Genomic DNA, 144,179 nt, shown 5'->3' with positions numbered 1-144,179 from the left:
ATAAGGTCAAAACAGAGAAAGAAAATTATAAACCAATCTCCCTTATGAATATTGATGCAAAAATCTTAAATAAAATATTACCAAAGAGAATATAGCAAGTTATTCCCAGTATAATACATCATGACCAAATAGGTTTTATAACAGGAATGCAGGGATGATTCAATAGTAGGAAAATAATTAGCATAATTGATCATGTCAGTAACCAAATTAACAAAAATCATATGATTATCTCAATAGATGAAGAAAAAGAATTTGACAAAATCCAACACTCACTCCTATTAAAATATTAGAGAATATAGGAATAAATGGAGTTAACCTTAAAATGATACGTAGCATCTATTTAAAGCCATCAGCAAGCATTGAATGCATTGGGGATAAATCAGAACCATTCTCAATAAGATCAAGGTTGAAAAAAAGCTTGCTCACTATGACTTTACTTTTTTGTATTAGAATGTTAACTTTGGTAATAAGAAAAGATAAAGAAGTTAAAAGAATTAAAGTAGGTAATGAGGAAAACAAATTATCACTCTTTGCAGATATGATGGTATACTTAGAACCTAAAGAATCAACTAAAAATTATTAGAAACAATGCTTTCAGGATACAAAATAAATCCACATGAATCATCAGCATTTTTATATTACAAAGTCCAGCAGCAAAAGATACAGAGAAATTCCATTTTAAATATCCTTAGACAATATAAAATATTTGAGAGTGCCAAGAGAATGTCAAGAATTATGTGAACACAATTACAAAATACTTTCCATAAAAATTAAGTCAGATATGATCAATTTAAAAATATCAAGTACTCATGTGTAGGCTGAACTAATACAATAAAAATGACAATACTATCTAAATTAATCTATTTATTCAGTGTCATACTAATCAATCTCCCAAGAAATTATTTTACAGAACTAGAAATAATCATAACAAAATTCATCAGGAAGAAGAAAAGGTTAAGGATTTTAAGGAAATTAATGAAAAAAAATGGAAATGAAGGTGGCCTAATTGTACCAGATCTAAAATTATATTATAAAACAGTGGTCATCAACACCATTTGGTATTGGCTAAGAAACAGAGTAGTTAATCAGTGGAATATGTTCATTCCAAAGATATAATAATTAATGACTATAATAATCTAGTGTTTCATAAATCCAAGGACCCCAGCTTTGAGTAAAAGAATTCACTATCTGACAAAAATTGATGGGAAAATTGAAAACTAGTAAAGCAGAAATTAGACATTGACTATACCTAACACCCTATACCAAGATAAGGTCAAAATGGATTCATGATTTATCACAATAAGTGTGATATTAAAAGCAAATTAGAAGAACAAAGGATAGTCTATATCTCCAACTTGTGAAGAATTAAGTAATTTGTGGCCAAAGAAGAACTGGAGTACATTATGGAATGCAAAATGTACAATATTGATCATATTAAATTATTTTTGGTACAAACAATACCAATGCAGGAAAGATTAGAAGGGAAGCAATAAACTGGGGAAAAAGTTTACAATCAAGGGTTCTAATAAATGCCTCATTTTTAAAATATATAGAGAATTGACTCAAATTTATAAGAATTCAAGCCATTCTCCAATCACTTATTAAAGCATAAGAACAGACAATTTTTCAGATGAATAAATTGAAACCATTTCTAATTATATGAAAAGGTGTTTTAAAGCACTATGAATCTATAAAATGCAAATTAAGGTAACTGAGATATCATTACCATCAAAGTGGTGAGCTTTTTCTTCTCAAAACACAGCCAGGTGATAAAAGTTCAGATCTTTTATTATCTCCACTATAGCCCGGTTAGCTTAGAGGTCTATCTCTCTGCTTGGTTCCAAGAGCTCCCTCCGAATGTCGCCAAATCCAAAGGTTTTGTCCTTCAGCCTCTGCCTCTGCTTTCTTCAGCCTCCAGCCAGCTCCACTCTTCATGTCATTCTGGTGAAATCTCTCAAAGTGCTCTCTGTCTGTACCAGAGTGCTCCTCTCCAGTCCAGCTGAACTCTCTTCTGTGACCAGCCAGCCAAGTGGAAAATATATTCTCTCTTGCCTTGCCTCAGAGAGAGGGCTTCTGGCGTAATTCCGCTGAAATCTGATCGAGAGCCTCTGTCTGTTTCTTTTATACAAGAGGGATGAATTGTGAGATACAAGAGAGAGGGATTATGGGTTTTCTCCCATAGTGTTCTCTGGCCCAAAGAGCTTCGAGGGAGGTGTGAATTCACGAAGATACAAAGTTTACTTTGTGAATCTGGCAAACTTGTGAACTCCAATGAGTAAAGGTGCAAACACAAGCATTGTACTAATTAGTTCTACTTAGTACCTTGTTTCAGGTTCTGCCCAAAACATCTTCTTGTAAGATTAGATCAACTCTAATTAGTTAGCAGTTTGTAAAGATTCCAAGAATTATCCATCTCTCAGATTGGCTAAGATGACAGGAAATGAAATGATGAATGTTGGAGGAGATGTGAGAAAACTGGGATACTAGTATATTGTTGGTGGAGTTGTGAACTGATCCCACCATTGTGGCAAACATGAAAATATCCTTTAAGGATTATCAAACTGTGCATATCATTTGTTCCAGCAGTATCTCTATTGAGTCTGTATCCCAAAGAGATCATAAAGGAGGGAAAGGGATCTATATGTCCTAAAATGTTTGTGGTAGCCCTTTTTGTAGTAACAAGAAACTGGAAACTGAGTGGATGCCCATTAGTTGGATAATGGCTGAAAAAGTTATGATATATGCATGTTATGGAATATTACTGTTCTATAAGAAATGATCAGCATGATGATTTCAGAGAGGCTTGGAGAGACTTACATGAACTGATGCTATGTGAAGTGAGTAGAACCAGGAAATCATTGTATATGACAACAGCAAGATTATACTATGATCAATTCTGGTGGACATGGCTTTTTTCAACAACGAGATGATTCAGGCAAGTTCCAAAAAGATGTCATGGTAAACTGTGGAGATAACATTTCAGTCTTAATAATGATATGGGAAGCAAGACTCAAAAAAAGATAAGAGAGAAAAGGACATTGAGGTGCTGCTTACAGATAAATTTCTCAGGAAGTTTAGCAATGAAAAAGAAACCATATATAGGATAATATCTATTGAAGATAGATGGAAATGAGGGTTGAAAGAATGGATCAAATGAGATCTGGGGGGGGGGGGGTGATAGAGGGTTCCTCTAGTAAATACTTCACATTTGAAATTCTATATTTTAATTGTTTATGAATGAGAAGCACAGTGACGGGTGCTCATGAGCTAAAATAGTGATTTGAAGATGTTATTGTAGTCATTTCAGTCATATGAAACTCTTGGAAAAATACTGGAATGGTTTGACATTTATTTTTTCAATTCATTTTTCAGAAGAGGAAACTGAAGCAGACAGGGTTAAGGGACTTGCCCTGGATCATGCAGCAAGTGTCTGAGTCTAGATGTGAATTTATATCTTCCTGACTACAACCCTTGTGTGCCATTGACTGTACCAACTGTCCTAGACAAGATTTACTGATAGTATGCTACAAGCTGAATAATAGCTAAATGGCACATCCTTCTTTTATAAAAATCTATAGACCTATCATAGTATATGTAAGTTGACAGTATGTTTAGCCAGACAAAAGAGAAAAAGTGAAGGGGGTTGCAATCTTATGCCTATGCTACAGAAAAAAAAATCTGAATGATAAAATGCAGATTCAAAGATATAGAGATGTTTCTCTATATCTCTGAATATCTGGAAAATCTGTATCTCTGTCCCTTCAACTGGGTTTAACTCTATAAAATTATCCCTCAAATAGCTGGATGGAGAATACCTTTCTGGAGTGCTACACTTTTGTAGACAACATAGTAAATGGGAAAAGAAGAGAAAAATCTCCTCCCATACAAACATAAATTCTCTAATAAGCTAGCTCTTCTAATTTTGCTTGCTATTTCCTAAATTGCCTCCAACAAATGGGATTTTGTCATTTTTAATCAGGTGATGTATGTTCTATCATTTCCCAATGATTTAAGTCTGACTCAATCAAAGAGAAATATGTAAATTTTCTATAGGAATAATAAGGTATTCTTACTTAAAACACTTGCACTTCACTGTTTATGACTATATCCTTTGCATCAAAATAGATAGACATGGGATCCACTAGTTCATTACAGTTTGTTGTAAATTCTGCCTTTATATTGAATATACTGAAATTACTTCCAGCAATATATATTTTTTTTGTGGAGGAATTTCTATATAAATCAATAAAATTAAACAAAATGTATTATGACATTACATTCATAACAAGTGGTTACTATACCTTATTGGATTAGTTTTTTAAAGTGGTTTTTTTTTTTTTACTACTGTGTGCTTTATCCTCTATTATATTTAAAATTAATGCAATGCAGGCATTGAATAAAAATAACAGTTTTAAAAATATTTTAAGAGAATAACAATAGATTATTTAACAAATTGTGAAAAAGTTCATTTTCAGTTTATACATAGTTTAATTATGTCTGTATGTAAGCATAAAAGTCATCCTAATTATATATAAAAGAGTACCAGATAAAATAATGCTATATTTTCTCTGAAGGCAGATTGTATTTTACTATAAATGCATGATAACAGTGAGATTTTAATTACCTATGATCTCTTGTAGAATGGCAGCCATCCAATGAACTGCAGTTTTGTTTTGTTTTGTTCTGCTTATCCCTAAAAAGATATAATCAAATAAATAGCAAATGAAGCTTTTGTTGGATATATAATTTAAGCATGCTATTTAACAAGTTATTTTGTCATTCTCATGAGTAGAAATTTTGATGTGCTCAATTAATTATATTTATTATTTTTAGCATATACCAAGAGCTTTGTGTTGTGCTGTTTTACAGGTCATCAGAAAATAAGCCTCTCCAGAGATCAGTTCAATTCAGATGGAGAATAGGTATGTTTGCATAAAATAACCTCGAAAGAAGAAGTTGAAATGTATGTCATGTTTTTTCAGCAGTTGTCTGGTTAAAATACCTCCCCAAATGTCATCAGAACTCTCATGACTATATGACTATAATCTCACTCCAATCATTTTAGAGATAAAAATATAGACTGCAGTATCATCAATAATCACTAAAATAGTAGTTGCTCTGTAAAAAGTCTGTTCTTTAAAAAAATATGAATTCTCTCTGATTTAAATGACAAATTTACAGTAACCACCCACTTGTACAGGTCAAGAAGACAAAGAATACAGAACTTTATTTTATGGGGAGTGGAATTACAATAGTGACTTAAGAAAGATACCAATGTTTATCTTTGGGAGGTATCCAGAGAAGAAAAAACAAAACAAATCAAATCAAACTTTTCTGGATACAGAAGTTAATGAAATACTTGAAGCTAATTTATTGAGCTATTATAGACTGGTTCTTTGTAAAGCATTGGGGGGGGTAGTTATTATTCCTAAAAAAAGAGGACATCTGTCCAGAGAATTGTCAAGCATTTAAATGACTGTAAAAATGTCATTTATCAAACTTGCAGATGACACAAACTGTGAGAAACATATCTAAAATGTCTGAGTACAGTCCCTAGCAGAAATATTTAACAAATATTTCTTAAATAAATTGTATTACACATCCAAAATTATTTTAAAAATCTAAAACAAAGTTATGACTGTAATAAAATGAAATTCAATGGCAACAAATGAAAACATCTATATTAAGTTCAGAATCTCAACTTTACAAATATAAATGGTATTCTTCTAAAAAGATTTGGGAACTCAGTTTGAGCCAACATGTGACATGGGAATGTGATCTTAGACTACATTGTAAGGCAAAATAATAGAGGAGATAATAGTTACACATTATTATGCTTCAGAGTGGACCATACCCAGTTGTTGGCATCACATTTTACAAAGGACATTGACCATTTGGAAATATGAGCAATACTGTAACTAGGAAGATGATACCTTGCAATGTGAATATCTATTAAAGGAAATAGAAAAGTTTAGCTTGAAAAAGTGAAAATATGAGGGATGAAGTTTACCAGGATTAGGGTTTTTCTCAAGTGTTTGAGGACTTTTTTTTCCTCTGAGGCAATTGGGGTTAAGTGATTTGCCTAGGGTCACACAGCTAGGAAGTGTTAAGTGTCTGAGATTAGATTTGAACTCAGGTCCTCCTGACTTCAGGGTGTTGCTCTATCCACTGCGCCACCTAGCGGCCCCTATTTGAGGACTTTTTATTTAGAATAAAGAAAAGAGAGTAAAACTAGAAGCTATGGGTAGAAGTTGCAACGAGATAGGTATAATCTTGATATAAGGAAAATTACATAACAATTAGGATTGTTCTAAAATGGATAATGTTAAACCAAATATTAGAAGTAATGATGTACCTTCAATCAGTATTTATATCTGTAGTAATACACCTCCAGTTTATATGTCCTTATTTATGGGCTTGCCAGGTAATTACCAGGTAATACACATAAAGATGAGAAAAACTTTCAAGGCAGTTAGCCCAGGTTCATAATTTTATAAATAAAGTAACTGGAGCTATGGAGAATTTGATAATTGGCTCAAAATAACAAAGTTAGATAGTTATTAGAGAATGGATGCTGAGCTGAATTGATTAACCACTACTGCATGCCCCTTAATTTACTCATTGCTTAGAAGACTTCCAAATAAACATTTATTCTCCACTTGAGAAATAACAACAAAGAATCTGAAATTCTCTTTATTCCTTTGTTAATTTTAATACCCAGGAAAAGGCAGTGATTCTAAACAAAACATTTCAGAATGAGAACTATCTCTAACTCTGCTTTAGTGAAGTTTCTCCCTCAGTTTCCTTCTAAGTTCATTTTCATTAATTTTATTGAATACCAGTAAAGACTTGTGATTTACAAGATTTATAAAGAAAAGAAAATATCTTAAAATAATATCTATTAGATAAATTTTAAGATTATATTTACATAAAATGTTATCACTACTATTATCTATTAGTTACATTTTAAGATTATATTTATATAAAATTATTCTGTATATTAGAAATAGCAAAATAATAATAAGATAATGTGTTCAGTATTAATTGTTATGTTGACTGAGTGCAAAGGAAAGCCTCCTTTTCAAGTTATAGAGTCTATTCCATTCAGGAAAGATCAAAACTAAGTGCAGAACAGTTATGAGTTCAAATGTTGGAGTTCTTGTTCTTCTCAAAACACAGCCGGTTTAGCTTAGAGCCCTCCGGATGTCTCCAAATCCAAAGGTTCTGTCCTTCAGCCTCTGCCTCTGCTTTCTTCAGCCTCCGACCAACACAGAGATGGAATGAATCTCTTGTCTCCTTCACTTGGGGCTCGGCTAGCTTTCTGGTGAGTCTTTCAGACCAGCTTGGTCTCAGTGGGGGGCGTGCAGGAGCCCAGCCACCAGCTACAGTGGTGTGAGATGAAGATGAATCTGGTTGTCTACTGAACTCTCCACTTGTAGCTTTATCCTCTGAAAACTCTTCGTCTGCCACCAGCCAGCCAAGTGGAATATATTCTGCCTTGCTTCGGAAAGAGGACTTCTGGCGTAATTCCGCTGAAATCCATCAGTGCTCTCTGCACCAGAGTCGCTCCTCTCACGAGTCCAGCTGAACTCTCCTCTGCGACCAGCCAGCCAAGAGGAAAAATGTATTCTGGAATAGATCTCTCATCACTGGCCTTATATCTGACTCTTCTGAGAGAATGGGATTATGGGTTTTCTCCCACAGTGCTCTCTGGACCAAAGAGCTTTAAGGGAAGTGTGAACTCCCTTGAAGTTAGAAAGTTTACTTTGTGAAGCTGGCATACTTGTGAACTCCAATGAGTAAAGGTGTGAACACAAGCCTTGTATTAATTAGTTGTACTTAGTACCTTGTTTCAGGTTCTGGCCAAAATCTTCTTGTAAAATTAGATCAACTCTAATTAGTTAGCAGTTAGTAAGGATTCCAACACAGAACCATTTATGGAAAATTCTTAATGAGTTTAAATTTTTTTTTCAATTAAAATATGTACATGTGTGTGGGTATACATATAAATATTTTTTTTTCAAAAGGAATACAAATGTGTTCACAAGAGCTAGAAACTATTATATGGTAAGTATATTTTATATTTAATTATTACATATTGTGAAACAGAAAAATTTTTTAAATTATTACAGCTTTGTTTCTTTTTTTTTTTAATAGCTTTTTATTTACAAGTTATATGCATGGGTAATTTTACAGCATTGACAGTTGCCAAACCTTTTGTTCCAATTTTTCCCTCCTCCCCTCCACCCCCTCCCCTAGATGGCAGGATGACCAGTAATATATTTAACATATTGAAGTATAGATTAAATACAAAATAAGTATCCATGATCAAACTGTTATTTTGTTGTACAAAAAGAATCAGACTCTGAAATGTTGTACAATTAGCCTGTGAAGGAAAACCAAAATGCCAGCAGGCAAAAATATAGGGAGTGGGAATTCAATGTAATGGTTCTTAGTCATCTCCCAGAGTTCTTTTCCTGGGTGTAGCTGGTTCAGTTTATTATTGCTCCATTGGAACTGATTTGGTACATCTCATTGCTGAAGATGGCCTGGTCCATCAGAATTGATCATCATCAATTGTTAAACAGCTTTGTTTCAAAGAAAAAATATAAGGAAATAAAAAATCACAACTAATATTGGCAGTCATTGAATAAATTTTTGACATGTAAACTATAATAATTATATGTTGGACTTTAAGAATAAAAGACAAAATATTGCATGTTAAATCTATGCAATTATTTGCCCTTTATCATTATGAGAATGCCATATATTTACTAGTCTTTTTTCAAGTTTAATTATCATAATTTTAATTTTTCAGATCATTTATGAGATCTTAAAATTTGTTAAAATAAGAATGGAATTTGTAATAAGTCAAATGTCAAAGTATCTAATAATTGTTAACAGTATTTGGATTCTGTCCATCCAAGCAACTGTCAAATCAAGGATAATATTTATTTTTCTGGATAATTTGCATTCTTTAGTGCTTATTTTTTTGTTGGTGACAACATACTTTTTTTTATTAAACACAAGCTTTTCCTTAAAATGTAGCTTTGTGATTTCATTTTAGAAGTGATTTTGAAAAAGTATGTCATCCACATGGTCCTCTGAATGAAAACCAATATTTACATTTTGATTTTTTAATTGAATGTCTAATATCTGAAAGCTAGAAGTTTATAAAATCATTATCCTAATAAATAGAAGTGTAGTACTTTTTAGAGGCTTGCTTAACAGCCCCACATTTTTAATTCGCCAAATGATCATTATCCAAAATAATTTTTTACGTACTTACATTGAATTGGCTCTGTAGAATAACTAGAAAGTCAATTATCATATTACATTGACAACTGGATGGGGAAAAATGTGAAAATGAATTGGGTTGATGCACAACTGCTGGGGAGTTAAATCTAGCACTGCTCCTTTGTGATATTAATTCACTCTGGGACTCATCTATATTTCTTCAGGTTGACAACTGAATCAATAGCTATATTTCCCACTTGGACAAATCTTAAAGGCATTGGATTATCAATGTTTTGATGAAATCTGGCTTACCTTTCTTTTCTGGTAGTAGAAGCTATTTATAACTATAACTCTGTAAAATTATTTTGTAGAGATGTTAATGAGATAGTCACTCATAATATGTCTATTAGTTAAACACCTACTAGCTGAACATAGAAAAAGAGATTAGATAATCCTTGGAGTTCCACATCCTAGTAAATGCATAAGGGGGGAAATACCCTATGTGATTAGGACCTAAGTATTGAATAACATAATTCAATGACTTTGGCAATGTAGGCATCATCAATCCTTATTAAAAAAAGGACAGGATTTTAATGGAATATGCTCTCAATCAAGGGAGGTACTATGCTAATAGTCAACAAAGGGCTAGTCTTAATTTGTCAGAAAGATATATTCAAGCCCTATCCATGACACACACCAACTATATAACTGATCAAATCATATAATATCTTAGTGCCCATAATCAACTCTTTAAAAATATAAATTACAAATGATTTCCTGGTCTATCTATATTGATGAAGGACATTGCCATACCAGAGAGCCCTTCACATTGATGAAATGCCTTGTTTACTCTAAAAGAAAACTATAATATTATTAGGACTCAGATAATGACTGAAAGGTTTCAATGTTCTTTATTTGCATTGCTTATTTGAATCTCACAACAACCTTGTACTAAATATTAATCTTTAACTAATTAAGATAATTAATGCTAAGTATCATTTTTCCTGTTATGTAATGGAAGAATTTAAATTTCTGAAATATAAAAGATTTGTCCATGGTCAAGCAGTGAATAAAATAGGCCAGACATGAGATAATATAATCCTTCAACAAATTGGTGGAATATTAAAAGACATGAAGGAGATATATTTGAGAAGGGTTGCAAAAGTGAAATCAGTAGTCCTTGTCTATGGACTGAATATAAAATGAGGGAAGATGAGGGATCATGACAAATTGAGGAAAGCACTCATGTTTAAAAGCCTGGGGAATTTGACTTTGGTTATAATAGGAAACTTGTAGTGGTAGTTAGGAGGTAAATAATAAGTTAAATTTCAGACATGTTGCTTTAAGATTTCTAATGGACATTCAATAAAGTTTGTTTTCCCTGACTCTCTAGCATCATTTCATCTATATGCATTTAGTTGGAATTAAAATGACATTTTAAATCAATTTCCAAAGCAAAGAAAACATTAGATATTAATATTCAAATCTTTACATGTATCTTCTTACTTCACTATTTTTAGGGGTGATACGGAAAATTGTTACTATTAATAAGTTGCTTTATTTTAGAAAAAAAAATTTAAGAAAGTAAACAATTTATGACTTCTTAAGAGCAAATAAATCCCCTAGTCAGTATTGTGAAGATTTTATCTGAGAAAGTAGTAATTAGATTTGAACCAGAAGAGAATTAAACAATCACATATTGCAAATAGCATGAAACTATGGAATATTTTATTTCTGATGATATCAAATTTCCTTCATAACCACCTATGTCACCATTTTTTCTTTTCTTTTTGAAGTCAAAGTATTTTTAATGATTAAAGTTGACCCTAGTGAAAAGTTGAGAAAAATTCACTTTCTACTGTTCTTTTTTTAATCTTTTCTTTATTAAAGCTTTTTACTTTGCAAAACATATGCATAGACAATTATTCAACATTAGCCCTTGCAAAATCTTGCATTCCAATTTTCTTCCTCCTTCCACCCCTTCCCTTATATGGCATGTAGTCCAATATATGTTAAACATGGTAGAAGTACATGTTAAATCCAATATATGCATACATATTTATATAATTATTTTGTCATACAAGAAAAATCAAATCAAACCAGAAAAAAAGATAAACAAAATAAAATGCAAGCAAACATCAACAAAAAGAGTGAAACTGCTATATTGTGAACCACACTCAGTTCCCATTGTCCTCTCTTTGGGTGAAAATGGCTCTCTTCATCATTAAACCATTGGAACTGGTTTGAATCATCTCATTAATAAAGACAGCCACATGAATCAGAATTGATCATCATAAAATCTTCTTATTGCCATGTATAATAATCTAATATTTCTGCTCATTACACTTAGCATCAGTTCATGTAAGTCTCTCCAGGCCTCCCTGAAATAATCTGCCTGGTAATTTCTTACACAACAATTATATTCCATCAAATCCATATACGATAACTTATTCAACCATTCTCCAACTGATGGGCATCCACCCAGTTTCCAGTTACTTGTCACTACAAAAAAAATGCTGCCACAAACATTTTTGCACGTGTAGGTCCCTTTCCCTCCTTTAAGTTATGTTTGGGGTATAAACCCAGTAGAAACAATGCTGGGTAAAAGGTATGCATAGTTTGAAATCTCTTTGGGCATAGTTCCACACTGGACTCCATAATAGTGGGATCCATTTACAGTTCCATTAACAATATATTAGTGTATCAGTTTTCCCACATCTCCTGTAACATTCATCATCATCTTTTCCTCTCATCTTATCCAATTTGAGAAATGTGTGGTATCTCAGAGTTGTCTTAATTTGCTAAATTCTGTCAGGATAGAAAATTCTTCTGAGTCTTTGATAAAAAAGACACCCAAATGTCCTGCAAGAGTGTCTTGAATTAATTTCCAACACCCTCATGTCTTCTGAGTACATGAAACCATATGGTGCTCCCAAATATTATCCAAGGATCACTTCAATACTTATGGAATTCTAACTATAGTTCTGAACACATTCCTCACCAGGAAAAGTAGAATAGTTTTAAAAGACAGCAACTCATAGCCACCAGCAGTCCCCCAAAGCAAAGCACTCTCAAAAAAGATAAAACACTCAGTTCAGTCAAGTCCTTTATTCTATAGACCTGATGTTGATAAAAATTCTGCAACAAACATTCCTGGTCTGTCTAAAAGTAAAAAGATTTTTTTAAAGGTAATGAGCTATCCTATTATAATAGAGTGATAAAGGCAAGCTAGTAGATAACTGAATTTTAAAGATATAAAATCCATATTACTCTTATTTACTGCAATATATAGATAAGAAAATGGAAGATCATGAACAAATGGATCCATTAATTAAATGAATATTATAAAAAGCAATCAAGCAAAGTTGTTTTATATAAAATGCAATAACTTACCAAGTAAACACATTGCAGTATGTATTGTCTAAAACCAGCCTAAAATAAGAGAGAAAAATTTTATTTTTCTTGAGTGGATTTTTGAAAAAGTAGGATATTCAACAAAAGCTTCAAATGAAGATTCTAGGCAGAAGATTCTAACCAAAGCAAAAGTAATCCAGATATGATATAAGTAAATAGAGCATCTATGTGGAGAACATACTCTGAAGCACATCCACTACTCTATCTTAACAGTTTGGAATCCCTAAAAGGAACACAAAGAAAATTAAGGGGTGAAAAAGTTTAGAAAAGAAACTGTGGATAAGTGGTATATAAGAAGTATTAATTGAACAAAATAGAAACACATTTACTCTATTTGTTTCCCATTCTGAACTATGAAAATGTTTTTATTTCTGCATATTTTCATGTATGTAATAGTGGCAAAATAATAACTGGACTAAAATATTTTCTTCATCTAGCCAGTATGACCTAGATCCTGGATCATCACAGAATCCAGAAACATGACACATGACTAACTGAAATATCTTCAAAGAAGTGAAAACAAAGCGTTCATTGTTTATTATGTCTCCTTGGATATTCTATTGGCATTAATAAGCAGGGATAAAAACCCAAAGCAAGGCTGCTAGAGACTTGTATAGGTCTTTCTAGCTGTTGTTGATTTTCATTTACTACCATATGCAAAATTGTTCATGTTAAAATGCTGCTCTTTTCTTTGGAAATATTTGCCAAGGGACTAATATTCCTCTCAGAAATCTATCCAAATGTAACTGGCAGGGACAAAGCTTTTACAAGGCACTTTTGAAAAACCCATCTGGTATATCTTTTTGCAAAGTTTGCATTTTGATGCAAATGCCCAGGATCCTGTAGTATGAATATCTATTGCAAAGGTCAAATATTGACATTAAATATTAGCAAGAAAGAGCAAAATTCAGTCCAATAATCCTTCTGCTCCAGTCAATGAGTATCGACTGTTGGCAAATAAGAGTCAATAAAAGCGACAGACTTAAATGCCTTCTGAGCAATGTATATAAATAATAAAAAAAATACACCCTGGCGATACCAAATATAGTCTAGGAGAAGACAGAGAATCAATATTCCTATGTCCTTGCTCAGATTAAATTCTATTTTTGGTCTATGCTAATTAAAAGCTAACTGAAATGGCAACATTTTCTGTATAGTTAAGATTATATGTTAAATGATGACAGAAAATATGAAACTACCAGCAATTTTGTTGCATAAATAAGTGAAAAGTTATATCACTTAAAAGTAGTTGCCAAGCAATATAATTTCTGTTTTCTATGAGATTATGGAAGAAGGGAAGGAGTGAGGGAGAGAAGGAGCTAAAGGAAGAATATGAGGAGGATGAGAGAGAGGAGGAGGAGGGAGAGAGAGAGAGAAGAACAGAAACAGAGAGAGAGACAGAGAGAGACAGAGAGAAAGACACAGAGAGAGAGACAGAGACAGAGAGAGATACAGAAAGAGACAGAGAGACAGAGAGGTGGGAGTAGAGACAAACTGATATCCATAAGGGGGATACACAGATAAAATATTGTTTTTAAAAAGCAATATAATTCAAAGTTTGTTCTTTTCACAATCAATCTCAAAATATTTTTAAGAGGGAGAAATGATAAATTGAACTCCATCAGATGTATACTTAATTTAACATTGTAGAATTTTAGTTATTTTTCTCTTCTTTTTAAAAAATATATACTGTGGTCACTGAAAGATACTTAAGTACAGAATTGCAGTTTTCTCATAGTCATGTGTAATTTGTTCATAATCATAGGGAAAAGCCATGAAGTAACTCTGAAAATGCTCATTGCTGATAAATATGGATTATATGTCCATATTTGGATATAATATATATATATATATATATTAATGCTAAACAAATGCATCCATCCTTATCTGATAAATATGCTCACATTGAGATGTCCCCTTGCTGTATTATTAATAAATAATAATAATAACAATAATAAATTGATTTAAAGTTCTATCTACATAACTTGATAAATTTGCCAAATTGACTAATCTCTGTTGTTCAAATTCCTTATCTGCCAAATAGGAATAATAATAATCACCTTGAAGAGTTGTTGAAAGGATAAAATAAGACTATCAATTATTTATTACAGTGAAGTGGAAATAATAACATTTAAATAGAGTTTTATCTATAATAAAGATGTATAACTTAATAATACTTAAAAACCATCCAACAACCTCACTTGTTGAATTCTTACTCCTCTGCATTACTTTTCACTCATCATTTCATTTAGTTTGCTTAACATTTATTATAGGACAGTTATTCCCTAAATTTTAACATTTGCTCTTTAATCTCCACCAGTCCCATCTTTTTTTTTTAATTGTTATTCTTAGAAACCTTGCTGGCTATCTTCTCCACCTATTATGTCAATGTCAGTTCTAATAGCTAATTAATTTGGTCATTAAATTTGTCTTCTTTGTCTTCTCTCTACCAACTTCAGTTGAGTTAATTATCGTTATGTAATTATTCTCTTAAGTTTAGTTACCTTGAGTCAAACTATTTCCATGATGAGTGTCCAAATGAAACTTTTTCATCCTTCTGATTTACAGAATATTTCCAAGAGAAGAAGGGGGAATCATGTGTATAATGAAATAGAGAAAAAATTCTTAATGAAAAGACCAGAGTTATGTAGAAACTTTGAAGTACAAAGATAGGAGTCAAGAGAAACATGAAAAGATAAGCATAGATAAAAAAATCACAAGGGAAAGAATAAGGATAACTTTTTTTTTAACCTTTAACTGAACTCTTAAATCATTAAGAGTCATAGAAAGAGAGGCTAATTAGACAAAGTGCCTAGGAGTATTAAGAATCTTAGAAGAATGGTAAGGAAGGAGAGGAGGAAGATACTAGGATTGGAGGTTAGAAAGGAAGTTTATAGATTTCTCATAGAAAAGGATGGCAAAAAAGGAAGTCTGCATGAATGAGGAATGTAGACTGCCATAGACAGCTGGAACCCTGGCCAAGGTATAAGACCCTTTAGTCCCCTTAGCAAGATGGCTGTTTTGGCTCTCCATTCCCCCTAGGGGCGTCTCAGCCTTCCTGAGAAGTCAGGGGATGTGACAACCTGTGTTGTAATTAAAGCAGAGTTATACTGAAGTGGCAAGGAAACATCTGCACAAAATAACAAGTTGCTTATATGGTCCTGCATGTACAGTATGCTACAATTATGCAGGTGTATGTAAGTATATAAGGTTGAGAAAATTTTGAATAAACGTACTCCTGTTTGACCATCTTTGTGAGTCAATTTAACAAATTGAGGTTTGGGGCAATCCTGAGTCAAGTGTGTCTATTGGCATCATTTTTTTCCCCAATAGCAATGTACTAAAATTGTATCTCTGTGTAATATTTTGACAATTCTCATAATATTATAAACATTTAGTTATCATTATATTTGTTATGGTGAACTATGATCAGTGATCTTTGATGCTATAAAAGTATTTATTTTGGGGTGATGTGAACCATAACCATGTAAGACAGTGAAATTAATAAGTGTATGTTTTCTGTCTGCTCCACTAACCAGCCATTCAACTTTCTGCCTGTCTTTGGTATTTCTAGAGATAAGATGATATTGAAGAATGTTACATGAAGTTAATTAATCAGGATTTGAAAGGGTTTGACTCTGATTTCAAAAAAAAAAAAGTCCTATAGGGAATAAAATGTTATCAAATAACATACATGTAATACAGAGAAATCATTTGTAAAAAAAAAAAAAAAAAAGAGTCCATCAATGCATCAAACTCCATTGTCTTATATTAAGAAATTGCCACAATCACCTAACTTTCAGCAACCACCACCCTTGTTACTTAGCAGTCATAGACATCCAGGTAAAATCCTCCATCAACAAAAAACATTAAAACTCACTGAGGTCCAGATGATGGTTGGCATGTTTAACAATAAATTTTCTTTGAATTAAGGTATATATGTTGTTGTTTTAGAAATAATCCCATCGTACATCTAATATACTATAATATACTATAAACTTAGCTTTTGTGTGCACTGAAAAAAATCTGATACTGTGGATGTAAAGAAGAAGAACCAGTATATATAGCAAATGAGTACTCTAGAATCCAGTGAAAAGAAAATCTCCAGTATCAAATAACAAAGAGGCATTGCAGACCATTCACATGTATCTCATTTTATTGTGATATTTGGTTTATTGAGGTTTTCTGGAACCAAACCTGCAATGTCTCTGAGATATTACTATATATGAACAACAACAACATATATGTATATATAGTTACTATCTCAAATATATGTACAAATGTCATACATGTGTATAGCTATACATGTAGATATTTATATGCATATATATACACATAGCATGTATATTATATATACCTAATGTATGTATATTGTATATACCTAATGTGTGTATATAAATGCACACATTATATGTGTATTTAACATATGTGTATTTACATAAATATCAAATGAGTCAATATGGAAATATGTGTTACATTTTTTTTCTGACAGAATTGTTCTTATTCTATCATTCTTCTTCTTAAAAGTAGAAAAGGATAGTTGTTGTTTTTTTTTCTGATTGACAAAAATATTTTTAAAAAATAAATGGAAAATGAATCCAAGCAGAAACCATGACTTTTAAAGGTAATTATAATAGAAAAATTTAATCAATTCACAATATAAATAAGTCAACATTATGTTATCATGTTAGTGATAAGTGACTCAAAATAGAGGATGAAAATGGAAGAATAATGATTTCTGAAAAAAGAGAATATAAACATTAAATGTGTGTTCATTATTGAGAAAGTGGTTGGCTTTTTCACTTGAGGTGAAACTTTTTTCTCTCTCATTCTTCTCATCGTTATCTTGGGATCTACAAGTATGGGTCTCTTGGATTATTCTGTCTTTCACAGTTGAAAATAAATTACATTTACATCTTAGGTCACTACTTTTAAATATCAGGAAACTAATTGGAAGGAAGATATATTTCTCTGATATTTATTATTACCTAATATTTATTCCACTACCATAACCCTTTACTGTTGATCATTTGGTTTGTTAGAGGAGACAGGAGAATAGAAGGGGGAAGAAGAATGAAATGAAGTTGTGCTTATGCCGTGCTGCTACAATAGTTAGAAGCTTATTAATTTTCTTTCTTTTTTTTTTTTTCAAAACATCTCTATAGGCTAATCCCATGCCATGACTTAATTCCTGAATTTGGACATGGGAAGGAATAGAAGGTGAATTTTGAATTCAGTGGCAGGGTTAAACAAATCTGTGACATGATAGACCCAATATCCAAACAATGAAAATCATAGTAGATAAATGTACATAGAAAAAGCAAATGTCCTTGCAAGTGTGGTGACACAGCATGATGTATAAGTTCCTAATCAATTCCACTAAGCATATCCAAGTATATTTTGTTCTCTTCCAGAATAGAACTCTTCTATAAGATTTTTTGTTTATCTTATAAGATCATATAAGTTTATGATCAACCTGATCCTATCTTCCTTCTTGATTGGATTACTGTCAGGTTTTGTTGTTGCTGTTGTTGTTCTTTTTTGTTTTGTCTGTTTTTTAAATCACAGTTAGACTGCAGTAGGGAAGCAATAAGAGTCTGCAACTGCAGACCATTTGGGATTATACTCCAGAGGTTTTCTCTACACTGGGTTATAGAGTGTTCAACTATGGTATACTGTTTCTTCTTTGTCTTTGCATCCACAAACCACAGAACTCTTTCTGGTTCACTGATGAGATCTAATAAAATCTTGATATTGTTTTTTGTTGTCTATCTCTGTACATATAAATTATATGAGATATTGCTAATCCTGATGTAGTGAAGGTTGAACTGGCCTATAGGGGTCACTTCACGGAGTGTCACATTGAACCACTCCTGGACTCCTAACTCCAATGATTCAGTAAATTAGAAATGACAAACTTTCTGGATGTTTTTGGCTATGTGGTAACCCACTGCTGAAAGGATTTGCTATTTAGAAACAGCAAACCTTGATGTATCCCTCAGTTTTTTTTTTTTTTCCAGTCCCATGTCTGGGATTGGAGGAGGGGGAAGAATAATATAAGGTCAATTAAAATGAAGTTCAGCTTCCCACCTGGGGTCCTTTCCTTTGAATCTTCTATAGGTACCATTCAATTCCAAGATTTCCTATAAGCAAGCAGTAAACCAGGAAGTGTCTGAGATTAGGTTTGAATTTAAGAAGAATCTCTCTGACTCCAAATCTTGCCTCAGGCATTTATTCCTTAGGTGATCTAGGGAAAAGTACTTAACCTTTTTTGTTCTGTTTCTTCATCTATAAAATGAACTTTAATAAGAAATGGAAAACTATTCCACTAACTTTGCCATGAAAACTTAAAGTGGGGTTACAAAAAGTCAGACATGACCACATAATAATAAAAATCATGTCCAAGTATCTATCTTTCATTAACACTGGCTCAATCTTTATTCATGCCTTCATCACTATTCCCCTAGACCATATACACATACATTAAATACACACATAAATGTAGGTTATAATCACATATTAATGTATGTGCATATATATGTATATATGCATATACATTCATATATACACATGTATACACACACATATATATGTGTGTGTATATATATATATATATATATATATATATATATATATACATGTATATATTTATACACATACATAAGTGCATATACACCTACATATATAGTGTCTGGGTGTAGCTAGCTAGACTGAAAGATTGATAGATCAATAGATAGATAGACTTCCCTCTATCAGAATCCCAAGGTTACATTGAAGTTACCTCTATGACTGTATAAATATCTATCTAGTCTTGAAGAACCACTACACATAAAGGAGCTGAGCTACTGTGCCCAGTTCCTTCTGTAAAGAGCTTCTTAACTCTGAACCTTGGAATATGATTAAAACCAGTTCTATTGGGAGAATTAACCTCTGACAAGAGTCAAAGTAGGCTCCTTTTCTTCCCCGTGGTCATTGTAGATCATTAAACCATCATCCCAGAATTCTCAATATAATTTACTCATACTTGTGTGGCTCTCCAGGAAGATTAGGAAAAAATAATATGCATCAACTGTTAGACAAGTTCTTTTTCAAATACAATAAAAGAAATATACATATACAAAAATGAAACAAAACAAACAAAATACCTCCTTATAAGTGGGCATTGACATCTGTAAGATAAAATTCTATATTTTAATATTTAACTGCAATTACACTCTTTTGGGAGGTTGCTGCATTAATCTCTTCAGAATTAAAAAAAAAGGAGTTTGTGCAATTGCTGATTATAAATCATGAAATTCATCTCTTATTGATATTGTCCAAACAACTTCTGATAAAAGTCTGTTAAAATGGCCAGGAAGGGGCAATCCTCTGTTTGATAGCTGTGTTGTCTAATGCATGTTTTCTGTTCCTCTAGCCAGCTCCATTATTGGAGTTAGGACCTCTCAAATGAATCAGGATAAAATGAGATAATATTCAAAAAAACCTTAAGCAAAATGCCTGGATTTAGTAGGTCTGAAAAAGTGATTATTCTATTCATTCATCCCATCCATCTATCAATTCATCTATTTATTCACCCATTAAAATTCATGATGACATCTTTCAACCTCAATGCATCTACATTGAGGCCAATGTTTGAAAAAATTCCCAGGAAAGATAATGTAAAGTTTAAAAGATAACTAGGGACCAATCTCCTGGCTCTCCTGATACAGTTCCCTAATTTTAGATTTCTTATAAAGGTAACAATTATTATGCTAGATTGGGAAGTGGCCAGTCCATGCTTTATGCACTGCATTTTTGAGCATTCTATCCACTGTGCCATCAACTGCCTCCCTCTTTTTTCAAAGAATTAAAGCAAGAGGTTATTGCCAGTTTTTTTTTTCTTTTTCTTTTTCTTTTTCTTTTTTTTTTTTTTTTTGGTAGGGGAGCCCCTAGGTGGAGAGAAGAGTACAGGCAGAAGCCTTCCCCCAACTCAATATCTCCCAGTAAGACCAAGAGACAGTTCTTCCTACTCCCTTTGAGTGAAAACCTCTAAACATCAATCTGAAGCAGAAATTGGTATCTGAGGGTTGGAAGATGAGAGTTTCTTTTGAGAAGAGGATTGGAGTTATAGATTGAAGGATGTGATATGTGGTATGTTTGTATGAAAGAGAGAGGGGGGATGGAAAAAGGGAGAGGGAATAAGAGAGGGAGAGGCACAGGGGGAGGGAAAAGGAGGGAAGGAGGAAGGAAGAGAAAGAAGGAGAGAGAGAAGGATAGAGTATCCATGAAGATCTTGTCTATATATCATGGAGTTCTTTCAGATCCTCTAGTTTGAGATAGTTGATTTACTACACCTGGCACCTAGTTCAGGCAGCTTGCCTTGAAGGTGAGACACACTCCCCTAATGTGGATGATGACACATGCTTCTTCAGGCACCCTGCTATTCATTTCTGCAGCAATTCTATTCTCTTAGATCCCTGCAGTCGTGGTGCTTGGTTATGATGACAAGACCAAGAAGGCAGAAGAAGGTTGAGACAGTGATAACTATGCTTGTGAAGTAACTGAGACTAGGCCAGGATGCTCTCAATCTACCCAACAAAGTTACGGATATACTATAGCTGATATAATAGCAACTCTATACAGAAAGTCAGCTTCCATTCCTCTGACATAGAGCTATAGAACTGTCAGAGGAGGAAGAATTACAAGAAGTCAGATTTTAGCACTAAGTCTTGGTAAATTGAGGGAAGATGCAAAAAAAGCCAGGGGTTTTCTCTGCCAACTGGTCAATCATATTCTTAGACCCAGGAGCAAATCATAAAATCATTACATATCTCCAGGGCCTTTCTTCCCAAACTGGAGCAGCTAACTCATAAAATACAGAGTCATCCATTAGCCATGCTGGACACTGAGTCAATGTGTGTCTGTACTAGAGAGGTCAGGAAGTTCCCAGAAAAGAATAATCTGGAGTCCATTTGGTTTGGAGAGAAGGCAACCTCAATTCTTCTTCATACTATCTACACAGCCTATCAAGGGATGCCCATCCTACAACTCCTCTTTCCCTAAACCAAGACTGCCATTTGGGAGTAGGGCAAGGGCCTGCATTTGCAATCTGTGCTAAGCACTTTTACATTGTTTTTCATTTCATCCTCACAACCTTGGGAGATGGTTCCTATTATTATATCCATTTTACAGTTGGAGAAACTGAGGCAAACCGAAATAAAACAACCTGCTCAGAGTCAAACAATTACGAAGTATCTGAGGCCAAATATGAACTCTGGTCTTCCTGAATCCAGATCTAGGGCTCTAACAACAATAGTAGAGCACAAAGGCAGAGTTGCCTCTGAGGGGTAGAAGACATTAAAGAAATGCAATCAGATATCCTGCAAATGTGTTTATTTTATGATCAAAACAGAGAATAGGACTATTTTTTTGAATTTTAGATATAAAGACCCTGAACTTAAATGTGGGGTATGGTTTTAGGTTAGAGAACTATAACCTCCCTCAAGCCAAGTGCTTTATGATACTTCAACAGAAGAAACATACTGTCTTACACATAGTAAGCATTTATTTGGCGAATCCTTGATCTTTGTATGATCTAGACTAAACTACACATCTCAGAGCATCATACCTTCTCTCTCTCCTGTGTCTTCATGTTCCCATCTGGGTCTCCTTTACCAAATCTTTGGGAAATTACTACAAAGATTGCTGAAGAGTTTTTAAGACATAAGACATATCTCTACTAGGATAGAGAGAAGGAAGCAGATTTCTCTATTGGACTAGTATCTTTCACAATTGCTAGTTCCTCATATATAATAGGAAAAATCTAGATTATTTTTTCTTAGCAAAGTAACCAATCTGTTTTCACTTTCAAGAGGAAAAACAACCTATATATAACAACTTTCCTCTATTATTTCATCTGAAAATGATAATTCCTTCTATTTGTTATCTAAATTCATAATTTTTTTTATTTTGAATCTCTCCTTTGCCCCATTACATTATTATTATATATTGATTATATTATTATATAGTGATTATTATATAATGATTATAAAGATATAGGTATAAATATAAATACAGTATTGTTTTTGTGTACATGTCATAGCAGCAATATGATACAGTGGAAACAGTGCAGATTTGGGGGCTAAAGAATATGGGTTCAAATCTCATCTATACAATCGACTATGATAATGGACAAATTATTTAAACTCTCTGGGCTTTAATTTTTTCTATTGTAAGGTTCTTGTTCAAATGATGATTTCTGAATTTATTATCTTACTTCCTCCGGGATTTCAAGTTTTTTAAGGATAAAAAACTATGTTTTTTTTTTCATTTTCAACACCCCCATCATAGTGAATCATAGTCATGTATACTTTATTGAATAGTGCATTGAATAGTGAATAATATATAGTGCCTTATTGAATTTAAAATAATCATTTCTTTGAAAAATAAAGGATTTAGGGGGTCAAAGGATAGATGAAAATATTTGAGTAAACCAAATAGCAATATTTAGGTTAAGCATATACTTTAACATATTTAACATGCATTGGTCTTCCTGCCATCTCGGGGAGGGGGTGAGGGGAAGGAGCGGAAAAAATGGGAACAAAAGTTTTGCAATTGTCAATGCTTTGTAAAGGCAATTTCAATTATTTTTTCACTGATTTTTTTTTCATTTCTCCATGTATGTTTCCCTTTCTTTGTATCTCTTTCTCTCTCTCAAAACTATTATATACATATACTAAAATTTACCAAACTTTTTTTGAGGTGAGGGAGAAAGGGGAGAGAGTAATCAGGGTAAGTGACTTGCCTTGCATCATAGAGCATGCATATACATAAATAGTGTATTGTTAATAAAAAGCTATAATAAAATAAATAAGTATTTAGGTTAAACCATTATTTATGAATATAATGAATAGGTGTGTAAATATGAATGAATAGGTGGCACACTGATTACACTGTGGAATTACACCAGCCCTGGAATGAGAACCTGAGTTCAAATGTGACCTCAGACACTTAATAGATACTTAAAATCTCCTAGCTCTATGATGCAAGGCAAGTCACAACCCTGATTACTCTCTCCCCTTTCTCCCTCCCCTCAAAAAAAGTTTGGTAAATTTTAGTATATGTATATAATAGTTTTGAGAGAGAGAAAGAGATACAAAGAAAGGGAAACATACATGGAGAAATGAAAAAAAAAATCAGTGAAAAAATAATTGAAATTGCCTTTACAAAGGTTATTATGCAACTTTTGATATGCATTCCATCTCTTTAGTTCTTAATTTATACACTTGTAAAATAAAGTAGTTCAACTAGATAGTATTTAAGGTCTTTCTACCTTTAACACTTTGATAAAGTAACAATTGATAAGACATTAAAATCATGCTAATGCTAGGGTAGTAAATGGGATAAATAGAGGAATTATCTACCCATTGACCTAACATCAATAAACATTTAACCATAGTATGTGATTTATATTATCTTATTTTATGTTATTAGTATTTTTGATTGTTAAATTTTACTTGTGCCTTTGGGTGACTCGGAATGAACTCTCTTGTGGGCTAATGTTGCCATCTAGTGGTAAATCAGAGAAAATGTGGAAGTTTTCCATAAATTAAATTTTTATCTTGAAAAGGGGCAGCAATTTGATTATAAAAGTTGATTGTTTAAGCTCATGAAGAAAAGCAAAAATAGTATGTAATTCAAATATTCAAGTAATAACTGAATCCTAATCACACTTACTAGCTGTATGTCCCTGAAAAAGAAATTTAATATTTCTGTGCCTCAATTTCCTCATTTACAATATAGAAGGGAAAGTTTGACTTAATGACTTCTCAATTCCCTTAATACACTAAAGCAAACAGATTAGAAACCTCATATATATCATATGGTAGACTCCTATAAAGAGAAATAACATTCCATACCAAAGGAAAAAAAAAAGAATTAAAAATTCACATCCTGATTTCAAGATAATGAAAGGAAACTATGGGATAAATCCTCTATTTTTCTCCTCATCAGCTGAAGAACCACATGAAATATTCTATGACAGAGTTGAAGAATAGTCAGGGGAAGGAAAGAAATCAAAATATTTTACAAAATATTTTTTCAGTCTCTATTTGGGAAACAAAATCTTTGTAACACCATCAATAGTATAAGCATTTCACTTAAGGAGTCTCTTTCCTTACTATATCTCTAAAATTAATGAACCAGAGATCTAAAAGGAATAAACTGATATTTTTAAGCACCTTCATCTTACTTTTCAAGGAATTCTCTTTGTATGAAATTTTAATTTATAAATAGTTTTGACAGAGCCTTTCTTGAGCCAAAATATTTGTAGAAGCAATTTATATCCAAAAGTTCAAGGAAAGAACAGGAAAGCAGAAAGTTTTTATAACTGGGAGCATAGAGAGCAGGAGTTGGCAATTTTCCAAAAGTGCTTTGTTTAACTTTCATTTGCTCATTTTCAATTCAGATTCTACATAACTGTGAAGTATTTCAATATTTTCCATTGTCAACTCTCTTAACTGACCTCTGAAAGCCAATTCAGATGAGATTAATTGTGTTTCTCTGGACACATATAGATGTGGCTCTTTTCATTAGTGAAGTGATTCAAGCTAGTTCCAATGATCTTGTGATGAAAAGAGCGATCTGCATCAAGAGAAAGTACTGTAGATCACAGTGTGGATCACAACATAGTATTTTGGTTATTTTGTTGTTGTTTGCTTGCATTTTGCTTTCTTTTTCAATTTTTTTTTGTTTTGATCTGATTTGCTTGTACAGCATGATAATTGTAGAAATATGTAGTGTACACCTGTACATGTTTAACATATATTGGATTATTTGTTGGATGGGGAGGGGTTGGAGGTGAAGAGAGGCAGAAAAAATTTTGAACACAAAGTTTGAATGTTGAAAATTATCTATGCATGTGTTTCGTAAACAAAAAGCTTTAATTAAAAATAAATGAATAAAAGATTTAAAAAATTTAAAGTGAGAACATGGTTTGGGTATAAAGGATGACAATATAAACAAATTAGGAGAGTACAGGATAATCTACCTATCAGATCTTTGGAGAAAGGAGGAATTTATGATCAAAGAAGAACTAAAAACAATATGAAAGATAAAATGGACAACTTTGATTACAGTAAATTAAAGTTTTTGCAAGAACAAAATCAACAGAAACAAGATTAAAAAGAAGTAGAAATCTGGAAAAAATCTTTACAGACAGTATTTCTGATAAAGGTCTCATTTCTAAAATATTCGAGGAACTATGTCAAAATTATAAGAATACAAGTCATTTCCCAATTGATAAATGGTCAAAGGATAGAAACAGAAAATTTTCAGATGACTAAATTAAAACTCTCTAGAGTCATATGAAAAAATTGCAATTCAATATAGATTAAACATGGACAATTCTTCTAAACTTATTGCCATTATTCTATATTCATCATGCAGCCCAGGAAAAAGCAGATCAAAAATGAAAAAAATGGGGGAAAAAAAAAGAACAAACAATAACAGGTAGAAACAACAAGAGGTAGAAAAATTGGAACACAGTGTTTCACAAAAGTGAATGTTGAAAACTATCTTTGTTTTTATTTTGTAAAATAAAAAGCTATCAAAGTGAAAAAAAATTCATTGATGATCTCCTGAAAGAAATCCCACAAGAAAAAATTGAAAATGTGTTGTAGCAAAATTCCAAAACTGTAAGGCCAAGGTGGAAATACTACAAGGTGCCAGAAAAAAACAATTATTGTATCAAGGAACTAGTCAAGATTTCCCAGGATTTGCCAGCTTCTACAAAAAAGGATCATAGAGCCTGGAAACCATATTCCAGAGGGCAAAGACCTTGGAGTGCAACCAAGAATCAACTAACCAGTGAGTCTGATCATTATATTTCAGAAAAGGAGATGGATCTTCAGGGAAGGATTCAAACATTTATAATCAAAAGGCCAGACCAAAACAGATAATTTGATCTTCAGATACAAGAATCTAGAAAAGCATAGAAAGGTAAACAGGAAAGAAAACAACAACAACATATTATTTAAAGTTTAATTTGTTTACAGCTCTACATAATACTCTTGAGGACTGTATCTTTTACTAAGGAAGTTAGCATGGATATACACAGACAAAGGATATGAATATAAATTGACTATTTTGTGATGATATTTAAAGAAAAGACATTAAGCTATAGAGAAACATTGTACTGGGAGAAGTGGAAAGGGGAGGTAAAATGAAGTAATTTAGATCACATGAAAAGCCATAAAAGAATTATTATAGTAGAGGAAAGGAAAGAGTGAAATGACCATTGTTTGAAGCTTAATCTCATCAAATTTGGCTTAAAAATGGAATAACATACAAACTCAGTTGAGTATAGAAATGTATCTTACCCTATAGGGAAGTAGGAAAAGAAAGGGGGGAAAAGGAGGGGCAGGATAGAACAGAGGACCAAAACAGAAGGAGAATAGTGTAAGAGAAGGGGTGAGATATGGCAGATGGGAGGGCAGGCTGAGGGAAGGGGTGGTCAGAAATAAAACTAGTGTTGAGGGATAAGGTGGGATGAGAGAAAAGATGTATAAAGGGGAAAAATAGGATACAGAGAAATATACAGGCAATAATCATAATTATGAATGTTAGTGGGATGAACTCTTCCATAAAATGGAATAGATAGCAGATTAGATTAAAAATCAGAATATTACAATATGTTGTTTATAAGAAACATATTTGATATTAAGGACTATCAGAGAGATAAATACAGAATATGGGTAAAATGTTGCAGCAAAATATACTATGTTTCAAGGGAAGAAAGAAAAAAAAAGAAAGGAAGGAAAGAAAAAAAGGAAAGAAAGAAAGAAAGGAGGAAGGAAGGAAGAAAGGAAGTAGGAATGAAAGAAGGAAAGGAAGAAGGAAAGGAAGAAAGAAAGAAAGAAAGAAAGAAAGAAGAAAGAAGAAAGAAAGAAAGAAAGAAAGAAAGAAGAAAGAAAGAAAGAGAAAGAAAGAAAGAAAGAAAGAAAGGAAAGAAAGAAAGAAAGGAGGAAGGAAGGAAGAAAGGAAGTAGGAATGAAAGAAGGAAAGGAAGAAGGAAAGGAAGAAAGAAAGAAAGAAAGAAAGAAAGAAAGAAAGAAAGAAAGAAAGAAAGAAAAAAAGAAAGAAAGAAAGAAAGAAAGAAAGAAAAAAAGAAAGAAAGAAAGAAAGAAAGAAAGAAAGAAAGAAAGAAAGAAAGATAGAAAGAAAGGAAAGGAAACAGCAGGGGCAAAATTCTGATCTCATGGCAAAAAAAAAAAAAAAACATAGATTTAATTAAAAGAAATGAGGAATGAAGCTATATCTTGTTAAAAGACAATGAAGTAATATCAATACTAAACATATAAACAAAGTGGCACAGCATCCAAATTCTTAGAGAAAAAGTTAAGTCCATTACAAGAAGATACAGACAGTAATTGGTTTTAGAAAGATGATTCTTACCATTTTAAGGAAAACTCCTTTTATTTCTATGATCTCTCGTGTCTTTTATTTTTTTCTTTTTAAAAATAATAATAGCTTTTTATTTTTCAAAATACATGCAAAAATAGTTTTCAACATTCACCCTTGCAAAACCTGGATTTCCAAATTTTTCTCCCTTCTTCCCCCACCTCCCCATACAGCAAGCAATTCAATGTAGGTTAAACATGTAAAAGTCTTTTTTTTTTTTAATAATAACTTTTCATTGACAGAACCCATGCCAGGGTAATTTTTTACAAAATTATCCCTTGCACTCACTTCTATTCCGATTTTTTCCCCTCCCTCTCTCCACCTCCTCCCCTAGATGGCAAGCAGTCCTATATATGTTAAATAGGTTACAGTATATCCTAGATACAATATATGTATGCAGAACTGAACAGTTCTCTTGTTGCACAGGGAGAATTGGATTCAGAAGGTAAAAATAACCTGGGAAGAAAAACAAAAATGCAAATAGTTTACATTCATTTCCCAGTATTCTTTCTTTGGGTGTAGCTGCTTCTGTCCATCATTGATCAATTGAAATTTAGTTAGGTCTCTTTGTCAAAGAAATCCACTTCCATCAGAATACATCCTCATACAGTAGCGTTGTTGAAGTGTATAATGATCTTCTGGTTCTGCTCATTTCACTTAGCATCAGTTCATGTAAGTCTCTCCAAGCCTCTCTGTATTCATCATTCATCATTTCTTACAGAACAATAATATTCCATAACATCCATATACCACAATTTACCCAACCATTCTCCAATTGATGGGCATCCATTCAATTTCCAGTTTTTAGCCACTACAAACAGGGCTGCCACAAACATTTTGGCACATACAGGTCCTTTTCCCTTCTTTAGTATCTCTTTGGGATATAAGCCCAGTAGAAACACTGCTGGATCAAAGGGTATGCACAGTTTGATAACTTTTTGGGCATAATTCCAGATTGCTCTCCAGAATGGTTGGATTCGTTCACAATTCCACCAACAATGCATCAGTGTCCCAGTTTTCCCGCATCCCCTCCAACATTCATCATTATTTTTTCCTGTCATCTTAGCCAATCTGACAGGTGTGTAGTGGTATCTCAGAGTTGTCTTAATTTGCATTTCTCTGATCAATAGTGATTTGGAACACTCTTTCATGTGAGTGGTAATAGTTTCAATTTCATCATCTGAAAATTGTCTGTTCATATTCTTTGACCATTTATCAGTTGGAGAATGGCTTGATTTCTTATAAATTTGAGTCAATTCTCTATATATTTTGGAAATGAGGCCTTTATCAGAACCTTTAACTGTGAAGATGTTTTCCCAGTTTGTTGCTTCCCTTCTAATCTTGTTTGCATTAGTTTTGTTTGTAAAAAGGCTTTTTAATTTGATATAATCAAAATTTTCTATTTTGTGATCAGTAATGGTCTCTAGTTCATCTTTGGTCACAAATTTCTTTCTCCTCTATAAGTCTGAGAGGTAAACTATCCTATGTTCCTCTAATTTATTTATAATCTTGTTCTTTATGCCTAAATCATGGACCCATTTTGATCTTATCTTGGTATACGGTGGGGTCCATGCCTAATTTCTGCCATACTAATTTCCAGTTATCCCAGCAGTTTTTATCAAATAATGAATTCTTATCCGAAAAGTTAGGATCTTTGGGTTTGTCAAACACTCTAGGGTCTTTTAATAGGAATGTATATTGTACTTTATCAAAAGTTTTCCCTGCATTTATTGAGATCATCATGTGATTTCTATTAGCTTTATTATTGATATGGTCCATTTTACTGATAGTTTTTCTGATATTGAATTAGCCCTGGTTTCTGCGTATAAATCTTACTTTGTTATAGTGTTTTATCCTGCTAATAAATTGCTGGAATGTCTTTAAGTTAAAAATTTGCATCAATATTAATTAGGGAAATTGTTGCATAAATTTCTTTCTCTGATTTGGCTCTTCCTGGTTTAGGTACCAAGACTACATTTGTGTCATACATGCAATTTGGCAGGATGTCTTCTTATTTTCCCAAATAGTTTATTTTAAAATATTGAAATTAATTATTCTTTAAATGTTTGGTAGAATTCATTTTAAACTCTATCTACCCCAGAGGTTTTTTCCTTAGGGATTTCATTCATATCTTGTTCATTTTTTTTTCCTAAAATGAGGTTTTTTTTTCTTTTTCTGCTAATCTAAGCAATTTGTATTTTTATAAATATTTAAGTTTTTTTGTTTAGATTGTCAGATTTATTGGGATGTAGTTGGACAAAATAGCTCCTAATTATTTCTTCTTCATTGGTAAATTCACCCTTTTCATTTTTGATACTGACAATTTTTTTGCTTCTTTTTTTCTAATGAAATTATCTATTTTATTAGTTTTGTATAATGTCTTTTTAAGGATAGTAAAAAAATGAAGCACATTCAAGGAAGGGTGATCCTGATTCCAAGATTTCTCATGTCCATGGCACACAAACAATGTTTGAAGAAAATCAGAATGAAATGTCTTAAAGATGTACACATACATGCATGTGTTTGTGCATGCACATATTCTTGCATAACATAAGAGTTTTCAATACATTAAGGACTATTGCATTTCAGAGGAACTAATTAGATCAGCAAGTTAGAGGTAGCTAATTATATCAGCAAGATGAATTAAGAACTATGGATGAAAGTTGCAAAAAGGCAAGTTTTGCCTTAGCGTAAAAGAAAACTTTCTAGTAATTTGTGCTGCTCCAAAGTGGATTGCACTACCTCAGGGAATAATAGATTTTCCATCATCAAAGATTGTTAATGAGAATCTAGATAACAGTTTGTCAAGTACATGGAAGAAAACATTCTTGCCTTTTCAAGTCATTAATAATTTGATCTTTGCTGTCTCTTTCAAATTGGAAACTTTGTGATTCTCTCTACATTTATCTAAATTGTAGCAAATATGTTGAAATATCTACAAATTTTTATTTACAGTTAAATTTTTCTACAGATTTGCTTATCTGGTTATATGTACTTAATCCTTCAATATTGCAGATTCTGGTTGTGTCTGTGGCTAAAGTTATAGGTGTTATGATGCAATGGGTACTTAGATTTAGTTTATGAGTTATGAACTAACAAAAAAATTCTTCATAGACTACAAAATGCTATATAAATGGGAGTAGTTCATTATTTATAGAAATAAATCAATAAGCATTAAATACTGGGGATATAAAGAAAAAAATCATAGTTTCTATATTCAAAGAGTTTGAATTCTATATATATATATATATATATATATACACACACACACACACACACACACACACACACACACACACACATATATATATATATATACACATAAATACTATCTACCCAAGAATGGCACTAGTAGATGAGGGGGAATTCAGAAATGCTTCATAGAGAAAGTGATATTTGAGTCCAGCTCAGATAATGAAGGTCCTTAAATATCACATAGCAATTTTCATTTTTTTCTAGAAGTGATAAGGAGCCATTGGAGATAACTTAGTAGTGAAGTTGTGTGGTCATATCTGTGCTTTTAGAATAACCACTTTGACAGCTGTATGAATAATGTGTAGGAAATGGGAGAGACTTGAAGAAGTCATAAAAATTCATATTCTATTGTAATATTTCAGGCAAGAGTTGATGATAATTTGGAGATAGAGTTTTCTTTTTATAATTTTGAAACATTCACTTTCACTTTTGATTAATTTGTAGTTGTTCACATTGGTGTAGTCAAGACTGGGAGGATACTTGGATTTGATTATTTCATTTTTCATTTTATTGTGCAAATCTGTCCATGCTTTTCTGTGTTCACCATATTTCTTATTAAATAGCATTATAATTTACTTAACTATTTCCCCAATTAATGGGCTTCTATTGTATTTCACATTTTTGGTACAAGATAAAATACTATTGTATGGGTTTAACTATATATGGGACCTTTCTAACTTATCATTCACTTTCTTAGGGTAGAAGTCTTTTGATGAAGTTACTGTGTCAAAGGGTATAGAACTTTTTCCTCATTCACATAATTCTAAAATGCTTCTAAATATTCTAGTACCACTAACTAGTTCATGAATGTGTAACTTCCCACAAATTTTCCACTTCAATAATCCCCACCTATTTTATCATTTGTAATGTTCATATAGTATAAATATTCTTATGTCTTTGATTATTCATTTCATTCTTACCCCTGCCCTACCCATGCTTTTTCTACTTACTATCAAATCTTTCTCTGGATCCATACTCTTCTACCTTACTGAATGTAACTTTTATTCTATTGATTCTGAATCTTCTTCTCCTAAGGTAGTCTATAGAAATAAAACATTCTCTCAGAAGTAGTAATAGTTTACAAATCCCAAATAGAATACTAAATCCCTGAAGATTATAACCATTTGAAGTACCCAATCGCTCTTTATAGAATATCTTTTTCCACACTATTGTGGTAATATTTATTGGAATCCTATGTTCCTAGTGAATCAAGATTTTTTTTTTCTCCCCTTGTTTCAATTATTCCCTTTTGTACATGATTCCATGTTCTTATAAGTAGTCTTATTCCTGAGACCATATAAGTTATTTTCTATTCTTTACTACTAATTTTGTTAGAACACATCATACAAACCTCTTTGTGTTTATCCTCCCTTCTTTCTTCATATGTGCCATCTTTATTTGTATTTTAGTCACATACACAAATACTGACTCACCTGGAGATTCAGTATAATGAGATATAGTCCATGATATTATGAAACTGTTCCTGCACTCTATGTTCTGCTATTTAAGTTACATTTTTAAATTTATCTTACTACTCTGTAAAAGAAATCTACTAATGGTCCCTCTACTACCATTGTTGTTGTTGTTATTATTGCTGTTAAAACCACAGTTGTCTTTTCCTCTTTTCTGAGAGTAATTTATTTCATTATTCATGCTTTCCTTATTTATTGTATTGATTTAGCTTCCATTTCATTCTGTTTTCTTTGGTGTTTACAAAGCAAATAATCTTAAAATTATTTTTGTAGAAATAATTCAAATACTTTTTTTTTTTGTTTTAGTGAATGGCAATCTTTATCAGTGATTATTAGATTCAGGTTTGTAAGGTATGTCATCTTGGGCATTGTTGAGCTTTTTGGTTTTAACAAATGTCTATTTCCTTCTGCTATTCCCTGTGAATTCCAAATGATATTATTTGAATTTATTCTCCTTTTTACTTGAAAATATATTTTTGGTAACTTACAAAATATGTTGTTTGTCATAGGAATTATTCAATTTAACAACAGTGTCTTGGAGTACACAACATAATTTTTGTGTTTGTGTGTCTTTCTGGAAGATTCTATAGATTCTTTTGAAAGACAGTTTACTAGTCATATTCCAAAATTCTGGGAAATTGTCTTTTGTTACTTTGAGCATTATGATGGTCAAGGTTTTTTATTAGTTGTAATGTTATTATGGAAGATTTGTAATCATGTCTTTTAGATGAATATATTCACTTCTAAATTATATGCTATTTGAATATTTCTGCTTTTTGCTTCCCCTTCCATACTATTTTTAAAAATTTTATCCTTCAAAATTGTTTTTGCAGTCCCAAGTCTCAATATGTTCTCTCATTTCTTTATAACACTTAATATTTTGCATTCAAAATTTTTATTTCTGATAATTATTATTTCCCCTATTAAGACTATAAATTAAAATTTGACACATTATGTCTGTCTGAGGCTTTGAGAAAGATTCTGTTTTGATGCCATGCTTTCTTAGAAATTGAAAGGACTCTTTGCTTCACTGTGTTTTAGTTAAGAACCTCTGGCTTACAATATTTACTCAGAAATTTTGTTTAGCTATCCTGGGGATCATCTTCTCATCTCTTAATTGTACCTTCTCTGTTGGTTTATTTGCTTGTGTTCAAGGTTTTTAACAGAAATTGTTTTTTACTGTGAGCATCGGTAATTTCAATTTGTTTTTTCCCCCCACCTTATATTCTATTATTACATACTATCAGTTTTCTTCCCCATTGGTTGTTTATTCCCCTAGGACTAGATTTGAAAGTCACCTTTGCCTCCTCAATTTTAGGTATGTATTTTTCAATGGCTTCAGTCTTTATCTCAAGAGAATTTATGTGTCATGAAGGTGGAATACATTTTATACTAATTTCATCATTTTCTCCAGTCATAATGGAAGTACCACCACCACCACATCCTTGCACCTTAGTTCCTTCTTTTCCTTATGTTTTTAGCTAGGTACTACTGTAGCCCAAATACAAGTCTATTTTGGTCTATTTTCCCCTGACTTTTTATTGAATGTAATTTTTATTGCATCATGATCTGAGAAGGATGCATTTACTATTTCTGCTTGATCTGAGATCAGGATAGCTACCCCTGCTAGCATTTTGGAGTTATATTCTTTACCCCCTGTGTTTATAGCTTTTTTGTTGATCTACTGGCTTGCTGCCAAAGCATAGTAGCTGACACTGTGGTAAAGTTCTGCCCACAGATTTTCCACCAGTGAAGACCACTCCTACTCCCCATATCTACTCAGAGTGAGTTGTTTCCCATGTTATCACTGACTATCTGCCTGAGTCTGTGCCTAACCTAGCCCTGTGCGAGCAAAAATAGAACTTTTCTGGTAAATTTCAAGATTACCTTCTATTGCTAACATATTGTACTCCCAGTAATTGTAGGTTTTGACAGTCAAGCACTAATTCCAAGGCTGAGTTTCATAAAAATAGATTGAAGGTAAAGAAGAGCTTAGAAAGACATGTGTGTCCTTTCTGCCATCTTGGCTCTGCCCCCTGGCATTATTTTCTTTAAAAAAATGTAATCCCTGTCTCAAAATCCATTATTATTGGACTCTTTTCTTATTGATGTGTGTGTGTCTCTATATGTGTTTCTTGTGACATCCCTGCTATACTTGAGGAGGTCAGAGTTGGTGAGAGGAAAGAGAGCCCTCATTTTCCATTATTCTTTCTCGATCCTTCAAAGTCAGTTGCCTTTTGGGACTCTTGGACTTCATTATCTTAGAACTTTTCAAGTCATTTTGTGTTTCTGGCTTGTAGTTTTGAGAAAAAAAAGATGGTAGAATCCAACCATGCCTTATTTAGATTGTTGATGGAAGAGATTTGGAAGACATGAGAGAACATTTCCATCATGTTTTTCCTTGTAATGTGCTACTTTAGAGATTCTGGAGAGTTTCCCCTTGGAAATCCAGGAAACTATCTCTTCATTAAACTAAGCATGTCACTCTCAATGAATCACTTTTATTTCTAGCATATATTCTCCTATATATACATTCTCTGATTTCTGTTTTGCTACTAGTTGTATAAATGTGAGGTTTTTTTTTTTGTTTTTTTTTTTTGTTTTTTTGTTTTTTTGTTTTTTTTGCTATTTACTATGTGTTTTCTTTATGAAACTGGTTTTAGATGGGAAGGGATTCAAGCCTTCATATAGCATTTGAGATCTCTTCCTGCTGAAATGACAAAACACTCAGAAATAAACCCAATTATGCACATTGACAATATTTAAAGGAGGAAATAAATATGCTTCTAGCCTGATGCACCTCTCTGAAAATAGTATAATGGATTCTTCCCTCAATTTTCTTCTTTCTCTCCTGGGAGAATGAAATTCTTCATCAGAGAAAGATGGTAGGGCAGAGGGGAGAAAAAGTTAGATATATCTATTCTACCTACCAAAAAGTAATTGGAAACTAAATAATCTCATCCTAAACAATGATTTGATGAAAGAGCAAATCATATTATTATGAGAAAATCAAATTAATAATTTCATCCAATAGAATGACAATAATGAGACAACATACCAAAATCTGTGGGATGCAGGCAAAGTCATAATAAAGGGAAATTTTATATCTCTAGAGGCCTACTTGAATAAAATAGAGAAAGAGAAAATCAATGAATTAGGCTTGCAACTAAAAAAGCTAGAAAAAGAGCAAATTAAAAACTCCAAATCAAACACTAAACTTGACATTCTAAAAATAAAAGGAGAAATTAATAAAATTGAAAGTAAAAAAAAACTATTGAATTAATAAATAAAACTAAAGAGTTGTTTCTATGAAAAAAAATTGGTAAATTTGATTAGAAAAAGGAAAGAGGAAAATCTAATTTTTAGTCTTAAAAATGAAAAGGGAGAACTTTGCATTAGAACAATAAGTAGGAATTACTTTGCCCAACTTTATGCCAATACATTTGATAACTTAAATGAAATGGGTGAATACCTTCAAAAATATAGCATGCCCAGATTAAGAAGTAAATTGTCCCATGTTAGAAAAGAACAAGCTGTTTATCAGCTCCTAAGAAAAATTCCCCAGGACCAGATAGGTTTACATTTCAATTCTACCAAATATTTAAAAAACAATTAATTCCAATGCTACATAAACTATTTGAAAAAATAGGGATTGAAGGAGTCCTACCAAATTCCTTTTATAACACAGACATGATAGTGTTACCTAAACCAGATAGGATGAAAACAGAGAAAGAAAATTATAAACCAATCTCCCTAATGAACATTGATACAAAAATCTTAAATAAAATGTTAGCAAAAAGATTACAGAAAATCATCCTCAGAATAATACACCATGATCAAGTAGGATTTATACCAGGAATATCAGGCTGGTTCAATATTAGGAAAACTATTAACATAATTGAGTATATCAATAACCAAATTAACAAAAACCATATTATCATCTCAATAGATGCAGAAAAAAGCATTTGATAAAATCCCACACTCATTCCTATTAAAAACACTAGAGAGTATAGGAATAAATGTATTTTTCTTTAAAACAGTCAATAACATGTATTTAAAATCATCAGTAAGCATCATATGTAATGTTGATAAACTGGAACCATTCCCAATAAAATTAGGAGTGAAACAAGGTTTCCCACTATCACCATTACTATTCAATACTGTATTAGAAATGCTAGTTTTGGCCATGAGATGAAAAAGAGATTAAAATAATTAGAATAGGTAATGAGGAAACCAAATTATTACTCTTTGCAGATAATATGATGGTATACTTAAGGAACCCCAGAGATTCTACTAAAAAGCTATTAGAAATAATCTGCAACTTTAGCAAAGTAGTATAAATCCACATAAATCCTCAGCATTTTTATGCATCACTAAAAACATGCAACAGCAAGAGATAAAAAGTGAAATTCCATTTAAAATAACTGTCAATAGTATAAAATATTTGGGAATCTATCTGCCAAGAGAAAGTCAGGAACTATATGAACAAAACTGCAAAACACTTTCCACACAAATAAAGTCAAATCTAGACAATTAGAAAAATATTAAGTGCTCTTGGTAGGTCAAGCAAATATAATAAAGATGACAATATTACCTAAAGTAATCTATTTATTTAGTTGCAATACCAATCAGACTCCCAAGAAATTATTTTAATGACCTAGAAAAAATAACAACAAAATTCATATGGATTTTCAAGAATTTCAAGCTAACTAATAAAAATAAAAATAAAAAAATCAAATTATATTGGCCTAACTGTACCTGGTATTTTTGCAGCTTTGTTTGTTTTTTCCCAGTATCTAGCATAATACTTTACATAAATACATGAACAAATTTATTGAATTGATGTTGCATTTTTAAATTTACTTTCAGTAAAATAAATACATATCCCTAAGCAGCTAGAGGGAAGAGTAGCCAGTGGTCTAGAGTTACAAAGACCTGAGTTCAAATCTGCCTCATTCATTTACTAATTATGTGCTCCTATAAAATATCTAAAGCTTTCTCTTTCTTCATTTCTTTACCTGTAAAATGATGAAATTCTTCTTTTTGGCTTCTAAGGTTCCATACTTCTAACTCTTTGATCTTATAACATAACTATTATTATTTTACAAATATAAATAATTTGTCGTGGATTAAATTCAAATTCAGTTAAAATCAATAATTCATGCTTTCCTTTTGTTATTGTGTATATTTCTGATTGATAAATAATATGATATCTCTCATTTTAGCTATTGTGTAAATAGAAGAATTTAAATGTGATAAAAGAACAGATTTGAATATATAAGAGCAAGGACCATCAATATGAAATATCTATAGATGTAGAATAAAAAGAAAATAATGAATAAGGAACAACACCCAGATCTTCTTCTTAATACAGCCTTTGCCTATGCAATGCTTACATATTAGATTTTTTAACCAAGTATAGGATTTTATATTTATCACTATTTAACTTCCTATTAGCAGATTTATTCAATTATCTGTCAAAAACTCATTTGCCACTCTCTGATCTGACATGCTAATGATCCTTGTCAATCCCATTTTCTTTCTTCCTGCATCCACTGATCTTTACCAAAATGTTCTTTTCCCCTATGATTGTATCCAAAATTTATCACAGAATTTGACACATACTTGGCACTTCATAAATTCTTATTGATTGATTGATACAGTCCAAATTGTATTAAGTACATTCAAAATATATGGAATAACTAAAAAAAAGAGTAGTCATTAAAGATTGAGATTAAATTGAAGAGCAATCTCAAATAAGGTGCTCAGAGATATATGTACTTTGGTCATTTGCCACATTTTAAGTAATCTTGATATGAATAATATACTTACTATATTAGTATATTTTTATTCTAAGATTAGGATTCCTGACACAATTCTTATCCCATCATTACATATTATTGTTTAAATCTTTTGTTCATAGCTATTTTTTTTAAATCTGTGTTGGTAAATGTGTTTTCTGGTAATCTACTTTGCTCTCTTCAAACAAATTATCTTTTTATTATTCTTCAGAATCACTTTTACTTGTTTTTTTTTTTAAACTAGCACTCTTGAGAATCTCCCTTTCCCATCTGAATCATACTCATAAAAGGAAAAGTTTGACACACTCTTATCCTTTGTACTTATTTTAATTAGAAACTCATAGGATGAACAACAGAATACTCACATAATATTTTTTAACAATTTCCTTGTTGCGTATATAAAGGGAATAAGCATTTATTGAGCATGAATATGTCAGGTACTGTGCTAAACACTTTAAAGATATCTGATTTTATTTGATTAGTTAATTATTAACACAAGAAAAACTGTTTTTTAAAAAGTTGTTGCAGTGATAATCATAAATGTGATAACAATATGAGGCAAATTTAAAAGAACCGTGTCTTAGGAACAATGAATAAAGGTCAGCTAAGCAAAAACTCATTCTTTATCAATTAATAAACAAAGTATATGCAAGTTATCATACCTCTGAAAGAAAGTAGTATATAATAGAAATGGCAACACTTTTATTGAACTAGAATAGGATGTAGTTGGCATGATTCACATATGACTATTATGGCATTAAGAATAAAGAATTCACTGTAATATACTAGTGCAGAGGTGTTAAACACACCATTAGCATATTACAGTAGAAACTGGATTGAATTATAATTAGAGGGGCAGCTAGATGATGGAATGGATAGAGCACTCCTACAGTCACACTCTTTACATCATATACTCACACACACACACACACACACACACACACACACACACTAGAGAACTGAAAACAAGTGCTCTAGAATCATAAATCAATATGTATCAGAGGCAGAATTAGAAGCTACCTATTCCTGGCTTTATTTGCTATAAAAGACTGCTTCTTATGAACTTTTATGTAGTATATGTTTAATAAATTCTTCTTAAATTTGATTCTATTAGTCTTATATTGTTATTTTTCTTATTAATAATAGGAAGGATGAAAAAAATAAGGATTATAAGGAAAAAAGCAATAAGTTCTTTTCCTCCAAAAGAAATTGAGGAGGTTATGGTGGCAGTTCATAATCAGCTATTCTTGTGAATCCTGGATATGTTGACCAGTGAAAATCACACATAGTAACAAGCGACACCCAGAAAGAGATCAAAAAAAAATTACAAACATAGTACCTACCAAACACATAGCAAGGAACTGGCCAGATTGTGAAGATCTTTTAATGTCAAATATGGGAACTTATATTTGATACTAGAAGTAATCAAAAGCTGATGGATTTTGTTAAATGAATATGATGGTGACATGTTGAAACTAGTGCTAAAAAATCTCTGGAAGTTATTTGGTCATGAATTGGACTAGAATGAGACTTGAAACTTGAGACTTTAAGACAAAGTAGCAGTAGCCTAGATGAAAGATTTTTAGTCTGACAATGGTGGTAGATGTGAAGTAGGAAACATGTGAGAGATGTTGTGGAGAAGAAAACCACAAGTTTTAGCCACTGATTATAATGCGAAGTGAATGAGAATGAGAAGTTAAAGGATGATATTCATATAGAAATCCTAGGTGACTATAAGGATGGAATGTTGGAGCAAAAGGGCAATAGAATCTAGATATTAGCAAACTGCAAAATGACTCATCACAGTTTCAAGTAAGTTAAAATTTTAAGTATTAACTTTAATGCCATATTGAAAACAAAAAGCCAATGATACTGACTCCTACAAGTATTAAGCCCATATTATCATTATTGATGACAATGTTTATGCAACTAATATTTGTAAAATCACATCTCTTCCAACATTCGCCATTTTCCTTTTCTATCTTATTGACCAATCAATAGGGCATGAGGCAGTACTATTTTAATTTAAATTTATTCAATCAACAGTGATTTAAAATATTTTTCTCTGGCTATACATAGCTTTAATTGTTTCACCTGAAAATTGACTTCATATTTTTGATCATTTATCAATTGGTGAATGGCTTTTATTTTTATAATTGTGACTCAGTTCTCTATATGTATGAAAAATGTGGTCTTTATTAGAGAAACTTCAAAAAAATTACAGTTATGTTTGCTAACTGTATTTTCTTCCAAGATATTTCCCATTTATCCCATTTATTCTTCCTTTACCTTATCCTCCTTAAAAGTGTTTTGCTTCTGACTACCTCTCAATTTCATGAGAAAAATATAATTGTTTACATTTTATAAAAGAGAAAATTGAGGCTCATATAAGTCATATTACTTATTAACTTAACATAGCTAGTGATTGAAATAGGATTAAACCTAGAAATTCCTTACTGAGGATATTATATCTACTATGTTATAATTATACTGTCATCTTTCCAAAGAAATTTACATCTCTCATTATCTTAGTAATATTTACTGCCTATAGAGTAGTCAAGCCTAACTAATTGAAGTAGTAAGGAGTCTTGAAAAAGAGTAAGAGTCATTATGTGCCAGTTGAGTCAAAACATTATAATCCTCTCAAACAACACTTAAATTCAGAATTCAATAGGGGTAGGCAAAGTTTCTGGGATCCTTTACATCAGAATCAAATGAAAAGATTTGAAGAGCGCCAACTAAAAATACTGAATTATGTCATATTACATGTCAAATATTATTTTGTTTCATATTTAATGTATCCAAAATTCTTTGAGAAACTTGTAATTTATAGGGACCTTAAGTAGTTACTAGCCACATCTGTCATATAATACAGAAATACTGTATCTTTGTTTTGTTTTAAATATTTCTAAAAGTTTTGTTTTAAATATTTCTAGTTATTCTCAAGCAAAAAAAAAGGTGCTTATTGGGCAATGGAAAATAATTGTTATAAAATATGAATTACATTCATTTCTTTAGCTATTGACTGAGTCATGAATTACTTGATTCTGACAGGCCAGAGTGATATAAACAGAATAGTGCCTAGTATACTCTGTATTAACTGATATAACATACCTCTCAATTTAGTTTTCCTTGTTGCCCTATGGCTGAAACTGAAAGTATCATGTTCTCCTTTTCAGAAAACATGATGATCATCTCTCATTTTATATGCCTTAAAATGTTTGGATGCAAGGAAAACAGAGGTGCTGCAATTTCAAAGGAGAAATGTGGTATCTTTGAAAGATTAAATGTGTCATACAATATTTCCAAATGTCCACAGTGGTAAAATACTCTCAGTTTGGATATCATGGATGCCAAGAGGCAAATTCAGACAGATGGTATCTGTTCAAAATACTTGTATACCTCTTCAGTTCCTAAAGTCATGTATGTATGTAGTTTCAGCCAATCTGGCATCTTTTATTTAAGCCTACTCTTCCAGCGGAGTCATAGGATTTCCTAAATTTACCATGCTGTCCCTATGTTAGTGAATTTCAGAAATACAATTTCAGAAAATAATGTGTATTTTTACTAATATTTTTGATGTTGGTACTGAGATATCAGAGATAACTATCTTTAAAAACCATATATATATTTAACTCTTTTGGGATACAGACAACTAATATTATTGCTAGATCAAAAGATAAGCACGTTTTTATATGCTTTGGGGCATAGTTCCAAATTGCTTTATAAAAATGGTTGAGTTAATTCACAACTCCACCAATATTGATTAAAGACTTAATTTTCCCACATTTTCCCCATTATTTATCATTTTTACTTCTATGAGCATTGTTCCCTCTCTTATTTCTCTCGCATCTTATTTTATTAAAGGATAAGATAGATTTTTGTATCCAAGTGAATGTGTGTTATTCCCTTTTGAGACAATTCCAGAGAGGGTATAGTTCATACATTCCCCACTAACTTCCACATCTTCTTATCCAAAGTAAAAACAAATATGTGGGTTTTTTTTAATGTAAGATAATTTATCCCACTTTATCTTTCCCTTTCCTTTCAGTGAATTTCTTTTTTCTCACCACAATTTTTTTATTATTATTATTTATTGTTATATCATTCCATCATCCTCAGCTCATATTCAATTATGTCCTTTTTCTACATATACTCCTTTTAACTGTCCTATAAAAACATCATTATTTCATATAATAGTGGAAACAAATTAATCTCATTAAATCCTTTATGTTTTCTTTTTCTTATTTACTTTTTATACTATGTAAGAGTTGTATTTGAAAGCCAAATTTTGTTTTCAGCTCTTGTCTTTTTTATCAGGAATGCTTGAAAGTCCTCTGCTTCACTGAATATTCATTTTCTCCTTGAAGTATTTTTGGGGAGGTGATTCTTGGTTATAATCCCAGTCACTTTGCCCTCTGAAGTATCATATCCCAAGACTTCCAATCTTTTAATTTTAAAACTATTAAATCTTATGACATCCTGGCTGTGGCTTCAAGATACTTTAATTCTTTCTGACTGTTTACAATATTTTCTTTTTGAGCTGGGAGGATTGGCTTTTTTGAAGTTTTCTATGTTCTAAGCACCACAGTAACTTTTTAGAATCAGATATTTTTCCTATTGTTTACTCATTTCTCCACTTTAAAATGGGCTTCTGCTTCAAGGGTGGAGAGTATATTGTACCAAGCTTCAGGAATTTTGTGCAACTGTTTCAGAAATATTTCTGGGACCTGTAAATTTTCGGTTATTCTAAGGTGGTATGATCTAAAATGAAGTGTGTTTACAATTGTCTTCAATTGTGCTTTGGTCTATGACTTACCACAAACACTCTTTTCTTCCTTGGAACTGGGAGGAAGGGTCCCTGCCGGACTGAGGTCAATAAGTCTAGTATGCTAGTGTTTTTCCTTTTCCTAAGACTGCCACCCAGTCCTCTGACCCAGGTCAGAGTATGAGCAAAACAACAGAATCCTGCTCTCAGTCCCAGCAAAGAAAGCCTTGTTATAGCCTTCTTATCAGTTGCTTAACCTTATTATCCATACCTCAGAGTTCTGAGAGCTGTCACTACTGATGCTAATTCAGTCATGCTCAAGGCCTGCTCATAGTTTCTGGGGCTTGAACTGTGTTGTCAAGGCCTTCATTGGAATATACTCCTCTCTCAAGTGAGAGAGACCTTTTCTACTGACCTTCTCAATTGCTTTGGGTTGCAAAATTTCACCTTTTCTTTCTGAGGGTCCTACTGCCCCAGCATTTGTTTTAGAACATAATTTAAAGGTGTTCAGAGGAGTTTTGGAGAGAGTTCAGACTAGTCCCTGACTTTTCTCCACCTTCTTGGCTACATCTTTTTCCCCTCCCCACTTTTTAACTTTTAGAAGGTGTATTATCATGGAATGAACAAAACTATAACTACTATAATGTTTTCTATAGTGTTTGGTATACATTGTTTTAAACTCCTGTAAATAATATATATAAAGAAACGTTAGCTTTTTATAATTTTATGACTGTTATAATTATATTTCCTATTATATAATGTGGAATGTAAATGAATTGATTTTATATGTATATATCATATATATAACATATATACATATTAAACACCATTAAATTAATAATTAATAATATTTTCTTTTTCTGTTAAAATCTTTGTGTTTTGGTAATTTGCTTCACTCTTTTATTGTATATTCATTGGCATTCCTATTTTAGAATTCAAAGGAGTAAAAAGCCATATATATTCTTTACTAGAAAGACTAACTAAAGGTCCTTCTTTCAGGTTTTGAGTGTTATTCTAAGAGTCAGAACTACTTAGGAAGACTTATATACCACTTGCTAGAACAATATGGTTTGTGACATATACTATGTTCTGGATTTTTTTTTTTACCTATAACACAACTTTTCTCTTCCTAATAATAATGCCACAAATGAAGACCTATTTGCGTTTAAATAATCTTATAATTTATGGCCTTGAAAGTTGTGTTATAAATAAGATCCACAATATCCTCCTTCTTGGTTAATTTCCTAGAAATTGAGGAAAATTACAATGTCCCTTAAGTATTTCACTCAAAGATAACAATACTTACTTCTTAGACGCAAAAGCACTAGAAAAAAAAATGCTTTCCAACATTCTTTATTATAAAGCTCTCTAAAATTACGGAGGATTTCTAATATATGTCAAATATGAAATTTTCCTATAAAAAGGAAAACCTTTTATGGACACTAAGTCATCAAATATTTTTGAGAGTCATTTGACAGCAAATTAAAGAACTGAAATGGGTAGGAGAAATTGATCAAGGCTCCTCCTCATTTATAACTCTGTGAATGTAGAGAACATTTTTTTTTTCATTATTTCAGATAGTGATCTAAATTTAGAGATGTACATTTTCAGGGATTTTTTGGGTGCTGGGAACTCTTTATTTTCTAGACTGAACTGATTCCAAATTTGCTTAGTATTTAGTCAATCTAGACCCTTTTCCAACCTTTCTACTCCATTTCTTCCCTGAACCACACTTTAAGCCTTTTTTATAGAGGTCTCAAATACTTTCCATACAACTTCAGTAATACAAGTTGTCGTTTGTTTGTTATTGTTTGTTGTTGTTCAGTTGTCCAATTCTTTATGATCCCATTTAGAATTTTCTTGGCAAAGATACTGAAGTAGTTTTCCATTTCTTTCTCCAACTAGTTTTGCAGATGAGGAATTGAAGCCAACAGGGGTAAGTGGCTTGCTCAGGGTTATACAGTTAGTGTTTAGACACTGGATTTCTACTCAGAATGATGTCTCCTGATTCTAGAACTGGCACTCTAACTGTTCTACCACTTTGTAGCCCACACATTTTGTACTTTTATTCTTATTTTATCCAAATAACATGTGAAAATTTGACCACTCAGTGAAAATTTTCCAAAATGGAAGTTAGATTTTAAATTTGCTATCCTGTTATATCCTGTTAAATAATTTCTTCATTTCTCACTTATTTACCACATGTAATTGCTCTAATGTTAATGTATTGTTTAGTCTATACAGACATTCCTGCATAACATAGTTGATAAATAAGTAACATATTAGGTATAATAGTATTATACAGAGTAGTAAGCTTCATTAAAATATTATATATGGCTGACTGGTTGATATTGTTATATTACTGTTTCTCACCTTTGTAATTAAGTTTTACTAAAATGTACTAATATCATTTTTAAAAGAATTGGGGAGAAATTATGGGGATGAATACTCCGCAATTCTTCACTTATTTTTTTTAATAAATTCAACATTTCTTTCTGCCAGAATTATTTTTTGTTAATAAGATTATAAGATTTAGACCTAGAGATGACAATAAAGTTGATATAATCCAAAGTTTCTTAACTTTTTAGTGTCATATAATACTTTTGCCTTCTATGAAGTTTATGGAACACTTCTCAAAATAATGTTTTAAATGAATACTTTTAAATTCATAAGATAACAAAAGAAAAAATAGTGAACATAAAGATGTAATGTTGAAACACATAAGCACATGGACACATTTAAATCTATCTTATTAAGAAAGTGGACCTCGTTTTAAGAACTTCTAACATAATGCTACATCTTGATTTTATAATATCTTGTTTGTAGATTTTATTTCAAAAGAAATTCATTCTTAGAGAGACTGAAGGCCCAAATTTCCTATATTAAGTTATCCAAAATTATATAGTCAATGATTAGCAGAGTCAAGATTTGAAACCAGTGACACACACAGACACATGCACACCCATGCATACATTTATATGCACATGCATAATACAAATATAATCTATATGTAATGTCTTAAATGAAACTCTTAAGGAAAAATAGTTGATTTTGCAATTAATTTGGCATAGCACTTATCTTTATTTAAAGGAATATTAAATAAATGCTTTATTCATAAGTGCATGATATAGATTTTTTTCCATTTTCTGAAAAATGAGTTGAGTTTCATTCTTCTTGTTTGGAAATACTGAAAGCCTTATTATATCAGCTTCTACCTTAGAATTCTTTCGTGAATTGAAAACCAGGAAGGATGTAAAATGCAGCCGAATAATACTTCCTCATCAAAATGAAATCAGAAAAGAATTTTGTAGCTGTGGTCTAGATCTGCAGAGTGTATTGTTAGAATTTATGGCCCAAGACAAATTTAACAATATTTCAATGTAATAATAGGTATAATAAGGAGAGCAGCATACTTGCTATTCTCATTTAATATCAAAAAGCTTCCTGGAAGACTTAAGATTTAATAAAAGCTTTTAAAATATATATTTGATTTTTTTTTGTCCTTAGGTGTGAGAATAAGCCTAATCTAAAATGGAAATTATAATTTCAGATAAGAACAGAATGACATGTTACCATGTAGAAATATTTTCTAACTTGCTTTTATATTTGTTATCTCATGTGATTTTCAACATAACTGCTTAGGAAGATAGGGCAAGTATTCTGAGCCTCATTTTTCTCAGAGAAGGAAATGGAAAGGTCAAACAAGTTGCCAAAAGTCACCCAATAAACAAGTGAGATTAAAGTTAAAACAACTGATTCCTAACCCAATATATTTTTGTCCTAACACATTGTTTTTTACATTTGTTGAAATGACAATTTTATATCAAATATCAAAAATCAATCAAATTTGCCATTTATTAATACTTGATTAAATGAAATTAAACTTATCAAACATCCATAAGAACTTGATATTCCTTCTTTTCGTGTCCCTGCTAATTTTTTGTCTATTAATTTCCAATCACTTTTTTCTTTTTATATTTATATCCTAAGTAAGTCAACAAAGATGCACACATTATTGAAAAGATTATTTCAATTATTAATTTGATGTGATTCTCCATACTTTTAATAGGAATATTATAGATAATACCAATATGAATATTTTCAGAACTTTTTATTCTTCTTTTTTTTTTGATAATACCACCATATTTAACAAAATTTAGGAAAAGAAAAACAATCTTGGATTGTTAGAAATACTCTAAATATTTTATTAAAATATATTTAGAGCTAGTGAAAAATACAGCTCTGATTCACGGGAAATTTATGTAATTATAATTTATTGATATTAAAGCAAGTGATACATTGAGAATTAGGCCAAACTGATATAGCCACCTAGTTACTGTGGGGTCTAGGCATGTAATATCCCATGGACAACCAGGAACTGTGTAGCCATGACAAGCCATCAAACTGACAAATTAGCATATGAACTTTAAAAATTAAAATGCTTTATATTCAATAATAAACAAAGGGGACTGCTGTCCTTTACAATGCACCATTTTTGCAGGGAAATTAAACCCTACATACTATTAACTTTATTAATCAAGAGCAAGATGAATAAGAATGCACAAAGCTGTCTCCAAAATTTTTTAATGTTGCTCCATAATAATATTTGTTGATCTTCCCACCCAAAACTTCAAGACAAGGAACTTAATCTGAATAGTGTAACTGATATAAGATAGTCACAGAGAAATGCCAATGGAAAAAGTAACTGAATATCAAGACCATATGTAATACTTGTGCTATCAGAGTCAATTATTCTTTAAAATAAAGGTATTATATTAATTCATGGAATGTTGATAATAATTTCCAAGATTCCCTTTAACTATACAATAATAATCCTGTAACATTTCTGTCTACATTTTCATGGAGAAAAAAGCTTATTCTTTTTTTGTATGTCAAACAAGTTGCTGAAGAACTATTTATTATTATAATTATTCCTTTAAAATTCTTACAGTTGAAGGAATGATGAGTTGAAAAGAAATAATGAAACTACAAGATTGATTTTGATAAAAATGAGTAGAAAAATGGCAAAAAATTACAGTTGTTAAATAGTAGGTCAAATGTAGGAATGACTATTTCCAGTTGTGGGGTAGGAGTGAGGTTAGGTAGAGGGTTGTTATATCATTTGAAATAGTGTAAGGAAAGCAAAGGGCAGCAAAGACAATCAGAACATAAACTGTATACAGGATTATATTTTCTAGGAGATAATATTTATGTCATGGAGACTTGAATCTTGAAGACTAAAGCTGCTAACATTTATGCATTGGTATTTATTTTTTGTCTTTTTAAAATTTATTTTAAATAAAATAAATTTTTAATAAAATAAATTTCATGAAAAAATTTAACATTCATTTTTAAAACTTTTACTTCCAAATTCTTTCCCTTCCACTTTGCACTCTTCTTCATTGAAAAGACATGCAATTCAATATAGGTTATACATGTGAAATCACGCAAAACATATTTTATATTAGTCATGTTGTAAAAGAAACATAGATTAAAAAAAACTCAAGAAAAATAAAAAGTTAAAATAAATATACATCAATGTGTATTCAAACACCATAAGTTCTTTCTCTGGGGCTTGATTGCATTTTTCATTCTAAGTCCTTCAGAATTCTCTTGAATCATTGCATTGTCAAGAATAGCTAAGTCATTCACAGCTAATTATCATACAATATTGCTGTTATTTTGTACACAGTACATCTTACTTTGCACCAGTTCATGTAAATCTTTCCAGGTTTTTTTGAGAGCTTCCTATTCATCATTTTTTAATGGTATAATAGTATTCTATCATAGCCACATAGTGCAATTTGTTTTAACCATTCTCCAGTTGATAGGGTACCTCTCAGTTTCTAATTCTTTGTCACCATAAAAGCAATGCTATAAATATTTTTATTCATATAAGCCCCTTTCTTTAAAAAAAAATATCTTTGGGGACATAGCCTTAATATTGTCATTATTAGGTGAAAGTGTATGCATGGTTTTATAACCCATTCAGTATACTTCCAAATAGTTTTAAAGAATGGTTGAATCATTTCAGAACTCTAGTAACATTGTGTCAATGCCTCATTTTCCTCACATTCCAACATTTGCTATTTTCCTTTTCTGTCCTGGTAGCAAACCTAATGGGTATGAGGTAGCACTTCAGAATTATTTTAATTTGCGTATTTAGAGCATGTTTCATATGGCTATAGATAGCATTGATTTATTCATCTGAAAATCATTTATATCTTTTTCTTTTATTTTTTGTCAGACTCATATATAGATAGATAGATAGATATGTATATATTTTTATCAGAGAATCTTGTTTCAATTTTTCCCACAGTTATGAATTCTAATTGTATTTCCCCCATCCTATTTTTCCCTCTGTTCATTCTATTCTCCCTTTCTCCTTTCACTCTATTTGCACTCCATAGTGAGTGGTTTATGACTATCATCTCTTCCAAACTGTCCTTCCTTCCACAAGTCAATCAGGTCCTAAACATGACCAAATGGGCTTATTTGAGGCCTATTAGTAGCCAATGAGTGTTAGGGACTTTCCTTCTGAGAATTAGCATGTATGTAATGTCAGCTGGTAGGGGGGACCAAGGAGGTAAAGAGGCTTGACCTTTGAGGCAGGAGGTTGTGTCTTACAGGTGTTAAAGGTTCCTTGAGATGGCAAGGGGTGTGTCCTCTTGCTAGATCTTTTCTTAGGATGCAGCTCTAACTCCAGGTGTCTCCTTTCTGTAGATCCACTTGTGCACTGTTGAGTGGGCTAGGCATCAGGTAATCCCAGAGGGAGTAAATATAAATGGCCAGTTTTGAGTCCATAGGTGAAAGATGTAGAGATAAGTAGAGGGAATCAAAGATGTAGAGAAATTCAGGGATGCAGAGGGAGAGAGACACAGAGACTTACACCTGCTCTTGCTTCCTTTAACCCCTGCTGAGATTACTAATAAAGAAAGGCTGTTTGGTAACTTAACATTAGATCGTCTTCATGTGTATCCAGGGAATATTGGTATGTATGACCTTGGCAATCAGTAGTCTTGGTCCGAGGTTACAAATGGCACCCAAAGAACAGGGACAGGATTGTCCAGGGACTTCATGAGTTCAGCTGTTCCAATCATGGGAAGGGAGATGAGACCCCAAGACCGATAAAGCAAGCCAAAACTAGATGTGGCATCACAGGAAGAGGCAGTGGGGAAAGAAGCAGGAAGTAGACAGATTTACAGACAGAATTAGGATGTATGTTACGCAAGGCAGCAAATGAAGGGAACCAGGAAACAAGGATTTGGCTTGTTTGATAGTCCCCAGGAAAGACTGTGGACCCCATTAGAGAGAGAAATTTAAGGAATTGAAAGAGGCAGTTAGCACTTACAGGGTTGAATCTCCATGTCAAGGAGCTGCTGGTTCTTCTAACATCCAGCTAGAAGATATTCCTGATTCTGTGGCTTGCCTACAGGTGGCTATTGAAAGGTTAGTAGGTGAAAGAGAAGTAGCAGGTCTTCTTATCCATAAATTAGCTAGAGAGAATGCTAATGCCCGTTGCCAGAAAGCCTTATCCTCCTCAAATAAGGATGCAAGACTTAAGGATATGATAAAAAGATGTGAGAATGTTAGGTCCAATGTCCAAACTTGAGCTTGAAAGCTCAGTTGTTCAACAGCTGGATGAGTCAGTGGACAGAGACTTCCAAAAGCCTGGGATTATGCTTGCTATCAATCAGTAATCTCTGAGGGAGAGGTTACAAATAAGGATTGCCAGGCCTCACAAGGGAAGATTCCACAACCTCATTGAGAGACAGGAAGGCAGGAATCCATAATGGGTCAGGGTATAAGTTTGTCTGTGATCATGCCCGGTGACAACTGTGAAAGCAGCTCAAGTATATAAGTTAGAGAGTCAGATGGGTGGCTGTGGATAAAGTCTTACAGGATAGAAAAAAACAGGGCTTTAAGCATCAGAGAAGATTCAAAAGGTCCTTTGAAAGGATGAGGAAGGACACTGGTAAGGTCCAACCTTAGTACTTTGGAGAGGGCTGGGATATTTATGCCTTGCATAGGTCCTGATGGGGAAGATTGTTATGAGTTCAAATGTTGGAGTTCTTGTTCTTCTCAAAACACAGCCGGTTTAGCTTAGAGCCCTCCGGATGTCTCCAAATCCAAAAGTTCTGTCCTGCAGCCTCTGCCTCTGCTTTCTTCAGCCTCCGACCAACACAGAGATGGAATGAATCTCTTGTCTCCTTCACTTGGGGCTCGGCTAGCTTTCTGGTGAGTCTTTCAGACCAGCTTGGTCTCAGTGGGGGGCGTGCAGGAGCCCAGCTACCAGCTACAGTGGTGTGAGATGAAGATGAATCTGGTTGTCCACTGAACTCTCCACTCGTAGCTTTATCCTCTGAAAACTCTTCTTCTGCCACCAGCCAGCCAAGTGGAATGTATTCTGCCATGCCTCGGAAAGAGGGCTTCTGGCATAATTCCACTGAAATCCGTCAAAGTGCTCTCTGCACCAGAGTCGCTCCTCTGGAGTCCAGCTGAACTCTCCTCTGCGACCAGCCAGCCAAGAGGAAAAAATGTATTCTGCAATAGATCTCTCATCACTGGCCTTATATCTGACTCTTCTGAGAGAATGGGATTATGGGTTTTCTCCCATAGTGCTCTCTGGCCCAAAGAGCTTTAAGGGAGGTGTGAACTCACTAAGTTAGAAAGTTTACTTTGTGAAGCTGGCATACTTGTGAACTCCAATGAGTAAAGGTGTGAACACAAGCCTTGTATTAATTAGTTCTACTTAGTACCTTGTTTCAGATTCTGGCCAAAATCTTCTTGAAAGATTAGATCAACTCTAATTAGTTAGCAGTTAGTAAGGATTCCAACAGAAGGTCACTGAATTTTAGAAGGAAAAACAAGGAAAGTTATTATTCCAGACTCTGAATCATGAAATACCAGCCACTTAATCAACCTCAAATCACCTTAGACCTGATCTTGACATTTGGTACAGGATGCTTGCTGATACAAGTCACTCATCTCCCCACTTCAGTCCGGACTCCATTGGGTTGGGCCAGCTATATACCCATTGTCAATCTGAAGTGGTTCTGGATCTGATTGCTTGAGGTGGTCCCTTATAGAAAACTTGAGGAAATTCTTCTATACCCCTGGTACCAACAATTGATAGAACATATTTCCTTTCTCATTCCCTTTATTGTATCTTTATATTGTTACTTTTTTTACTTTAAGCCTATGTTTTATATGTAGATATGTTTTTATACATCTTATATTTTTATAAGTGAGTGATTTTTAATATCAAAGCTGGTTTTATGAGTGGTCCTTGCTAAACAGAAAAGGGGTATGTTAGGGACTTCCTTCTGAGAACTGCCATGTATGCTATGTCAACTGGTAGGGTGAACCCAGGAGGTAAAAAGGGTCTTGGTCTCTGAGGCAGGAGGTTATGTCTTACACGTGTTAAAGGCGAGGGGTGAGTCCTCTTGCTACATCTTTTCTTAGGATGCAGCACTAACTCCAGGTGTCTCCCTTCTGTGGATCCATCTACACAGTGCTGAGTGGGCTAGGCATGGGGTAATCCCAGAGGAGACTATAAATGGCCAGTTTTGAATCCATAGGCAAAGAATGCAGAGAGAAGTAGAAAGAGGAAGAGATGCCGAGATGCAGAAGGGGAAAGAGAGAGAGAGAGAGAGAGAGAGAGAGAGAGAGAGAGAGATATATACACTTGCTCTTGCTTCCTGCTAACCCCTGCTGAGATTATCAATAAAGAAAGGCTATTTTGCAGCTAAAAATCAGCTTGTCTTCATGTGTATCTGGGGAACATTGCTATGTATGGCCCTGGCAATCAGTAACCTGGGTGGGAGGTTACAAATGAGAATGAAATTGATTGTTTCTGTTTCTGATTGACTCAGATTGAATGCAAATAGTAATAATAATTGCTTCTTTCCCCAGAAACCCTGAGGATCTTCCCTTCCAAGAGTTATTTGTTTGTTTGTTTAGGTTTTTTATGGACTATTAGATTCTTTGCCTCAATTGCTACCTACCCTTAATCACTTAATGAGTGTGGCTTCAGTCAACTGATGTCTATTGAATACCTTAGCATCAAAAGGCCAATCTCCCACTTCATCTAAGGCCATCTCCAGTCCTCTTGATCTATAGCTTTCTACTGGACCCAGATGACACTGGAGAGGAAAATGAGGAAGATAATCTTGCACAGCCAACCCTTATTTAAATCCAATTTATTTGCAGGTCATGGTATAGCCTCCTTGACATCATAGTCCTCTTTGAGAAGGAAGGACAAACAATAATGTTCTATGATCTTCTATCCTTCTCTTATCCGATTCCATGGATTTCTATACCCTGTTATTCCTTTTTTGATTCAATTCTGATGAGAATAAGGTTCATTCTTTCTGCTACCCTAATTCACCCATATTCCCTACATTTTTATAAACCTTTTCTTGTTTTTTTGTGAAATAGTTTAACCGTGCTACCTTTCTCTTATCCTTACTTGTCATATACTTTTATTTTTAGATATCATCTGTTTGCCAACTCACACCTATGTTCTTTATGTGTGTGTGTGTGTGTGTGTGTGTGTGCGTGTGTGTGTGTGTATAAAACTTGTAAGTCATAAAATTTTCTGATTATTAGAATGACTTTTTTATGACTTACAAGTTTCATCTTTTCATGAAGGAATGTAAGCAGGTTCATCTTATTAAGTCTCTTATTAGTTCCCTTTCCTATTTACTTTTTTATGTTTCTATTGAATCTTGTATTTGAAAATCAAAAATTCTAATCAGCTCTGTTTTTTATTTCGTCAAGTATGCTTGAAAGTCCTCTATTTCTTTGAATATCTTTTTTTCTCCTGAAAGATTATGCTAAATTTTGTTGGGAAAGTGATTTTTTATTCATTAATTATTTATTATTATTATATCTTTTTATTTATAAGACATATCCATGGGTAATTTTTCAGCTTTGACGCTTGCATAATCTTTTGTTCCAATTTTTCCCTTCCTTCCCCCACCCCCTCTCCTAGATGGCAGGTAGACCAGAACATGTTAAATATGTTAAAATACATGTTAAAAACAATAGATGTATATATATTTATACAGTTATCTTGCTGCACTAGAAAAAGCAGATTAGAAATAAGGTAAAAATAACCTAAGAAGGAAAATAAAAATGCAAGTGGACAAAAACAGAAGAAGTGGAAATGCTATGTTGTGGTCTAAACTCATTTCCCATAGCTCTTTCATTGGGTGTATTTGGTTTTCTTCATTATTGAACTGATTTGGTTCATCTCATTGTTGAAGAGAGCCACATACATATAGTATTGCTGTTGAAGTGTATAATGATCTCCCGATTTTGCTCATCTCACTCAGCATCAGTTTATGTAAGTTTCTCCAGGACTTTCTGAAATTGTCTTACTGGTCATTTCTTATAGAACACTAATAGTCCAAAATATTCATATGCCACAACTTATTCAACTATTCTCCAATTGATGGGCATCCATTAAATTTCAAGTTTCTAGCCACTACAAAAATTGCTGCCACAAACGTTTTTACACATACAATTCCCTTTCCCTTCTTTAAGATCTATTTGGTATATAAGCCCAAAAGTAACACTGCTGGATCAAAGTTTAATAACTTGTTGAGCATAGTTCCAAATTGCTCTCCAAAATGGTTGGATGCATTCACAATTCCACCAACAATGTATTGGTGTCCCAGTTTTCCCACATCCCCTCCAACATTCAGGATTATCTTTTCCTGTCATTCTAGCCAATCTGAGGGGTTTGTAGTAATATCTTAGAATTGTAATTTGCATTTCTCTGATCAATAATGATTTGGAGCATCTTTTCATATGGTTAGAAATGGTTTCTATTTCTTCAACTGAAAATTGCCTGTTCATATTCTTTGACCATTTATCAGTTGGCAAATGGCTTGATGTCTTATAGAGTCAATTCTCTATATATTTTGGAAATAAGGCCTTTATTAGATCTTTGGCTGTAAAAATGTTTTCCCACTTTATTCCTTCCCTTCTACTCTTGTCTGCATTAGTTTTGTGTGTACAAAAACTTTTCAATTTGATATAATCAATTTTGTTTTTATTTTGCAATCAATAATGATCTCTAGTTCTTCTTTGGTCATAAATTCCTTCCTCCTCTACAGGTCTGAGAGATAAACTATACTATTTTCTTCTAATTTATTTATAATCTCATTTTTTTATGCCTAGATCATGAACCCATTTTGACCTTATCTTGGTGTATGGAATTAAGTATGGGTCAATGCCTAATTTCTATGAAACTAATTTCCAATTTTCCCAATAATTTTTGTCAAATAGTGAATTCTTATCCCAAAATCTGGGGTCTTTGGGTTTGTCAAACACTAGATTATTATAGTTATTGACTATTTTGCCCTGTGAACCTAATTTATTCCACTGATCAGCTACTCTATTTTCTTAGCCAATACCAAATGGTTTTGGTGACTGCTGCTTTATAATATAGTTTTAGATCTGGTATATCTAGGCCACCTTCATTTGATTTTTTTTCATTAGTTCCTGTGAAAGTCTTGACCTTTTGTTCTTCCATATCAATTTTGCTCTTATTTTTTCTAAATCCTTAAAATATTTTGGGGGAGTCTGATTGGTAAAGCACTACATAAATAGATTATTTTAGGTGGTATTGTCATATTTATTATATTCATTCAACCTATGTAAAAGTATTTAATATTTTGTCAATTTGTTAGATATGATGTTATTTGTATGGAAAGTGTTTTGTAATTTTGCTCCTATTGTTCCTGACTTTCCCTTGGTAGATAGATTCCCAAATATTTTATACTATTGGCAGTTATTTTAAATGAAATTGCTCTTTGTATATCTAGCTTTTGGATTTTCTTAGTGATATATTGTAATGGGCTGAGGCTTGAGTTGATGCACTGAGGTCCCAAGCACATGAGGCTAAATAATAATTGGACCATACTCTATTAATATATAAGCTTGGAGAAAGAATGGCCCCCACCCACTCTTTGTGCAAGTCCTGATGTGTTGTATAGGAAATGACAATTTTGGTGGGTGGAGGCAGGGGAGTGGAAAAGGAAGAGGAAGGAGAGACTGCTTGCTTTTGCCATTGTGACAACTTTTCAGCTCAGATCTCCCTCTGTTAGTTGGCTTCCTGTTGCAGCTGCCCATATTGCTATTGCAATCTTTCTTGCCCATATTGCTACCGCAATCCTTATTCATCTCTTCACTTCAATAAAGATTGAAGATTTTTCCCTTAACCTGAATTCCTGACTCCGGCTGATTTTAAATACACAGTCATTACAATATATAAGGATGATGATTATTTATGTGGATTTATTTTATATCCTGCAACTTTGCTAAAGTTGTGGATTATTTCTAATAGCTTTTTAAAATAGAATCACTGGGATTCTATACTTAAAAGAACCTCTAAGTATACCATTATATCATCGGCAAAGAATGATAATTTGGTTTCCTCATTACCTACCCTAATTCCTTTAATCTTTTTCTCAATTTTTATTTCCAAAGTTAGCATTTCTAATACAATACTGAATGGGGATAGTGGGCAAACTTGTTTCACTCCTGATCTTATTGGGAATGGTTCCATCTTATTCCCATTACATAGGATGCTTACTAATAGTTTTAAATAGATGCTAGTGATTATTTTAAGGAAGAATTCATTTATTCCTATACTCTCTAGTGTTTTTTTAATAGGAATGAGTGTTGGACTTTATTAAATGCTTTTTCTGCATCTATTGAGATGATTTCATGGTTTTTGTTAACTTTGTTATTGATATAGTCAATTATGTTAATAGTTTTCCTAATATTGAACCAGCCCTGCATTCCTGATATAAATGCAACTTGGTCATGGTATATTATCCTGGGGATGATGTTCTGTAATCTTTTTTTAATATTTTATTTTCTATAATCTTTTTTATTATTTTATTTTCTGCAATTTTTTCTAATATTTTATTTAAGATTTTTGCATCAATGCTCATTAGAAAGATTTGTCTATAATTTTATTTCTCTGTTTTCAACCCACTTGGTTTAGGTATCAATACCATGTCTGTATCCTAAAAGAAATTTGGCTGAACTCCTTCATTCCCTATTTTTTTTTCAAATAATTTACATAGTATTGGAGTTAATTCTTCTTTATATGTTTTGTAGAATTCTCATGTAAATCCATCTGGTCCTGGGAATTTTTTTCTTAGGGAGTTGATTAATAGCTTGTTCTGCTTCTTTTTTTTAAAATGGGACTATTTAACCAATTCACTTCTGCCTCTGTTAATCTGGGTAACCTATATTTTTGAAGGTATTCTTCCATTTCATTTAACTTATCAAATTTATTGGCATAAAGTTGGGAAAAGTAACTCCTAATTATTGCTGTAATTTCCTCTTCATTACTGGAGAGGTCTCTCTTTTCATTTCTAAGACTAACAATTTGATTTTCCTCCTTTTTTCTAATCAAATTTACCAAGGGTTCATTATTTTTTAGGTTTTTTTCATAGAACCAACTCTTAGTTTTATTTATTAATTCAATAGTTTTTTTTTTTAACTTCAATTTTATTAATCTCTCCCTTTATTTGTAAAATTTCAAATTTAGTATTTGATTGGGGTTTTTAATTTACTCTTTTTCTTGCTTTTTAGTTGCAAGCCTAATTCATGATTTTCTCTTTATTTTATGTAAGTAGGCCTCTAGAGTTATAAAATTTCCCCTTCTTAAGACTTTGGCTGCATCCCACACATTTTGCTGTATTGTCTCATTATTGTCATTCTCTTGATTAAAATTATGTGTCTATGAATTGCTGTTTCACCCAATCATTCTTTAGGAAGATATTATTTAGTTTCCAATTACTTTTTGGTTTATTTACCCCTAGCTTTTTGTAGAATGTAGTTTTTAATTGTATCGTGATCTGAAAAAAATGCATTTACTATTTCTGCCTTTCTGCATTTAATTTTGAGGTCCTTATGTCCTATTATATGGTCAATTTTTGTATAGGTTCCATGAACTGCTGAGAAGAAAATGTATTTCTTTCTGTCTCCATTCAGTTTTCTCCAAAAATCTATCATACCTAACTTTTTTTTAATATTCTATTTACCTCTTTAACTTCTTTTTTATTTGTTTTGTGGTTTCATTTATCTAATTCTGAGAGTGCAAGGTTGAGATCTCACACTATTATAGTTTTGCTGTCTATTTCTTCTTGCAACTCTCTTAACTTGTCCTTTAGGAATTTACATGCTATACCACTTGGTGCATATATGTTTAGTATTGATATTGCTTCATTATCTATGCAACCCTTTAGCAAGATAGTTTCCTTCATTATCTCTTTTAATTAGATCATATTTTGCTTTTGCTTGATCTGAGATATAGATAGGTACCCCTGCTTTTTTTTTTTTTTGTTATTTCACCTGAAGTATGCATTTAGGGTTCCAACCTTTTACCTTTACTCCAAATGTATCACCCTGATTTAAATGTGTTTTTACTGTAAACCACATATTGTAGGATTCTGGCTTTTGATCCAGTCTGCTATCTGCCTCTGCTTTATGGGAGAGTTCACCCCATTCACATTTACAGTTAAAAATACTAATTCTATATTTCCTGCCATCTTATTATCTCCAGATTATACTTTTCTCTTTTTTTCCCCCTTATCCCACTCCCCATTATTTAGTTTATGGGCACCACTTGCCTCACACAGCTCTTCCTCTTTACAATCCCTCACACCCTGTTTGAGTCCTTACCCCTTTTTTTTATATTTTCCCTTATTATTTCTGTATTCCCTTCTATTTAGTCTACTCTTTTCCCTTTTCCTCTCCTTCTTTTTAATGAAGTGAGAGAAATTGCTCTGTAAACCCAATATGTGTAATATTTTCTCTTTGAGCCAAATCTGATGAAAGATTCACACAGTGTTGTTCCCCCTCCCATAATTCCCTCAGATATATATTTTTTTTTCCTTTGCTTCTTTGTGAGATGTAATTTCCCTCTTTTTACCTCCACTTTTCCCTTTTTTTGATACAATCCCCTTTCCACCTCTAATTCCTTTTTAAATATTATAGCTAAAACCAAATTACACACACACTTTTTATTTCTGCCTGTAATAGAAATACAGTTTTCAAGAGTTATTTTTATCTTTTTAAGATTCTCTTGAGTCCTATAGTTGGAGGTCAAATTTTTTTGTTTAGCTCTGCTTTTTTCATTAGGAATAAATGGAATTCATCATTTTCATTGAATGTCCACCTTCTTCCCTGCAAGAAAATGCTCAGCTTATCTGGGTAGTTTATTATTGGCTTCATTCCAAGTTCTTTTGCCTTTCTAAATATCAGATTCCAGGACCTTTGATCCTTTAAAGTGGAAGCTATTAGACCTTGAGTGATCCTTATTGTGGCTCCTCAGTATTTGAATTGTTTATTTCTGACTGCTTGTATTTTTTTTCCCCTTAATCTGATAGTTCTGAAATTTAGCCACAATGTTCCTTGGAGTTTTTATTTTGGGATATCTTTCAGAAGATGTTCGGTGAATTCTTTCAGTTCCTATTTTATCTTCTGATTCTATTACATCTGGGCAGTTCTCTTTAATGATTTACTGAAAAATAATATCTAGGTTTTTTTTTTATCATGGTTTTCAGGGATTTCAATAATTCTTACATTATCTCTCCTAGATTTATTTTCCAGATCTGTTATTTTTTTAAGTAGATATTTACCTTTTTTCTATTTTTTTCATTTTCTTTGGTTTTGCTGGACTAATTCTTGAATCATTCTCAATGATTCATTCATTTCTATTTGTTCAATTCCAATTTTTAACGACTTAGTTTCTTCATTTACTTTCTTTCTTTCTTTTTTTTTTTTTTTTTTTTTTACTTTTTTTGTATATGTGCAATTGAATTTTTAAATGAGTAGTTTTGCTCTATGGAATTTTTTTCCATTTCACAAAATTATTTTAGTGTATTATTTTCTTTTTCCAGTTCACAAATCCTACTTTCCTGGGAGTTCTTTACCCTTCCCAATTCACATTTCAGGGAGTTTTTTTTTTTTCTTTTTTTCAAATCTTTCTTTTAATGAATTATATGATTTTTCCATATACTCTTGCAGAGCTTCTCTTTCCTTTCCCCATTTTTCTTCTAGCTCTTTTTAAAGATATTTTATAATTTCTTATAGGATAGTCTTGTGTGGTGGGGATCAGTTTATATCCCCCTTTGGGGTTTTCTCTGGAGACTGTCTGCTATTAATCTCCTCAGGGTTTGAAATCTGCTCTCTTTCACTATAGAAGCTGTCTATAGTTAGAGCTTGCTTTTTTACTCATTTTTTTAAAAATCCTTGGTGTCTGCCTTCAGGGAAAGGAGGTTTTCAGCTTCTTCTACAAAATAGGGACAGACAGTGGCTGTCCTGCAACCAGGCTGTGAAGATCAGCCCCAATGGGGAAGTGTGACTGCCCCGGGAAAAGCAGCTGGCCTGTGGAAGTGTGACTGCTCTGGGAAGAGTAGCTGTGCTGTGATCATGTTGAGTCACTCCCAGTGCTGGGTGGGTGTGGCCAGGTCCTGTGAAACTCTGGCATTTTAAGCTGCATTCTACCTTTGGCATTTGTGTAACTTCTCTACTGATCTACTGCTTTGCAATAAAAGCAGAGCAGCCAACCTGTGGTAGAGTCCTCCCTGAAAATTCTCCACCTGCGCAGACTGCACCCTACCCCTGGTCTGCTCAGCATGCTTTAGCCATTGTGTTCTGCCTCCCTACCTGTGCTGGCCTCCTCCCACCCAATTAAGACAGACCTTTTCTGGCCATCTTCCAGATTATTGTCTGCTATTAATTTGTTGTACTCAAGCACTACCATGTTTCCCCGATAATAAGACACTTGTCTTATTATTATTTTTTTTTTGGACAAAAAACCACCAGAGGGCTTATTTTCAGGGGAGGGCTTATTTTAATGAACATTGACAGCAATTTTAATAAACAGGTAAATGTACCTTTATTCAATAATGATCATGTCATCTTCTTCAAAAACATTGTCATAAGTGTCCATACCCTGAATTCCGTCCTGGATGTCTTGTGCCTCTATTTCCTTCAGAAGAAGTGGACCCAATCTGTCATGTCCAGCAATATAGCTCTCTTTAACATGTCTTGTCCAGGTAACTTGCTTGTAGTGCCTTGGTGACACAGCTGTCAGTAATTTTATCCCATGACTTCTTCACCCAAGTCACGACTTTTTGCAGACAGGGCTTCACAAAGTTTCCACACTGATTTCTTTCCATTCTATTTTCAATGTAGTCATTGGCTTCCATGTGCAAATGGTCCTTGAATGGCTTGTTTATTGCAATATCAAGGGTCTGGAGATAGGCAGTCATTCCTGCAGGAATCATTACTTGATCTATTCTTCTCTCTGCAAGGAAGTTCTTCATTTCTTTAGCGCAATGAGTGCTGGCTGAGTTCTTCTTTTATCCTCCATCATGCCTCTTTTATCCTTCATCATGCCCCCTCACTCCCGCTTACATATCGGGTTTTTATGTTGTCCTGCCTCAGCTCTCCTCCACGGCACTGCTCTCAATGGCGCCAGCAAGCAAATCACTGGGGAAGAACAGGATGACACGCTCACTGCTGCAGCTCTGATTGGATGCAGCTCGGAGTGTGACATGCGTTTCACCCGGGGAGGTGTGGGGGGACGGCGCATACAGAGGGTACCATAATGTAGCACAGGGAATCACCTTCACTACAGTAGCAATCTCAATAGGGCTTATTTTCGGGGAAGGGGTTATTTTAGAGGAATCTTACACAGTAAGGGGAGGGCTTATTTTCAGGATAGGTCTTATTATCAGGGAAACACGGTATTTCAGAGGCTGAATTTTGTAATCAGTAATGAGGGTAGAAGGGGAGCTCAGAATGAAGTGTATGTCCTCTCCACCATCTTGGCTTCAGAAATGTGATTCTTGATGGTAATACTATGCCATATTCCAAGTCCTCCAAACTATTAATGTAGAATCTGCTAAATCTTATCCTGTCTGAGGAGCCAAAATACTTTAATTGTTTCTTTCTGACTACTTGCAATATTCTCTCCTTAAAATGGGAACTATTAGATTTGGCTATAATATCCCCACGTGTTTTTAATTTAGGATCTCTTTTAGGTGATTGGTGGATTCTTTTTATTTTACTTTTTAAAATTACTTTGATTTTACCTTCTGATACTAGAATAGAATTGATAGTTTCTTGAAAGATGATTTCTAGGCTTGCTTTTTTTCTTCATCATGACTTCCATATCATTCAATAAGAACTTTTCCATTGCCTTCTGTTTTTATTTTTTCATGCTTCTGCTTTTACTTTATTGCTTTTTGATTTTTACTAAAGTCATTAGTTTGCATTTGTTCATTCTGATTTTTACAGAACTGTTTTATTAAGAGAATTTTTGTATCTCCTTTTACATTTGGCTAATTCTGTTTTTTAAAGGATCTTCCCCATTTTAGCTTTTAAAGGCATTATTATGTTCATTGATTTTTTGCACTTCTTTTACCATTTGGCCTAGTCTATTTTAAGGTACTATTTTTTCAGTACTTCTTTACCAAGCTATTGATTTCTTTTTCATGATTTTCTAGCATCACTCTCATTTCCTTTCCCACCTTTTCTTATACCTTTTGTACTTCAATTTGGAAATCGTTTTTGAACTTTTTTGTAGCCTGATGCAAATTCAAATTTTTCTTGGAGACTTTGTATGTTAAAGCTTTGATTTTGTTATCTTCTTTTTGCATGTTTTATGTTCCTTGTCACTAAAGTATGTTTATGTCATTTCTCATTTTCCACCATATTTATTAACTTTCAAGTTAATAAATAAAAAATAAAAAGTTTAATAAATAAAAATTAAGCTAAAGAGATGCTCTGCTTCCATGGTGAACGGTGTACTGTCTCAAGTTTCAAAGCTTTTGTGTATTTTTTAAAAGTTATTTTCAGGGATCTGGACGTTTTAGTTCTTCCACAATGATATGATATAAGAAAAGGAATATCTAGTATTCTCCTGGCCTGTGTTCTGGTTTTGAGAAACCACAGGCATTCTCTTCTCACCTGTGAATTCATTTTCAAAATGACCTCTAGAATCTCCTTCTGATCAGTTGTTTTACCCCTCTACCATCTGTGAACTCAGAACTTTAGAAGCAGTTGCTGCCACTGATGCTGCTAATTCAAGGGATCTCAAAGACTGCTTCTGCTTTGCTGGGATACATCTGCACTAATTAGACCTGCACTAAACTGTACTCTACTCTCAGCCAGTGTGACAGACTTTTTCTGCTGACCTTCTAAGTTGTCTTTGGCTGGAAAATTATTTCATCCCATCTTTTTGTGGGATATGCTGCTCTAGAAATTGTTTTATGGTATTACTTAAAGGAATTCAGAAGGATTTTATATAGAACTCAGGTGAATCATTACCTCTTCTCAAATATCTTGGCTCAGACCTTTTACACTAAGATAAAATATTTTATACATAGTGAACTTATTCTGACCTGAAAAATATAATCAGAAGAGACAATTTTAAAATCATTGACCTACCTAAAGGTCATGACCAAAAATAAATAAATAAATAAATAAATAAGTAAATAAACAAACAAATAAATAAATAAATAAGAGCCTGAATAGCATTCTACAAGAGGTTATTAAAGAAAACTGCCCCAGTATTCTAAAAACAGAAGGGAAAATACTTATTGAAAGAATCCATTAATCATCTCTGGACTGAGATCCCACAAGGATAACCCCAAGGAAATTCTTGTAAAACTCCACAATTATAATCTCAAAGAAAAAAATACTGCAAGCTCCTAGGCAAAAACAATTCAAATATCAAGGATCAACAGTCAAGATTACTGAGGATCTGGCAATTTCTACAATAAAGGATTGGAGGCTGGGAATATTATATTTCAGAAGATAAAGGACCTAGAGATACAACAACCAAGAATTAAGTGTCCAGCAAGATTCAGCATCATCTTTCAAAAAAGGAGATGGAGCTTCAATGAAGTAAGAGACTTTCAATCATTTCTATTGAAAAACACAGAACTGAAGAGAAAATTTAATCTATAAACACATGATTCAAGAGAACCATAGAGGGGTAAACAGGTGGAAAATATATTTAAAGGTTAAATTGTTTATATCCCTAAATGAGAATACAACATCTGTAACTTTTGAGAACTGTTATTGGACACTGCTACAGAGAAAGGGGATTATCTCCTGGATTAAGGGTATGGTCATGAATGCACTCTGCTGTGATAAATTCAAAGAAAATGACATTGAGGGAAGGAAAAAGGCCTCTAATGGAAAAAAAGAAAGTTAAAATATAAGGGGACAATTAATTCACACCAAGAGGCTCAAAAGACCTATTACAATCGAGAGGAAAAAAGAATTGAGATAATCATTGTCATCAAAATGATCTTATCACTTTGGAGTCTAAGAGGGGAATAAGCATTCAGTTGCGTACAGAAATGTATTTAATACTATAAAGAAGTAGAAGGAGAAAGAGGAAAAGAAAAGAGAGAGATAGGATAGAAACAAGGGCAGAAATACTAGGGAAAAAATGTAAGAGAAGGGTGAAATTTTTTATAGAAAATAAGATCGTGGATGGAGTGGGTGAAAGAAAAACCAGTAAGAGAATTGGTAAGGATGATAGGAGATAAGGTATTGGGTGGAATAGACAAAAAAAAAAAAAACATTACTAAGGATAGGGTGGAAAGATACAATAAAAGTATATGCAAGGATAAAAGTAGGATGGAGGGAAATACAGAACTACTAATCATAACTGAATGTGAGTGGCATGAACTCTCCCATAAGATGGAAACAAATAGCAGAATGTATTAAAAAACAGAATTCTACAATATGCCGTTACAAGAAAAAAAAACATTTCAAACAGAGAAATGTAAATTTAAGCAAGTAAGAGATACTACTTCATGCCTCTTATATTGGCTAAGATGACAGGAAAAGATAATGATAAATGTTGGAGAGAAATATTGGGACACTAATGCATTGTTGATGGAATTGTGAACTGATCCAACTATTCTGAAGAGCAATTTGGAACCATCCCCAAAGGTCTATCAAACTGTGCATACTCTTTGATCCATCAGTGTCTCTACTGGGTTTGTATTCCAAAAAGATCATTAAAAATGGAAAGGGACCAATAAGGGCAAAAATGTTTGTGGCAACACTTTTTATAGTAGCAACTGAGTTTTTGCCCATCTGTTGGGGAATGGTTGAATCAGTTATGGTATATGAATAAAATGGAATATTACTTTTTCTATTAGAAACAAGTAGCAAGGTGATTTCACTGCCTATTTCCTATCCATTTTTTCTCTCTATCATTTAGAAATTTACTATATATGCCTATGTTATGCAATTCATATACTTGTTACTGTAAGCTACTTGTCCAAGATCATTCAGTCTGCTGTTAATGAGTTATTCATCTGGCTCAAAATTTTATTTTCAAAAAATAGTCTACTTTAAGCCACTTGAATTTTTTTCATTTCATTAAATTGATCTAGGTGGTACAGTGGCTCAAGGGCTAATCCTGTACTCAGGATAACCTGAAGCTAAGTGTCAGAAACTTAATAGATGTATGACTCCAGGCAAGTCACTTAAATTTTGTCTGGTTCAATTTACTAAACTGTAAAATGACAATAATGACAGCACATGCCTCCCAGGATTATTGATAAGTAAATGAGATAAGATTTGAAAAGCCCTTTTAAAAGTGTCTGTCATATAGGATGTATGTAATAAATGCTTGATTCCTTCCCCTTCCCTTAAAAAGCACACAGATGTGCTCTTAAATATCCCAATTATCTATATCATCCAGCTTTTCCATTCATTTGCCCACTGGAATTACATTCCCTTCTGTCTCCATTCAATTTTCTCCAAAGGTCTATCATACTTAAATTTTCTAGAATTCTATTTACCTCCTTAACTTGCTTATTTATATTACGGGTTGATTTACTTAGTGAGAAAGATTGAGTTCCCCCACTAGTATAGTTTTGGTGATTAATTCTTCTTGCAGGTCTCTTAACTTCTCCTCTAGGAATTTGGATATTACACCATTTGCAACATATATCTTTAGTACTGATATTATTTCATTATTTATGTTTTTAGTAGGATATAGTTTCCATCTTTATCTCTTTAAAGTGGATCTATTTTTGATTTTGCTTGATGTGAGATCAGGATTTCTACCCCTGTTCTTTTACTTCTGTTGAAGCATAATAAATTATGCTCCAACCTTTTACTTTTACTCTAAATGGATTACCCTGTTTTAAATGTCTTCTTTGTCAACATCAAATTGTAGGATTCAGGCTTTTAATCCAGTTGGCTATCTACTTCAGTTTTACAGGAGAATTCATCATTCATATTCACAGTTAAAATTACTAACTCTGTATTTCCTGCCATCTTGTTTTCCCTCAGTTATAATTTTCTCTTTCCTTTTCCCCTTTAGCTCCTCCCCAGTATTTTGCTTCCGACCACCCTCTTTCTCAAACTCAAATTGAATAAAATGAACTATCTATTACAGCACCAAAGGAAAGAACTAAAACAAATGGTTTCACATTATATTAGAATTATTTCAATTTAGTAAAAGAAAAAAAAATTGTTTCAATGAATTATTTTTAATAAACAGGATTGGAATATTATTGTTTGGTAAGAAATGACCAACAGGATGATTTCAGAAAGGCCTGGAGAGACTTAAATGAACTAATGCTGAGTGAAATGAGCAGGACCAGGAGATCATTATATACTTCAACAACAATACTATATGATGATCAATTCTGATGGACCTGGCCACCTTCAGCAATGAGATGAACCAAATCAGTTCCAATGAAGCAGTAATGAATTTAACCAGCTACACCCAGTGAAAGAACTCTGGGAGATGACTAAGAACCATTACATAGAATTCCCAATTCCTATATTTTTGCCTACCTGCATGTTTTATTTCCTTCACAGGCTAATTGTACAATATTTCAGAGTCTGATTCTTTTTGTACAGAAAAATAACAGTTTGGACATGTATACCTATTTTGTATTTAATTCATACTTCAACATATTTAACATGTATTGATCATCCTGCCATCTAGGGGAGGGGGTGGGGAGAAAGAGGGGAAAAAAAGGAACAAAAGGTTTAGCAATTGTCAACGCTGTAAAATTACCCATGCATATAACTTGTAAATAAAAAAAAAACTATTAAAAATTAAAAAAAACAAGTGCATTATGTACAAATATATATAATGAAAGATAAGAAAAATAAACCTAAATAAGTGTATTTTCTTAAGGATGCAAAGGAATCATTCCAGTTTGATATGAAATGGAATGTTATGAAATTATTGGGGGAAAATAGAAGAATATGATAAATTGTTGGTCAAATTATCTAACAAAAGTCTATATGCATTTTATTCCTTCTATCTGTTATGAAGAATACATAATATAATTATTATATAATGCAATTATATAAATGCATAATAATGCATAATACAATAATACAATTATTCTCAACTCAAAGTCTATATTGTCAATAGCTATAGTCAATAAATATTTATTGTTATATACTCTCTGCCAAGCTAAGTGCTAAGGGTAAAAAGACAAAAAATAGTCCTTTTCTCAAGGAGCTCACAATTTAATAAGGTGATGTAAAGTTTAGTGATTTTTAGCAAAACATTTTACAAAGTATTATTACATTTAATGGCACTTATTATTGTACTATGATCTAGAACAATATCCTATAACTCAATATTCTAGAATTCTAGTTAAAATTTATTTTTGATCTTTTGGTCTTTAATTACTAATATAATTTATATCAGTGTATCCCCCTATTTTAATATCATTACAATAAACTAATATTCAAAATAAACCTAAAGCAGAACCAAAACTAATGAGTAATGATATGCATCAAAATTTAATATCTATATATGGCTGTTATGTAAAAATTTGCTAGCTATTAGAATGTATCAACTTTTCTCTATTCTAGTCCTTCTATTCTTCAGAAACAGAATATTTGAGAAATCTTTAATGTTTCACCTAATTTGTCACAGGATGGAAGAGAAATATTTCATGAATATTGCTATTGACAGAACAAATTAAGAATTGCAACAAGTATAGGGAAAATATGATATATAGACTAGAACTTGACCTCCATTTTAACTAGTACTAGTGACATTATTACTACTAGATAGATATTCCCTTGATTACCTCCTCTAAACATGGCAACAAAATAAAAATAAAAATTAGATAAGGCAGGAAAAGACTCAATAGAAAGTCTTCTAAAATGAGATTTTCATTCATAAAATATGTAATTATTACAAGTGTAAATAACAGGCATCATAAAGCCTTCCCAAGCCTTTCAATTTCATCAATTACAAAATCAACATCAGCTTGTTTGGTAGCAGGGTTGGAGAAGCCCATTTGAAAAAAAAATTGACTTTATATCCATGTGGCTGATAGCTGACCATAGTTGTATCTTCTTCTATACTCAGGGCTTTAATCTGGGGTGCAATCTGTGTACAACATAAAATACTACACACACACACACACACACACACACACACACAATCAAACACTTTATTTTCTTACACTCAGGATAGTTAAAATCATGCATTTAACTTGAGGGGAAACTATGGTAATTGCAAGCAATTAAGCATATTTTAAAGGAAGATGTGTTTAACTCAAACGGAGGGAGGAAGAGAGAGCTATAGTTTGTACTCATAATGTTTGCATCTTCATGTACATAATTCACCATGGTGAATTTTTATAGGAAGATGTAAAACAGCTAGGAAGCATCAAAATAAAATGAGTCACACTTAAACCATGAAAGTTTTTATGTATATAGCAAATAAATAATTGAAACACCTGGAAATGGTCAAAATAAAATATTGTATGGCACGTTAGAATTTCTGTCAGAGACAATAATGTTAGATTTTAGTGCTTATTTTATTGCAACGTAGCAACCTTATATATACTGTAAAAAAAGTATATTTATTTAACAAGTTTACTTTTTTAAGATGGTAAAACATTTTATCTATTCAAGTCAAGAAAAAGGGAACCAAGAATTATTTTGAACAGTTACTTAGAATAGCATTATGCAAACTAAAGTTAGGTTAAAGTTAGGACCCCATGTAGATAACATTGGGGCAAGAAATATCCCTGTTCTAAGAGGAAATAAGGAGCAAAGAAAACTTGAATTGATATTAAAAAAATTCTTCATTACTGCTACTTTATTCATTTTCTTACTTCTGAAACATTGCAAGGCAGCTTGTTATTTAATTTGCTACATGAACCTTGATTAAAAGGTCATTCTAGATAATTAGATAAATTAACCAAACTGTACTTTACTTTAAAGCCAATATCCATCTTTGTCCCCAAATGTATTATAGTTACATGGTCACAAAACAGGGGGCAAAATAAAGAATTAGAAAACCAGGGGTTAAAACCTTTCACTAATATGGGTTATCCATGTAAAATATGAAATCACTTAAACTGATGGAGTATCAATTTCCTCAATTGTAAAATAAGCTTAGTGGACCAGATGGCCTCATAAAGAAGGGAAAATTGAGAGATTAGAAAATTACATCAATGATTTTCCTTTGTCACAAGAATTTGCAAGAAAGATATTGTCAAGAATATGAACATCAAGAAAAGATAGTCAAGTAGCAGAAACAAGAGACAATAAGTAGGCAAGTGAAATAGTAACTTATTATTTCTAAAACCACCCTGTAGTACATTATAGTACTTAGTGTGTGCTGGACAGGTGGAATATTTCTGTGGCTATTTTGAATCAAGTGGTATTCTGACCACTGAAGGTTGACTGTTTGCCAAAGACTATGCTGAAATGTAATAGTTCTTAAAAGTGTAGTCTTCCCGTTCACCTGGCTATGCTGAGGCACATGGCAAATCCTGCTGTTGGGAGAAGGTATTTGCCTTCTCCATTATCCTGTGCCTCAGAACTCATACTAGTTTGCTGATATGGTGCTTATTGGGATACTTGCTCTCCTGGATTGCACTTCCCTTTTATTTGAGTTAGACAGACCTTTCCTGCCAATCTTCAAGTATCTGGGAATCAAAGATTGTTTTACCTCATCTTTTTGTTGATGCTACTGTTCTAGGATTACTTTATGGTTGTTAGATTGAATATAAATAATATAGAGAATATAGAAGTGAATATAAAAGAATTACCATGATTTAATGCTTAATTCATCATTTTAGCTTCCAAAAGTTATTTTTTTCTTTCCTTTTTAATTTATGTAGATTAATTTATGTTTCTTTCTTTTTCTTTCTTTTTTTGTATCACTAGTGTTTGTCAATGTTTTAGCCCATTATGATTTAGTATCAAAACCGGGCACCATGAGAATCTTTCTTATGATAGTCAAGTTTGTATATGTATTTATATGTGCTTGAATGAACAGAATAAATCAACATTACAAATAAGTGTTCTTCACTTGATGGCAATAGTCTGAAATGTGATAAGACTCAGCTTCCTAGAAAAAGATTAATTCTCTTTGGAATTTGTCTCAAATTTCAAGTTTATTGTGAAATGGTATTACCATTGGTTAAAAAAAATCAAGCAATATTCTTTCTAATTTCTAAGAGTAGAAACTTCTATTTCTGCAATGTAATTCCTACCATTCTTAAATATAAACACAGTATATTTTTAATTTCTATAACACAATGAAACCAAAATTGATGTAGTGAACTAATAAAGAAAATCCTGTTTTGTTTTATGTCACTGATGGTACAGAATAAAAGTTTAATAAATGCCTTTGTATCCTGTTATCATTCCTATATGAAAATGATACTTTCACTGCATTATTTATTTTAGTTTTATTTCAAGCATAGAATACTGCTCATCGATCTTTGCTACATTGGCCAATCCAAGAGGATTTGAGAAATAGCCAGAAAGATGATTGGCTTTATTATTGAATTCAGTAGGTCAAATCCATATATTAAGATTGCAAGTCATAAATTTCATTAATACTATCCTCTCAACATAGGAGAAAACTAGTACATAGTTTAAAACACAACGTCAAAAACCAAACCAAAATAACTTACATTCAAACAGCATTTTAAGAGTCAAAAATGTTTCATACAAATTACCATATTTAGTTTATAATATTCTTCATTTCTAATTTTCTTTAAAAACTGGTGGTAAATAGAAAAAAAACTAAAGTTATCACATGGTTGTCTGAGAAAACTATTAGTTTTTGTTTTAAAAATACAATTGTTTCAATTATGCCTACTCTTCATTTTATTACCATTCTTTCATGAATAACATTCATGTTAAACCCAAGGATGAGAAAATGGGCTATGAAGAAAAATTAGTTTAACTCCATCAAACAGTGTTGTTAATTTGTTAATTTGTCTCTGTTAACAGAAATATTATATGACCTCACTTATTATCTACAATGTCCATTTTTCATGCTACCTAGAAAAATTGCATTTTATATAGCCTAGGGGGAAAAGAAATATTAGATTGTTCCAGATATCATGTCAGAAAAACAGTATAGCAATTATCATGGATAAATAATAGTAGAAAACAAAGAAATTACATACATTTTTTAGTTTATTAGCTTATTAAGAAAATTCCTTCAGTTGTAGTAACTTTTACATTTAAATAAATTTAACTAAATTAAAGTCCATATCATATAAGAAGCAGCTACTTTAATTACATGGAAAAACAAGATGGGTGTAGACTAGGAAAACAAAACCAAAAATAAAACATTTGTCATTGGCTCATCAGAGTACCTCTCTTTAAAAAACTGAAAAAGTGAAAGAAAGCAGAGATAAGAGGAGAGGAGGCAGGTTTTAAATCGGAGGAAAGTGAAGATGAAGACAAACAAAAATAAAATATAGGAATGGGACAGAAGGAAAGGGAAAAGAAAAGAAAAAGTAAAGGAATGGTGAGGAATGGAAAAGCAAGGCAGGATAAAGCAAGGCAGGGACAGAAAAGGAAAGAAAAGAAAGAGAGAAAAAAAGGGGGAGATGAAGGGGGGAAATGGGAAAGGAAAAGAAAAAGAAAATTAAAAGGAAAAGAGAAAAGGGGAAAGGAAAAGGGAAGGGGGAAAAAAAGGAAGAAAAAGACTACTTAAAAACTTACTTCTGCATCAAATACAAGCTCAAAAGTTTCTTTTTTCTTCAGAATCTTGTAAAGATAATCTACCAACTCCATAAATGTGTTTATTTGAGCTTCAAAGCCATAGGTATCCTGCAATGAATACTTACTGTCATTCTTAAAATCTTTATCTATTATAAATGATGGTTATTTTTTCATATATTTATAAAACTCTATTTTGCATACATAAGTTAAAATTCTTGAAACATAAACATTTCATAAAACAGGAACTGCCTATGTGTATGCCAAAGGAAGACATACACATTAAATAGAACAAAAGCCCATTTAAGTTTCTGAACTTTTCTTTTTTCAATTACAGTATAAGGAGTGGGATAAGAAGAATTGATAGATTATTTTAGCTGTTATGCTATATAATCCTGTGAATCTATGTAAAAGTGAAGGCAAACCAAAGATAAAAAGTCAAATTGTCATCAATAGCAAAAGCTATATATGATAATCATTCTACATCTCCTATCCTAATTAAGTTATTCCTTTTGCAGCATTAAATTGCTTTGTTCAAATAGGGAATTTTGGTAATGAGGAATTTTAATGCATTTGCTATTTCTGGGGGTTTTGAAGGATAGTTGTGAAATGCTTAGTTGGAGAAAACATTCACAAAACTAAGCAGTCTCTTCTCTGAGTTTATTTCAGGTCCTGAAATGCAAATTAAGGTCATTGTGTTCTACATAGTAATAGGGTTATTTTTCAGTCTCTTTTCAAGCTACTCACTCAATCCCTTTCCTCAACTTTCTCAGCTAAGGAATTCACTTCACTTCACATTTTGCCTTTTAAAAAATTACATTTTTTAAAAAGATCAACTCTTTCTTCTGAGTTAGTCTCATTCAAATAATGGTCCTTGGATAGTTTAACCTGGATATCCAGTAGGCACCTCAAACTCAGCAATACAAAACAGCATTCATTTTCATTCTCCTCAAATCCACTTCTCTTTCAAGTTGTTTTATGTTTAGCAAGTACACTATCATTCTTCCAGTCACCAGTTTCTCAGTCTTAGTATCATCTTTTACTCTTCATTCTCATTCATTCTGCATATTCAGTTTGTTGAGGGATCTTAAAATTTGTACCTCTTATCTTAAAATGACTTCCTATTCAGTAATATTCAGTTACCTCCCTCATTCCATCCCAACATTATTTTTGAGCTCAAATATCAAATATTGTTTAATATTTAAAATCTTCACAACCTGGACCTTTGTATCTTTCTAATATTTTACACTTTACTCTTTTCTAAATATTCTACAGTCAAAATACATACATGTAACACATGATGCCTTAGTACTACCATTTCTATGGCTTTCTCTCATCCTTGGAATGCTGTTTCCTTACTTCTGCCTCTTGTCTTCCCTCATTTCCTTCAAGACTCAATTCCAATCCCCTTTTTCTAATATTCTAGTTACCTCTTTAATTTATTTCTTATTTATTTTATGATTTTATTTATCTAAATCTGAGAGTGCAAGATTGAGATCTCCTGCTATTATAGTTTTGCTGTATATTTCTTCTCGCAACTCTCCTAACTTCTCCTTTAGGAAGTTAGATGCTATACCACTTGGTGCATATATGTTTTATATTGATATTATTTCATTGTCTATAGTATCCTTTAGCAAGATATAGTTTCCTTCCTTATCTCTTTTAATTAGATCAATTTTTGCTTTTGCTTGATCTGAGATAAGGATGGCTACCCCTACTTTTTTGACTTCACCTGAAGCATAATAGATTCTGCTCCAGCCTTTTACCTTAACTCTGTATGTATCTCCCATTTAAAATGTGTTTCCTGTAAACAAAATATTATAGGGTTCTGACTTTTGATCCAGTCTGTTATCTGCCTCCTCTTTATGGGAGAGTTCATCCCATTCACATTTATGGTTAAAATTACTAATTCCATATTTCCTGCTATCCTAATATCCCCAAATTATACTTTTCTTTTTCTTGCCCTCCTTCCCTTCTTCCCTAGTATTAAACTTATTGGTCCCACTTGCATCACGCAGCTCTCCCTTTTTAGTATCCTTCCCTCCTCCCTTTGAATCCCTTCCCCTTTCTTGTACCCTTCCTTTATTACTCTTTTTCCTTTTCCCTTTTCCTCCCCCTCTTTTTCGTGAGGTGAGAGAAGATTCTCTCTAAAACAAATATGTCAATTATTTCCTCTTTCAGTCAACTCTAATGAGAGTAGGATTCACACAATGTTCCTCCCCCTCTCTAAGTTCCCTCAGATATGATAGGTTTTCTTTGCCTCATTGTCACATGCAGTTTTCTCTTTTTATCTATTCTTTTCTCTTTTTCTGACACTATCCCCTTTCCATTTCTACTTCCCTTTTTTATGTTATATCAGTAAAATCAAATTATACATATGGTTTTTATGTATATCCACAGCAGAAATACAGTGCTCAAGAGTTCCTTTTACCTTTTTCTACTTCTCTTGAGTCCTGTTGTTGGAGATCAAATTTTTTGTTTAAGTCTGTTTTTTTTCCTTAAAAACAGATGGAATTCTTCTGTTTCATTAAATGTCCATCTTCTTCCATGGGGAAAAAATGCTTAGCTTAGCTGGGTAGTTTATTCTTGGCTTCATTCAAAGTTCTTTTGCCTTTTGGAATATCAGATTCCAGGCCCTTTGATCCTTTAATATTGAGGCAGCCAGATCTTGAGTGACTCTTATTGTGGACCTCGGTATTTGAACTGTTTTTTTCCTGGCTGCTTGTAAAATTTTTTCTTTAGTCTGAAAATTCTGAAGTTTGGCCACAATATTCCTTGGAGTCTTTATTTTAGGGTCTTTTTCAGAAGGTGTTCGCTGAATTCTTTCAACGCCTATTTTACCTTCCGGTTCTATTACTTCTGGGCAGTTCTCTTTGATGATTTCCTATAAAGTAGTATCTAGGCTCTTTTTTTCATCATAATTTTCAGGTAGTCCAATGATCCTAAGGTTATCTCTCCTAGATCTATTTTCCAGGTATGTTGTTTTTTCAAGTAAATATTTGACATTTTTTTCCAATCTTTCATTTTTTTGGTTTTGCTTGACTGATTCTTGATGTCTCAATGAATCAGTCATTTCTATTTGTTCAGTTCTGATTTTTAATGAGTTATTTTCTTCATTAGATTTTTTTTACTTCTTTTTGTATATGTCCAATTTAGTTGTTTTGCTCTATGGAATTTTTTTTCCATTTCACTAATTTTTTTTTTTTAGTGAGTTATTTTCTTTTTCCAATTCAAAATTCTGTTTCCCTGCACTTCTTAGGAGTTTTTTACCTTTTCCAATTCCCTTTTCAGGAAGTTGTTTTCTTTTCCCACTTTATCAAATTTTTCTTTTAGTGAGTTATATGCCTTTTCTGTACTCTCTTGCATAGCTTCTCTTTCCTTTCCCCATTTTTCTTCTAATTCTCTTTTTTAAGGTTTTTAATAGTCTCTTCTAGGAGAGCCTTTTGTATTGGGGACCAACTATTTTCTGGAAACTGTCTGCTGTTAGTCTCTTCAGGGTTGAAAAGCTGCTCTCTTTCTGTATAGAAACTATCAATCTTCCTTTTGATTTTTTTACTCATTTTGTTAAGGCCTGTACGGTCTGCCTTCAGGGCCAGGAGGTTACCAGCTTCCTCTGCAGAGCAGTGAAAGGCGTATGGACAGGTAGCTGTCCTGCCAGCTGGCTACAAAGAGCAGCGTGGTATAGGAGTGCTCTGGGAAAGAGTTCCCCACCCTGGGGGTAACACAGGCCTACAGGGCTGAGCTGGGAAAGTACCCTGCAAAGAATCTCTGCTGTGTGAGATAACTACTGCCCTGGGGCTAGATGCTGAGCAGTGAGAGTTTCACTATCCCAAGCTAAAGCCTGCCCTTGGGCTGTGAGTATTAGCAGTTGAGCAGTGAATGGATTTGCAGGGACAGGGAAGTGTCTGCCCCAGAAGCACAGTCTGCTGGGGAAGTTCTATTGCCCCAGGCTGAGCCCCCCACTGTGCCGATGAGAGGCTGCCCAGGCTGTGCCCCCCTGCTATGCAGATTTGTAACTTTCCCCCACCCCCTGCAAAAGCCCTTAACTGGAGGATGTCGCTGCAGGGCTGCCTTAAAGTCTGCCTGAGTTGCTTCTGGGTTTGGGTGATTACAGCCAGATCTCATTAGGTTCTGGTGTTTTTTAAGAGGACCCTCTGTTTTAGGCTTTAATTTCTCTGCCAGTTTACTGCTTTGTAGTCAAGGCGGAGCAGTTAGCCTATAGCAGAGTCGTCTCTATAACCTCTCTAGCCACAGAGATCACCCCCATCCCTGGTCTGCTCAGGATGCTTGTCTCTAGCTGCCTGTACTAGTCTGTTTGGCTGGTAAGTTGTAGTGCTTCTAATCTTCATGAGTTTAAGCAGTGAAGAGCTATTTTTGATACTGAATTAAATAGTTGATTATGAGGGGAATGAGAGGACAGAAAGCTTAGTCCCATGTGCTTTCTCCGCCATCTTGGCTCTGCCCAGTTTTTCAGCAATGTATATTAAAAATAAATTTTAAAAAAATGGTTGTTTAGCAGTTATGGGCTTTTACAGCCTTGATTTCTTCATACCTCCTCCTTTTTTTTTCAAGCAGACACAAAGGATATGGCACATAGGACAACAACAAATAATTAAATAACAATAGATTAATCAGCAGGCATTTATGAAATATTTACTATGTGTTAGACACTATGCTGAATGGGTAGACTGAGAAAGACAAAAGAAAAAGGAGAAAAGATAAGAAAGGAGTACATATTCTCAAGGAATACATATTTTAATGGCAGAGACAACATTGAAATTGTTGTAAGAAATTTCAAACCTTAAAACATAGATTTGTCTCAGACCTGAGACTGTAATTTAATATAAGAAGTGAAACAAGTATTAGATGGACTTTAAAGCTAAAATATTTGAAAGCAGAGAGTATATGACATCACTATTCACTATTTATCACAGAAATGACATGCCCAGAAAAGACAGTATTTCCAGTATATATTAGTAAAGAACAGTGTGGTGGAATTACAAGGGGTATCAGTTACTTTGCAGTATCAGAGTTATGCGTTGCCCTGGTTATGCATGTGCTCTTTCCACACCTCCTACCACCTGTGCTGGCTACATATGTTTCCTGGTCATTTGAATTTTCGGCATGCTCCTTTAATGCCTATGTCCCTTATATGTATGTTCTTTGGAAATACTTCTCTGATTATATGCTCTTCCCTATCGGTAATATGGTAACTAATGATATAACACCCAATATGTACACTGGAAAATCTCTGTTTATTATTTTATTTGCTATACTGTTTAATACAGTATCATGTGTTTAAATTAATGACTGGCTAGTAAAAGTAAAAACCTTAGTGCTAGATTATGAAGACTGATTTGTTTAGGTGATGATCCATGAAGCTTCTTTTTATAGAATAGATTTTCTGGGAGCTTACAAAGGAAGGTGGTGCCCAGAAAGGTATGATAAGCTAGCATAATCATTTTCCCCAAATAACTCAAAGCCCAAATGATATTAAATGGTAAAATCTTTGCTTTCCACATTAACCAGAGTTTGAAGATATCAACATGTCGGCTACATTGAATTGTCTTATCTCCAGTGTCATAGCCTATATCATAGTATTTATCCAGCTGGAATAGATATTCAGCACACATTTGGTTACATGATTCAAGAAGACCCTGGAAAAAGAATTATATATTGAGTAAATAAACTGTATTTATCTCGAATTTTTGTAACTGTTTTTTCAATCAATTTAGCATTTACACTAAATAATTTGATATTTTAATGCAGTTTTACTGGGCTTTATCCACTGATATAGGTCATTAGTTATATTTTTTTCTCATTGATAAATATAAAACATACAGTTGATCCTCACTGTTCATGTATTCCATATTTTCAAATTTGGCTAAAACTTGTTTTTTATACTAATGTAATATTTGCAGAACTTTTTCAGTCATTTATGGACATGTGAAAAATGGCAAAAAATTTGAATCACTCAAAATACATACATGTTCCAAGCTGAGGGCCAACAAGATAATGCTATATTGCCATGTTTTAGGTCCTTATAAACAATTCTATTACCATTCTACTTAGTACAGTTTTTATTTTAGTGATTGTTTGGGAATTTTGCTAGTCAAAATATTCCCCAAATATAGTACTGAAATTCTGTCTAGTGTTCCTGAAAGCAAGAATGCTGCAGTATGCCTTGTGAAGAAATTAGTTGTAGGTTAACCCTTGTTAGATTATTTTTATTCTAACATGAGCTATAGCTTAAACTATATATGAGTTATATGTTCAGTTATCCCTGAATTCATTATATGTAGAGAGCCAAAACTCTGGGGGATGTATACTTGAAACAAGATGTTAACTCAGTGGAATTGATGAGGCAATGGTTATCTTAGTACTTAGCATGGTGATGCAATGGTTCTTTAAGTTCATACATAAATCAGTATGCTATAATGATGTAATTACAATAAGGTATATAAGAGCCAACAAGGACTGGAAGAGAGACATTCCATCTCCCAACATCCTAGTGGTTCTCCTGCCTCCTGCATTTCTTCACTGATACCAAAGCCCATCTGAAGGCCCCCAGAAAGCTAGCCTGCCCCAGGTGAAGGAGACAGACTGTGAAGGAGATAATAAAGGTTGTTGACTTTATTCATGACTATTCTTGTGGTGATTATTCTGCTGAAACCAAGGCCCATTCGGAGGACCTCCAGAAATCTAGGCGGAACATTACAATTATAAATGAAAAAACAATCTATGCATCCAGAAAAAAAAAAATAGAGTAAATTAGCTGATCTTCATAAAGTAAATGTTGTGACCAGAGACTTGCATAAATCTAACTCAGCATTTTCATTAGGATCAATTGTGCAGGATTCATTAATTCAATGTTCAAGGTGACTTTATAAAGTATAATTACAGCAAATGCCAAAAATTTAATTGTATACACACAACAATTTCAAAAAGTAGTGAACATTAATAACTGAAGTAATTGGAGTGACTCTTTGTAGAAAATAGTGTCCTATATGAACAGACAATTCTCAGACAAAGAAATTAAAACTATTTATAGCCATATGAAAATATGCTCCAAATCATTATTAATCAGAGAAATGCAAATTAAGACAACTCTGAGATACCATTACACACCAGTCAGATTGGCTAGAATGACAGAGAAAGATAATGCAGAGGATTGAAGGGGATGGGGGAAAATAGGCACACTGATACATTGTGGGTGGAATTGTGAATACATCCAACCATTCTGAAGAGCAATTTGGAACTATGCTCAAAAAGGTATCAAACTGTGCATGCCCTTTGATCCAGCAGTGTTTCTACTGGGCTTATACCCCAAAGAGATATTAAAGAAGGGAAAGGGACCTGTATGTGCCAAAATGTTTGTGGCAGCCCTGTTTGTAGAGGATAGAAACTGGAAAATGAATGGATGCCCATCGATTGGAGAATGGTTGAATAAATTGTGATATATGAATGTTATGGAATATTATTGTTCTGTAAGAAATGACCAGCAGGATGAATACAGAGAAGATTGGAGAGACTTACATGAATGATGCTAAGTGAAATGAGCAGAACCAGGCGATCATTATATACCTCAACAATGATACTGTATGAGGACGTATTTTGATGGAAGTGGATTTCTTCGACAAAGAGATCTAACTTAGTTTCAATTGATCAAAGATGGACAGAAGCAGCTACACCCAAAGAAAGAACACTGGGAAATGAATGTAAACTATCTGCATTTTTATTTTTCTTCCCGGGTTATTTAAACCTTCTGAATCAATTTCTCCCTGTGCAACAAGAGAACTGTTCGGTTCTGCACACATATATGGTATCTAGGATATACTGTAACCTATTTAACATGTCTTGGACTACTTGCCATCTGGGGAAGGAGGTGGAGGGAGGGAGGGGAAAAATCAAAACAGAAGTGAGTGCAAGGGATAATGTTGTAAAAAATTACCTTGGCATGGGTTCTGTCAATAAAAAGTTATTTTAAAAAGAAAGAAAATAGTGTCCTAAATGTACTTCCTTTATTTTAAGATGCAGAGGTACTTTCAAGAAATTGGGAAAATGTTATCCAAAGCAAAGGTACAGAGGTGGATTATGTATTTCCCTCAAAAGTCTGCATAGAGGAAAAATTCAACATGCTGGAAGGTTACTCTAGATCCTTTAACTTTTCTTACGTAGTCAGATAGCACTTGAATTTTCTGTGTGCTATTACTTGCTCTTGATAACTGAAAGATCCCTTCCTTTTCAGATCATGAAGGTTCTTATTGTTATCCCTAATACTTATAAAACGCCAATTAAATCAGTTCAACTTTATGTTCTAACCAATGCTATTTGGTGCAGATAAGGTGATAATGCTGCTTGTAGGAAGCACTCTGTAACAATTAAATCGCAGGTCCAGTTTTATTTCTAGTCTTTCTTCTTAATGTCATTTGAAATATGTACTTGCAGAATTATAGTAACCATGTAATTTAAATAATTTTGATTTGGGTGGAGCCAAGATGGTGGAGAGGACACATGTTTCTTTCAGAGCTTTCCTACAATCCTCACACTAATTGCAAAATTCAGCCTCTGAAATTATGCTGGACTGACAGAATCCATGAATAGTGGGAGTGCAGCAAATTACCAGCAGAAGATAATTTTGAAGATTGCCAGAAAATGTATGTTTTGGTTGGGTGTGGGAGAAGGCCAGGTACAAGCAGAAAGACAGAGCATGGAGGCCAGTGCATACTGAACAGCCTTGGGGCAGGGTCAGTCTCTGAGGGGCAGAGAATTTACAGGGAGGACTCTAGCACAGTGTTGCCTTCTCTGCTATGGTTGCAAGTCAGTAGATCAGCACAGAAGTTATAAAATATCTAACACAAACACAAGAGGTACAGAGTATACCCCAAAAGCATAGACTCTCAATAATGCTGGGGAATGGAGTAAGGAAAAAATGAAAGAGAAAAGTATAATCTGAGACAATAAGATGGAAGGAAATACAGAATTAGTAGTTTAAGCTGTAAATGTGAATGGGGTGAACTCTCCCATAAAGCAGAGGCAGAGAGCAAACTAGATTAAAAGCCAGAATCCTATAATATGTTGTTTACAGGAAACACATGTAAAGCATGGTGATACACACAAAGTAAAGGAAAATGGCTGGAGTGAACCTATTATGCTTCAGCTGAAGTAAAAAAAAAAAAAAAAAAAGCATGAGTCGTCATCTTAATCTCAGACAAAGCAAAAACAAAAATTGATCTAATTAAAAGAGATAAGGAAGGAAACTATACCTTGCTTAAGGGTACCGTAGATAATGAAGCAATATCAATACTAAACATATATGCACCAATTGGTATAGCATCTAAATTTCTAAAGGAGAAGTTAAGAAAGCTGCAAGAAGAAATAGACAGCAAAAGTATAATAGTGGGAGATCTCAAGCTTGTACTCTCAGAACTAGATAAATCAAACCACAAAATAAATAAGAAAGAAGTTAAAGAGGTAAATAGAATCTTAGCAAAGTTAGTTATGATAGATTTTTGGAGAAAAGTAGAGACAGAAAGGAGTACATTTTCTCAGCAAAAGATTACAGAAAATCATTCCCAGGATAATCTACCATGACCAAGTAGGATTTATACCAGGGCTGGTTCAATATTATGAAAACTATCAGCATAATTGACTATATCAATAACCAAATTAACAAAAAACATATCATTTCAGTAGATGCAGAAAAAGTATTTGAGAAAATCCAACATCCATTCCTATTAAAAACACTAGCAAGTATAGGAATAAATGCACTTTTCCATTAAATAATCAGTAGAATCAGTAGAACTATCAGCAAGCATCATATTTAATGAAGACATACTGGAAACATCCCCAATAAGATCAGGAGTGAAACAAGGTTGCCCACTATCACCATTGCTATTCAGTATTATATTAGAAATGCTAGTTTTGGCAATAAGAGTTGAGAAAGACATAAAAGGAATTAGAGTAGGTAATGAGGAAACCAAATTGTCACTCATTGCAGGTGATATGATGGTATACTTAGAGAACCCCAGAGAATCTACTAAAAAGCTATTAGAAGTAATCTACAACTTTAGCAAAGTTGTGAAATACAAAATAAATCCACATAAATCATTAGCATTTTTATACATCACAAATAAAATCCAACAGCAAGAGATACAAAGAGAAATTCCATTTAAAATAGCTCACACTAGTATAAAATATTTGGATATCTGTCTGCCAAGGGAAAGTCAGGAACTATATGGACAAAACTATAAAACACTTTCTACACAAATAAAGTCAGATCTAAACAATTGGAAAAATATTAAGTCCTCTTGGATAGGTTGAGCAAATATAATAAAGATGACAATATTACTTAAACTAATTGATTTATTTAGTGCTTACTAATCAAATTCCCAAGAAACTATTTTACTGACTTAGAAAATATAACAATAAAATTCATCTGGAAGAACAAAATGTCAAGAATTTCAAGGGAACTAATGAAAAAAAAATCAAATGAAGGTGGCCTAGCTATACCAGATTTACAACTATATTATAAAGCCACATTAATCAAAACTATTTGGTACTGGCTAAGAAATAGACTAGTTGATCTGTGGAACAGGTCAAGTTTACAGGACAAAATAGTCAATAACTCTAGCAATTTAGTATTTGATGAACTCAAAGACCCCAGCTTTTAAGATAAAAATTCACTGTTTGACAAAAACTGCTGGGAAAATTGAAAACTAGCATGGCAGAAGCTAGGCATTGACTCACACTTAACACCACATACAAATAAGGTCAAAATGGGTTCATGATCTAGACATAAAGAATGAAATTATAAACAGATTAGAGGGATATAGGCTAGTTTACCTCTCAGACCTATGGCAGAGGAAAGACTTTGTGATCAAAGAAGAACTAGAGATCATTACTTATCACAAATGAAATAGATAATTTTGGTTATATTAAGTTAAAATTTTTTGTACAAACAAAACTAATGTAGACAAGGTGAGAAGGCAACAAATAAACTGGGAAAACATTTTTACATTCAAAGATTCTGATAAATTACATAGAGAATTGACTCAAATTTATAAGAAATCATGCCATTCTCCAATTGATAAATGGTCAAAGGATATGAACAATTTTCAGATGAAGAATTTGAAACTATTTCTAGTCATATGAAAACATGCTCCAAATCATTATTTACCAGAGAAATGCCAATCAAGACAACTCTGAGATACTACTACATACATTTCAGATTGGCTAAGATGACAAGAAAAGATAATGATAAATGTTGGAAGGGATATGGGAAAACTAGGACACAGATACATAGTTGGTGGAATTGTGAATGAATCCAACCATTCTGGAGAGCAATTTGGAACTATACTCAAAATTTTATCAAACTGTGCATACCCTTTGATCCAACAGTGTTATTACTGGGTTTATATCCCAAAGACATCTTAAAGAAGAGAAAAGGAACAACATGTGCAAAAATGTTTGGGGCAGCCCTTTTTACAGTAGCTAGAAGTGGAAACTGAGTGGATGTTCATCAATTGGAGAATGGCTGAATAAATTGTGATACATGAAATTTATAGAATATTACTGTTCTGTAATAAATGACCAACAGGTTAATTTCAGAGAGGCCTGGAGAGACTTATATAAATTGATTAAGAGAAATGAGCAAAACCAGGAAATCATTATACACGTCAACAATATTATATGATGATCAATTCTGATGGACATGGCTCTCTTCAACAATGAGATGATCCAAACCAGTTTCCATTGTTCAGTAATGAAGAGAGGCAGCTACACCGAGAGAGACAACTATGGGAAAATGAGTGTGGACCATAGCATAGCATTCTTTCTGTTTTTGTTTTTTGTTACTGTTTGCTTACATTTTTGTTTTCCTTCTCAGCTTTTTTTTTCTTTCTTTCTAGATCTAAGTTTTCTTGTGCAAGAAGATAACTGTATAAATATGTATACATATATTGGATTTAATATATACTTTAACACATTTAATATGTATTGGACTACCTGCCATTTAGGGGAGAAGATGTGTGAAAGGAGGTGAAAACTTGGAACAGAAGGTTTTGTAATAGTCAGTGTTGAAAAATTACCTATGCATATGTTTTGTAAATAAAAAGCTATAATAATAAAAATATTAAGAGAAATATAATTTTTATTTTTGAATTCAATACAATCTAATTCACTTAGAAAAATGTGAAATACATAGTTTGAACTTGAAAACATTTGCAGATGTTTTCACTGGGATTCTACTTTATTAATGATTCAACAAAAATTAGCCACCTCAACTCAAAAAGCAAAAGAAAATGATTATCCCTTTAAAATTAGGCTTAGAATATAGGAAATATATGAGATATACTTAATGATAGTACATTATTTGTTCCTATGATATTAGAAAATAACAATGAATAACTGTATAAATTCCACTCATATAAATTGGTATGCATAGACAAGATCAGTAAGACCTACAGCTCCTCCACTGATAAAACATTGTGGTTCTCTATTTTGTTCTTGCCCAGAATGCAAATTAAATCTTAATATTCTCATCTAAATGATTACTGAGGGCTTTCCTATCTACATTAAAAGTCAGTGAATGAGTCAGCTCAAGATAGTTCAGGAAAATGTCATTCCACAACAGAATATTGCCCATTCATTCATCAACAGATTAGGAAGACTTTACTCCATGTCCACTGATTCAATCAGAAAAGCAAATCATCCACAAGGAACACCATATTCTCTATTACGGACTACCACTGCCAGTAGTAATTATTTCTTTGTCCTCTTAAGTTTTGTAGCAAGGAATACTCAGATTACTGCTTTATGGAGGATGCATGAGAAATGAAAAATCACTTCCTCTCCTTCAACCTTTCCTGCCCCATAACTATGTCTTCAATTCATTGTTTGAGAAAGTAGATTTTTTTACTCTTGTGCTCAAGCCTAATATGTTTTTTCTCTTTAATGTTGAATAGCTATCATCCAACCTCCTGAAATTAAAAAAAAAACAATCTAGTTTTAATGCCTGAGTTATAAGCTATAATTTGACAATTATCTAAGACTTTCTGAAAGATACTAAATGTACTGTTAAATATTATTGTTTAACTTAATGTCTTTTCATCACTTTCTCAATTAAAAAATTCAACTTCAAAACCAAAAGAGCAACATGTATATATTAGTTCTTTTATACTTTTTGCTCATAATATGACTAGAAAATCTTATAAATTGCCTACCTAGTTATGGTACATTTCAGTTTGGATATCATCGTCCAAACTGGCATAATCCAGAGATATATTTTCTCCTCAATGAAGTTACAATGATATTAGTAGCTGAATAATAATATGTATATAATACCTTAAGATTTACAAAACAGCTTGCATGTATTATTATATTTCACATAATATTATTGATACATACATTACATATTATCAGTGTATATACATAGTTTTCTTAGATGACTTTTAACACTTTGAGAACTAAAAATAATGAAGCAATAAAACAAGGCTTTCCCAAGTCTCTTGCTACTTTAAGAAATTAAAAGCTATCAGGAATCTAAAATATAATCAATTAGCCCACTTCCATACAATATTACTTACCTTCTATTTCTCAGTCTTTGTTATTCTTTTCAAACACTTAAGGAACAAATCCTCTCTCTGTTCATGATTAGTAGAATCATTATCTTAAGAGAATAGTCTCTTAACTTTTTTGAGATGCAACAAGGTAATCATTTGGGGGAAATAAAATTGCTCTTTCCACTTTATTTTCATATATTAAGAAAAATAACTAATATGGAATTCCACAAATGAAGAAAGTATTCAAAATCATGTATATAACCTCTTATAATCAAATAGAAACATAAATAATCAGTCATGTTTATAAAGATCAGAAAAATCCCAGGGATTTCACTAATATTTATAAAAACCCATGATTTCTGAACTTGCTTTATCAGTGCAAGTAAACATAACTCTTGTTAGTATTAATGAGGTGATTATTTATATTTGTAGCATTGTCAATAATCCACACCTGAAATAACATCTATCTCTAAAGCTAACACACTACTGTTCATTGGCTGGCAACTAGGCGAAATCATTCACTCACAGGAAGCCAATTTTGTAATTTTCAGCCATCATTTTAGATATTCAAACCAAGGTGCTCCCAAATATTTATTTTATATCTAAACTTTCATAACCAGGACATTTACTATACATTGCAAGTCTTGTGTCATATGTAAAGGAGTTCATAATGTAGAAATGCAGACAACTTACCTTTTCCTGAATCAGAACAACAGAACACTGAAGAGGGACACCCATCAATTTATGTGGATTCCAGGTCACAGAATTGGCCCTGGGTGACAAATCACTTGTGAATTTATATAGAACTTATATTAAGACAGAAAATATATCAGCATATTTCTAAAGCACAAACATGACCATGTCACCCCCACTCCCTCCTCTTATTAGTAAGCTCTAGTACTTCCTATTACTTCTAGGTTCAAGTATAAATCCCACTGTTTGGCATTTTCAATTCTTCATAAGCTGATATCTTCCTTCCATACCACTGTTCTTCTACTTTTCTTCCCTCCATGTACTGTGTGATCTAGCCGTATTAGATGACTTGATGTACCTAACATATGATACCATTTTACTTGTGTATACCCATGTATGTCTTTGCTATTTCATCCAATAGAATGCAAGATCCTTGAATACAGAACCAATTTTGATTTTTCTTGGTATTACTGTGTTTCCCCGATAATAAACCTATCCTAAAAATAAGCCCTCCCCTTACTGTGTAAGATTCCTCTAAAATAAGCCCTCCCCAAAAAATAAGCCCTATTGAGATTGCTACCATAGTGAAGGTGATCCCCTGTGCTACACGCTACATTACAGTACCCTCTGTATGCACTGTCCCCCCCTCCCTCCCGGGTGAAATGCACGCCGCGCTCTGAGCTGCATCCAATCAGAGCTGCAGCAGTGAGTGCGTCATCCTGTTCTTCCCCAGTGATTTGCTTGCTGGTGCCATTGAGAGCAGTGCCGCGGAGGAGAGCTGAGGCAGGACAACATAAAAACCCAGTATGTAAGCGGGAGTGAGGGGGCATGATGGAGGATAAAAGAAGAACTCAGGGGGCATGATGGAGGATAAAAGAAGAACTCAGTCAGCACTTACCGCGCTAAAGAAAGGAAGAACTTCCTTGCAGAGAGAAGAATAGATCAAGTAATGATTCCTGCAGGAATGACTGCCTATCTCCAGACCCTTGATATTGCAACAAACAAGCCATTCAAGGACCATTTGTGCATGGAAGTCAATGATTACACTGAAAATAGAATGGAAAGAAATCAGTGTGGAAACTTTGTGAAGCCCTGTCTGCAAAAAGTTGTGACTTGGGTGAAGAAGTCATGGGATAAAATTACTGACAGCTGTGTCGCCAAGGCACTATGAGCAGGTTATCTGGACAAGACGTGTTCATTTAAAGAGAGCTATATTGCTGGACATGACAGATTGGGACCACTTCTTCTGAAGGAAATAGAGGTGCAAGACATCCAGGACAGAATTCAGGGTATGGACACTTATGACGATGTGGTTGAAGAAGATGACATGATCATTATTGAATAAAGGTACTTTTTTTTTTGTTCACATTTACCTGTTTATTAAAATTGCTGTCAATGTTCATTAAAATAAGCCCTCCCCTGAAAATAAGCCCTCTGGTGTTTTTCTGTCCAAAATAAATATAATAAGACAGTGTCTTATTATCGGGGAAACACGGTAACGCTTAGTATAATACCTAACACATAGTAATTGACTAACAGGTGGTAGTTGTTAATGATGGTAACAATGATTATGGGAGGATAACTTGCTGGTTGTCTTGTACTAAGCATTACCTCCCATCTCCATAACTTTGCATTGATATTTGCCATATCTGGAACAGTCTCCTCCTTCACTGTCAACTCTTAAAATTCCTCTTTCTGCCAGACTCAGAAACCTTTCCCACCAGTTGACCCAGCTACTTGATACTTCCTTTTCCCCTGATTATATGCAATTTTGCATGTACCTTGTATACGACTATAAATATATGTGTTGTATCATCTCCTCCACATTTTACCTTTTATAATATATCCAAGGTTTATATAAAATGAAAGTGTGTGTGTGTGTGTGTGTGTGTGTGTGTGTGCGTGTGTGTGGTTTGTATATTGTGTGGTATGTTTGACTGATACCTACTATTCTTTCATTCCCCAAATATTTTATTTTAGATTCTTCTCCTTTCTCTGATTAACTTTAGTGAATTTTGTATATGATTATATGCATACATATTGTACCATGTCCCCTATATTTTTACCTTTTATGATATATCTAGGATTTAGTACCATGCCTTATATGTAATAAAATTTAATTTTTTTGCATGTGTAGTTAATATCTACCATTCTTTCAAGGCCAAATCTTTTCCCAAAGTAGTGTAATAACATTTACTCACCTTTTAATTCCATGAAGCTTATAAGAATGCTTTTTGGACATCAGCAGTCCACCTCCCCATGCTGCCTAAAATAAACGTGCACAGGAAAATTTTTATAATTTTTCTTAGTTTTTAAAATATTAATATTTTATTCATTTGCTCAATTTAGCAGATTAATTTTAAACTGGGCTGGAATAATCCCTCTTTCAAAAAGCATAATGCTAATGCTTAGTATTCTCTGAATGTAATTCTATTGCATGGTCAATCAACGTTTTTATTTTTAAATTTATGAAAAATTCTTGAAAACAATTAATGGAAATAGATGAAATACTTATTTTCCATCAAATTTGGTGATAAAATACAACTAAAATTCCATTCCATTAGTTTTTACTGAGACAAGACTCTCATTGACAGAGTTGGGGAACACTGCCAAAGAACAGCTTTATGAATTGCTTGCCTCTTAAATGACTCTTGATTATTGCATTATTTTAAGTTAAAGGAAAGTAAGCTATGATTCTATAGCATTAATGAGATGGTCAATAGTGTGAACAGACACACTATTTTGAACACTCTAGAATTAGAATTAGAAGACAAAGAAATCTGAAGATTCTAAAGTGACATATAACAATCAATAAAATGGGAACTATCTACATTATCACTTAAAAAGCATCTTTCAAAATTGCCTTTTCATTTTTTCCCCATTGTAGGCCAATTTAACACCATGCACACATACATTCATTTAAGTAAATGAGGTTTGAAGAAAATTATTTGTCTTGCCTTCAGGACACACAAAGAATCGTAGATGACACATTCTTATAGTAGTTTTTTTTTTTTTTTCCCTCAAAGAAATGTATAAGTCACAAACAAGTGTATGTGTTACATCCACATGCATCCAGAGGCTGTGCCATTCACAAACATCAGCAATATCATCTAGAGGATCAAAGGCACCATGCACAGTAGTACCTGCTGTGACACTGACACAAAAGGGAGTAAGTCCCTGTAAAAAGAATAAGGTCACTGACATATGTGTCAGTATTCTTATAACTTCTGAGGTAAAACATTAATTTAACTTTTGATTCTTTCTAAAGAATTCTTTAACTATTCTTGACGTTGATATAATTATAAATTATTTAGATAAATTTATCTTATTGTAAAATAGTCTCTCATTGAGTCCATTAAAGTGTTGAGTTTTTAAAACACATTTCATCTGTGTGAAAGAAAAATACATCTACCATATGAAAAAAGAATGCCACAGATCAGAACATAGGCTGATGGTTTGCTGATTATCTTTTTTATTTTTGCCAGAAACAAATATAGCAGAGAAGTAATCCATCATGTCTTACAACAGTAGAGGTTGTGCAGCTCCCTTGGGGGTCATCTTTTAGAGACAGTTTTACTTCTTATCTGTTTCTTTTTTTTCAATTGTACAATATGGACAATTAAATGTACTTAATATTTCATTTACAGGCTTTTTAAAACATACCCTTCTCTTGGCTTGGAGTATATTTTCTTCTAATTCTAATGGAATCATCTTCCCCCTTAAAAGTGCAGATCATCAGGAAAGACACACACATTGGTTAGCTATTCATTTTGGGGAACTAAAGAATTTACATAAGTTTTGAAGGTCAGGTTCATTGTATGACATTTTCCAAATTATATCAACTTTAATAGAAATATCTTAAGTATCTAGCAAATTGACCTATGCACACTGGGTGCTTAAAATCATCCTTTTGATTATTAATTGGTCTTTTTAATCAACTGCAGTATGCATATACTATTTTGAAATTTTTAGCATTTCTTAGTTAATGGCTTTTCTTTTCTTTCATAATCAGCTAATAGCTTACATTCAAATAAAGCTTTGATGTTTTTAAATTACTTTACATAAATTATCTCATTTTAACTTCAGGACAACCTTTTGGCATTCTACTATCATTATCCCCATTTTACAGATAAGAAATCTGAGGCTTCCAAGAGCCTTCAGTAACTTATTCAGAATATTCAGTTAGCAAGTATGTGAGGCACAATATAAATGCAAAGTCTTCCTGACTTTGAGATTATAGTTACCAATAATGACATACTGCTACTTTCCCATTGAGATATTTCAACATTATAATAACAGTGAAAGCAAAAGAAAATAAGGAAAAACATTCACTTTTTCAGTCCTCTGAAAGTGTGAACAACTTAAATTTCTATTCTGTGATTATTATAGGATAAAGGTATTGAGCCAAATGGAATCTCATAAGACATCTAAAAATCACATATTTTACAATTGAGGATCTCAGGGCCTTGTCCTGTAACATCTTCTAATACAGTTCTTTTACATCTCCCACTGAACCTAGCAGTGTCCTATATATAATAGCCATTCAAAAGTAATCATGCATTGATAATTATATTCAATGTCTACATGGTCATTCTATAACATTCTTGAGAGGGTGATTGACCTCTCCAATATCACAAATCTATAGCTTCATAATATATATACAATGCTTTGAGAAAAGTTGCAATCAATTTTCTCTGAGATTTTTTGGGGGAGGGAAAAATAATTTTGTCACTTGTTCCTCAGGAAAACTCCTTCAGTGGTAGAACTACTAGTATATCAAGTTGCTAGCACAATGACTATATCTTATAAGATTTTTTTAAAACACAATAGATACGCAAAAATACTTGTGGAGGGATTGTTGGGTTTTATTTTCTTTTGTCACTAGGCTACTTGGAAATCCCAAAATGTTTTACACAAACACAAAATCAATCAAAGTGGACATCCCTCAAGCTCACTATTTCTAAAAATAGTGCCAGAATTCTGAATATGCCTATGGCCCTTTAATACAATGCACAGAGCTATATAAATTTGCTTTCTGAGACCAATTCACAAACTCTCTGAGGCTCATCATCAAATCATACCATTTATCAATTTCTGTGAGTACTCTTTATGGAGGAAAAATGTGTTGCATTACATCTAGCAAATGAGAATTGCACTAATATTTTTTTTCTGACAATGTGAACAGGTTTTCTTTTAAGTATCATACATATTACTCAATCCAACTATTATAAACCTAGATTCTTTAACAGTAAGTACCATGAGTCTATATATTTAATCTCCCTTAAAACATTTGGACAAGCAGAAAGAATCAATGTCTTCCTCTTCTAAAATCTTTTATCTCTAGATGCAAACTTGCATAGAATAGAGAAACAGAAGATCAATGAATTGAACTTGCAACTAAAAAAGCTAGAAAAAGGACAAATTAAGAAGCCCAAATACCAAGCTTGAAATTCTAAAAATAAAAGAGTAATAAAATTGAAAGTAAAAAAAAAAAACAAAAACAAAAACAAAAAACTATTGAATTAAAAAATAAAATTAAGACTTGGTTTTATGAAAAAACAACAAAATAGATAAAGCTTTAGTTAATTTGATTAGAAAAAGAAAAGAGGAAAATCAAATTGTTAGTCTTAAAAATCAAAAGGGAGAACTTTCCACTAATGAAGAGGAAATTAGAGCAATTATTAAGAGTTACTTTGCCCAACTTTATGCCAATAAATTTGATTACCTAAATGAAACAGAGGAATACCTACAAAAATATAGATTGCCCAGATTAACGGAAGAGGAAATAAATTATTTAAATAATCCCATTTTAGAAAAAGAAATAGAATAAATTATTAATCAACTCCCTAAGAAAAAATCCCCAGGACCAGATGGATTAACATGTGAATTCTACCAAACATTAAAAAAAAAAAAAAAATTAACTCCAATACTATATGAACTATTTGAAAAAAATAGGGAATGAAAGCTCCTACCAAATTCCTTTTATGACACAGACAAGATACTGATACCTAAACCAGATAGGACAAAAACAGATAAAGAAAACTGTAGATCAATCTCACTAATGAATATTTTATGCAAAAAATTTAAACAAAATATTAGCAAGAAGATTACAGAAAATCAACCCTAGGATAATACACCATGACCAAGTAGAATTTAAACCAGGAATGCAGGGCTGGTCCAATATTAGGAAAACTATTAGTATAATTGACTATATCAAAAAACAAATTAATAAAAATTGTAAGATCATCTCAATAGATACATAAAAACCATTTAATAAAATCCAACACCCATTCCTATTAAAAACACTAGAGAATATAGAAATAAATGGACTTTTCCCGAAACAGTCAGTAGCATCTATTTAAAACCATCAGCAAGATTCATGTGTAATGGGGACAAACTGGAACCATTCCCAATAAGATCAGGGGTGAAAAAAAAAAGATTGCCCACTATCACCATTATTTTTCAATATTGTATTAGAAATGCTAGCTTTGACAATAAAAGAAAAAAGAGATTAAAGGAATTAGAATAGGTAATGAGGAAACCAAATTATCACTCTTTGCTGATGATATGATGGTATACTTAGAGAACCCCAGAGATTCTACTAAAAAGCTATTAGAAATAATCTACCAATTATTTGCCTGAGATATATGTGTACTAAACTTGTAAATAAAGATTATGGGCTTTTGCAAGAGGGGAAGGGCAGAGCCAAGATGGCAGAGAGGACACTTGCTTCTTTCTGAGTTCTACTACCCTCACTACTAATTATGAAATTCAGCCTCTGAAATAGTGCTTGACTGGTAGAATCCACAAATATTGGTAGTACAGCAAATTACCAGCAGAAGATCATTTCAAGGATCACCAACAAAAGTTTCTCTTGATCAGGCTTGGGCACAAGAGAAGGCCAGGCCCAGGCAGGGAAGCAGAGCATGGAAACAGCACTGAACAGACCAGGGAGGGGGTGCAGTCTCCATGGAGTGGAGAATCTATTGGGGGGGGGGGGAAATCTACCACAGTGTTGGCCACTCTGCATTGGTTGCAAACCAGTAGATTAGCAGAGAAGCTATAAAAATCAAACACAAATGCAGAGGGTAAAGAGTGTACTCCAAAGTGCTGGAGTCTCACAGGACCTGGCCATGCCCAACCCACACCAGGAGTGACTCAGCCAGCACAGCTGCTATCCCTTCCTGGTCTTTAGAGGAAGCTTGGAACCTACTTGCATTGAAGACAGATTCCAAATTTAAAAAAATAAATAAATAAATAAAGCAAAGTAAGTTCTAACTATTGATAGCTTCTATAGTGAAAGAGAACAGATTTCCAACCAAGAGAAGACTAATAGCAGATTGTCCCCAGATGAATCACTGATAATCTGGTCCCCACCACACAAGGCTCTTCTAGAAGAAATTTAAAAAGATCTTAAAAGAGAGCTACAAGAAAAATGGGGAAAGGAAAGGAAAACTCTGCAAGAGAGTTTGGAAAAGGCACATAACTTATTAAAAGAAAGATCTGATAAAGCAGAAAAAAGAAAACAACTCCCTGAAATGTGAAATGGAAAAGGTAAAGAACTCCCAGGGAAAAAAGAATTTGTGAATTGGAAAAAGAAAATAACTCCTTAAACTATGCTCAAAATGTTATCAAACTGTGCATACCCTTTGATCTGGGCTTACATCCCAAAGAGAACGTAAAGAAGAGAAAAGGACCCACATATTCAAAAATGTTTGTGGCAGCCCTTTTTGTAGTGGCTAGAAACTGGAAACTGTGTGGATGTCCATCAATTGGAGAATGGCTGAATAAATTGTGGTATATGAATGTTATGGAATATTATCATTCTGTAAAAAAATGACTAACAATGATTTAAGAGAGGCCTGGAGAGACTTACATGAATTGATGCTAAGTGAACTAAGCAGAAATAGGAGATCATTATACATGGTAACAACAAGATTATAAAATGATCAACTCTGGTGGACGTGGCTCTCTTCAACAATGCAATGATTCAAACCAGTTCTACTTGTTCAGTGATGAATAGAGCCATTTACACTCAATGAGAGGACTATGGGAAATGAGTGTGAACCACAACATAGCATTTTAACTTTTTTTTAATTGTTTGCTTGCATTTATGTTTTTCTTATCAGGCTTTTTTCTTTCTATCTAGATCCAATTTTCTTGTGAAGCAAGATAACTGTATAAATATGTATACATATAGTGGATTTAACATATATTTTAACATATTTAACATGTATTGGACTACTTGCCTTCTAGGGGAGGGGTTGGGGGGAGGAGAGGAAAAATTGGAACTGAAGGTTTTGCAAGGGTCAATGTTGAAAAATTGCCCATGCATATGTTTTGTAAATAAAAAGCTGTAATTAAAAAAAATTTTAAACAAAGAACAGTAGTATTTTTAGTATGTTGTTAAAGATTCCATGTAAAATTAAAGAGGTATATTCTTGACCATGAGCCTGGAGGTTCTTCAGTATTTGGAAGGCAAAACATTTCCTATTTGTTGTATTAAATTTATTTATGTCTTTTATTATTGACTTGAAAATGATTGTCTCATTTTTCCAACATGATGCTTTCTTCTTAAAACTATAACATCTTCTAATATAGCTCCTTTCTATCTCCCACTGCACTTAGCAATGTCTTGTCTATTCAAAGTAAAAATGATAATGCATTGATAATTATATTCAATAACAACATTGTTATTCTATAAATATGTAGTGCTTTTAGGTTATAGAGTCATTTATAAACATTTGATTTCCAATTGATCAGACCTCTATTTATGGAAAATTACTCTGGCAATGGTGTATAGCATGGACTAGAATACTGAATGACAGTGTTTAGGTAAAAAGAAAATGAGTCCAGTTTTAGATTAGTTAGGATATCCCCAGGAAATCCAGTAGGAAATGTACAGAGAACAACTAGTTGGCATATACATACATACATACATAATATATATATATACATATTTATATACACATATACATATACACATAAAAACATAAAGATGATATTTAAACAATGAAATTGAAAGAGATTGAGAAAAAAAAGAAAATGGTGGAGGAAGAGGAAGAAAGGGAATAAGGGGAGGAGAGGCCCTAGATCAGTATCTTGACAAACCTCCAAAATTTGGGAATGTGAAATGAACAAAGAACCAGTAAATGGAATTGAGAAGATGCAATAAGATAGGCAAGAAATAAATAAACAATAAACAATAAAAAGAAAATCCAAAGAAGAGAGAGTATCCAAGAGGATAATGTCTTCAATAGTCTCAAAGGATTAAAACAGAGAAAAGACTGTCAGATTTGACAATTAAGATGACACTGGAAAGCTTGGAGAGAGCAGCTTCTAGGAGTGAAGTTAGAAAGCATTTTGATAACATTGATCAGAAAGCAGTTTGATAACAGTGAATTCAGCAGATTTTTCAAGGAATTGAAAAAGGTAAGTGAAATATAGGACAATAGCTAGAATGAATGATGGAATTTAGTGAAATATTTTTCTTAATTATAGAGAAAACATATCTTTGAAGGAAAAGGGGAAAGAAAAAAATGATACAAATCCTAAATTGGTTTGAACTAGATGTATTCCTAAGAACCATGAATGAAATTAAAACATAATAATATCTCAGAAGTTAGGTTAATTATAGATTTATAAGAAGAGAGTTAAATCTTACCTTTCATCACATTTTACCAGAATCACATTATCAGTCCTAATGCCAAGTATTGCTGCTGTTCTCTTTATGGAATAATGACTCTTGAAAAAAAAAAAGTATAGAGATATATTGATATATAAAGGATAGGCAGAGTCAAGAAAGGATTCAGACATTTGTTTCTTTTAGAACAAGAATGGTATCTTATACTTCTTTAGTGCTTTGTCTACTGCTCCACACTGCTAAAGAACCATATGAGGAGGAGAGGGAAAGACATAAGAAGAGACACTTAAACAGAGAAAACAGAAATGCAGAGAGAAAGAGAGAGAGAGAATAGTCTCATGAATAGAATAGTGCTTTGAAGCCATGAAGATCTCAGTTCAAGACTTTCCTATGACACATACTGGTTATTTGATTACCACCACCCCAAATCCATTTAACTTTTCTTCTCCCTGAACAATCCTTAATATTGATAATTTTTGAGCAGATTATCAACTGTGAAAGAAGCTCATCACCTGTACTGATGATTTCACAGGTTTGAACATATACATACATTCAGCTTTGTGTGAATTAATATAAATTATACATACAAACATACCAATATATGTAAAATGAATTGATACTTGTTTGAGTTATATTTATGTATAATATTCAATTTATTTATTATAACACAATGTTATATTTATTATTTAAGAAGATACTTTTCCAGGATTATGGATATTTTCTCTATTTACATTGGTGGTCTCTATATTTTCATATCTTCATCACTGACCCTGTGGTTAAGATGATGATGCTATCCTATGTTCTCTTGTGCGTATCTACCTCTGAAATGTCCATGCCAAAAAACTTAGATCCTCCCTAATATCTTCCCCAATTTCTCCTCATATTATACATAAAAGAATGAATATGTGACTAATTTAAGGTAAAATAAATAGTAAAAGAGTCAGTACTACAACTTAGATCTTCAAGCTCCCACTCTACATCCTGTCTAGCACTAGCACATGCTATCATCTCATGAATGTCCCCAAGATGGTAGTGATAGGTTATTTTGAAAACCTACTAGCATAAGTGCTATTTTAATTGTGAGCACAAGATTTATTGTACCAACATAGTATTTCCCAAAGGTTGGAAAACCCTTTTTCATCCCATGCTATAAAGATAAAGAATAAAATAAAATAAAAAAATGTTCTTGTACCATGACTAAATAGCAAGAAATGTATAGTTAGAGTAATAGAATTCTCATTTACTTAACATTTTTATATTATACACTTGGTGCTAAATTTGCATCTAGATGGAAGTATAACATAGAATATTAACCATTTGGGGCAAATAAATTAAATAGAGCAGTTGCATGCAACATGTGTAAATTAATGGTAAAATATCCATTTAAATTAACAAATTAACAAAAAGTTACATTGAGCTCTCCAGTTTTAAGGAATGTCAACCATTGCACAAATTGCATCTCCCAAAGGAAACACAATGTTTAAGTTGAACTTGAAAGTTAGCAATTGGAAGGTAATTGATTTTAAATGACATGGCAGTAGAGAGGCAGAGTAAACCAGGTCAATTACAAAATTTCACTTATTTAAAAAAATAATGAAAGAAAACAAAAGTAGAAAGTGAAAGCAATATTGTGTACTAGGAAATATGGGTGTATATTTATTTTAAATATATATTTTATTATATTTGTCATATTTTGAAGCTATGTGGTATAGCAGATAAAGTACTGAGTTTGGAGTTAGGAAGACTCTTCTTCCTAAATTTCAATATGACCTCAGATATTTAGATTTGTGAACCTGGTCAAATCATCTAACCCTGTTTGCCTCACTTGTTTCACCTATAAAACAGGTTGTAAAAAGAAACGGTGTTCCAGTATCTTTGACAAAAAAACAAAACAAAACAAAATAAAAAATAAAGTCATGGAGAGACAGACACAAATGAAATGACTGAACAATAAAGTTAATTACGGCATGGCAGAGCGTAGCATAGCATAGTATAGTTTAGCATAACATAACTCCATGAAAAAACATCCACACCCAATGTCCCAAAAGTCATAGAGGATTTAAGTATTTTTTTAAATTACAATAGGATTTTTGGAATACACTACCTTTTTATAAACCAATTCTTCAATCAAAGTTTTTCTTTCCAACAAACATCTTTGTCCCAAAATCAGAAACTGTGATCCTCTCACCTTACATTTGTTACTTCATTAAAAAAGAGACAAAATGTGCTTGCTTTAAAGATTCTGAAAACTTCTATTTTTCAGATAAAGGGAATATTATATCTTTCTATCAATTTTTTTCTTTTTGTAATGTGTTAAAATAGAGGTTTTACATATTGAATTATTTATATCAGCTATCTTCACAGTACCAAAAAAAAACAAAAACCTTACATTCCCATACAAATGGAATTTTATGATATGGCCACATAGACCTTGTCCCAGGAGGACAAGCAGGTCTGCCTGCTATATGGAGTAACATTCCGGTCTTTTCAGGGTCTTTTCTCTCCTTCCTTGCTTCTTTCTTTCCTTCCTTCTTTCCCTGCCTTCCTTCTTTCTTCCCTTCCTTCCTCCTTCCCTTTCTTCCCTTCCTCCCTCCCTCCCTCCTTCCTTCCTTCCTTCCTTCCTTCCTTCCTTCCTTCTTCCTTCCTTCCTTCCTTCCTTCCTTCCTTCCTTCCTTCCTTCCTTCCTTCTTTCTTTCCTTCCTTCCTTCCTTCCTGTCTTATGCAATTTTTGTTGAAATGGATAAAATTCAGGAAAGGAAAGATTATCTTATTATATAATGACTCAAAAATATCTAAGTGATCAGAATATTAGCAATGAGATTTAGTGAAGAAGAGTGAAGCTCTGGTAAGGAATAGTTGAGGGTATGCTCTCAGGTCAGGACTCCCTAAGTTCCCCAAGGAAAGGTCCATGAGAAGGCTAATTTGGAAAGAGATGTGATCTTGCTGACTTTCTTTCACAATTAACTGGAAATATACCACTACTCATTACATAAATGATACATACATCCAAAGGATCTATTTACACTCCTGGGAATGTAATCTGGAAGGAAATTTTGAGTTCTGCTGCAACCCAATCTCAGTTGACTAAACATATTTCATTTTTTTTAATTTAATTTTATTTAATAATAACTTTGTATTGACAGAATCCATGCCAGGATAATTTTTACACAGCATTATCCCTTGCAATCACTTATGTTTCGCTTTTTCCCCTCCCTCCCTCCTCCCCCCCCCCAAGATGGCAAGCAGTCCTATATATGTTAAATATGTTGCAGTATATCCTAGATACAATACATATTTGCAGAACCGAACAGTTCTCCCGCTGCACAGGGAGAATTGGATTCAGAAGGTAAAAATAACTCGGGAAGAAAATCAAATAGTTCACATTCATTTCCCAGTATTCCTTCTTTGGGTATAGCTGTTTCTGTCCATCATTTATCCAATGAAACTCAGTTAAGTCTCTTTGTCAGAGAAATCCACTTCCATCAGAATACATCCTCATACAATATCGTTGTCGAAGTGTATAATGATCTCCTGGTTCTGCTCATCTCACTTAGCATCAGTCCATGTAGGTCTCTCCAAGCCTCTCTGTATTCATCCTGCTGGTCATTCCTTACAGAGCAATAATATTCCATAACATTCATATACCACAATTTACCCAGCCATTCTCCAATTGATGGGCATCCATTCATTTTCCAGTTTCTAGCCACTACAAACAGGGCTGCTACAAACATTTTGGCACATACAGGTCCCTTTCCCTTTTTTAGTATCTCTTTGGGGTATAAGCCCAATAGAAACATTGCTGGATCAAAGGGTATGCACAGTTTGATAACTTTTTGGGCATAATTCCAGATTGCTCTCCAGAATGGCTGAATTCGTTCACAACTCCACCAACAATGCATCAGTGTCCCCGTTTTCCCGCATCCCCTGCAACATTCATCATTATTTTTTCCTGTCATCTTAGCCAATCTGACAGGTGTGTAGTGAAATCTCAGAGTTGTCTTAATTTGCATTTCTCTGATCAATAGTGATTTGGAACACTCTTTCATGTGAGTGGTAATAGTTTCAATTTCTTCATCTGAAAATTGTCTGTTCATATCCTTTGACCATTTATCAATTGGAGAATGGCTTGATTTTTTATAAATTTGAGTCAGTTCTCTATATATTTTGGAAATGAGGCCTTTATCAGAACCTTTAATTGTAAAGATGTTTTCCCAGTTTGTTGCTTCCCTACTAATCTTGTTTGCATTCGTTCTGTTTGTACAAAGGCTTTTTAATTTGATATAATCAAAATTTTCTATTTTGTGATCGGTAATGGTCTCTAGTTCATCTTTGGTCACAAATTTCTTTCTCCTCCACAAGTCTGCGAGATAAACTATCCTATGTTCCTCTAATTTATTTATAATCTCGTTCTTTATGCCTAGGTCATGGACCCATTTTGATCTTATCTTGGTATGTGGTGTTAAGTGTGGGTCCTTGCCTAATTTCTGCCATATTAATTTCCAGTTATCCCAGCAGTTTTTATCAAATAATGAAATCTTATCCCAAAATTTAGAATCTTTGGGTTTGTCAAACACTAGATTGCTATAGTTGACTATTCTGTCTTGTGAACCTAACCTTTTCCACTGATCAACTAATCTATTTCTAAGCCAATACCAAATGGTTTTGGTGACTGCTGCTTTATAATATAATTTTAGATCAGGTACAGCTAGACCACCTTCATTTGATTTTGTTTTCATTAATTCCCTTGAGATTCTCAACTTTTTATTGTTCCATATGAATTTTGTTGTTATTTTTTCTAAATCATTAAAATATTTTTTGGAAGTCTGATTGGTATAGCACTAATTAAATAGATTAGTTTAGGGAGTATTGTCATCTTTATTATATTCGCTCGGCCTATCCAAGAGCACTTAATATTTTTCCAATTATTTAAGTCTGACTTTATTTGTGTGAAAACTTTTTTGTAATTTTGCTCATATAATTCCTGACTTTCCTTTGGTAGGTAGATTCCCAAATATTTTATGCTATCAACAGTTATTTTGAATGGAATTTCTCTTTGTATCTCTTGCTCTTGGATTTTGTTAGTGGTGTATAAGAATGCTGAGGATTTATGGGGATTTATTTTGTATCCTGCTACTTTGCTAAAATTATGAATTATTTCTAATAGCTTTTTAGTAGAATCTCTGGGGTTTTCTAGGTATACCATCATATCATCTGCAAAAAGTGATAGTTTGGTTTCCTCATTGCCTACTCTAATTCCTTTAATATCTTTCTCGACTCTTATTGCCAAGGCTAGTGTTTCTAATACGATATTAAATAATAATGGTGATAGTGGGCAACTTTGTTTCACTCCAGATCTTACTGGGAAAGGTTCCAGTTTTTCCCCATTGCATATGATGCTTACTGATGGTTTTAAATATATGCTCCTGACTATTTTAAGGAAAAGTCCATTTATTCCTATGCTCTCAAGTGTTTTTATTAGGAATGGATGTTGGATTTTATCAAATGCTTTTTCTGCATCTATTGAGATGATCATATGGTTTTTGTTTGGTTGGTTGTTGATATAGTCAATTATGTTAATAGTTTTCCTAATACTGAACCAGCCCTGCATTCCTGGTATAAATCCTACTTGGTCATAGTGTATTATCCTGGGGATGATTTTCTGTAATCTTTTTGCTAATATTTTATTTGAGATTTTAGCATCAATATTCATTAGGGAGATTGGTCTATAATTTTCTTTCTCTGTTTTCAGCCTACCTGGTTTAGGTATCAGTACCATATCTATGTCATAAAAGGAGTTTGGTAGGACTCCTTCAATCCCTACTTCTTCAAATAGTTTATTTAGCATTGGAGTTAATTGATCTTTAAATGTTTGATAGAATTCAGATGTAAATCCATCTGGTCCTGGGGTTTTTTTCTTAGGGAGTTGATTGATAGTTTGTTCTATTTCTTTTTCTGAGATAGGAGTGTTTAGGATATTTACTTCTTCCTCTGTTAGTTTAGGCAAGTTATATTTTTGGAGGTATTCTTCTATTTCATTTAAGTTGTCGAATTTATTGGCGTAAAGTTGGGCAAAGTAACTCCTAATTATTGCTCTAATTTCCTCTTCGTTAGTGGTGAGTTCTCCCTTTTCATTTTTAAGACTAACAATTTGATTTTCCTCTTTCCTTTTTTTAAATCAGATTTACTAAGGGTTTGTCTATTTTGTTGGTTAACATATTTCATTTAAAGCTACTCAAAGGGGAGATTCTGAAACCATGTCTTTTTGACTTTCAATGATCCAACCTCCCAGCCTCGTCTAGTGTTTTATAGTTTCCCATACTGGTCTCCTAGATGTTTTTTGTTTGTTTGTTTGTTTGTTTGTTTGTTTTTAAGATCCATTCCTCCTAGATTTCTTGCCTCTAACTCATGGCTTCTTTTGGGAATACTAAAATATTGCTTTCTACAAGAAGAGTTTTTTCAATCCTTTTTTATAGCACCTCTACTGAGAATTAAATATTAATCCCGTTATTTATTTGTAATTTGTGATTTCCATATTGTATTCCCAATTAGACTGTGAGGGCAGTACTTTGTATCCTTAACTATCAGCATGGGGCCTGGCACATCATTTTTTCAATTATCTTTGACTCTTTATGACCCCATTTAGGTTTTCTTGGCAAAGATACTTTGCTATTTCCTTCTCTAGCTTATTTTATAGATGAGGAAATTGAGGCAAACAGAGTTTGCCCTACTTGTATCCTTGTAATCAAGGTAATAAGATGTTGGGAAAAAATGAGTTTCCCGATTCTACTGAGTCTTGAAAATCAAGGCAGTCCACAGGGCTGAAACCCAGATTCCCAGCCCTACAGATTTACCCCAGTAACAAGTGTCTGAGGCTAAATTTGAATTCATAAAAATGAGTCTTTCTGACTACAGACCCAGTACTCTATCCACTGAGCCAATCAATTTAACAGATGTAGATGCTTAATAAATACTGTCAGAGAACATTCTGTTCAAACCTGCCCATTGCACAGAAAAACTGAAGTCCTTGTCTGGTCATAGTTAAAGGCAGAGTCAAGATGAATAGTAATGGTCCAGATCTATGATTAGCCTAGGACTCTTGTAACTAAACACCAATTTCTCCATTTCACTCTTTCCAATCCCAAAATGCACTTGTAGACCCCTAAACAAAAGGAAATCAATTCAGTTATGACTGAAATATGAACTTAACAGACAATACCCAAACAGGTTCCCCAGTCATAACAATGTGGAATGAAGCCAGAGTATAACTTCATATCCCTGCAAGGATCTCCTATTATTCCAAGCCCACCTAGTATTACCAGGACTTTAACTTTTCCCCATGTTTTTAAAAACAAGCACATCTGGACATTTCAGTAGATACTGGCCCTGGAGTCAGAAGGATAAATTCAAATCAGACTAGTTGTGTGAAGCTAAAATTTAGCTAAGCAATTAGTGTTGGACTTCCTTAATGTTTACCGACTATCTCTCCAGGGTCTGTGGGTCCCAGCTGGGGTGGAGTATAACCTGTTGGACGGAGCTGGCCTTAAACTGACCCCAACCAGTTCTTGGATTATGTCCAGTTCCTTTGGAGGCCAAAGTAGATGAAATTTTCATGTTAAGGCTGCCCATATCTAAGCTAGACCATGAAGTTGGAAGTGAGTTTTTGTGGGTCTTTTTGCAGGTTGGAAAGATTTTTTTTTTGAAAGATTCTACATAGCTAGAGTCTTTACAGGTTGTTTTTTCTCAGAATTTTTCATATAGTTTTGTCATTTCAGAAATGGAAGGATTTGGGGCTTTGCCCATGGTCATATTGTTTTCAGTGGTATAGTCTGGATTCCTGAATTTTACACAGGACTACCGACCCCCAAAACAACATTTCTTCATTGCATCACTGAGGAGAGGCAACTTGTCAAACATTCTAAGAAAATCAAGTCCTTTCTTACTTGGCTGGGGGAGATTTAGCTGATCATCTAAGTCTTTTGGAAGACAGACCCCTTTATTTTTGAATTTTTATTATTCTAAATTGTGGCATAGTAGAATGTTTGAGATCCCATTGAGTCCAGAGTTAAAACTGAGATCCTTATCTCCTGCCAAAATTAAACAGGTCTTTTTCTTCCATTATAAGCTGTTAGCAATGACTTTGGAGGTCATCTCCTCTCCTCCAAAAAAAATTACAAAGAAACCTAAAAAGAAGATAATTGTTTATGGTTACAAAGGTGGCAAATGGGTAATCAGGATCCTGAATTCAACTTTGAGAATTTTCATTTTATAAAATTCCACAATTTCCTTTCACAAAGCAGGAATCTTGGTTTAGCATGGAGAAGGAAAGGATTTAGCTCTCTCCTCCCATCTATTACACCTGGAATTTCCATGAACCCTAATCCTCGTAATCCAGGTAATCAGCTGCTACTGGTGTTTTGATAAAGCAGGCTGTCCACAAGTTTAGGTTTCCAGCCCCCAAACTCTGACCTCATAGGAGGCTGGAGACTGGCCCACGTGGTATTCCATGCCAAGGATAGAGAGGGCCTGAGGTAAGCGCCAGGTCCACTGGGCTGTGACCTCATGGGTGAAAGGGAGGGGATGCAGTCCAGACTCCCCCAAACTGAACTAGAAGTGTCAAAAGGTGAAGGAGATGCAGTGAAGGTTGCTGGGGCTGGTGTGTAACTCAGAGCATATTATTTTTTTAAGTTATAAAGTTTAGGACTGTTTATTCACTTAAATCTTTACTTACATGTTCAGAAACAAATAATACAATCTGTGGAAGTACAGCCATGCCTTTGGTTTTAATCTCCGGAAACATTTTATAACAAGCTACCAATATGCTATAAAGATTTGATATACTCCCACCTATGGAAAAGAGAGAAGGAGGACAATAATGATTCAATTTTTAACAAATTAGAATGAAGAAAATAACATGAAATTCAGAAATTCACCCAATTGAAAATAAAATTGTCATTGCTATATTTTGAAAATATTCTCATAATATTAAGAGGAAGGGTTAATAATGAAAGTTACTTATTTTTTGAAGTTCTTTTTCTAGAATAAAACAAAAATAAAATAAATTACAAAGTCCTATGAAGGAAATGTAATTTTTTAAAAATGTCATCTATATTCATGAGATCATTTAATTTATTGGAGAAAATTTGAATCCATCTCTTCTAACTGGTGCCTGAATAGGAATCCCCTCCATAAAACAAATGACCTGAAACTACCATTGAAAAAAATTATGTATGTATATGTGTGCATATATAATGTGAAAATATCGTGACAGACTTGAAATTGGAAGTCCGTATAGTCTTCTAGGTTATTAGAATTGGAAAGATAATTGCCAATCATTTAGCCCAATACTATTATTGTGCAGACAAGTATATTGAAACATAGGCATGCTAAGTAAAATCTTGATTTCAAAGAGCAAAGCTAAAATAAAAAATACACTGAAACCTAGTATGAATGAGTTTTAGTCAAATATTTAACTCATGATGTTTCCTGAAATGGAAACATTCTGGTTCTACAAATGGCCAGACCTACTAGTCTAGCAATTCTAATAAAAATAGGAAATTAGTAAATCTGGTATAACTTATTTTAACTTGACACATACTTCTTTAGTTGACACATCTTCTTTAGTTGTTTAAATGCCCAAAGTCATTAGTGCAATAATCAATTCTAAAATGTTATAGACTAATGAAAATTTTACTGTGTGGTAATTCTCAGAATCTAACTTTTTTTTGTATGTGAAAATCTAGTAATTCTTCTATTTTTAGTTTTACAGCTCCTCACTACCATATCTGAGATGATCAACAGATCATCTGCCAAAATTTATAGGATTTTAAGTAGGATTAGAGATTTATAACTGTTATTGTGGAATATCATAATTCAAATCTAAATGTTTGACTATATTTAGAACAGCTAAGTATCCAACTTAATTAAAGTAATTTTTATTATGGTTTTCCATTGCCTAATATTCCCTTGTATCTTTCTACTTCTCTGCTTCTAAATAGACATTCTTTTGGTAAATATTTATTGTTTCAAATAAGGGGAGAAAAATCAGCAAAAAATCAATCAATACATTACAATCAATATAATTTAATTATGCCTTTTCTAATTTTTTCCAGTGTAAAGAAAAGGAACAAAAGCGGGGAGAAAAAAAATGCAAGTGAAATAAATAATTAGCATCATTACTATTAAAAGAAAGATATGCCTAAATTTTGTTTTAAAAGTAAATATCAAGTCATTCTTTTTTATATCTCGTTACACATGATTTAAATTGATCCTTAAATATTCTGCTTACCAGGAGAAAATATTCCATCAGCTTCTGTTTCTCCCCAGACAATTATTTCATGCATTTTCTTGAGAAGTATCATTTCCATTACAATAAATACAGGGGATATTTCATATGTAAACCTGTATATAATATAAATTAAATTGCTGATTGCATTATAATCTATATGTACATAAAATAAATATTATCTGTAGTAATAAATAATATTTACATAGCATTTAAATATTTATAAGATGTTTTACATAAATTATATTAATCTCTTAACCACAATATGTAAAGTTAGTCCAATTTTGAATCACATTTTATGTGAGAGGAAACTGAGTCCGAAATGACTTACCTAGAATGAGACATTCAATAAGTATCTGAGAGAGGACTTGAATCTTTGTCTAAGTCTACTGTTATTTACATTATATTACATGCCTTCTATAATGGCTATGCAAAATTACATAATAATACATTTGAAAGATGATAATAATGATAATTATAGTATTGTCATATTTTATCTTTCCTATATTCAAAAAAAAAAAAAAAACCTGGGAAGATTTAAATAAAGGTAAAAGTCCTTTCACTGCTGCATCACCCAATAATCTATCTCTTTTCTTTTTCCACTATATGTTTAAGGAAAATTGTTGGTTTGAAGAACTGTAATTCTCTAAATGATCAATTATGCTTCATAAAGCAGAATTATGAGTATAATTACAGAATTAGTCCTGCCAAATTTCTTATGCCTCTATCTTAAGATGCTTCTACTGTCTTAAAAAGACATTTAAAATAAACCTAGGAGAAACAACAAAATTAGTAAGGACAAAGTAGTAATAGTACCTTGTTTATAGGGTACTATAAGATTTATAAAGTATTTTAATACACCATTCCATTTGAAGCTCATGGCAGCTATATGAGGTACGTTCTATAAGCACTATCATTTTTCCCTTTTATAGATAAGGAAATGAAGATTAAAAAAGTGTTGTTCAGTTGCCTCCTGGCACAGAATGAGTAGCAAAAAGAAAATTCAAAATCAGGTCTCCTCAAGCTAAGTTCAATGTCATTTCCGTAACACTGCACTGCCTCTCAAGAGAGAGAGAAAAAAAACAAGCAATAGATATGAATCTAGTTGATTTTAAATCATAATTTTTAAATTTATAATAGTTTTTGTCCTACTTCTTAAGTGTTTATGAAATGTCAAGTAGAAAAATAAGCTTTTCAGAGGCATTAATAATATTTAAATGAAAGAGAATTTTTTGTGAGAAAAATATATAAATGGGTATCTAGCTCAGTTGTTTCAGTTTGACTTTTAAGATTCATGTCTATAAGGCATTTCATTTGATTGCTACCTACATATTTCTGATCTGACAGAGATTACTTTCATTTTTGTTTAACTCATCACCTCCTATTCCCTAATTGCCAAAGGCACTGTTCTAAAAAACTATGATTTGCTTCAAAACAGCTTGGAAACAGAACCCATGAGTCAGGAGATCAATTTTCTGATTATTAAAGTTTTATATTGCAAAAGAATGTAGTAAAGTAAATTCACAGTGAAAATGAATTCAGCATTAAAAATAATAACCTTTATATTTTGCAAAGTTTTTATATATGCTATTTTATTTCATCTTCAGAACAATTCTAAGTAGATTTTATTATTATTCCCATTTTAGAGATGAAAATACTGCCTGAATTTTAATAACATGATCAAAGCTAGTTACTATTTGAGGCAAGAATTGAACTCAATATTCCTAATTCTAAGCACAGAATTTCATCAATTACACTAACTGGCCTTTATATACTTCTTTTTCACATTATATTAGCTGATAAGGAAGCAAAAATCTGCATATTGCAATCTGTATCATAACAGGCAATTAGGTGCTGCAGTGGAGAGAGTTCTCTGGACCTAAAGTAAGGAAGAATCATCTTCCTGAGTTTAAATTTAACTTTAGACACTTACTAGTTTTGTGACCCTGGGCAATTCATGTGAGCCTATTTTCTTGAGTTTCTTTATCCATAGGATGAGCTAGAGAAGGGACTAGATAGCATCTTTGCCAAGAAAACCCCAAATACAGTTAAGAAGACAAGATTAAAATGACTGAACAACAATAACAATGATAAACTTAGAATTGAAGTGAATGATCTTTTTGTATAAATGTGTAAAGGTAAAGCACTAGATAAAGTTATTGGCAGAGGAAACAAATGAATAGATTTATGATTTAAGTTATTTTCATATTCCAATAGAGAAGGAAAAACATTAAGCATGGCAGGCTACCTCAAAATCATGGCCACTTAAGTGTAAGATGACTCATTATAAAAGCACAGGAGATCCTATTTTGATTTTTTATAGAAACAACATTAAGACAAAAAGAAGAAATATCTAGAGACTAGTCTTAGTGGCTTCCAATACATTCTACGAATAGAGGTATATTTCTTCAGTCAGAAGCATCCTAATAGAAGCAAAGCCAAGATGGTATAGGAAAAGAAGGAACTCGTTTGAACTTTCCCCAATTCCCCTCCAAACAAATTTTAAATGACTCCTCAAATCACATTGTGAATTGTCAGAATCAGCACAAAAATCAGGATGAAACAAATTTTGGAACTGAAGTATTTTAGGTCATCAAGAAAGATCTGTCTCACTGGGATGGTGGTCAAAACTGTAGCACAAAGCAGCATGGCTCACCCCAGCCAGCAAGCAGCCGGCCTTGCAGGCAGCTGCATCAGAGACAGCAGGTTTAAGAGCTCTCAGACAATTGAACAAAATGAAATTACATGAGATCTTTTGCTGCTACTGGGTATATAACTCCCAAAATGGACCAAATAGAGTTTCAGGTCACAATCCTAAAAAAGTCATCACTTATGTCTAGATTCTGATCACAGAGGCCCTGATCACAACTTCAAGGTGGAGAAGAGTTCTTATAGCTGTTTACAGATAAGAACACAGGCAGAGACAGCAGAGTAAAAATAAGTGGCTGAAGTGAAATTTGTTATCCTCGACTGAACAAGAAAAAAAAAAAAAAAACCACAGGGGTTGCAATCAGATTCTCAGACAAAACAAAAGGAATAATAAACCTAATTGAAAGAGATACATAGAAAAATTACATTATCCTAAAAGATACCATGGGTAATTAAGTAATATCAATACTGAACAGATATACATCAAATAATATAGCATCCATATCCATATTCGTTTTTTTCCCCTGACAATAACCCTTGGCCAAGGTTACACAGCTAGAAAGTGTTCAGAGGTGAATATGGAAGATGTACAGTGATTTAATGCTTATTCTGCCATCTTAGTTCCCAGAAGTCAACTTCCCCTTTCTTTTGATTTTTAAAATACTTTTTGAGTTCCTCTTAGAATTTTTTGGACTTTTGTCTAATCCAGATTTTTTTCTTTGATATGACTATTTTTATTTTGTTTTGATCTTTTTTTTTAAGTTTGTGTCTTGATCTTCATGGCACCATAGCAACTTTCTTTGTTCTAATTCTTTTTTGGTCATTTACTTATTTTTCAAATCTATTTCTTGACTTTTAATTTGATGTTAAAGTTGGACTCCACTATCATGGTGGAAGGAGCATTATTCCAAGTTTCAGTTATTTGTGCTCCTGGTTTCAGGTCTTGTTCTGGAGGTCTATAAGTTTTCAACTCTTTGAAGGTGGTATGATCTAAGGAGATTTATTGTCTCAAATTACGAGCATCAAAAATGAAAAGGATGAATTTACTACCAATGAAAAAAAATTAAAGCACTTAATTTGCCAATTTGCCAATAATTCTAACAATCTAAGAAAAATGGATGGATATTTCCAAAGATATAAAATGCTCAGATGCACAGAAGAGGTAATATAATGCTTCAATAACCCTATCTTAGAAAAAAGTAATTGAACAAGCCATAAATCACTTTTCTAAGAAAAAAAGCATTAGGACAAAATGGAATCACAAGTGAATTCTACTAAATATTTATAGAATAATCAATTGCAAAACTATGCAAACTGTATAGAAAAATAAGCAGAGGAATCATACCAAATTCCCTTTTATGGAACAAATATGGTGCTCATACCTAAACTAAGAAGTGTAAAAACAACAAAAAAATAAAACTATAGATAAATTTCTCTAAAGAATACTAAAGTTATTTTTGAGATGATTTTTGATTAATATTTGAAACATATGGAGACTTCCGGCCAAGATGGCGGAGAGGAAATACACTGCTGTGTAACCTCCGTGTTTTTCTCTCACTATCCATTTCATTTCATGCCTCTAAATTAATGCTCGACTGAAAAAAAACATACAATTACTTACCAAGAGAAACCATCCTTGAGACTCGTCAAGAAAGGTCTGTTTTTGCCCGAGGGCGGGGACTGTATTTAAATCGGAAGCAGTCTGCGGGCAGCAGCTGCAGCGAGAGCACAGATAGCAGCTCAGAGCCAAGTAGAGCAGAGAGGGGGTGGGGCGTGATCGCAGCCGTCTCTGCGGGGAGAGCTTTGCTACAGGATTAGATACTTTGCACCGGCAGCAAGTCAGCAGCCCAGCAGAGAAGCTAAAAACACCGAAGGTGAAGAATACAACCCCAAACAGCTGGGGTCTCTCGGGACCTGGCTACCCCTCCCCCACAGTGTCTCAGAGCGCAGGCGCCATAGCACAGTAGGACCCGTGCCTCACAAATACCCTGCCCCTCCCACAAAGAAAGCAGCCTCCACTCAAGGGTTTTTTTTTCTTCTGTTTCTTTGATAGTTTGTCTTTGATTATTAGACAGAATGAGCAAGAAGCTGAAAAAGAATTTAACCCTTGACAGCTTCTATACAGATAAAGAGCAGACTCCAAATCCTGAGGAGACTAAAAACAAACAGTCCCCAGGTGAATCCCCAAAGGAGATCATATGTTCCTCAGCACAGATGAATCTCATGGAGGAAATTAAAAAGGCTCTCACAAGGGAGCTAGAAGAAAAATGGGGAAAGGAGAGGGAGGCTTGGCAAAAGGAGAAGGAGGCTTGGCAAAAGAGCCTGGAGAAGTCAGTTAAAGAGAGAGTGGATAAAGAAACCAAATCCTTGAAAAATAGGATTGGTGAACTGGAAAACAAAATTGGCGAAATGGAAAAAAATTCCACAGAACAAAAGAACTCAATTGGACAATTAGAAAAAGATCTTAAAAAGTGAGTGAAGAAAATACCTCACTGAAAATCAGGGTCGAACAATTGGAATTGAATGACTCGAGGAGACAAGAAGAATCAGTCAAGCAAATCCAAAAACATCAAACAATGGAAAAGAATGTGAAATACCTTCTGGGGAAGACAACAGACCTGGAAAACAGATCCAGGAGAGACAACTTGAGAATCATCGGACTTCCAGAAAAGTATGATGAAAAAAAGAGCCTGGACACTATTTTCCAGGAAATTATCAAAGAGAACTGCCCAGAAGTCATAGAAACAGAAGGTAAAATAGACATTGAAAGAATTCATCGATCCCCTACTGAAAGGGATCCTAAAATCAAAACACCAAGGAATATAGTGGCCAAATGCCAGAACCCTCAGGCGAAGGAAAAAATACTGCAAGCGGCTAGAAAAACCCAATTCAAGTATCAAGGAGCCACAATAAGGATCACCTAGGATCTGGCAGCATCCACATTAAAGGATCGAAGGGCCTGGAATATGATATTCCGAAAGGCTAAGGAACTTGGTATGCAACCAAAAATAACTTACCCAGCAAGATTGAGCATCTTTTTCCAGGGAAGAAGATGGACATTCAACGAAATAAGCGAATTTCATCTATTTCTGATGAAAAAGCCAGAACTTAACAAAAAATTTGATCTACAAGCACAGAACTCAAGAGAAATCTAAAAAGGTAAAGATTAATCTTGGAAACTATATTTCGGCTATAAAGATGTATAAAGAATACATGTATACCTTGTTCTAGAAACTAGATGTGGAAAGGACATTGTACCAGAAAAAGGGAAAGTGGGGGTACTACATTTCATGAAGAGGCAAAGAAAACCTAGTATATCTGAGAGAAAGAATGGAGAGGGATGAATATAGTGAGTATTTTACTGCTTTCAGAATTGGCATTAAGAGAAGAATTTTAGACATATTCAATCTATGGTGAAACTTCTCCCACCTCATTGAAAAGTGAGAAGGGAAAAGTGAAAAGGGAAGGAATAAGCTAAGTGGAAGGGAATACGGTAACTGGGAGGGAAAGGGGTAAGTTAAGGGGGGGAACTCTAAGGGGGAGAGGAATACTAAAAAAGGGAGGGCTGTGAGAAGCAAGTGGTGCTCACAAGCTTAATACTGGGAAGGGGGGTAAGGGAGTAAGAAGGGAGAAAAGCATAAACCGGGGTTAACAAGATGGCAAGTAATACAGAATTGGTCATTTTAACCATAAATGTGAAGGGTAAACTCCTCTATAAAGAGGAAGCGGTTAGCAGAATGGATTAAAAGCCAGAATCCTACAATATGTTGTTTACAGGAAACACACCTGAAGCGGGGTGATACATGCAGGTTAAAGGTAAAAGGTTGGAGCAAAACCTATCATGCTTCAGGTGAAGCCAAAAAAGCAGGGATAGCCATCCTGATCTCAGATCAAGCTAAAGCAAAAATTGATCTAATCAAAAGAGATAAGGAAGGGCACTATATCTTGCTAAAGGGTAGAATGAATAATGAAGAAGTATCTATATTAAACATATATGCACCAAGTAGTGTAGCATCTAAATTCTTAAAAGAGAAATTAAGAGAGCTGCAAGAAGAAATAGACAGTAAAACTATAATAGTGGGAGATCTCAACCTTGCACTCTCAGAATTAGATAAATCAAACCACAAAATAAATAAGAAAGAAGTCAAAGAGATAAATAGAATACTAGAAAAATTAGATATGATAGATCTCTGGAGAAAATGTAATGGGGACAGAAAGGAGTACACCTTCTTTTCAGCAGTTCATGGAACTTATACAAAAATTGACCATATATTAGGACATAAAAACCTCAAACTCAAATGCAGTAAGGCAGAAATAGTGAATGCATCCTTTTCAGACCATGATGCATTGAAAATTACATTCAATAAAAAGCCACAGGAAAGTAGACCAAAAAATAATTGGAAACTAAATAATCTCATACTAAAGAATGATTGGGTGAAACAGCAAATTATAGACATAATTAATAACTTCATCCAAGAAAACGATAATAATGAGACATCATACCAAAATGTATGGGATGCAGCCAAAGCGGTAATAAGGGGAAATCTCATATCTCTAGAGGCCTATTTGTATAAAATAGAGAAAGAGAAGGTCAATGAATTGGGCTTGCAACTAAAAATGCTAGAAAAGGAACAAATTAAAAACCCCCAATCAAACACTAAACTTGAAATTCAAAAAATAAAAGGAGAGATCAATAAAATTGAAAGTAAAAAAACTATTGAATTAATTAATAAAACTAAAAGTTGGTTCTATGAAAAAACCAACAAAATAGACAAACCCTTAGTAAATCTGATTAAAAAAAGGAAAGAGGAAAATCAAATTGTTAGTCTTAAAAATGAAAAGGGAGAACTCACCACTAATGAAGAGGAAATTAGAGCAATAATTAGGAGTTACTTTGCCCAACTTTATGCCAATAAATTCGACAACTTAAATGAAATAGAAGAATACCTTCAAAAATATAACTTGCCTAAACTAATAGAGGAAGAAGTAAATATCCTAAACACTCCTATCTCAGAAAAAGAAATAGAACAAACTATCAATCAACTCCCTAAGAAAAAAAACCCAGGACCAGATGGATTTACATCTGAATTCTATCAAACATTTAAAGATCAATTAACTCCAATGCTAAATAAACTATTTGAAGAAGTAGGGATTGAAGGAGTCCTACCAAACTCCTTTTATGACACAGATATGGTACTGATACCTAAACCAGGTAGGCTGAAAACAGAGAAAGAAAATTATAGACCAATCTCCCTAATGAATATTGATGCTAAAATCTTATAAAATATTAGCAAAAAGATTACAGAAAATAATCCCCAGGATAATACACTATGACCAAGTAGGATTTATACCAGGAATGCAGGGCTGGTTCAATATTAGGAAAACTATTAACATAATTGACTATATCAACAACCAAACAAACAAAAACCATATGATCATCTCAATAGATGCAGAAAAAGCATTTGATAAAATCCAACAGCCATTCCTAATTAAAACACTTGAGAGCATAGGAATAAAAGGACTTTTCCTTAAAATAGTTAGGAGCATATATTTTAAACCTTCAGTAAGCATCCTATGCAATGGGGAAAAACTGGAACCTTTTCCAGTAAGATCTGGAGTAAAACAAGGTTGCCCACTATCACCATTATTATTCAATATTGTATTAGAAACACTAGCCTCTGCAATAAGAGTCGATAAAGATATTAAAGGAATTAGAGTAGGCAATGAGGAAACCAAACTATCACTCTTTGCAGATGATATGATGGTATACCTAGAAAACCCCAGAGATTCTACTAAAAAGCTATTAGAAATAATTCATAATTTTAGCAAAGTAGCAGGATACAAAATAAATCCCCATAAATCCTCAGCATTCTTATACACCACCAACAAAATCCAAGAGCAAGAGATACAAAGAGAAATTCCATTCAAAATAACTGTTGATAGCATAAAATATTTGGGAATCTACCTACCAAAGGAAAGTCAGGAATTATATGAGCAAAATTACAAAAAAGTTTTCACACAAATAAAGTCAGACTTAAATAATTGGAAAACAATTAAGTGCTCTTGGATAGGCCGAGTGAATATAATAAAGATGACAATACTCCCTAAACTAATCTATTTAATTAGTGCTATACCAATCAGACTTCCAAGAAAATATTTTAATGATTTAGAAAAAATAACAACAAAATTCATATGGAACAATAAAAAGTCGAGAATCTCAAGGGAATTAATGAAAAAAAAATCAAATGAAGGTGGTCTAGCTGAACCTGATCTAAAATTATTTTATAAAGCAGCAGTCACCAAAACCATTTGGTATTGGCTTAGAAATAGATTAGTTGATCAGTGGAAAAGGTTAGGTTCACAAGACAGAATAGTCAACTATAGCAATCTAGTGTTTGACAAACCCAAAGATTCTAAATTTTGGGATAAGATTTCATTATTTGATAAAAACTGCTGGGATAACTGGAAATTAGTATGGCAGAAATTAGGCAAGGACCCACACTTAACACCACATACCAAGATAAGATCAAAATGGGTCCATGATCTAGGCATAAAGAATGAGATTATAAATAAATTAGAGGAACATAGGATAGTTTATCTCTCAGACTTATGGAGGAGAAAGAAATTTGTGACCAAAGATGAACTAGAGACCATTACCGATCACAAAATAGAAAATTTTGATTATATCAAATTAAAAAGCCTTTGTACAAACAGAACGAATGCAAACAAGATTAGTAGGGAAGCAACAAACTGGGAAAACATCTTTACAATTAAAGGTTCTGATAAAGGCCTCATTTCCAAAATATATAGAGAACTGACTCAAATTTATAAAAAATCAAGCCATTCTCCAATTGATAAATGGTCAAAGGATATGAACAGACAATTTTCAGATGAAGAAATTGAAACTATTACCACTCACATGAAAGAGTGTTCCAAATCACTATTGATCAGAGAAATGCAAATTAAGACAACTCTGAGATATCACTACACACCTGTCAGATTGGCTAAGATGACAGGAAATAATAATGATGAATGTTGGAGGGGATGCGGGAAAACGGGGACACTGATGCATTGTTGGTGGAGTTGTGAACGAATCCAGCCATTCTGGAGAGCAATCTGGAATTATGCCCAAAAAGTTATCAAACTGTGCATACCCTTTGATCCAGCAGTGTTTCTATTGGGCTTATACCCCAAAGAGATACTAAAAAAGGGAAAGGGACCTGTATGTGCCAAAATGTTTGTAGCAGCCCTGTTTGTAGTGGTTAGAAACTGGAAAATGAACGGATGCCCATCAATTGGAGAATGGCTGGGTAAATTGTGGTATATGAATGTTATGGAATATTATTGCTCTGTAAGGAATGACCAGCAGGATGAATACAGAGAGGCTTGGAGAGACCTACATGGACTGATGCTAAGTGAGATGAGCAGAACCAGGAGATCATTATACACTTCGACAACGATATTGTATGAGGATGTATTCTGATGGAAATGGATTTCTCTGACAAAGAGACTTAACTGAGTTTCATTGGATAAATGATGGACAGAAACAGCTACACCCAAAGAAGGAATACTGGGAAATGAATATGAACTATTTGATTTTTGATTTTCTTCCCGAGTTATTTTTACCTTCTGAATCCAATTCTCCCTGTGCAGCGGGAGAACTGTTCGGTTCTGCAAATATGTATTGTATCTAGAATATACTGCAACATATTTAACATATATAGGACTGCTTGCCATCTTGGGTGGGGGGGGAGAGGAGGGAGGGAGGGGAAAAAACGAAACATAAGTGATTGCAAGGGACAATGCTGTGTAAAAATTATCCTGGCATGGATTCTGTCAATACAAAGTTATTATTAAATAAAATTAAAAAAATATATATTTGAAACATACTCCTAGCTACTTTGCCTTCTACAACATCATATTCCAACTCCCTTGATCTTTTAATGTAGAAGGCTATGTTTTCTTGTCCCATTCTCCATGAGATTTTAATTGCTTCTTTCTGAATTCTAGCAATATTTTATCTATAACCTGGGAACTTTACAATTTGGTTACATACATAAATACATACCCATATATGTATATGTATATAAGTGTGTCTATATACATACATCCATATATATGTAAATATGTGTATATATATATATATATCTATATCTATATCTAGAGATATATAGATATATATCTATATATACATATATAGATAGATGGATAGATATAAAATGCTACAAAGAAAATTAAAGCAATATATTACAAAGAGGAGGGGAGGGAAGGAGGAAAAGGGGGAGAGAAAAAAAGAAACCAAGAAGGAAGGAAGAAAGAGGGAGGACATACTAAGTGATAGACTCCATGCTAAGCACATTCAAATAACTTCTTTGATTCTCACAAAGTAAACAGATTAAGTGATCTGCCTAAGATTACAAAGCTATTAAATGTCTGAGATCCACTGTAAACTGAGGTCTTCAGAACTTTATTGGTTATATAACCTGGGTAATGAAAATCCCTCTACCATCTCAAATAGATGTCTTCTATGAAACTTTTTGTCTTTAAGAACTACCTAGAGCAATGAGAAGTTAAGTGACTTATATAAGATCACATAGCCAGTATGTGTCACAGATAAAACTTGAACCCATGTTTTTGTGATTTTAAGACTAGGTCTCTCTCTAAGCACTATTGTTGACTACCTCTTCTACAAATTAAGAAAAACTTCATCTTATCTATTGCTCCTCTTTGTTAATTGTTTTTGATGCAACTCTTATTGTTGGCATTGCTGCAGCATCCTTGTATATATAGAGAGAGCGGTAATTTCATCCATGAGGATATTCTTTCCAGCAATGCAAGTCACAAACTCATCCCTTCCTTTTCATTGCATGTGATTTCTGTTCATGTTCTCTTATATTCCAGAAGAAGTTGATACATAATTATAGGGTATTCCTCTAGGCCTCTTAATTTTATGTACCTACTAGTAAAGCTTTTAGTCTTTCCATTGGTTTTTCTTTGCTCTTGTTACATAAGTGGCCTTTATCCCCCTAAACATATATCTCTCTGTTGATGCCTTTCACACTGCTTCTCTTGTGCATTTCTTTTATAATAATACTATAGTATACTCATTCGTATCATAAACCCCTCCATTGCCTCTTAGATAACCATTAATATTAAATGGTTGGAGCCATTGTATTCTATGACATAAAGCCATACACAATATCCAAAGGAATATTTATTTTACAAAGATTTTCATTTAAGGGAGAAGTGAGAAATCATTAATATACCTTAAAATTTCCCAAAGGCATCCATTTTATTTTATTCCTGCCCCATTTCATTGTCTATGTATAGAAACTGTCATATGTGTATATGTGTATATGTGCATATATATGTATATATGTATATATATATATTTTAACAAGGGATAAATAATAGTTTATGAATATATATTCAAAATATATTAATATATATTCATAAACCATTATTTATGAATATATATATATATATACATATATACATATATATATATATAAAACAAAATTCCAAAAGATTTATATTTTGGCATGTTCCTACATATTCATTCATTCACTCACTCACTCAACAATTCTCTATTCATTCAGTCACATGTTGACTGCCTGTGTTCTAGATACTAAAATATGCATTGCCAGGTGATGGAGATAAATTGATTTATTACTTGCAATGGGGTTATGGTAATGAAGATCAAGTTAAACTATTCTGGGGATGTACTTTGTGCTCAGGAAGTTCTGATCCCTGAGCATTTGGTGTCTGATTGGCTCAATGACTTTACATGAATATCTCAGGTGTCAGAATGTATTGTACAAACTGTGCATAAGGCTGATTAATATCATGATATAAATGGCAAAAATTTCCAAGCTACAAGCTAGCTCTAATGATACCTCAATATAAAAATGACTTAGGCCTGTTTCCTAGGCTTTGATGTCTCAAGTATCCCAACTGTGATTCACAATATCACCATGTGATAGGATTCTCAAATTTGGGGGCTACTTTGGCCAGAGCAAAATATTGTCTCAAAAGAATTAATTTGTTTGGTAATTTTGGTTCTTAGACTACTCACATGTTAGTATTTGCCGTAGCTGTCAACCATTCACCAACTAGTTCAATCATATCAAGCCCACTGGAGAGCTGGTTAAAAAAACGAGGGTGCCCTGGGAAGAAACAACAGAACAGAGGCTTCTTATATGTTATCAAGAAGCAAGGTTTTAAAATGTAGTCAGTTAGTACATTTATTAAATGCCAACTTAGGCTAACTGTTAGGATACAAAGAAAGACAAAAACAGTCCCTGAACTCACTGGTTTTGCAATCTAATGATGTTAAATCAAGACACATAAAAGATACAAATTAAAGATAATTCAAGAAAGAAAGGTATAGCAATTCAGGCATGGAAAATACTTCATGTAGAAGTTGGGGTTTGATCAAAACCTTGAATGAAGCTTGAGAAACTAAGTTGTGGACGTGAAAAGAAAGGGACCTCCCTGTGTGTGGGGGGGATGTAATTATATTCCTCCATATTAGAGTTGAATAAACTGAGGCAGACAGGTAAAGTGACTTTCACAGTCACAGAGATAATAAACATCTGAGACTGGGTTTGACCTTTGGCTTTTCTGACCAGTTCAGAACTCTATCTATTGCTACCTGCTTGCCTAATCTGATTAAGCCTATGTAAACAATGAAAGGAATATATGCCTATAATGTCTTGGAAAGAAAAGAATGGGTGAGGTCAAGAAAGGAGGCACTACTAAATGGAAAAAGAATAGTGGAAATTATAAATAATCAAGAAAGGGTGTTACCCTAATGAGTAAAAGTATATTCTATAATGATAAATAGGGATCCTATAATGGGTCTTTATTTAAGAGAGTTGATGAATAGAAGGAAAAAATTTTCTGAGAGTGTTGTGCCTTCATGGATAATATCCTGCCTCCCAAGAAGGAAAATTAGAACACTTGCAAGAAACTGACATCCAGAAGTGTTGGAAGTCGGATCCACAGAAAAGATTGCAAGGCAAATGAGAAAGAAAATAATAATGAAGAAGGGAGAGAGTAGATTTAGGCTTCACTATCTGAAACACAAGAAGATTTTAATCATGAGGCAATGCTTCTATCTTGATTATCTTTCTCATGAACTGGTATTTCTAAGATTGAGATACAAAAATGGAAAAAAGGAATGAAGCACAATATATTTTTAAAAAATTATAAAATTAGAAAAGGGAACATAGCTATTTTAGAAGCTTGAATTCCATGAGATATGCAAAGAAGCAAAAGAATAAATAAAAACGTATCAACAGTATGAATAAAAAATAAACATTTAGGATTGACAGAGAGAGAAAGAAGAAAAAGAAGAGAATGAATATAGAGAAAAAGAAAAGTAATCCTTGTGAAAATGCAGAAAGATAAAAACAAAAACTAAGAAACAAAATAAGTTGTAGCGGAGAGAAACTTTTTAAATTAAATACAAATAAGAGGGAAAAAAGAGGCAAGGATGACTATAGACAAATGCACTGAAAAACATGATAAAAACCATTCATATTAAATGAATAGCTAAAATAAAATAGTACTACCCTCACTAAGAGAGAGGGGATAAACTTAAGATGCAAAATGAAATACACATTTTTAGAGATGAAGAACATGAGGATTTTTTTTTACTTGATTATGCACAGGTTATATGTTATAACAGTTTTACAAATATGTTGTAAGGATTTTATGCTTCTCTTTTTTTAATCCTCCCATTTAGGGCTAGGAGTATAGGGAATGAGGCAAGAGGTTGAAATGTGAGAAAATAAAACATTTTAATTTTTTTCAAAGTTCTATCTCATTGAAAAAAAATCAGATTATTTAGACTTTTTTTTTACTAACACTGTACATTTGACAAGGTTTAGGAAGGACTTGGAAGAGCCTTTCATATGAATATATGAATTCATTTAATGATAATAATAATAATAATAAATGTGAATATTCTATGTATAATTTAATTTTGCATTTTAAAAGTTTTTTAAATGAGAAAAACTGAATAAAATTCTGATTTCTGATATTTACTAACTGCTTTTTTAGTTAACTTCTATGAATCTCAGCAAGATTCAGCTTTCAAGAAGTAGAAAAATTGTGACAAATATTTAAGAAGGAAATCTCCATGCTGCAAATATTTCACATTTGATGAAATAAGAGACATTTTAAGTTTTTGCATAAAATATATAACTCATGTACTTCACTTGTTTTTTTTTGCAAATAATTAATATGCATTTTTATAAACTTGGAATATTGGGTACAGGCATTATAAATAAGGGAAAATATGAATAATCATTATAAAAATGAGAAAAAGATACAGGTTAAAAGGGTCTATAGTGGAGTAACTTGGTATGCAGGTAAGAATATATTAATGAAATCACATTTTCAAGCAAGTACCCCAGTAATATTCTGTCAATGCTAAATAAGATTACATACATACATACAGGTATATGCAATATATATATATACTATTCAGATTTTCCAAAAGTTTACATTTGGTAATAAACTTAACAGTACTCTATTTTCAAAAATTACAACCTAATATGAAAATGTACTTTTCTGTTTTATGTATTACCTGTTTTAACTCCATATTTTAAAGTGTTTCTACAATCAACAAGTAATTACTCCAATATATTGGGTTGGTCAGAGAGTCTATGTTGAATCCATCCAAACCTTCAAGAAGTTGTTGAGGGTGATGAAAGTCCAGTATTTTATTTTCTTCATCAAAGGTTTTTCTAATATAACGCAGGAGAATGTCGACCACTTCTAGAAGAAAGTGTTCTGTGATTCCATTTCCATGTTTAGATGGTAATAAATCCAGAAAAAACTCAAAGAAATATGAAGATTTATTTCAGATTTAAATAAACAATAGTTCCCAAGAAAATCTATCAGGAATTTCTTTCAGTTGTACAGTAAGAATCATTTAGGATCAAATGGCATATGAAGTATGGAATGAACGAAGAAAAAAAGAGAGAAAGGGAGGAAAAAAGGGAGAAAAGAAAAGAGGGAGGAAACAGAGTGGAAAGGAGGGAGAAAGAAAGATGCAAAGAAAGAGAAAAAGAAAATGAGAAAGAAAAGAAGAGAGAAAAAAGGAAAAACACAGCAATTTAATTTGATCATATTGATCATTGATCATATCAATGTATTGTACCCGTAGTTTTCCCTCCTTTCTACAAGAAATGGATGGAACACTCACTCTGTGATTTTTCATAAAATATATTCATTTTTTTCAGGATTATACATCAAAAATGAAATTCTTTTACACCACATAAAACAATTTGGCAAAGGGGAAAGGTATCTGATCTCTTCATTCTTACCTGAAGCATAAACATTTGAAAAATTCATCATGAAACTTTCAATGTTGTAATCTTCTTCCTTGTCTTCTTTACCACCTTAAATACCACAAATAGATGGTTTTCTCCTCTGTACTTCATGCATCTGCACACCTAGACAAGAACATTTTGAGGGAAACCTGTTTTGTTTTTGTAAAGATACTTGATGTGTCTTAATTGTGTGTGATTCTTTTTGAAATTGAGTACCTGAATGGCTTTCAACAAGAAAAAAATCATCGTAATAATTCATCTAAAACCTTATCACATTGTTTTCAATAAAATCCATCTATCTATTTGTTATGAACTAGCTTGTTAAGTTCCTTCTATGGTTATTTTGGTCTATTATTTTGCTTTTTGCTGCGATTTAATTTTTCATGCATCTGTCTTTTGTCCCTCCAACTAAATTAGAAATCCCTTAAAGGCCAAATTGTGCCTTTCTTTCTTCCATGTCATGTAGCACTATCTGTACAACTGACATATAACAAATATGCTCTAAAAGATGTAATATTACATAGTACATATGTACACATAATAAAATACATATATATATACATATATATATAATAAAAGCTATGAAATAGTTATTTTACCTAATATGAATTGCCCCTCGTTATTGAGTTAAAGGAAAAAAAAAACTTTTTTCTGTTTTTTAAAATTGTATCAATGATTCAATTATCATCAAAATTTTGGCATCAAAAATCAATTGGCATTAATTAATATTTTCTTTGTGGAAGATTTGAACTGTTAGTGTTAAAAACTTGAACTATTGCATCATTCTTATTGGGAAGTTTCCTGTAAGAAGACTCCCTCTATTAATACAGGGTGACACCTTACATAGAAACAGAAGTTAAATGGCTTGCTCTGCTTCACACAGCCAGCATATATCAAATGAGTTAAATCATATTTCTGTGATTCCAAGGCATCTTCTAACCATATATCTTTGTCTCTGTCTTTCTGTGTATCTCTTTGTCTCTTTATCTGTTTTTGTCTTTGTCACTCTCCCAAACTCTTTCTCTTTGTTTCCCCCCTTTTCTTCTTCCTCTGTTTTCCACTTTCTTCTCTATCTCTCGCTGTCTCTGTTTCTCTATCTCTCTGTGTCTGTCTTTGTCTCTGTCTTTCTGTGTTTCTGTCTGCCTATCTGCCTGCCTGCCTGTCTGTCTGTCTGTCTGTCTCTCTCTCTCTCTCTCTCTCTCCATCTTAGTGTTCTCTAGCAGTATTGGGTATTATACAAGGTAGAAAAAAATACACACACACACACACACACACACACACAAATACACATGCACATATATATATATATATATATATATTTTTTTTTTCTTACTTTCAAAGAAACAAATGTGTAAATTCCTGAAAATCAAGGTGGAAAGACTGAAGTAATATAACTAGAGTGATTAGAGAACAATTAAGCGTTAAATTTTGGTGTTCAGGTAAGGGACAAAAAACTGTGATCTGGGTTAATCAAAGCTTTCAGAGGGCATCATCATATGGTGAAAGAACATTTGGAGTTACAAGACTTGGACCTTAATCAGGCTCTGGTGTTTACCAATAGATCGGTTTGGGGGAAAGTAATTTAATCTCTCAAAAATTCAGCTTCCTTATCTGTGAAAAATGAAACATTAACTTGATAGAGAAGTGGATTCAATCTGGAACTTCATAAATATTCTAGAAGGAGTGAAAAACAAATTGACCTTTTCTCCACTCTTTTCTCTGGCAATGAGTAGCAGAGGTTTTCAGAATTTATTCATTTCTAAATATGAGAACTAATCAGATCTGGCTTTAGAAATTTTGATATAAGTAATTCTTTGGGCCAATAAAGAAGCACAGTATTACATGATTAAACTTATAATTAAAATTTTATTATAGTTTAAATGGACATTACTGCTACAAATAACTTTTCTTTGTTATGTTTTGGTTGAAAAACAGATAAAAACTTGATCCCTTAAGATCACTTGATCTTACTGGGTGAAAGTTTGCTCATCTATAAAATGAAATAGATGAAAGAGCTTATTTCTAATTTTTGGCTCAGTTCACCATATATGAATAATGAACATATCTAGGGAATGAAAGATGCTGACTTTAAGACTGAAGAAGGAAAAACAAATCAATCTTCCTCATTCAAATTGTGATGTCAAGGGTCCTATCTTAGATACAATTTCATTCTTTCAAGCTATGAATTCTAGTATTTCTTTATCTTTTCACTATATTTGTTTTCCATTCAGATTTCAGGGAATTAATTGAATATTTTAAATATTTTAATATCTAATATTTATATTTAATATTAATATACTGTAAATATTTGCTTTAAATTAGCAAGATTATTATTTAATATTATATTAATTATTTCTACACTCTTTCTATTATATTAATGACTCATTATTAATTAAGATCCAGGCTTTTTATTTCCTCATTCAGGGCCCAGCTCTTGTATGTCAGTCAACCAGTCTTTAAATGTCTACCCTTTCATTAATTGTTCACTAGTCAATGTTTATTTAATGCATTCACTGTCTCTATTAGGTGCTTCTCTTTACCAAGAGAAACCATCAATCATAAATTTATTAATTATTAACTATCCTAATTGATAATTTGGTTATTGGTTGCCCAGAAATTATTTTGGATTCTTCATTTATCTTACAAAGAAATTATGTTAGCAAAATTTGCATTTCTGTTCTTTGAAACCCCTAAAGTACAATTATACTATTTTGTTTCTATCATTGTTTTCATTCTTTTCAATTTTTTTGACAGATTTTTTGATGTCTTATAGTCATTAGCTTTCATTTCCCAATTCTAGTTTTTAATGTATGATTCTTTTTCAATTAGCTTTTGTATTTTTTTTTCCCATTTGCTTAATTATATTATTGAAAATGTTTTCCTCAGGGAATTTTTTTTGCATTTGTCCAATTTTATTTTTTATGCAGTTGTATTCTTCAATGATTTTCCAAGCTGTTAACTCTCACACATCCTCTCATTTCTTTTTTATTTTTTTTCTTCTATCTCTCCTACTTGCTTTTAAATTTTTATGAGCATTTTCAAGAAGCTTCTTTGGGTTAGAGATCAATTCATATCATTCTGAGACTTCCTCAGTCAACATTTTGTTCTGTCTGAGCTGGTGTTTTGGTCTGCCCTGTCTCCATAGTATTTTTTTTTTTTTTATGGTGAAGGTGTTTTTCTGTTTCATGTTCATTTTATTTGTTTTTCTTTTGGTATTTCCTTTTTTTTTTTTTTTTACTTTTCTGGTAGGGCTCTGCTCCTGGGGTAAAGGGGATTTACCCTTGTTTTAAAAGACCAAATAAGTCATTAACACTGTGGATTTGACTATGTTGAATTAAAATGATTTGAAATTTTAGGGAACACAGGGTTTGTAAAGTCCATAGTCAAAAGTGCTAGGCAAGTAAATAGTTCAATAGAGTATTTATCTTGGAGTCAAGAAAATCCAAATTAAAATCCTGCTTCAAATGCTTACCAGTTGGGTAATTTTGGAAAAGCCATTTAACCCCTCTAAGTCTCAGCTTCCTCATCTATAAAATGGGAATAATAGTAGCATTTATATTTGAGTGTAACTATTAGATACAGATTCTTGCACTTCAAAGTATAATATGTTAAGTATTTTCAAGCCTTAAAGTCTATTATTATAGTTATCAAAAATAAGAAATAATGTATATATATAATATTGCAAATTAAATATAATATATAGTTACATTTACATAAACCAATAATATTTAAATATATGTGTATATAATACAAATATTATGATACATATATGAATATATCTATAACCACATATAGTTTTTCTTTCCATTTCATTGTATTCAAGTGAAAAAATAACACAAGATGGAAGCCTTTTAGTAATAATAACCTTTTCGGTTTTATATTATATGTCTTTTGATTTCATGATTGGTTATTTCCTTGGTCTAAGAAATTCTCTGGTGAAGAAACTCCCTCTATTAATTCAGGTGAGCATTTTGTCTGTAGCTTACAATCACCTAAAATGAAAAAAAGTTATGCAATTTGCTCAAGGTGGAAGACCTAATTTGATTTAAAGGTGAGACTTGACCTCAAATCCTTCTGGCTTTAATGTTTGTTCTCTATTCACTGTACCATGTTGTAACTCTTTCAATACTAGTCAAGGAGAGGAGGGGAAGCACCAATTTATACATAAGTCCCTACAATAAAGATACAATTATAAAAAGAAAAAACACTCATTACACTTAAAAATCTTAAATTCTATTGGGAGGGAGAAAAAAGCACATGAACATATAAGTACATAGGGAAAGAGTATCAAGAAGGAGATCTTAAGAGGAACCTTAATTTAAACCCATTGTTGTATTATAGGCAGCTCCTAGATTATACCTACAATGATTATCCCTGTAATGGTTACTCTAAAATCGTCCTGCAAAATCATGAAATGAGGTGGCTGAAGAACATTAATTTATAAAAGTATGAAACTTAAGGACTTTGTGTGAATTCCACGATTGAGACTTCTTCAAGCAGAGTACGCTGCTCTTTTAATTCAAAGATATCATTGTGCAGCTTTTTGTGCAAATATGATCATCTGTAAACAGGAATATTTTAGAGCCAGTTAAGATATGAGAGGAGATTTATCTTACCTCAACCCGATAATATTCAAAGCTTTGCTTCCCCTAGATATTTCTTAAGTTGAGGACTATTTCATTTATATTTTATATATTATGTTTATTGAGCTTTTACCCATCATAAATGGCAAGTAACAAACCTAATCATAAAAACTGATCTTTATAAAAAGCTGTAAAATTTGAAAAGCAAACTGTCCCATTTGACACAAATTAGACCAATTGCAATGTAGAGCAAATGAAACAATATATGAATAGTTGCTCTCAATCAATAAATATTTATTGTATATCTACTATATACCTTGTATTGTGCTAAATACTTGGTATGCAAAGAAAGACAAAAGACATTCCTTCAAGGAGTTCAAAATCTACCAGTATAAACGACATTCAAACAACTATGTACACACCAACTATATGCAGAAGAAATAGGAAATAAATGGTACAAAAGCACTAGAACAAAAGCCCTTGAGAAAGGCTTCTTGCAAAAGATGGGGTTTTATTTCAAGGAAGTCAGGGAAGTCAGGAGGCAAAGATGAGAAGGTAGGACATTCCAGATATGGGGGACAGCCACTAAAGATGCTCTGATTTGGGAGATGGAGTATTCATATCAGAGGATCATAAAGGAGACCACTGTCACTGAATCAAAGACAGAGCTGAGTGGGGATGTAGATTGTAAAGAGAAAGATAACTGGAAAGGTAAAGCATTGAGCAAGATGCAAAACACTATATAAATGTAAGCTGCCACCATCACCCCCATAACCACCATCACCACCCCCAAACCCCATTACCACCACCACCATCATCCATCATCATCCTCTTCCTTCTCATCATCATCATTTTAGAGACAAGAAAACTGAGGCATCTGTAAGTTCAGAGATTTGCCATTAATCACACTAGTAAGATAAAAATGTAAGACTGAATCAAGGTCCTTTGTGATCTCTGTCCAGCAAATTTTGCATCATACTATGCTACCTAAGTAAAAATTGTTTGTTTGTTTTTTTAATAAAAATTTCACCACTAAAAGGCAAATTAAAATTGAGCCTTAAAAACATTATATACTTTGTCTTCCGTTTCCTTTTTTATGTTTACCTTTTTTTTTTCATATGGCAGATCAGATGACATTGACTTTCACTTAAATAAATGGATACAATGAGATGTGATGCAAGAATGATTTTATACTTATAAAGAAACCTCTTCCCAGGAGCTTAAAATATTTAAATTAAATTTGTTAATCCTAATATCGATGGTTTCAAAATTACTATCCTTATTCTTAGAGTATAAGAGAGAAATATCTACTGAAAAGGAAAGGAAGGGAATATAGTCTACATATACCCAACAAACTATTCACCAGAAGGAACAGCTAAGATGTAGGAAAAAGAGGAATACACACATACGCGTGCACACACACACACACACACACACACACACTCCTCTCTCTCTCTCTCTCTCTCTCTCTCTCTCTCTCTCTCTCTCTTCTCTCTCTCTCTCTCTCTCTCTCTCTCTCTCTCTCTCTCTCTCTCTCTCTCTCTCTCTCTCTCCCCCTGTTAAGAAACAATATCCTAGAGATACATTGGTAATAAAACTTATAGTGAGAGAATTGAAATGTATGGTGGGAACAATACTGAATTTGCCTTCAAAGAATCTGAAGTTTGAATCCTGGACCTTCTACTTATTAATTGTCTGATCATAGACAAGTCACTTCTCTGAGCCTGTTTCTTCATCTAAAAAAAAGCAAGAGTTGACAAGGTGATTGTCAGGATCCCTTCCATTTCTCAATCTTCAATCATATACATCATACTGACAATAAAAATTAATCACAGTGCCTAATGGAAATAAGTGAATTTAACCTGTTAAATATTATTGACTTGTTGAAATGACTCTCAAGGATTTGAAAATGACATTACCTCTGGAAAAGGTTTTTTTTTTTTTTTTAATTTTGTTTTATTTATTTGTTTGTTCTTACTAAAACTGCGATTTCATTGTTGGAAGGAAACTCCAATGAGAAAGGATATACCATATTTAGAAGGAACAGATAAAAAGAGAGATGAAACAGAATTATGTATTAAGAAGATATACTTTTATGAGCAAATCATAGTGGAAGACATTTGAAGAACAACCAATAGATGCAGAAAGAGAAGTAATATCATCATAGGAATCTGCTACAGAAAGGAGAAAAATGGAAATAAGTCAGAAAATAGATCAGATACTTAGCACAGCATAAAATGGGGGATTTAACATTTTTGGAACTGTCAAAAATTGGCAGAATCGTTTCTCCTTGCACATTGATAATTTGATTCTTGATAATTTCCCTTTCCTCCTCTTACTAATCCCATGCTGTAAAACTTTGGGGGTGGGAGAAACACTTTCCATGTTGTACTTCAGTTGAAGTTGTCTTTACATAGAAAATCTAGGGGCCAGATTTATGCAATATAACTAAAAAACTTACCACCCTTTAGAACTGTCCAAATTCAAAATACATTATTCCATGAGGATTTCTCTCACTTGCTGGATATTATGTAGTGAGGAGTCTTTTATGGTTATGTACTATACCAAATGCTTCTTCTATCACTTTAACACTGAAATGTTGGACTCTTAGATTTTATAGTTTGGGGATATATATTTAAATATGCCCAATTGTCTACATATATATTTGTGGTTTCTCAGAAATATCACAACCTCTCTAAATCTCAATTTCCTCATATACAAAACAGAGTGACTAAGATTTCCATTGCCTTTCTCACTGGGGATTAGTAAGAAAAAAGAAAATTTCAGTTTTTAAAGTATTATATTATTGTGAATTATACATATTTATATTAAATTTATTTATTACAATTATCTTGAGTCTCCTTTTTAACTCTAATATATATGGGGGACTCATTTCAGGTATTAATACTAAGAATTGGAGGATCCATATGTCTGCTAATAAAGCATATTTTGAAGGAATGTTTCACTGTTCACTGTTTAGTTTTATCAAGAGATTTAAATTGATTAAATTATATAACATAGTAATACATTTGTCATTTGGGATTTTATAAAATATTTTATGATGCAATACTATATGTGATTATTATCATTCATGATTTGGGGATGTATTATTTGTCCATAATTGAAATATTTAATCAAATCCAAGTAATATAAAAGTTCTACCGAATTCACAGTCCATTGTTTTATCAAATAAAGGAATAAAATAATCATTTGTCACAGCAGTTGATAGGTGTTTTGCTTTATTTTTATACTGGACTTGCTCTGTTTCAATTTGAATATATTTTTAAGGCCTTCTCTTTCCTTATTTTTTCCTGGTATGTATTATTATTTTGATCTTCAGTAAAAGATTCATTTTGTTCTGTTATCAAAATGACTGAATATTTTATTACATTTGTAGAATTCATTTCCCTTACTATGAATCAGGGAAAAGAACAAATAGTGCTTGTTATTACTCTTTAAAAGTAAATGGTCATATTCTTAGATATAACGAATGTGTATGATTGATTAGAATAAAAATTATAAAAATGAAAAAGTTTTAGTATAAAGTGTATTTTCAAATAATATTTCTTCTCTGTTGATCCTTTTGATAAATTTCTCATGCTTATATGATATCCAGTAACGTTTTTGGAAAGAAAATTAGTTTTCTTGGTTTCACAACTAGAAAAAAATGAATAAAATGATACAACGTTTTAAAGGGAAATATATTTTTTTTTAATTATTGAAAGGTAACATTCTAGAAACAAGGTTTTAAAAGCTATATTTGTCTTATATAACTACAGAATGAATGACAAATTATTCAGTAAATATCTGTAGTCAGAACTTTTCTCCTATAACACACACACACACACACACACACACACAGAGAGAGAGATTAATTTCTCTACCTCTGCATCTGAATGAAGTTGAAAATTTTAGTACATTGTGCAAATATACTTTGATTTTTAACTCTATCACACCAACCCCTACCCCACTATTTTAAAATCCAGATGTATAAATGAAAATGAACAAGCACTGTTTTTCCATATGACTTTTACTTACTAGGCTGATGAACAAATGCATGCCGTCTGAAATCCATGTCCTCTGAAAAATAATCTAAAATATAAACAACATTCCTGATGCTACAGAATTCACTCTTATAAATATAGGAAAATTATGTTTCTCTAAATTTCAATGGGTATGATTTATATAGAAAACAATTTTAGCCCTCTTTATTTGAAGCATAAAGAAACTTTAGGGTGTTTCTATTTATTGAATGAAGTAGGTGGAGATGGGAAATTTTCCCTGGAAAATAAATGTTGAAATAATTTAAAACAATTCTACTTGCTTAAATATATATTTTTTTATATTTTAATCATAAACATTAGCTGCTACCACTTTCATAGTTTTTAATTATCTTCAATATAAGTGACACTATCAAAAGTCTGAAAAGTACAAGAAAGCCAAGTGGCAAAATACATTGTATTCGCTAATGACAATATTAACAGCAGTCTTTTGCTGATGAAGCAATATCCTTTATATTTAAATATTGAATATTGCATTATTCATTTCTGTATTGCTGCTCATGTCTCACTTCTCAACCTCTTTTCCAGCATTTTATTGCCTCATAGCACTGCTATTACCTTATCTCCTGGGATTTAGAGAAAATCTGGCAATACCAGAATGAATTGTTTATTGAATAGTTAGAAACAATATATAGTGATTTTTAAACTGGGTCAACTTGGAGGTACGCAAAGACTGACCCCTCAAATCCCTTCCTAAAAGAAAACGTGGTCTAATCATTATAAATTCATATAATGAAATGGATTCTTTCTGCTTTTAAGAGTAAATTAGACTCTATCCCAGGCCACTAAAATACTATTTGTATGCAGATTTTGTTACTCTCAATTTTATAATAGTAATGGGACAATGGGATCTCATGAATAATCTAAATCCCCAAACAAATTCTGAATGTCTTTTATGTCAATAATTTCAACCACCTCTCCCAAAAACAAGTTTGAGCATTTTTTAACAAGCAAAAACCATAAATAATTTTAATTTCATCATTTTTAGTGTCTCTCATAATCGCCAACAGGGAAGATTCTCAGTAAGCTAAAAATAGTAAAAGGTATAGCAAAAGAAGTCCAAAAGAATTATCATTTTTTTGAAGCTCACCAAAATTACTTTCCAAAAATACTAATATAATCTTGCCAGAGAGGGTTGGAGGGGGTAGGTAATGAGGTAGAAGATATCCTAGCTTTGATATATCTGATTGTGAAACTTATTACAGTACCAACTACCTTGTTTCTTATGAAAGATCACCCTGTGTCTTCAGTACTGTAGAAATCTTTCATGCATATAAACTTTCATGTGTATAGTTAACCCCTGAACTGATTTCTAACATTATACATCTTAATAGACAGATTAAAAAGTTATTATAGCTCAACACATAAATTAGCTGATATGCACATCACCCAGGAGCCATGAATCATAAGTGAAATTCAAATATATATTGTTTCCAAATATGGAATGTACTGATGATATGAATAATTACATAGTTCTATTTAATATCTAATATTTTTAGATATATATTTAAAATCTTTTCATCTTGCTTAGTTGGAACTGCCTGAATTTTCCTTCAGTTTGCAGAGACTCCCATAGCTCACTGTCCATTCTGTCTCAAAATGAGGCATTAAAGTGAGGACATCTACTGAAACATTGTTAATCTTTGTGATCTCTTTTTGAAAATCATCATATTGTATCTCCCAAAGTTGGTATTTCCGTAGTGTCTATCTATATTCATTTCTAAAAATATTATTTTAAATCTTCTCATCTAAAAGATACTTCATAATCCCCTAAATTAACTGTTTTTATCCCTCATGTTTTCTTTCAATTGAGAATTTATCCTCTTCTTCCCTATGGAAATCTTTCCCTATGCATAAAAAATGGTATGCTGTGGCAGCCAAGGAAGTAAGGAATCCCCCATAATTCTTTGACAGTGGCATTGTGTCCCAGTCTAGGGAACTGAGATTATGTCCTTACTTGTTCCAATCAGATCACACCATGTTCAGTTTTGGGTGCTTAATTTTACAAAGATTACAGATAAGTTGGATTTTAACTTCTTGCCATATGAGTATTTAGTGAAGATAACAGGATGTTTTTGTTGTTGTTTTGTTTTCTTTTTGAGACAGATTAGAAGATATGGCTATCCTCAGGTATTTGAAGGTTATTGTGGAAGGGAATTTAGAAATATTCTATTTTGTCATAACTAGAAGGAAAGGATGGGAAAGGAAAAATATAAAATTTTGTTCAATTTAAGGATAAGCTTTCTAATGATTGGACCTTTCTTATAAATATATTATAGAAGGCTTTCCCTCAAACCTCAATTCATGTTTAAGAAGTTTAACATATGCTATAACATTGACATTTTATTTGGGAAGAAGGCAATGGGTTAAGTTATTTGCCCAGGGTAGTATAACTAGTGTCTGAGGCCAGATTTAAATTCAGGTCTTTTTGACTTCAGGGTCTGTGCTCTAACCTCTGTACTATCCTTCTATTGAAATTTAAAGTTTATAAAGACAAAGATTTTTTCCCTAAAAAATGTCAGTACACACCAAGTTTTAAATTCACATATAAAAACTTATCCAGTACCCACTTTTTAAAAAGTAAATATGTATGTGTGGAGAGACAGATAGACAGACAGAGAGGGAGAAAGAAAGAGAGAGAGAGAGAGAAGGGGAGATAGAGAGGAGAGATGGAGGGATAGAGGAAGGGAAGAAAAGGAAGAGAGGAAAAGGGAGGGAGAAGGATAGAGAATTAAAACATTCTTAGGAAGAAAGCAATATGAGTGAAGGAGCAATCATTTTTGACTAGAATTCTTGTCTTTTTGTTATCTCTTCCTGCCTCTTCTTCAGACTAATGGAGTCAGTAGTAAGAATCCTATAAGATTCCATCATCACTCTTCAACAGCCATCTGCTAGAGAAAATGGAGCAATAAATTAGATATCAAAATATCTAATGCTCATTTTTGAGCCTTGTCTTTAACTTCTAATCTCCCCCCACATATACAAAAGGTAAAGAATCTCTTCTGTCTCCATTTTCCCATCATAATTAAAGCCAATTTCAAAAACTGTTCCTAAAATGATGAACTCTGGTAACATCTCTTCTGGAGTTTATTATCCCTTTGGCAATGATGTTTAGCGAGACACTTGTGAGCCAAGGGGTTATATTGATATCAGACTACTATATAACCATTCAACTTTCTTATCTCTTTTATTTTTAAATGTCAGTAATGAAATATGACAAGACATGACTATAGATTACTGAGACATAGCCTTTAAATCACAGTGAGGTATTGATCTTGATGAATTTTAGTCACTTTGGTCATATATAAGATATCTTTAAAGTGTATTTCAATGAAATAAGTGTTTGTTGTTGAAAAATATATGAAAGGCTAGATGATGTGTCATATACAAATGTAACATTGATCCTATCCCTAGAAAACTCATTATCTGGTAGCAGAGACTACTTAATAGAAAGAAAAGCAATTGACAATTTGAATACCAAAAATACTTAAATAACAATTCAGTGAAGTAATTGAAAAAATATTACAACAGTAGTTATACTTTAGCCCATCAACTGAACAGATAACAACTGAGTAAGGAATTCAGAGAATCAAAAATCATTTTCAATAAAAGAGTAAAAGGGAGGTGGTATTGTGAGAAAAACAGAAATTGAGTTGGGTCTATAATTTTCAAAGGTAGAAAGGAAGGAGAAAGATATGAGAAAATACATGAAAACAGAAGAATATGGTTAGGACAGATCTAATAAAGCAGTTTGCTTAGAACTGAGGATTCATGTGAGTAGGGGAAAAAAAATGAAGTCAAAAAGGTAGGTCTATGAATGACCTTAAGTGTCACTCTAAGGGATATGTCATATATGTGAAGAGGACTTACAGAATTTGATTATGAAAGGGAAATAAATCATATCTGGGCTTTAAAAAGCTTACTCTACCAGCATGGATTGGTTGGCAGTAAGGAGGGTTGTTGGAGGGTTTAGTAAAGCTTAAAGGTCAGAAAACTAATTAGGAGATTTCTAAATGGCTTAGGCCTATAAAGCATAATTTATGAAGCACTATAAAGTAATCTTCCCAAGTACTGTCACCACCACCACCACTTGTCTGATACAGCTTCTTAAGTTTTACTATTAAACTTTACTCTTTTTGGTTAAGATAATTCCTCTCCAAGAATAATCTTTTAAAATGAGAATGTGTCTCATGGAAAGATAGAATTACAAAAACAGATTGATTTCTACTAAATAGCTAACCCAAATCAAGAAACTAAGGAAGTGAGAATTTTATTGGAATGAAAATGGTGGTAGAAATTGCGATGTGGTAGAATGTGAATAGGTAGGAATAATGTTAAAACATGAAGGAAAATTTTAGAAGACTTTCCACTGTGGATAAATAATGAGAGCTTGAGAGAAACAGGAGCCATCAGGATTATAGGGTACTAAAATTAAATATTTTTAGAATAGTATATTTCCTACTGATTTTTTAAATTAAACTTGAAAATATTTAATACCATGTATCTTTTAAAATTTGATTTAGGGTATAAGACTTTAATATACTCAGATAAAAATGATGATAGTGGTTCTAGTGGTGATAAAGGATACTCAGATTTAAATAGTGATAAATTGTAACTGAAATATGTATGATACATTAATTTTCCAAAGGGTGCTTTTTAAACATTTTTTTAAACTATATAACAACTCCTGAGTTAAATGTGTTAAATATTATTTTCGCTATTTTTGTTGCTTAATCATTTTAAGACCCCATTTGAGGTTTTATTGGCAAATATATTGGAGTAGTTTTCCATTTCCTTCTCTGGCACATTTTACAGATGAGGAAATTGAGGCAAACAGGTTAATTGACTTTCTCAATGTCACACAATTAGTGTATAAGACCAGATTTACACTCAGAAAATGAGTCTTCCTGAATTTGGACCTGCCATTCTATCCATGGTACCACCTTGGTACTTTTATTAAACCAAATTGTGATAGATATAGTACAAATGAGTGGGAATACTTGTATCATTTCCTTTTCCCCAAATTCTATTCCTCTAAACATGGTCCTGGACATGTAAGGGCTCATAAAGATATTCAAGGATCCTTTATTTCCCTGTTGATATGGACCACTCCCTTAAAACCAAAGTTCTAATCAGGTTAGTTCTCATGGCATCTCATGCATAGTATCTTTGTGATATAGTATCTTTTCTACAAAGGTCCAGAGAACATAATTATAAAGACAAAACACATACTTTTAAGTATTATACATGAGGAAAATCCTGAAGTTCTTTGAGATTTACTTTACTTTGAAGTATGGTTTATAAATGTGGCTTCATCTCTTTTTTTTCTTACATAACTCTGCTTTGCTTTTCATCTTTCTGTACATTATTTTGGCTATCATGTAACATGATATTTCCTTTATGGTGTCCATACAAACTTTATATTCTACAGAAAGGAAGGGTGATTACAATAGAAACAAAAAATATTTACTTTTCAGTTTATTTTTCCTTAAGAAAGTTGCAGGCATCTCTAAAGATATCTACTTTTTCCTCTTGTTATTGCTATTGACCCATTATTCAGGGAAAAAAAAAAAACTCCATCAGTAGATTAAGACTCCATTTGGCTCCATTTTTTCTTAAGAGCATATTTCAGACAATACTGAAATATTTTTATCCTAATTTTTTTCTTTTCTTTCTTTTTTTCTGTCAATAAATAAAACAATTCTCCTTTCCCAGTATCATTTTCCAAATAATATAGATGATGTGATTTTGAACTTCTTAAAAAGTGTCCATCCTACTGTGGTTAGCAATAGTCTCAATATCCTTCATTTTAAATATGAGAATATCTCATATTCTATATGAGTATTATATGTGTACCTTACAATATTATACTCTGAATTGTTTTCAATTTAATAAGTTTTTGTTTCATTTTAAAGCATCTTTGGCCTTTGTCTCTCTTATTTTTTCTCAATATTATAGACATTTGCTATATGCTTATTTTTAAGCTCTTCACAGGGAATATATAATTGTGATTAAATACAGCAAGGGAATATATAACTGTGATTAAATACAGCAATAAAGAAATATTATAATATTATGTATAGAGATTCTTAGCTTCTCGTTAGCATTTTGAGTTTGTGAGATCATATCTAAAAGGCTAATTGGCTTCATATCTAAAAAATCAATTATGAGCAACGTAAGGAATTTTGTCTTTAATGAAATGTTTCAACTATGCTGGAAAATATATATTTCACTTATGAAATGGGTATTAAATACATAACTTTATGTTAATGTTTCTAATGTTATGCTATTTGATCAGTCTGGGTATTATCTACATCAGAACAGTCAGCAATCTTTTTACTCTGGCTGATTATTTACAAGTTTTATCTACCAAACATTAGAAGCTTTCTTCTTTATTGTTTTCGATTTCCTTGGGACCATCACAGAATTTGGCCTTTACCAAACCTTGTGGTAAATCCTGGGATACAAACATAAAACTGGAACAATTCCTATTCTTTAGCTCATATTGCCTTCGGAAAAAAATATGAATACATAAGTAGTACTTATTTAATTAAGCTTGTGGGTAATATTGTATGGAAGGGGGAGGCACTTAAACTGCTTATTTAATATTGGTCATATTTATAAATATGTTTTAGCCTACATATAAGTTCATGTTTTTCCATTTTCAAACAAAAGTAATTCATCTATAAAATAAAGGGATTGAATGAGATGACCTCCAGGTTCCCTTCAAGCATAATATATCTTTGATTTTGTGATTCATTTCCATTTGGGCCTTGTCAAACACTTTTGATGATCATAAATGTTGTTTATGCTTTGATTGATGTATGTAGTCAGAAAAGGGCTGAATAGAGTTAAGGTTCTATTTATCAAAGACTCTTATGTGGTCTTAACATAGGCATGGGAAAATGTTTTGGGGAAGGTAGCCAGTAAATTTATTCTTTGTTCAACCAATTCAATTGTTTTGTACTCAACAAACAATAAATAGAGCAGAATACTCTATTCTCTGTACTTTTCAATTGAGTGACTAATGATGCAGTTTCTTACTTAAAAAATCTTATTCGTTTTCTCAAATTTATTCACTAAACATTATGTTGCATATGAATTTTCTGACAAAAACAAAATTACTTTAATTTTCTCTTAAAATTTTCAATAAATACTTAGAAAACAAAATTTGAAAATCTTAATAACCTAATAGACTATGACGTTGGTATAAATATAAAAATACTCAACTCCAAATAGAACTGGAATAAAACCTCTATTCATTATTGGTGTCATTTTTAAGAGGTTTATACTTTTTGAGTAGATTTTATTTTCCAGATAGTACTTCTAAAATTTTATATCAATCTATTACAAACTGTTTTCTGTTTATAAAGCTGAAAATGAGAATAGAATCCTTTTTGGCTGCTATTTAGTTCCCTTGCTTGTATTATTTGAGCAATTAAGACTGGTTTTCCATTTCCATAAAAAGTCATGACCCCTAGAGAGGGAGTAAAGAGTAAGAGATCCCACAGATCTTTGTAGAACCTGGATATTAAAAATGCAAGGCCAGTCTCTCCAGTCTCTTTTTGCCTAAAGTAGGACACTTCATCCAAAATTCTGATGACTGAACCTAGTGATATTCATGGTCTTGTTCTATTGAGTGCTCTACTGTTGCTGTGTAATAGGATCTAGGACATTATGGTTAAGCTTCTCATAAAGGAGATAAATATACAAAGGTCAATATCAGATAGGTGTCAAGATGATACACACCAGTAATTTAACCAAATAACCACATATTTTCATTGTGTGTGTGAACAAGGCCTGGCCACCTCCAATGAATCAATCAATTATTCACAACCATACTGATCACCCATACATGATCAGCAATCACTTTGAAATCTTCCAGAAAACAAGAGATCCCAGCCTCTAATTGAAGACTTCTAATTGATGGGAACCTACTACTTGTATTACTAAAAAACCTCTAATTATACTGAGCTAATCAATTTCCCAGTCTTTACTTAAAGCATAATAAAAGGTGCTCCCTTCCGTGTCACACCAAAGAATGAGTAATCATATGAAACAAAAGACCAGTGATTTACCAATGTATTTACCAAGTCTAGCAGTTAGCATAGATCTAGACTTTGAATGAGCTAAGATTAAGAGGATGGAATTTTGGAAGTATATAAAGAAAGTGAGGATTAAGCAAATACTGATAGTGCTGAAAAGCTAAAAGCAAGGAAGGCCAAATAAATCAAAAAGTGCTATGGTAACTTAAATATTTTGGTAAGTTTTATTCAATGAACTTTGTTGAAGAGAACCATGTGCTTTGCAATGATGGAGGAGAATCATTTCTTGGTCTTCTTGGACAGAATCTTAATGATAGCTTTTCTTACTCTATACTAATACCACTTAAGGTCTTTGAGCCTCAATCTGGTCATCCAAAAACTAGAAGAGCCTTTTCGCCTTCAGTTTATGAATATACTTCATAAAGATCAATTTAATCTTTGATCATTCTTTCCTTCACCTTCAAGTACAGTTTTTACAGATATACAGGGTATATCTGATAATTGATTTTTTAAATTCTCATTATCTAGAGAGTAGACGGAACACACTCCTTATTTTCCTAATCCAGGTAACTCTCTTAGGCATACATGGGTTGGTTATGTCCTATTTCTTTCCTGTGACTACATACTTATCCTTTGGGAAATGCAAAGGTTTGTTATTATTCATTTTGTGGGATTTGTTTGTTTTGTTTGTTTTTGGATCTTGTTTGTTTGTTTTTTTTTTTTTTTAATTTTTATTTTGTCATCAAGTATCAGTGGACAGCAACAAGCTTACAGATGATCTGCCTATCCTTAACTGGATTCAGCAGAGGAGTTGGATGAGCCTCCATTGAGACTTGGAGTTTGATTTTTTAGTGTTAGAGCAGAAGATATTCTGTGCTATATGCTTCTGAGCTTCCTGTACTGTGGCAGACACCAATGTAAGAGACTACCTTTGGAGCTAGAAAAAAGAAGTATTACATGTATCAATAGATCATTATATTAGCAAATAAAAGAGACCAGGTTTTTCAGGGACTTCTCTAAGTAATGAAGTTCAGGATGTCCAAACTCTGTTTATTTTTTTTTTCTGTAATAACTGAGCTATCCTTCCCTGGCAGTAAGCTTTTTCAAAATGATTTTTAAGGAAATAATTTTAGAAGTGGTATGAGAATCAAAAGTGCTAAGGTCTTTTCTTGGTTCTGTCACTAATGAACTATGTAAACTTGGTAAGTCAATTAATTTATCTTTGCCTCATTTTCTTCATGTATGAAATGAGACAAAGGGTCTAAGGCCTTTTCTATTTCCAACATTTTACACTTTTATTCAGTGATTTAGGACTACCAATGTTTTCTCTATTATCTATGTTTTTGAGAGGTAGGAGGAAACACTGACAATAGCCATGGTTTTTTCATGCTGTATTAAATTTTAATTTCATTGATGGCAGAGATTATTTTTTTATTTGTTCCCCAGCAATTAACACATTTTCTGACATTAAGTAAGTGCTTAATAAATGTTTGTTGAAGTGAATTTATTGATTTGCTATGTATTTTCCTTTCAGATAGTTTGATAAAATATCAACTTAAAGATTCTCCTTCCAAAAGCTGTCTCCAAGTTGTGTAGATGGAGGGGTAAGAGTGAAGGAAAGGAGGAGAAAAGGAAGGAAGGGAGGAGAAGATGAAGGAAGGAAGGAAAGAAAAAAGGAAGGAAGGAAGGAAAGAGGGAGGGAGGAAAGAAACAAGGGAGGAAGGGAAAGAGGAAGGAAGGAACTAAGGAATGACAGAAAAAAAAAAAGCAAAGAAATTGTGGGGATTAAAATTATCATACTTACAATAAATGAGACCAAAGCAGAGCTCTAAGCCAATGGTACTTTATTAAAAGTCCATGGTCCCCTCTAATGAAGTGGACCTCAAATCTTCCTCATGATCAGAGATTCCAACTCCTCTTAGGGATATACTTTTATAGAGTTACAGTTATGCTAATTATATAACAGTGATTTCATTGACTAATATGTAGTTTAAATTATGAGTACCAGCATGGTCACAAATTGGGTGAAGCTAACACAGTTAGTGACCTTAAATAGTCATAAAATAATCATCTGCTCCTATTGGATAAGTGATTGGTCCAGAAGTACAAAATTATTCTGGGGGACTTTCCATATAGTTGTGATCTCTGCCACACCTGGCTTGATCATCATGATAAGGGGGAAAAAAAAAAAGAGTAGAGAGCCTTTAGTTAACTTCCTATAGTTAAGCAAGTGAACTCAAAATCTGCAGTTCACATCTCTGGAAACTTATATATAGAACTTTGTCATGATTCTATCAAATTGGTTAATACTAGTTGTAATAGATTAGAGGTCCAAATAAATTACTTCTCTTGGAAGAAAGCAAAGAAAAAAGAAAAATGTGAGAAGGTAAAAGAAAGAAGGATACTTAGTAAGTGCTTAATTATATGATAAATTAATAAGTACTGGAATTATAAAGTCAAAAATGAAATATTAAAATTATATGATTCCTTGTATCATATAATAGAAATAGCTTTGATGACCTTATGATTGTAAGTGTAAAATGAATCAAGAAATAGCAACATTTTAAATTGCCAAAGTCATTTATCACTGTCATGCATAAAGTCCAGTGCAACAGCCAAATGGAAAAATTCCTTACACCCTGTAAGGTTCCCCACATGTTGTTAGAAGTTATATTGGGCTAATTGGATAAAAGACTAGAACATCACATTGCTTTCTTGAAGAGATTCATAGTCTCAAAAAAATTACTTAAAGGAATTGAATCTAACTGCCATAGGGAATATCAATCATATAGATAAATAACTATTGTCTAGATTGTGTTGTACCTTTGAATGGATAGTCTACAGAGCTAGTCTATTTGTATTTCTGATAGACACTGCTGATGGACATGTAAGGCACATATGACATTGCATTAGGCAAAATTTGCAATACTTTCAAAAACCTTCATTTTCTTCTTGAACTAAACTAAAACAAATAAAATACTCTTTTTAACACTAATATTCTTATTGTTGATAAGTGTAATAATTTATAGCTGTGAATCATGGGAAAATATAATCTTTTTTGCTGGTACTTATTTTGTTCTGTTTCAGCTCTTTCACCTCTTTTATGCTTTAGGGAATTTCTAATATTCATGAATTATTAAAACAATACAATTCCTTTCCACTCAAATAGACCTTCAGCAAAACCTTAATCAATAGACATCCATTTCATTTTCAATTCTTTCTCAGCACAAATGGTGTTACTATTAATATGTTGACATATGTTAGGCTTTTGTTTCTGTCTTTTACTTCCTTGAGAAAAAAGCCCATTAGTTGAATCCTTGGGTCATATGAATAGTTTTTTCTTGCAAAATTTGAAATTGCTATCAAGAATGGATAGACTACCATATAACTAAACTGATGATTCAGGAGCCTATCTACCTTAATATAGTTCATGCAAGAATGAAGTCTTATTTTTGTGATTTTTTTCCAGTTTGCATAGGTAAAACTTCAGAAGAATTTTCATTTTCATTTCTCTTATTACTGGTAATTTAAAACATTCATATTGTAAATTATAGCTTGCAAATAACTGAAATTGTTATGTCTCCAGTTCCACTAAACTTGGGATGGAAAATGCCATCTGCATTCACTAGAGAGAACTATGGAGACTGAATGTGGATCAATGTGTAGTATTTTCATCGTTGTTTGCTTTTTTTTTTTTAATCATTTTTCCCCTTTTGATTTGATTTTTCTTGCACAACATGACAAATATGGAAATATGTTTAAAAGACTTGTACATGTTTAACCCATCTAAGATTTCTTGATGTCATAGGATGTATGGAGATAAGGAAAGAAGGGAGAAAAATTTGGAACACATGATCTCATGAAAATGAATGTTGAAAACTATCTTCACTTGTATTTGGAAAAAATAAAATACTATTAAGAAAAAAATGAACCAAAACATATTAACATAATGTATTTTTTTCTGAAACAAAAATAATTCATTAGAATAACAGCATTACTTTACATTTTTTGACATTTTTGTTTCAGGTTCAGTTTAATAAAAGACAGGTGGATTCTCCAAAAAAAAAAAAAAAAGAAGAAGAAGAAGAAGAAGAAAATCTTATATTTTATCACCACTTATCTGCTGAGGAATGAAAGTGTTCTGTGTTAGTAATCTTAGATAGCAGATATTATTAATGATACAAATATTTTCCCATGCTAGAAATTCTTACTTTATCATCATTAAATTTTTAATGCTAAAATGTTTCATCCTATGTAATCATATTTATCCATTATTTTCTAACAATCAGTTCCATTCATTGTTAAAGTAAAACTTCTCTATTTAACCTAGTTTAAAAAAAATACCCTGATCTTATTTACTTTTGTTTTGTTTTGTTTTGTTTTTTTTTAATAGTCAGGATGAATATTACTCATATATATTCATATTAAGCTTATTGTAGTATTGTAGTATATGATATAATATATTTTTTTCTAATCCTAATTCCTGTCATCCTGCTTTTTTGATTTCCAAGCAAGTTTAATCTAAAAACCAAACTCCTCCTCCCCTTCCAAGTAATTTTTTCCTTGGGTTTATAAAATATAGCTACTATTTTTAATATATTCATTATATTTATTGCTTATATAGTAATTTTTATGAATTTATTCTTGGGGCTTTTTTAATCACCCATATAAAAAAATCACATTTGTGTTAAAAACCAGTTTGAGGTCTAGTGAAATCATATTCCTTTCATTCATACTTTTTCCTTTATTTCTATTGAAATTCTAGAACTTTTATTATCCAAATAAATTTTATTATTGTTTCATTTGATTGTGTTCTAATTCTATAGTCTATCTCCTTGACAATAATATTGTGTACAACTAAATCTGTAAATCAATTTAGATAGTATCATATCATAGTTG

At 32.6% G+C, this 144,179-nt stretch overlaps 1 protein-coding gene across 1 annotated transcript; it reads right to left on the bottom strand.

Annotated features, from left to right (window-relative positions):
• Window positions 1–53,398: 53,398 nt before the first annotated feature.
• Window positions 53,399–122,613, bottom strand: LOC127546359 (glutamate decarboxylase 1-like). The gene is given in 14 exon segments (XM_051973519.1): window positions 53,399–53,530; window positions 72,423–72,529; window positions 77,926–78,076; window positions 86,675–86,753; window positions 88,876–88,940; window positions 89,735–89,851; window positions 90,338–90,392; window positions 96,339–96,418; window positions 105,046–105,161; window positions 106,603–106,715; window positions 119,324–119,414; window positions 121,844–121,921; window positions 121,924–122,087; window positions 122,588–122,613. Coding segments are annotated over 14 exon segments (1,374 nt in total).
• Between the last annotated feature and the right edge of the window lie 21,566 nt (window positions 122,614–144,179).

This window comes from Antechinus flavipes, chromosome 1, assembly GCF_016432865.1.
Source record: "Antechinus flavipes isolate AdamAnt ecotype Samford, QLD, Australia chromosome 1, AdamAnt_v2, whole genome shotgun sequence".
Taxonomy (NCBI): domain Eukaryota; kingdom Metazoa; phylum Chordata; class Mammalia; order Dasyuromorphia; family Dasyuridae; genus Antechinus; species Antechinus flavipes.
Note: the sequence above shows the minus strand (reverse complement) of the source record. Positions and strands in the feature narration are given on the sequence as shown.